Source organism: Ceratotherium simum, chromosome 22 (assembly GCF_057802395.1).
Source record: "Ceratotherium simum simum isolate JZ-2026a chromosome 22, ASM5780239v1, whole genome shotgun sequence".
Taxonomy (NCBI): Eukaryota; Metazoa; Chordata; class Mammalia; order Perissodactyla; family Rhinocerotidae; genus Ceratotherium; species Ceratotherium simum.
This window is the reverse complement of record NC_141921.1, coordinates 32,454,373-32,596,215: the sequence shown is the minus strand read 5'-3', so window position 1 is coordinate 32,596,215 and position 141,843 is coordinate 32,454,373. Positions and strand designations below refer to the sequence as shown.

The 141,843-nt window shown below is 50.1% G+C and overlaps 3 protein-coding genes across 3 annotated transcripts; all 3 read right to left on the bottom strand.

Annotated features, from left to right (window-relative positions):
- Positions 1-26,520: 26,520 nt before the first annotated feature.
- On the bottom strand, positions 26,521-72,199 carry MYOM3 (myomesin 3). The gene is made up of 36 exons (XM_004426120.3): positions 72,030-72,199; positions 71,680-71,760; positions 70,784-70,943; positions 69,862-70,019; positions 65,611-65,706; positions 63,854-63,942; positions 61,832-61,876; positions 61,212-61,352; positions 59,502-59,663; positions 58,715-58,856; positions 57,393-57,592; positions 56,639-56,692; positions 56,108-56,235; positions 53,165-53,348; positions 49,892-50,066; positions 47,426-47,547; positions 46,845-47,032; positions 46,451-46,577; positions 45,117-45,295; positions 42,266-42,380; positions 40,835-40,991; positions 40,019-40,128; positions 38,512-38,556; positions 37,736-37,872; positions 35,994-36,138; positions 35,797-35,856; positions 35,358-35,425; positions 34,141-34,251; positions 32,309-32,396; positions 31,741-31,779; positions 31,385-31,493; positions 30,055-30,218; positions 29,843-29,879; positions 29,629-29,651; positions 27,868-27,923; positions 26,521-26,873 (listed from the first exon to the last, which is right to left on the bottom strand). Exons 1-36 carry the CDS (start codon positions 72,188-72,190, stop codon positions 26,613-26,615), a joined length of 4,317 nt encoding a protein of 1,438 aa, XP_004426177.2. The 5' UTR covers positions 72,191-72,199; the 3' UTR covers positions 26,521-26,612.
- Positions 72,200-81,221: 9,022 nt separating this feature from the next.
- IL22RA1 (interleukin 22 receptor subunit alpha 1) lies at positions 81,222-99,108 on the bottom strand. Its single transcript, XM_087445806.1, has 7 exons — positions 99,066-99,108; positions 95,530-95,662; positions 94,410-94,588; positions 92,558-92,733; positions 87,453-87,591; positions 83,588-83,709; positions 81,222-82,551 (listed from the first exon to the last, which is right to left on the bottom strand). Exons 1-7 carry the CDS (start codon positions 99,106-99,108, stop codon positions 81,625-81,627), a joined length of 1,719 nt encoding a protein of 572 aa, XP_087301932.1. The 3' UTR covers positions 81,222-81,624.
- Positions 99,109-106,305: 7,197 nt separating this feature from the next.
- Positions 106,306-127,222, bottom strand: IFNLR1 (interferon lambda receptor 1). Its single transcript, XM_004425732.3, has 7 exons — positions 127,156-127,222; positions 123,603-123,726; positions 117,200-117,384; positions 112,748-112,890; positions 111,487-111,646; positions 111,047-111,180; positions 106,306-109,890 (listed from the first exon to the last, which is right to left on the bottom strand). Exons 1-7 carry the CDS (start codon positions 127,211-127,213, stop codon positions 109,132-109,134), a joined length of 1,563 nt encoding a protein of 520 aa, XP_004425789.1. The 5' UTR covers positions 127,214-127,222; the 3' UTR covers positions 106,306-109,131.
- Between the last annotated feature and the right edge of the window lie 14,621 nt (positions 127,223-141,843).

The following is a 141,843-nucleotide window of genomic DNA, read 5'->3' as shown; positions in this document are numbered from 1 at the left end:
TGCAACATTACATTCCTCATTTCCTCACCACTTTCAAAGTAAATATTATTTCTACATTTGTCTCTTTTGTAATTATTTGCCTTTTGTTAGTCCTTTCAAGATTCTCACTGGCTTTAAACTTACTGACTATTATGGGGTTGTTAACGTGTGAAAAATTACTTGGACACAAGGATAGCAACACAGAGCAGAGTAACGGATTGTGTTTTGTTCACAATGGCAAATCTAAAACCACCTTTCACTATAGCCGATGCCATCTGTTGGTGGAGGGAAGAGCTGACATTCCTTTTCTGATGTTTTTTTCTGTGAATCTGTAGGCATTGAAATTTACATCGAAAAGCTTCTCTATACGTATTATTCTGTGGCTTTAAAAATAATTAATTATATATAGTAGACACCTTTCCTGTTCAATGCAGATAGATCTACTTCATCCTTTCTATGGCTGCAAACTGGTATGGGTACACTATAACTTATTCAATCATTTCTCTATTCATGGACATTTAGAGTCTTCTAAACTCTTCTTTTTTTATGAGATTCTTCTTTTTTTAGTACAGATAATCCCATAAAATAAATATCTTTAGATTTAAATGTACATTTCTTTGACTTTCAATAAAGCTGAGCATCTTTTTATATGTTTATTTGCCGTGTTAATAAGCAGACTTCTCCTTCGTGATTTTTAAGTGCTACACAATGTTACAAGATACGGCTATATTACAGCTTACCAAGGTAACCCCTAATGTTGGACATCGTGTTGTTTCTTTAGTGGCAAAATCAAACGCTTTTTATGTCTCCTGAATCTTCTTAAGGTGGGAAAACTTGTCTAGCTGACCAGTTGTCTGAAACTGTCTTACAGTTAATGAACTGGGTTTTGTCATCAACTTGGTTAGGTGGTTTCAGATATTTATATTTTACTCTCCGTGGACAGAGAGAAGCATAATTTTTGAAATGTTTGCCCAAATACTGAGTGCCAGCCAAACTTCCACACTCCACTCTATGATTCTAAAGAATAATTATCAAATTATGGTTGGGTAAGCATTATATCAGCACCATTTTGTTTCCTTTTTTTTTGATTTATGTGTGTACTTGGGTACCTTCCTTTTTTAATAGGACTTGTTTTATTTGTCCATAGGGAAAATTATTTAGGGCACCACTATTTGTCATAAAAGAAGAAACACAGGTGTAAAACTAACAGGGCAAACTTTTTAGTATTTTAAGGATTTTTCTTCTTAGTGTCCGTCAAGAGTGTTTGTCCAGTTTGTGGAATTGACTAGTGTAAACTTTAAAGCTTTTACAGCTGCTTGCATTTTGGTTATAATTGGTTCATTCTGATGTGTTTATCCTGATTTATGAAGCTGCATCATAGTTGATAGATGTAAGCACGTACTTCTCTTTGAGCAGTTGGCAGATGAATATAGACTATAGGATTTCTTACTATGCTTCCTCAGGAAGGATGCTTGGCTCCCTCCTTCCCTCTTTCCCTCTCTCCTTCCTCCCTCTCGTCTTCCTTTTTTCTACTGTGGGATAGCACACGTTACCAGGTTCATAGCCTTTACCAATCTTAAGTGCTTGATGGATTTTTTACATACGTGCTCATCCATGTGACCATCACCCAGATCAAGACAGAGAACATTTTCAGCAACCCTGCAAGCTTCCTCATGCCCCTTCCAGGTCTACACCACCCGCCTGCTGGAGGTAATCACAGTTCTGACTTCTGTTATCACCAGATTTGCCTGTTCTTGTACACACAGTATGTGCTCTTGTGTGTGGCTTCTTTTGCTAATCTTCTATGTTTTTGAGATTCAGCCATATTGTTGAGTGTACAAATAGCTGTTTTGCTGTTGTTGCTGTTGAGTAGCATACCGTTGTATGACTGTACCACAGTTTATTTATCCATTCATCTGCTGATGAATTTGAATTGTTTTCAGTCATTGGCTCTTACCAATCAAGTTGCTAGGAACATTCTTGTACATGTCTTTTTGTGCAGTGATTTCTCTTGAATGTTTACTTAGGACTGGAACTGTTGAATGACAAGGTGGTATATATTTTGCTTTAGAAAAATCTGATAAACAGGTTTCCAAAGAGGTTTTATTCCTCCCAGCAAGATCTGAGCATTCCAGATGCTCCAGCTCCTTATTAACACTTGTCATTGGCGGTCTTTTTAATTTAGCCATTCTGATGGTATGCTGTGATATTTCCTTGTGGTTTTAATTTGTATTTCAAGGCTATTTGATTCTGTGAGTCGCGGTCCCCAAGCTTTTACTTTTTATCTGAAAAGCCCTTATATTTTATGTAGTAGAATATGCCTATTGTTTAAAATATTTTCTGAGATGACTGGACAGCTTTTACCAATTTGCTATTCCCAGCCTTGGCTTCAGTATTCTCATAGCCTTAAAAATGCCTGGTTTGTGTGCGTGTGTTTGTGTGTGTGTATTTATACCTAGTAAGTCTTTGTTTCAGAGAAGAAGCTTTCTCTAGAATGTTCTTGGCATATGGAATCATGCCAGGTGACTCCACCTGTGCTAAATCCCTCAGATAAGGTATCTTTTCAGTTTTAAGAAATGACTTTGTAAGCCCACATCCCAGAGAGTCAGCAGAGAGTCTGTTTACATAGGATTGGGAAGGGAAAGGTGAGAAATTTGAGCAGTTCTGTTTCTTAAATATAAATCTGGGTAAGACAAACCTGAAGGAGTGAATGCAGTTGGCCCTCGACAGTTACTGGCAGTGCAGTAGCTGCCTCGGGGGCGCCTGGGATAGGGCCACTGTTAGATTAGTGGTAACTCTCATTACTCTAACTTACGGCTCAAGCATCACCGTCACGATGAGGCCCACCCTGACCACCCTATTTAAAATGCAACCCCCCTACACACTCCTGATTCTCTTAATCTTGCTTAATTTTTTTTCCCCATGGCCCTAATCATCTTCTAACATAATTTATCTATTTATTAGTGTACCAGTTACAGGTTATTGTCTTTTAGCTCCAACCCACCTTCTATATTCTTTGTGATGCTGGGGCTGGGACTCTGCAAACTGTATTTCTGTTTGTCAGCTGGTCTCTGTTAGACTTGGCAGATAGATGCTAGGGGGAGGCTGCAGGGATGGAGGAGGAAGAAGGGGCTTGCTCCTTCCAGTTTGCTTCCCGTTCCCATGAGCATCTCCCCAGCAACAGGTCTTCACCCCCACAGTGGCATGTCCTTCCTGTAGCAGCAGCTGAATCTACATTGCGGTGTTTCTAACATCTGCAGAAACAGCTTCACTGCGCTCCCCTCAGAGACACCAGCACCAGCCAAGCAGCACCTCCTCCTTAGAGGTCTAAGTTTCAGTTCTGCCGAGCCCTCCTCTAAGCTTCTCGATTTTAATAACCCCAACCTCCCCCATGTGTTCCCCCTGCCCAGAGGTAGCTGCTTCCTGTAGTTGCCACCTCTGTGACATCCTAGCATTCTCTTTTGACCCTTTTAGTTCCTGGTGAACAACTTTATACCTAGTTAACAACTTTTTATATTGAATTCTCTGTTCAAATCTCTGGTGTGTTTCCTGTCTCTTGAATAATTCTGTATGTTGTTTATTGTCTGTCCTCCCCTTTCGCTCCTCGTCCTGTAACGGCAGCTTCTTAAGGGCTAGGATTTGGTCTGTTCACTGAGCTATTCCCAGCAACTAACACACTGCTTGGCACTTTGTAAGTACTCAATAAGTATTTATGGGCTGGGTGAATGAGCGAGTGGATGGGTAGATGGTGGTTGGTTTATGATTTCATTTGAATTATTTGTTTGACTGAGTTTCCTGTTTAGGTTTTTGCTAGATCTGAGCCAAGATTAACTGTAAAATGAGGTTTAAGTGAATTAGAGTGGTATGTTCTTTTTTGAGATAAGACAGTCCCAGAACTAGGGTGTGTTTTGTGTGTGTATGTGAGGAAGATCAGCCCTGAGCTAACATCCGATGCCAATCCTCCTCTCTTTTTGCTGAGGAAGATTGGCCCTGGGCTAACATCTGTGCCCATCTTCCTTGGCTTTATATGGGATGCCATCACAGCATGGCTTGACAAGTGGTGTGTCAGTCTGTGCTTGGGATCTGAACCTGTGAACCCCAGGCCACCCAAGCAGAGCACGAGAACTTAACCGCTAGGCCACTGGGCTGGCCCCAAGGGGTGTTTTGACTTAAGGTTCATCAAGTGAAGTTTTGGGGAGTTCTCTGGACTGGCAGACAGAAAACCTGGGTAAGGCTGCTGATGACAGAGACAGCAGAATGTTACTCTGGTCAGCGGTCAGCTCAGGAAACCAACACATTTAACAAAAAATGTTTGAGGCAAACTCAGTCTGGGCCAACCAATAGCCTCACACTCTTTTTTGGAAACTAGTGTTTTGAAGTCAGGGCAAGACCACTGGTGGAAGCTTCTGAGTTATGGATACAGGAATAGAGAACAATCACCCCAGCAAGAGACAACAAGACCACGTGAGGTCACGGTGACAGTTAGTCCAAACAACAGAATTAATGCAATGATTTTCCATCTGATCAGAGAACAAGTGAGTAATTAGGATCCAAAGTTGTCTCAGAAAGGCACTCAGAAAGTCACTGTTTATTAAAATAACTTTTTCACTAGCCTTTTAGTTTATCAAACAACATTTAGATAGAGTCTAATTTTTGGTGTGGACCTCCAAGAATTCTTTTTAAGATTTTATTGTCTATTTTTACAGAATTGTAAAAACTGTCGCAGGCCTCAGAGACAGTTTAGTCTGAAAATATATTACTTACTTATCAGCTACACAAGTTATAGAGTTATTTCTTAAGTTTTGGCCTCCCAGGAAGAAATGGGATTACTGAGTAAATTTTGGTCACTTTCTTTTTTTGGTGAAGTTTTAACTTACAGTGATGTTGCACAGAGAGTGTTTGTTGCACTCTCTTTTATTCTTAGTGTTATTATGTCTACTAAATGCTTTAAGAAAAGAGTCTGGTCCACTGGGTCTTTGCATAGGGTGGGTGTCTTTTTATAGAGTGACTTATGTACTCATGTCATAATGCCCTGGTATTTCATGGCAGTTTATAGGCTCAGGAGAACAAGGTAAGGTCTTTTCCAGACTGAATCTAAAGAAGTTTTCCTTTGGTAGTCTTGAAAGTGAATCTACCAACTGGGTGTAAATTGATGGCAGAAGCAGGGAGGGGTATGAGGAACTGGTTTGTGGTGCTGTGAAAAATAAGATTTCACAAAACCCACAAGAGCTTGGCAGAAACTTACAACTTTATGAGTGCTTTTGAAGGTCTTTTTTGGGTTTGTTTTCTTTTTTAATAATAGAGGTGAATCAGGATTATTTTTTACGTGTCTTCTTCTGACAAGACGGTACGAGCTCAGACTAGTTGATCTCTCAGAGTTTCTACAATGTTTATTAGCTAAAGGGGCGTGATTTAGGCCACTTAGTATTTGTGGTGGCATACATTTTAGCTAAACTTGCCTAAAGTTTTTAAATTGCATCTGAACTCTGGGGATCACAGGGATAATATAAACTATGTTGAATCAGAAAGAATTTTGAGATTTTTAAAAACAATCTTTCAAGTGAAATGAGCACCTCTGTCTCTTGAAATGGAGAGGGTTGGTCCCCAGTGGGATTAATATTGTAAAAGAGTTTCTTAGCAACAGAAGCAGAGACAATATTTGTGCATAGGAGGGCTTTAATTCTTCCAGGAAACCGCCCCCCCACCTCATTTAATTATGAAAGAGGATTGATAGGAATCAGTCTTAGGAAATTGAATGAATGTCATTTGGAGGTGCAGGAAGGGACCAAGAGGCACGTGCCTCATCATCTACCATCTTTATGGGCTTACCCTCGTTGCGGGTTTGGCAGAGAGGGTAATAAAAAAATAAAGTCCAGTGCAGTCTGATATAAAAACTGCAATCTCTCATCAAGTTTAAACTTTCTCTTTCCCCAGGCTGGGAAGCCTGCAGAGTGGGAAGGATGTCATGGCGGGCATCTTCTCTTTATCTCCTTTCACTTCCTCCTGTCTCACCAGCTGCTGTTTTGTGTCCCTCCAGGGTTGGAGCAGGGGACGTAAGGGTCTTCCTTGGTGTCTTCAGTAGTAATCTGGCACTGGTACCTCTGCCTGTGGGGCAAGCCCAAGGAGGACTGTCTTGTCAGGTGATTTTGTGGATTTTTTTGAGGTTCTCTCGCTGCCCACCTCCACCTGCGGGTCCACAGAGTGGAGGATGCCTCCTCTGGCTGGCCACTCCATTTGGCTCTGTGTTTGATGGTCCGATATCTGGCCTCTTTCTGCCAGTGTCACCCGGCTTCTCACAGGAAAACTCTCCTGTGCGGATTTCTTTTTGGGCATCCCATACCTGGCAGTCCCTATGGGGTCTGGCTGTGGAAAGCATGCACCTTTACCCTGCTGTAGGTTAAACTTCTCTCCCCGGAGGTAAATATTTTACCAGTTTCTTTTCTATCCTTCCAAGGATAGTTCGTGTTATTGTTTGTGGTGCTAGTTAACCATTTATTGTGTCTCAGCACGAAAGTCAGTCTTTATTGCTCTGTGATATTGAAGCTGGACCTTGTATCTGCTATGGCTTCATTCTTGTGAGTTCTCTTTACCCCTTAGGAGTTAATCCCCTGTTATTAGTTAATGATTCTTTACATTAAGCTTTCCCTGTTTCAAATTACTGTGTTGTTTCTGTTTCTGCACTGGACACTGACTAATACATTTGTCTTTTTCTTATTGATTTTTAGTAATTCTTTGTATATTCTGAGTCTTAATACTATGTTATGTATTTGTTACATATCTTTCCTCAGATTCTCACTTATATAAAAAGTACACATATGTATAATTTAATTAATAATTATAAAGAGAACACTTATGTATCTTCCTACCCCAAGGTCAAGAAGGAGAACATTGTAAGCACCCTGAAATCCCCCAGCATGCCCTCTCTCCAATCACAATTCTATTTTCATCTCCCCTCCTCCCACTCCAGATAACTACTATCCTAGCTTTTATAGTAATAATATCTTTGCTTTTCTTTATAGTTTTAGTACATATGTATACAATCTCAATGTAATTATGTTTTTTTAAGTTCTGTATAAATACAGTCTTATTGGATGTGTTCTTTTATAACTTACATTTGTGAGATTCATCCATGTCATTGTGCATAGTTCTAACTCATTTGTTACATTGCTGTATAGTATTTCATTGTGTGAATATACAATATATGGTGTATACATTTTATTAGTGATGGACAACAGGGTTGTACACAGTTTTTAGCTATTATGAAACCATGAAACTATGAATATTTTTGAACAGGTCTCCAGGTGTAACTGGGAAAGTTTTTCTACAGTACATACTTAGAAGTGGAAGTGCTCGATCAAAGGATATAGATATCTTCAACTTCACAAGATAATTCCTAACGGTTTTCTAAAGTGGTTGCACCAATTTACGTTCCCACCAAAAAAGTGGATGACACTCCTCTTGCTCTACAATCACACCAACACTTGTTGTTATCGGATTAAAACATATTGGTCTTGCTGGCCAATATGGAGGATGTGTAAAAGTATCTCATTGTGATTTTAATTGGCATTTATCTGATTGCTAATGAGATTGAGATCCTTTTAATACGTTTATTGGCCATTTGCATTGCTTTTTTTGTGATATTATACTAAAATCTCTTGCCTATTTTTCTATTGGTGCTGTCTGTCATTTTCATATTGATTTGTAGGAGTTCCTCATGTATTCTGTATCCTAGTCTTTGGTGGCTTTATCTATTCCAATTACTTTTTTCACTCTGTGGCTTTCCTTTCACTCTCTGTATTATATCATTTGACTAACAGGGGTTTATATTTTAATGGTAACAGATTTGTCAATCTTTTTCTTTATGGTTTTGCTTTTTGTATCTTGTTTAAGAAATCCTTCCCCATCCAAGTACCTGAAGATATTCTTTCTAAAAACTTTATAGTTTTTATTTTTTGCATTTAGGTTTTTTATGAATAGTGTATGGATATCCAATTATCTAGTACCATTTGTTGAAAGACCCTCCTTCTCTCACTGATGTGTAATGTCACTCTGTCGTATATCAAGGGTCTATAGAAGTTTAAGTCTGATTCCAGGCTCTCTAATCTGTTCCATTGATCTATTTGTCTATTCCTGTGCTAATACCATACTATGCTAATTACTAAAGCTTTAAAAATATCTTGAAATTTGGTAGAGCAGGTTTTCCCACATGTTCTTCTTATTCAAGATTTCCTTGGCTATTCTTGGTCCTTTGTACTTCCACATACATTCTAGAATTAGATTGTCAATTTCCACAGAAAGTCTTGATTGGCATTGCACTGAGTATATCAATTTAGGGGAGAATTGACATCTTACAATGGTGAGTTTCCAACCCATGAACATGGTATATCTCTATATTTATTTAGATCTTCTTTAAGGTCTCTCAGTAAGCTTTTGTAATTCCTCCACAGAGGTCTTGACATCTTATGTTAGATTTTTTTTCCTTAGATACTTCATATTTTTAATGATATGTAAGTGGCATCTTTATGTAAATTTTCATTTTCTCTTTGTAAATGTGCAAAGGAATAAAATGGATTTTTACATACGTATTTTATATCCAGAAGCCTTGCTAAATTTTCTTATTAACTTTAGTAGTTTATTGGAGTTTGTTTTGGATTTTCTATATACACAATAATGTGTAGACAAATAGATCAATGGAACAGATTAGAGAGCCTGGAAACAGACCTAACCTTCTAAGGATGCTTGATATATAACAGTATTGACAATTTCCAATTTTATTTCTCTGTTTTGCCTTATTAGCATACTGCATTGGCTAGGACCATCAGTACAATGTTGAGAAGAGATGGTAACACTGGGCATCTTGGTCTTATTTCTGATCTCAAACATTTACCATTGTGTATGATGGATGCTGTAGGTTTTTGTTTTAAAATAAATATCCATGACCAGATATTCCCTTCTATCATAATCTGCTAAGAATCTTTATTGTGAAAGGATGTTGACTTTTACCAAATGCATTTTCTGCATCTGTTGAGGTGATCATATGATTCCCTCCAAACTTGTTCCTTTTTGTATTTTTTAGTGCCTAGTAGAGGGTCTGGTACAGAGTGGATGCTCAGAAAAATGATTTTTGAATGAATTAATGAAATAATAGATGAATAAATTAAGTGACTTGCTCATGGTCATGCAACAAGTGACACAGCCTTAAGATCTAGGACTCCTGACTTTTAGTCCCAATATACTTTCTGCTAACCCCTCCCTCACCACCCATGATTTGTCCTAAGGACCCTCATATCAACCTCCTAGCTGGGGGAATTTTTCCAGGAAACTGCAAAGGCCAGGTGACTTTTCTAACTTGGTCTTAATACTCTGCTCAAAAACCAGTCTAGCATCAGGAACTATGATATTAAGCTTACCATGAACTTGTAGATAATTGTCCAAGTTTTCTTGCTCACATACTTGCTGTATTGCATTGAATGCCCTTCTGGAACTAGAAGGTAGAGGGCAGTTGGTAAGATTGGGAAGAAACTTTATGTCTTCATGGAGAATCTGAGGTTATTCATATTGAATGTGGGATCTCCTAAGGCACATGGAAAATTATTAATTAAGGGACAATTGGTAAACAAAGTTTTGGAAAGGGTTAATTACTAGTAGTTTATTGTGTTTCATGAGAAGATAATCTGAGTTACTTTTCCATTTTTGTCTTAACCACTGCAGTTCCTGATTAGGTTAGCCTTCAGATGTAAAGTTGCTGGTTAGGTTAAATTACAACACATTCCCAGCATATTTCCTTTACCACTAGATATACCATTACTCAAGACACTTTTGTGCTCATGGTACTAAGGCCAATCAGATGTCCTAGAGCTCTGTCTCAGATGCTGTGAGTGCCAGCTTATATTCCCTAGGACCACCTTGGAGATGACCTGCAGACCTTTCCTGTTCATTGCCGGAGAACGGCTTCCTGTTTCTCCCTGCCTGTTTCTCCCTGCCTGAAGGTGCTCTCAGGCTGCAGGAACTTGCTTAGCTTGTGCACAGGAATACTAGAAATGTTGGAGAGTTAATACCCCAGATGAAGGATGCCCTGGTCAATGTGGGATGGAGTTGGGGATAAACACCCCAGCTTCCTTGCCCTTTGGATGGACAACTTTGTCCTATACAGACCCTCAGAGGGTCCCCAGTGGGATGGGTCCTGGTTGCCCACAGCAGTAACCTGCTCGTTAACACACTCTTTCTTGGTTCCTCTCCTTTCCTGTCTCACTTGCCCACTCCACTACTGGTGTTTCCTGGGATCACCTCTCAAATAAACCACTTACACTCAAACCCTTGTCTCAGGGTCTGCCTTTGGGGGAACTCAAACTAAGACAAACGCTGTCTTGGTCTTGTCACTCTGTCACTCAAGAAGCTACATTGGCTTCTTGCCATCTACTGAGTAGCGTCCAAACTCTGCTCCCTGGTGTTGGTTGCCATTTGTAATTGGACACCTAACCTTGTTCTCGACATACCCCACCCCATTCTCAACCTCAACCGTCCCTGTTTCCTTACCAACACCTACCTGTGCTATGCGTTTGCCCATCTCTGTGCCTTGGATCTTTCTCTTATCCCCCGCAGATGTCTTCCAATCACTGCCCATTCTCCCCCCCTCTGTCCTGCACTCACAGCAGACAGAGACCAGCACATAGCAGGTACTGAAGAAATATTTGTAGAGCAAATCCATTAATCATTGAGATGTCATTTTTATCCCATTAGACTACTGAACTATTACAAAGTTTGATAATAACAAGGGTTGGTTTTTGGTGGGGGCATATAGGTACTTCATGCACTGCAGTGGGGGTATAAGTTAGTATAGTCTTTCTTGGAGGGCAATGTGGCAATATCTACCAAAAATCTAAATATGCCTACTGTTCAACACAGCAGTTCCACTTCTGGTTATTTATCGAACAGAAATGCTTTATCCTACACAAATACTCTATTCCTCTGAAATAGTCCACATGAGCCTAGCAGTATGTGAATAAAAGTCACATACAATGTCTGTCACTGTAATGACGAAAAATAGGAAACTGCCTAAATGTCCATCGATAGAAGAAAGATTAAATACTATTTAGTACATGGTATAAATTAATATACATCAGGCAAAAAGGAGGAGGAATGGTCATTAAAAATCTTCAACACTTATTATGTTCAAAAAGCAAGTAGAAGAATAGTACGCATAGCATGGTTCTATTTACATAAAAAATAAATGTTCACATGGGTATATAATGTGTGTGTGTGTATATATACGTACAAAAACGGACTGGAAGGACACACTCCAAACTGTTCACAATTGTTGCCTCTGGGAAGGAGAGTCAGTGAGTGTGTGTGACACCGAGGAGGGGCAGGGAAAGAGAGACTTCTGTTTTTTATTTTAGGTATTTTTGTGCTGTTAGAATTTTTACAGTAAGAACCTAGTCGCTTCCATAGAAGGAAAGGTTTGGCAGCAGGCCTGTAACCTATTCCTTCTTTTCACCAAGGATCCTTCAGGGGAAAAAAGTTCCCCTACTCAGATCCCCTTGCAAACACTCTAGTAACCAGAGCTTCTGGTAAGCAAACTAATGGTGTTTACTAGTAGAAAGATACTGGTGAGTCTTCATCTGTAAAATACACTTAGCAGTACGTATTTGGTCTGCCTAGATGGCTTATTGTAAATAAACTTGGAATTTATGGGTTCATGGGCCACAGCTTTCTGGAAAATGTTACACAAGCTGCATAATTAATGGAGTATAAAAAGAAGATGTTCCATGACCAATATGCCTCCCTCGTGTAAGTGATGGTGTGTATAATTGCTTAAACCTCGAATGTTAAATCCAAACCAGAATGTGTTCTATGTGGGAGAAAAAGGATTTATGGGGAGCTGTGTGGATGGTCTCAGACTTCTCCAAGGGAGGAGTGTTTTGCCTATGTCTTTTAATTGCTTGTATCCTTTGAATTAGTGGAGTTTGGTCCTAGGTGAGGTCTATGATTCACGTGAATCTGATTTACAAATTGGGAGACGTAAGTTGGATGACATCAGCACATGAATACACCTTGGAACTTGGGAGTTATAATCTGGGGAAGGGGCATGGATAGAAAGGAGAAGAGCTTGGACCCTTGCAGTAGCCTCCTAGCTGGTCATCCGGCCTCAGAGCTCTTGACCTCTCCATTACTCACTCTCCACACAGCATGACATCACTGTTTGAAACTTTGCAGTGGCTTGCCATCACACTTAGAATAAAATAAAAAATCCTCATCACAGCCCTCAAGGCCCTACCCTGGTGTCTTCTTGGGCTCAACTCCTAGTACCCGTCCCCTTGTTTGCTGATGCCCCTGCTACACTGGGCTCCTTCCCCTGCCAGAGAGCCTCTCTCTGGCCGCTGTCTCTGCCTGCAGTATCCTTCCCCTGGGACATTCTCTACATGGCTGGCCCACTCTCACTTTTCAAGCCTCAGTTCATATGTCACCTTCTCAAAGAGACTTGCCTTGATAATGCAACCTAAAATAGCTCTAGCCTCACCCTTAGTCTCTATCGCCTCACCCCCTTCGCATGCTACTATCGGAAATTGTTGTGATTTTTTATTAATTTTTTTATTGTGGTAAAAATCTACATAACATAAACTTTTCAATTTTAACCATTTTTAAGTGTACGATTTAGTGACGTTGTACATTCACAATGTTGTGTAACCATCACCACTATCTATTTCCAGAACTTTTTCATCATCCCAAACAGAAACTCTACACCCAACAAACAATAGCTTCCCTTTCCCTCCTCCTTCTAGCCCCTGGTAACCTCTATCCTATTTTTTGTCTCTATGAATTTGCTTATTCTACGTTCCTCATATAAATAGAATCATACAGTATGTGTCCTTTTGTATCTGGCTTACAAGATTCATCCATGTTATAGCATGTGTTGGAATTTTATTCCTCTTAACGTCTGAATAATATTCCATTGTATGTTTTGCTTATCCGTCCATCTGTTAATGGACATTTGGGTCCATGAGCTTTTGGCTACTATGAGGTGTACAGGTATCTTTTTGAGACCTTGTTTTCTATTGTTTTGGGTTTATACCTGGGAGTGGAATTGATGATATTATTGTTCATTTATTTACTTGTTTATTATCTCCCTTCCACTAGAATACAGACCCCCAATGCCTAAAACAGTGCCTGGCTCACAGTAGGAGCTCAGTATGTATTTTTGAAATGAATGAATTTCTCGGGTAAGCGGAACAGGGCATTACAATAGTAACTTGCCTCACAGAGCTGTTAGGAGGATTAAATGCAGTCACTCATGTGCCAGCACAGGGCCCTAGCACCTAGTCACAGCTCAGTTTATGTTAGCTCCAAATGAACACTTCCCCCAGCCCGAGTTCCTGCCGTTGATAACGCTTTCTTTGGCTTCTCTTTCATTCTGTTGCCAGCAAAGACTTTTTGACATTCTCCAGTTTGCCCAGTGCCCTGAGGGCACCAAATATCAAGATGATCAAGGCCCTGCTCCTGCACTCAGGCAGTTCGTTCTCTAATTAAATTCAGAACGTAGTCTTAAAGGCAGACACTAGAGGAACTGTTTGTGGAGTGGACTCACTTGGGTTTTAATTTTACTCAAATTAGTTTCATAACTGACAGTGTGACTTGGAAGGCCTATTCAAAATGGTTGAAAACAGACCCAGAACAAAAATCTGTCCACTTATTTATATCCTTCTGCTACTTCTGATGATCCAGTAGGATCCGAAGTCCTGGGCTAGACGACACCCACCCTTCAGCTTTTCGCTTCACTTGTTGCATATCAGGTGCCCAAGAAGTTGTTTAAACTTTGGCCAAAATACACCCTAATTTCACGCTCCTTGGAATTATAACTTGTGAATCTTTGGGGAAAATCCTGGGGGGAAAATGGAGAGATGACGGAAAAGGAAGCAGGGGCTGTTAATAATAGACTTTAAACGAGTATCAAACCACCTGCAAGTTGTTACATGCCAACTGTGTGCTTGCTACAGTGCAGTGAGACTGGCGTTGGGGTCAGACGGGAGATAATTGACTGTTGTTTTGTCCTCAAGGAGTTATGATCAGGAAGGGGCAGATAGAACTCCTGGCTGAGAAACTTCCACAAGAGAAAGATATAAGGAAGTGCTGAGAGCTGAATGAGTTGCTGGTACAAACCTAGACCGTCAGAGTGGAAGGGCTCATTGAAATAGTGTGATCCAGTCCCTCATTTTAGAGGGGAGAAACTGAGGCTCAGAGAGGGTAAGTGGTTTGCTTGAGGCCACACAGCTAGATAGTGTCAAAGCTAGGACTTGGACTCGGGTCCCCCAACTTCTCCACCAGTGTTTTTTCTATTGAACCACAGATGTCTCTATTAATTGAACAGTCTAGCGTGGCTCTGTCCAATAGAAATATAACATGAGCCATATATAGAATTTTAAAATTTCTAGAAGCCACATTAAAAAAGTAAAAAGAAACAGGCAAAATTAATTTTAATAACATTTTATTTAACCTAATATGTCTGGAATATTATCATTTCATCATGTAATCAATATAAAAATTATTGATGAGCTATTTTATAATTCTTCTCATTGTACTAAGTCTTAGAAATTGGTGTCTACTCTTTACTGCAGCACATCTCAGTTTAGACCTGCCACATTTCAAGGGTTTAATAGCCACATGTGGCTAGTGGCTGCTGTATTGTCCAGGGCCAGCTAGCTATTTGTATTTACTGATTAATGTGTCAAATTTTCAGGGGAAATATTGAAGAATGTGAAAGGTGTTATATAGGCATCATGGTATAGAGTCAAAGGAGTCTTAGAGTTGGCAGCCTGGGATTTGGATCTTGGCTCAACTGTTTACTAGCTGTGTAGACTCTGGCAAATCACTTAATTTCCTTGATCTTCTTCTCTCTAATTGGTTTACATCCACCAAAGGGCAATTGTAAAGATCAGTTGTGCAGCATATATATAATATATATGTATATATATGTATAAAAATTATTTGCTGGAATAGCATCTGGTACTCCAAGTGTTGTTTTTCTTTTCCTAGAATACAAAGGATTTGGGAATATTGTCACGTGGTGAGCACCAGATGGACAGTGAGACAACTTTATTAAGCATCTTTAGCATTCTGTGAAATCAGTACAAAAGCAATTGGGAAGCAACCAAAGATGTCACAGGATGTTGAGCTGGGAAAACCAGCTCATCTGGTCAAAGTCGGGGTGGGGGCTGGGGGGAATCTCGCTGAGCTGCCAGGACCTCTGCCCACTGGGCTTGACTCCAGCTGACAGCCGGTGTGAGTGACTACTGCCTTTGGCAGGGAGATCTGGGCTCTTTGGCCAGCAAGCAGCATGGTTTTGTAATCTGCCATGTTAACATGTTCACTTCAATTTCTGATTCAGAATTAAACAGAGAAAGGCTCTGCTGGAAGCTGAATTACCTCAAAAACCAGCTTCAACCAATCCTTTGATGATGGAGAGGCTCACACACGCCTAGGTAGTTAGTCACGTTCGTTATCACCACTTGGCAGATGAAAATACTGAGTTCTGGAGAGGTTAAATGGTGAGGCCAAGATAAATGAGCTGAGATTTGAACCCACGTAGCCTGACCCTGAAGCTGCTTTAGGAACCAGATACTTTGTTATTAGAGAAATACTAAATAAACTAAATGCTATTAGTTGTCTTCTTATCCTCAAAAAGCAATCTAGGGGCCAGCCTGGTGCTATAGTGGTTAAGTCTGCATGCTCTGCTTCGGCGGCCTGGGGTTCACGGGTTTGGATCCCAGGACCTACACACTGCTCATCAAGCCATGCTGTGGTGGCATCCCACATGCAAAATAGAGGAAGATGGGCACAGATGTTAGCTCAGGGCTAATCTTCCTCACCAAAAAAAAAAAAAAAAAAAAGCAATCTGGAGTCTACTACTTTAAGTGGTTCTGGTTTTAGTTCTTGTAGTGGTTGCTACACCCCTGAAGATAGGTTTGTGTGGTTATTTCTCAATGTATTGATTTTAGACATTTCTATTGACTTGTTGTGGGTTATACAACCTCCCTTTCCTCTCTTCCTGTTCTAATTTTGATATCTTATATGCATTTTAGCTTCATATACTTTTTCCTTTCCCATCAACTTTCCACAGTTATCTTTTGACTTTCAACAAACAGAGTTTACAGATTATCATTACATAGGTAGAGGCAGTAATGTACTGGGATGGCATTTCCTTCCCTCCTAATTCAATGTCACTTAGAGAATGTTCCGGAGTCGATTTCAAACGGACTCTTCTTTCGTACACACCACCAACGGTTTAAAATCATGACATTCTTTATTTTTGAATGATGTCTATCCCATACCCTTTCTCCCCCTGGCATTTCTGACCTTCTATTTTCTTGTTGGGAGTAGCTAACTTTTTAGATTGCTAAACATTTTTTGAGTAATCAGCACATGCTGAGCACATGACTAAGTGCTTGACACATAACATTAATTTAATCCTCACAGCTACCCGAAGAGGAAGGTACAATAGTAGCCTCATTTTGTGGATGAGGAGACTGAAGCACAAAGAGGCTGGGTTGTGGAGCTGGATTTGATTCGGGTGGCCTGGCTCCGGTATCCTCATGTTTAACCGCCACGCTCTTCTCAGGAAGAGACGTGTGCCGTCTTCACCACACGCCTAGTCCACTCCAGCTTCCTGCTCTGTGTGTTGTTTCCCAGGTCTAATTCAGATCCCTTTCTTTACATTTGGACCATGTCTTTCTTGACCAACTATTAAAATTTATTTTAAATGGACATCTTTGGTGTTCCATTATTCTGCCTTCCACAGCTGGGAAAGAGGTCCCTGTAGGTCCTGGAATTGAGTGTGAGGTCATTTGGTCAGGGGATTCTCGGTTCTGGGCACTGGCTGCATAATTTAGAAAGGGAAGGTGTCACAAGCTCCATGTGGCCATGTTCCCTTGGCTCCAAGGACTCCTTGGCGCATGGAAAGGGGTGCAGCAGCAGAGGGTCAGAGTGCCCACTAAAGCATGAGACCCAGGGAGGAAGTCTCTCTTACCCGGGTCTAAGGCCAATACTGTTTTCTCCAAGTGGGTTTAAACAGCTTTTGAAAATAAACTCATCCTCCTATCTCAATGATTTGCTACTACTGAGATAATTCAAAAGAATATACGTTGAGTTCTGTCTGTTTGGTTGTGGGTGGTCGCTTAAGAGTCAAACCTGCTAGGCAGTCTCTGGAGTGCTAAGGCAAAGGGTGCCCAACCCTATCCAAAATCTGTGTCGCAGGTCAGAAGGCAGATGCTGGAAATCCCCAGGGCATTTCCCAGAAGGAGGGGCTGCTCTGAGTGGCATGCTGAAGATTGAAGCCAGGAGAGTAAGTCACAACGAGGAGCTGCATTTGTGGTATGCCCAGTAAGCTCCAACTACACTGATCCTGCAGATTGCAGCTGTTAACCTCTGCACACACATGAAAAATTTACCCAAAGCACTGGAGAATAAACAAAAGCAGGCAGATTCTGGAGAGGAGTCAACACTTGGAAGAAGAGAATGGCACCAGATGAGTTTCTCATGTTTCTGTGGCTTTCAGTACACTGCAGTCAGCACCATTTGAGAGTGTCCAACACTCCAATAGAAAACCTGCAGTATTTGTGGCCTGAAAACCCAGAGGACAGAGTCGAGGGCAACCACAGCCACTGGAAAGTGAGGGGGAAATCCTGGAGAGGTGAGAGTCAGAGAGAAGAGGGGCCACAAGTTCTTTATAAACTTTGTCCAAATCTCTGGCTGACTTCTAAATCACACATATATAGGATAGACTACAAGCAGATCACCTAAGGACAAAAGAAGAGTATTGATATTTGAGCTGCTTGCCCAAAGACAAAGTTTGTTTTGAGTCCAACCAAGTTAATTATCTGACAAAACAACAACCACAAAAATCAGCACTCTTTAGAGGAATATAATAGAATCCCCAAAACGTAACATTTACAATGCGATCTCAAATTATTTAGCATACAAAGAAACGGAAAATGTGATCCATTTTTAAGAGAAAAGATAATTAACAGAGACTGATCCTGAGATGACCAGGTAACGATTTTAAAGCAGCCATTATAGCTATGCTTTTTGCTTGTGTTGGGGGAAGAGGGAGAATCTCCCTCTGCCCTTTCCCTTAAGGCTCTTATGGCTGGCCAAATAATTAACAAGACAGGTTAGCAGGAGAAAATAATACCAAGTTTAATAACATGTATACATGGGAGAAAGCAGGGACACTGCGTTTTCTCAACACAATAGCAGAAATTCTCATCTTAAATACCATGTTCAGCCAATGACAAAGGAGGATTTTGGAGGTGGGGGGAGTCAGTTACAGGAGATTACCACTAAAGCACAGTAAACAAGAGTAAGGTTATTATGCAGATTTAAGGCCTCACCTTCCACATTGATAAGCCTCTAGAAATGAGGCCATCCCCCCCTCTTCCCAAAACAGAGAGGGAGATACCTTTACAAATGGAGATTTCCCTTATAAATGTAAATGATTGTCTGGCAACTCCTCACAGGGCCATCCAGAGAATGTGGCCAGAGAGACAGAACTTCCGATAAGATGGGCTTGTTGGTGCCTTTTCTATTGTAACATTTATCCTACATTATCTTTACAGCCATCATGATAGATCTGTTCCAGGAAGGAGCCACCATGTCAAATTCTTTAGGCAGTTAGTGGGGGAGGTCAAATGTCCTCAGGGAAAACAACCAAGGTAAAGAGATAGATTTCAGGGTGGCCAAATCTTGATCTCCCACACTTGTAAAGGAAAATATGTTCGTAATGAAGGAAAAGATAGAAAATTTTGATAGAGAATTAGAAACTATAAAAAAAGAACCAAATGGAAATTCCAAAACTATAAAATATAATACCTGAAATTTAAAAAGTCACTAAATAGGCTTAAGTCTCAAAGGATGATGGAGTGAGGGTGCCAGGTACCCTTGATGAGTGAGGTACAAAAGCAAAATAAACAGAGTCCTGGAACCAGGAACACAGAGAATAAAGATAGGCTAGTTTGGCAGAGATGGGCCAGATATCTGTGGTAGCTTTTAAAACATTCAAAAGTCTTTTTTTTTTTTTTCTGAGGAAGACCGGCTCTGAGCTAACATCTATTGCCAATCTTCCTCCTTTTTTTCCCCCCTAAAGCCCCAGTAGATAGTTTTACGTCATAGTTGCACATCCTTCTAGTTGCTGTATGTGGGACACGGCCTCAGCATGGCCAGAGAAGTGGTGCCTCCGTGCGCGCCTGGGATCCGAACCCGGGCCGCCAGTAGCAGAGCGCGCGCACTTAACCACTAAGCCACTGGGCCGGCCCACAAAAGTCTTGTTTCTCTTTTCTGTTTAAAATGTAATGCAAGTTTATTATAGAGATTTGGAAAATACTGGTAAGAAAATAAGCATCAATTGTAATCCCACCACCCAGAGAATTCACTGTTAACGTTTTGATATTTATTCTTCTAGTCTGCTAAAATATATACAATTTTTATTTTAATCAAGTAAGATCACACTCTACATACCATTTGAAATCTGCCTTTTGATTTTTTTTTGCTGAGGAAGATTGGCCCTGAGCTAACATCTGTGGTCATCTTCCTCTATTTTGTATATCGGATGCTGCCACAGCATGGCTTAAAGAGTGGTGCGTAGGTCCGTGCCCGGGATCTGAACCAGTGAACTCCGGGCCGATAAGGCGGAGAGTGCAAACCTAACCGCTATGCCACCAGGCTGGCCCCTGCCTTTTGATTTTTAAAACCTATCCTGAACATCTTTCCGTGCCTCTAAATACTTTTTTGCAACATCATTTTTGATGATGGCATACCACTCATGATACGACTGGGTCAGTAAGTGTATATTAAGTATATTAACCTCATATTTTCCGTACAGGTCACAAGAATTTTTCTCAGTTGGTTTTTGCTTTTTAACTTTATGGTGAGCGTGTCCTTTCATCAGTTGGCTGTGGTCCAATAAAAACCAGCCACCGTCTCTCTGGGTAGCCATCCGATAAATGGCATTTCCCATGTGGGCAGCGCCATGTCTGTTTTGGTCATCACTGTATCGCCAATGCCTAGCATAGTCCCTGCAGTGAAACAGCTACTCAATAAATATGTGTTGGCTGACCAACTAATTTCTGACCTGTGCCCCTGAGGGGGAGGCCCAGAGAACCATCACTGGTTGCTGGCTTCTGCTTTTGCTGTGTAGCTAGTCTGCTTTCGACCTAGTAATTCATGCCCTTTGACCTGGTAATTCCTCTTCTAGAATCTATCCTAGAGAATTTTTCAGGGATGCAGGTAAAGATTTATACACAAGGATGTCCATCCCAGTTTTATTTACCATAGTGAAAAACTGGAAACTATTTCCAGCAATATGGAAATGATACATAATTACATGATAGACAAACACTAATATGGGGTTTTGGAAGGCTTTTTGGTGATGTGAGAAAATTCTTATGATTTTATGGCATATGAAAAACCCAGAATGTAAAATTACATGTAAGATTTCCCAACTCTGATGAGGCTAGCAGGAAATACACCCCAAAAAATGTTAACAAGTGGTTTGTGAATTGAGAATGCTTTCAGCTCCAAGAAACTGAAACCCTGACTTATAATGCCTTCAACACACAGGAATTTATTTTTGTCTCGTAAGTTGTCTGGGAGTCTTAGGGCCTGGCATCAGCAGCTTAGTGATGTCAGGGCTGGCATCTCTGTGATTCTCTTTTCTTTATGGTCACAAGATGGCTGCCCCGGCTCCAGACATCATGTCCACATCTAAGACAGGAAGGAGGAAGTGGAGTAGCATGGTGCCTGCAGTGTCCGCCCCTTTTATCAGAAACATCAAGAGCCTACCAAGGTGCCCCAGCAGATTTCTGCTTAGGTCTCTGACCAGAACTGTATCCTGTGGCTGTCCCCAGCGACAAGAAAGCCTGGGAAAGTGGATATTTAGCTTCCCAGTCTCTAGAGTGGAGGCAGCAATGGGAAAGGGGTGGGAATATCTGTTAGGTTAGTTAATAAACAGTGTCTTCAACTGTGCTTATTTCACGTTGGGGGGGCTCATGGATATTTTTACTTTTCCTCTTGGTTCTTTTCTGTCTCACCCAATTTTTCTACATTAAGCATCTATTTCTATCATTGAAAAAATACAACCAGTGCTACTTAGAAATCCCTTGTGAGATTGTGGGCTCCCATCTCTGGAAGAGGCCGTACTGTCATAATCAAAAATGTGCAGAACTGTTGAATTCCGTGGGAGCTGGATTAACCCGGCTGTCTTCCCCAGGAGACTGTGACTGTCCCCTCACCCCGGGAAAGAATGAGTGGGGAAATTTGTCATTTGTTTCTCTCCTATCAGACACTGTGCTAATTACGTGGCAAACATCCCCTCAGCTGGATAACTTGATTAAATTACACATTGAGTACAGCAAAGCTGGATCTCGGATTGTGGCACCAGCCTTTAATCTTGTATGTTCCGGCCACACAGCAAAGCTCAGATTGTGTTGAATCAATGCAGAGTCGATGAATCAGTTGGATGTGTAATTTTTTTTAACTACAGCCATTACTTGATAATTATTTCTTGTAGCACATCTATGTTACCATTAATTTTAATTAGTGTGATTGAAAAATAACAGGCTGTATAAATTGCCTGTAAGAGAAGAACTCTGTGCTCACTTGCCTGCATCTAATGTCCTTGACTAATTGCTGGATAAATAACTAATATGACTCCAGATGAAAAGACAGCTGAGGATTTGTTTCCCATGGGGTCTTTAAAATTTCTTATTATGAAAATTTCCAAATATATACAAAAGTAGAAAGAATGATGGTAACCCCCATTACCCATCACCCAGTTTCAAGGATTATCAATATTTTCCTAACTTTTTCATTTATCTCCCTTCCTCTCACTTTTTTTTTCAACTGGAGTATTTCAAAGCAAACCCAAAGACTCGTTTCACCATGAACATTTCTATAATTGGAATGAAAAGGCTTTTGTGTGTTTCTCTTGCTCTAGATCTGCTAGCACAGGAAGCGATGATATAAAAACCAGCCCAGGGGCCCATGGATTTCTGGGAGGCCTGCAAGAGGAGGGGCACATTCCTCGCAGGCTGTGCAATTTGTTTTTGCTGTCAACCCAGCGCGCTCCTTTGCTGCAACTCCTCCGGCCTCAGGATTTATACTTTTCTCAAATGCCGAAAATAAAATATCTGGCTTCCTCTAGCTCGAGACATCTGGGGAGTGTTGCTTCTGAAACTATTTTTGGCATGAAAATGTCACCCAAGTTGCTTGAAGCGATTCAAACATTTTAAGGTATTGAAAGCATCTGACTCAAGTGGTGGCTGAGGCTGAGTGGGCAGAGGTTAATTATTACACAGGCCAGTCATTCTCGTCAGGGTTCTTGCTCCCTATGCCGTTTCTGTTTACTGCTCTCAATGCTGTAGGTCAAGGATTGCACCCGGGGTTGGTATGTGAAAGGGGTGGGGGAGGGGTGGTCAGTGGTGTGATAAGGGGGGAACCCACTGGCCAGCTGTTCTTCCTTCCACTGGCACATCCTGCCTGCTGGGAGATCCACGGGGGGTTCCCAGGATCCTGTGTTTGCTGACGGGCTCCACCAGATAAGAGAGACAAAGTTCCTGACTTTCTGAGTCCCACTCAGGGTACCAGGGATCAGGCTAGACCAACTGAGATGTTTCCCAGGATGAGCCAGTGAAAGAATATTACAAGGAGCAAGTGGGAATTGTAGTTAAGGAAGAACCAGAGGGTCCAATAAGCATGATGGTGGGAGTAGCCCAGGCTGGGGTCAGGGGCGAAGGCCATTGGGAACAGGTTGGGAAGGGGAGGGGAGAGTAAGGTCAAGGCCGGTGGTTCAGACTGTAGGGCGTGAATGGGTGAGGCTGGGGGCCTGGCTTTGTTGGATGATGGCATGCCACCACCACCTACCGTGAGCTCAGGAAACATGGAATAGATGAAGATGGAAAAGACCCCGTGGGGAGGTGGCTGATTCATAACTCTGAGCTGTTTTGGCCCACGTCACTTCTGACACCAAATGTGTGGGTTTTTCCCACACCAATAACCCATTCTCCAAATCTCCAGACGCCAACTAGGTGTCCTACAATTCAATTCAATTGTGACACTAACGACCCAGAGTTAGTGTCAGATTCCACAGGCTTAAGGGCTCAGTCAAACAAGACTGCCCTTGCTTATGACACCAGTCAAAAGTCCCAGGTTACCACCTGGACCTCTGACCAACCGGCTATAAATCAAGGGTTCTCACACTCCCTCCTCAGATTCCATAATTTGCTAGAACAGCTCACAAAACTCAAGGAGACATTTTCCTTACATTTACTGGTTTATTATAAAGAATGTTCTAAAGCAGACAAATGAACAGCCAAATGAAGACATACATAAGGGCAAGGAATGGGGGCAGGTATGGAGCTTCCGTGTCTTCTGGGTGCACCACCCTCCCAGCGCCTCCATGTGTCCACAAACCTGGAAGCCTTCCAAGCCCGTTGTTCAGGGGTTTTTAATGGAGGTTTCAATTTAGACACGATTGATTAAATTATTGACCACTGGTGATTAACTCCATCTCCAGCCCCCTCCACTGCCCAGAGGTCAGGGGTGGGACTGAGAGTCCCAACTCTCTAATCAGGTTTTGTTCTTTCTGGTGACCAGCACCCATTCTAACCCATCTAAGGACCCCCAGTCACCATCATCTCATTAGCATAAAAAGACACTCATCACTCTGGAGATTCCAAGAGTTTTAGGAGCTGTGTGTCAGAAACCAGGGACAAAGACCAAATATTTATTTTTTATTATGTCACAACATCCTTTAGCGAGGTTCCCCCCGCTTTCTCGCACCTGTGTGGTACTTGAGGTTTCATTGGGATTAAGTGGGAAGAGAACAATGAAAGGTCTCAGGGACCTCCATCCCCGCTGCCCCACCCCTGGGACCTGCCCTGTCCACAGTCCTCCTAGGTAGGACCCTAATGGAGAAACCAGCCGAGCCTGGACTCTGGGATGTGGGAGCAAGGAAAAGAGAGCCGAGCAAACGAGGGCGTTGAGGATCCGGTCTTCAGGAAGGCTGCTTGAGGGTGCTGCCCTGGGGACTCTATCCAGGGAGACTGGCCAAACAGAAACTGTCCATATGCAGCACAGCAGGAACGACTTTCTGCTCCCCCGCTGGCTTGTCACCAAATCAAGCTGGCAGCATCTTCAGCCCCATGATACACTGCGTCTGAGTTGCTTCTTAGAGTGCACACCCACTCCCCACCAACAGGGGGCGCCCACACCATGCTCCATCAGGGCCAACAGGCGGGATAGATGCTTCTCAGGGAAGAATTTATGACAAATTGCTGTGTACCACTCCCCCTCCCACCCTTCCCGTGGAGAAAATTTTACTCTCTGGACAATGGGGCCGAGAAGCCACCTCCATTAACCCAACCCCTCACTGATTTGCTTACTCGTTACTTTGGCAATTCTCAAGTGTTTATTGAGAACTTAGGCATGGTTCGCCTCTGGGCTCTGGGCTCCACGTGCCCCTTGGCATCGCCCAGGGGCAGTGTGGCAGAGCTCTGAACCAGGACCCAGGGACTCTGGTTCCTGTCTTGACTCTGCCATTTACCCTCGGGTTCTCAACTGCCATATCTGTAAAAATGGGTTCAGTGGTACCATCCCACTTGGTCTGATGAGCACTGAGATATGAGAATGCTTCGTAACATTTTAAGTGTAGTGCCCATGTGATTTATTGTCATTTTTACGTCCTCTGCCTACCTCCCTGTGTTGGGGTGATGATCAAGCGAAGGAGAAGGGAAGCTGCTTCTCCCTTGGGTGAAGATTAAGGACATATACAAGCATGTTTAAGGCTCTTCTGGTTTTAAGTGCGTGGATACTGCGCTCTCTGATTTCTTTGAAATTTGTGACATTTTTCATTAACACATGAAAGAAGCCACGTCTCTCCTCTGAGATTCCAAGTATGAGAGTGGGAGGGTGGGCTACGATCCAGCCTTTTTCTTCACCACATCATCAAGAGAAAAGCAAAGCAAAGGAGAATCAAATTCTGAGAGGTAATAAAAATCCTAGTGGCAACTGCAGGGGCCCTCAAACATGATCTTTCAGCCTTCTTGTTTTACAGAAGGAAACCGAGGCCCAGAGTGAGGACAGAATCACTCAAGATCACACAGCAAGCGTGTGTCTTCAAGCCCAGGAGCGTCTGCCTCCAAGACCTGTACAATTCCCCACACTCATTCCCAGCCGGGGCACAGTGAGTTCCCTCCCCCCCAGCACCTGGCCTGACTGCACCACGTGGTCTGGAACATGAGCCCCTGGGGATGTACGTTACCCTCCACGCCTTGACGCATGTGTAGGGGGTGGATGTGGGAGTGACTCATTTTATCCATAAGTTCAGAAGTCATTTCAGAAATCAGAGGTGAGTGTCATCTCCTCGTGTTGGGAGTATTTATTTTCTCCTTTATAATTCTCAGGATTTTCCAAAATTTTACAACAAACACCTATAACTTTATAAACCCCACCCCCTCCAAATCTTATTTTAAAACAGAAGGAGATTGGAGGGCGATGAAATGCCCAGTCTGTACTGAGATCCATTAACAAGGTCAACCAGTGTCTGTCATGCCAGGCAGGGGCCCTGAGCTGGAAGAATTCCTGAAGGTCACCCAACTCTCCAGCCTGGCGTCCACAGCTGCCTAGGCAGCCTCGCCCCTTCCTCTCACCATGCCTTGCTCCTGAAATATCCTCCTCCCATTACTGTCGCCACATTGGACTCAGTTTTCAGAGTCCAATACCAATTCTGCTAGTTCCGTGAAGGTGTTTTAAAGCCCACCTTCCCGACCTGGGACGAACATCTGTCTCCCTCCTCTGACCACTACTGGCACTTTACGAGGACCTGTTTTACAATCCTATCCTCTGCCTTGTCCTGGAGTCATTTGCACCCAGGTCCACCTCTCTTACTGCGCTGAGGCCTCCTTGAGGGTGGGCCTGTATATTACTTATCTCTGTGCTCCCAATGCCATCCTCAGCCTGGCACATGCTAGACTTCAAATGAATGTTTGTTGAACTTAAGTGAACCGAAAATATAGTATCCTAAAAAGAGATATTGCGATAAATCACATCATGGCAGGGCTCATCCACCTTGGCACATTGACATTTGGGGTCAGATAATTCTGTGTGGTGGGGAGCTGTGGTGTTTAGCACCATGCCTGGCCTCTACCTACTAGATGCCAGTAGACAACCCCAGTTGTGACAGCCTAAAATTTGGACACTGCCAAATGTCCCCTGTGGGACAAAATTGCCTCCTGTTGAGATCCACTGGTATATGGTATGTGGTTTATAAGGGATTTTCATAAACAACTCCGAGGAGTAGAATTCCCATTTGAAAGATGAGAAAGGCAAGGCTCATGGAGGGTTTAGAGTTGAAACTGAGTCTTGCACGTAGGTCTCCTAATCCAAGTCCTGGAGGTCTCTCGGGACCCCAGCAAGGTCTTTGCTTCTCTACTTTGGAGTGTCCACTCCACCCCTACCCCTGTGTCCCGGGTTCCACCCTGTCCCCTTCCCCCCTGTTGTGCCCCCGTGGCCTGTGCCAGGCTGTCACCCACTGGTTGACCCTACTGGTCCGTGCAGACTAGACCTCAGGCTGCGCCCGAATGCGCTCATCACATCTGCAGCCCCTTCGGCTCCTCCCCGTGCTTGAACACGCTGATGGTGACCTGGCCCGTCTCGGAGCCATACTTGTTCTTGACGAAGACACCATAGCGCCCGCTGTCCTCACTGTTGACCTTCTCGATGGTGATGGTGACCTCCAACCCCTTCACCTCCATGTGGTAGCGGTCAAGGAAGGTGACAGGCTTGTCATTCTTCAGCCAAGAGATTTCAGGGGTGGGGTCTCCTGAGATGACGCAGGTCAGGCACAGAGTCTGAGAAGACAGGAAGGGAACACTCAGTCTCCCCTCCTTGTAACACACCTCGGCATTCACCTTCGCTGCCCCACACAGCTCCCCGTACAAGTTGCTCCTTGTGATAAATTCATTATGTGTGTTTTATCGTAACCCATAAAGGGATAACATTAAAGGGAGAGACATTTTATTTTAACCCCACATCCTCCATCCTCAACTTTTCTATGGGAATACTTATTAGTTAGAATTTCCGACCATTATTTCTCTAGCAGTTATCTGCCCCAGAATGGCCTGAATTTTGCTTTATTGATTTTTGTCATATATATAAGTCATTATGATTTTACCATGAAAATAAAGCTATATTGCTTTAATATAAAGATTTATGAATTGAGTTAGAAAATTCTTGAACAAGCTCTAATGCAGAGCACTATAGTGTAATGGTGAAACACTCAGAGTCTGGGTGTGAACCTCAGCTCTGCCCCTTCAAGCTGTGTGACCTTAGGTAAGTCCCTTAACCTCTCTGGGCCTCAGTTTCCTCAATTATAAAGTGTTACTAGTAATATTATGCCATTTCATGTGGTTACCTTGATGGTCAAACAAGCTAAAGTATGTACACATATGGAATAATGTCTGGCACAAAGTAAGCACCATAAAAACGTTGGCTATCTTTTTCTAGAAGACTAGACTTGCATAATTTCAGCCCTGGAAGGGCTTTTAGGAATCATCTAGTCCAACTATTGTGAAAACTAAGTTCACGGACAGAAGTCTATGATGCCCCCAGTGTCCTAGGGAGGAGGCGTAGAGCTGGGGCGGGCACCTCATGGGCCTGACACCAGGCTCCGTGTCTGTCCTTCATACTAGATGCGACCAGTGAGGTGTGGTCACTTGGTCACTTGGCAGATCCAGCCCCTTTGGCTCTGGAATCCATGGTGCTACATTGTTTTCACAATCTTTGACGGACACACTATAGACCACAGCACGGGACTGCCGGCCGTGGTCTGGGGATGGTCGGTACCTTATCTTCCATGATTGTGGCCACATCTGGCAGGCCCCTCACCACTTTGGCACGATCTGGAAGGGAAAAACGAGACCCCCAGTGATGAATGTTTTCCTGCAGGTTGCTTCCCAGAAGCAGGTTTCCACAGAGTTGAGGTTTATTTTTAAGCAATGCTTCTTTTTTCTATTTTCATCATTTTGGGTGGAAATCTTTAAATTTGTATTACATCTTTCCTTGACTTCATAAACAGAAGACAGGGGACATAATGTGCTTCTGTCATTGACTTGAGATCATTGTCATGATTGGTGGTACCTGGAGGTGACAGTGAGGGAACTGGAAAAGAAGGTAAATAAAACTGCTCTGAGCCTTAACTTGGCAAAATGCACACAGCAGGTGTGATGAACCAGCTAAGGCAGCGAGCTAGGAGGGGACAGGAAAAGTGGGATGGAGCTGTTGGGACATTGACTCTGGTCAAGGGGACCTGGTGGCCATTGTGGGTGGGCAGGAAGAGAATGTGGTTGTAAACCACTAAGAAATCAGAAAGCCAATACATTGCTTATGCTTCACTCAAGGCTGTGGGAACAGAAGGAGTGGGTAGCACGGACCCTGGACCGTGGATCAGGGAAGTGCAAAGACCTCAAAGTAGCTTGTCTGTCCAGTGGACATAAGGGGAGCAGGACCCTGAATGTGGGGGCGGGGGAGGGTAGCCCCAGAGATGGAGGCTGCTGTGGCCAGGAATGGTCACAAGCCCTTCACAGCTGGGTGAAATGATCCACTTCCCTTGACTCTTGATTCCACCAGCCCCAGCAACCAAATATGGTGAATTCGGCTTCCCTCTCTTAGGGTCCTGGAAGGGGAGTCCTGTCCAGGGACACAGCACCCCAAATGGGAGGGGGTGCTCTAGCTGGGGAAGTGACTAGACTGGTGGTGTGGTGGCTTGAGAGAGCCTCCCTGAGTCGGCGCTCCTCTGGCAGGGCACAGGCTGAGGCGGTTCTCTGGGCCGTGCTCTTCCCACCAAGGTGGCCACTCTGCAAAAGTTTCTCACGCACGGCCTTAGACCCCCGATTGCTCCTTCCAGATTACAGTTATGAACGCTGAGGCCTGCACTTCCTGCCAAGTGGGGACACTCGGGGACCAGACGCCATGTAGGGTGAATTCTCCCTCCCACAAATGGCCCCAAGCTGGTGGCATTTCGTTTCTCTCTCTGTTTCTCATAGGCGTTCAGTTTCCTTCCTTGTTGTCAGGGGTTGCTTTGCTCTGCTGCCAGAAGTCTCCCTCGTGGAAATTCCCACTTCTGCCCTGCCGGGTCAGTGAGACCGGAAAGCCAGATCCTGGAACTGGATGGTTTGGAACCGGCCGGGGGAGACCCGATGCAGCTCGAGCGCGTGGACTTGGGGTGGCGCTCGGTGCTCAGAGCCCGAGCCTCCTCCCTCTGGCCTTGGGGCTGTGTCCGGGATTAGATGAGGCCCTGGTCCCCGACAGCCAGAACCAGCTCCAGCTTTCAAGTGGGACCCTCCCCACACGTCACCGGGAAAGGCCGGCCTCATCCCCGTCTGTCCCCTGCCGTCTGGTCCCACCCACGGTCTCAGTATCCACCGACTCCTTATCTCTCTATCCTCGCACTGCCACTGCCCAGGTCTCCCTGGCAGCCCCGTGACAGCCCAGAGCCACGCAGAGCCCCCGGGGAACTGGGACCCAGCAGCCTGCCGGGAGGTGTGAGCTCCTGAGAAGCCACCTCAAACTCGGAAACGAGAACAAGAGAAATATTGGTGGACTTACTCTTCTCGATGATGGCCAAGGCTCTGAAAAACAGAAAGGAGAATACGGCTCAGGGTTCCACTTGTTAAAGGGCGGTCCTGCCCTGGTAGGGGTGGGCAGGTGACAAGGGACAGGTGGAGCTGGCCAGGGCTCCCAGGAAGGGGTCCTGTGCACAGCTCACGCCACGCCCCGGAGGGGCCTGTGATTCCCACCAAGAAACGCAGAGGGGACTTACTTCAGTCTCTGGTGCTCGGCCATGGCGTCTTCAAAAGCTGCGAGAAGGAAAGGGGAGGAGAGGGGCTTAGCGGACTGTCCCTCCGCTCTCTCCTCCCGTTCCAGTCTTCTCTTGGGGCAATGCCAGGATTGGGTGGGGAGAGGGGAGTCCCCCCAAAAGACCACGGGGTTTTCTAAACAGGTTCACCGTGGACGGGCGGGTGGACGGCTCACCTTGCCCTGAGAGATCGGTTGAGAGCTGCCGGGCTTCCTTCCCGGCAGCTATCTCCAGGGTGTATTTGCCCTTGTCTGAGTCCTTGGGGTCCAGGATGTGGAGCCAGATCTCATCCAGAGTGGTGCCAGCCCTCAGCCGGTCACCACTCTCCAGGCGTTTCTCTCTGAGCGCAAAGAAATGATTAACACGGCTCAGCTGATCAGTGCTGCCAGGGACAGGCTTGCTGGCTGCCGGTTTACACGCACCCCCAGCCCCAAACTCCTCTCTTGGGGTTTTGTTTCCAGATTTGTGGGGTGAAGGTAGTGACCATCCATGAGACATTCGGTAAGTATCTACTCACTCGTCCACTCATCATCATTCAACCATCCATTCGTCCAGTCTCGTGGCACACTGACTGTGTCCAGTGCCGCGCCTGTATTTGCGACGTGTCCTGCAGGCTGAGACTCTGAGGCACTCGAGGGGCAGCAGCCACCACCTCCTCCACCCTCGGGAGTCACTTCCTCACCTCTTCATTCTCCTTATCTTAAACCCTCCCAGGGTTTCTTCCCACAATCACTCTCCTCTAGCCCTTAGAAACCATATAAGCTCCTTCCCTTCTTTACTTAAATTTCATTCCTGGAGACACCCAGCCCCTGTCCCCAGTATTGTGCTGCAGAAGTGACACCTCTGGGCTTAGTCACAGGGCTCAGAAACTCTGGCTAGAGAAGGAGCCCACTGTCCTGGAATTCAGCTTGGCTCTCAATCACGTGACAAACTTGACCACGTCAGCTAGCCTTCTCCACAGAATGGGTGCAGCAATGTCTGTTCCACAAGGCTGAGGCATGCAGATGAGAAGAAGCACTGGGAAAATTCTGCTCTCAAACTATCTGGGGTCACTTAGTTCCCAGCTAAGTCTCTGATACCTTATCTATTCTGCCTTCAAGCCCTGGCCCTCAGTTAGCTGTCAGCCCCACAGGTTCCTCTGCCTGCACCTCTCCCCTCAGCCTGGCAGCCTGAGTTTGCTAAGGCTGCAAAGACCCACAGGCGCACCATGACCCACCTGACCATCTGGTTCTCCCTTGTTCCTGCATCCTTCCCTCCCCCAGTTTCTAGATGCTACTCTAAGACAGTGATCCTTCTGTGGCCATGGACATTCTGGAAAAATGGTCCTACCACAGGGTTCCCACCTTCCCTGGGGAAACGCTACCAGCTGTTCCCTATCCCTGACTCCCTCTGTGGACAGCAGGACTGGGGGAGACCCTGTCTCTGCCGACTCCTTGGGACTGGGCTCTGGGGCAGGGGCCGAGCCCCCTTCAGCCTGGCGAGGGCTCCAGGGTAAGGCCAACCTACTTGTGGAACCAGGTGGTTTTCATGTACTCCACGTTGTAGTACTTGACCTTGCTGAAGATCCGGATCCCCTCCTCAGTCCCCTGGATCTCCAGTGGGGTCGCAGAGAGGGCTGGGGAGGCAAAGGATTAGAGTGGGTCTGCCCCAGGGCCCTTTGTGCAGCTTATTTTGGGGCCAGCCAGCTCGCCCTTGCTCTGGGGGTGCGGTGGGGAAAAGGCAGTGTTGTGAGGAGGCAGGAGCTTCTCCCCAGTGTTTGAGGTTGGAAACTAAACCCACCCTGGGAGCCAAGGCTGGTTGGAGGTCCCCTGGAGGCTATTTGGCGTCAGGGCAGGGTTGGGCAAAGAGAGGGGCTTGCTTACCACCGATCCTGCCCAACTCAGTGAAGATGGCGTCCAGGGCTGGAGGGAGACAGAGAGACTGGTCAGCTGATGTAGGGCTCCCCTATGGATGCGCCAGGATGGGACGTCCTTGGAAAAAGCTGGTGGAGCCCATGAGCAGCTCTCGGGGCACAGGGAGCTCTGCAGGATGACTCCCATGGCCTGGGGGTGCAGGGGATCTGGGGTACTCAGTGATTGATGGGGCAGGGGGGTACCATGGAGGACAAATGGGCTGACTTGACAATTTTCTTGCAGGCTGAGCCAACCAGCCCACTGTGTGGCAAGGAGTGAACTCAGGCTTTAGGTCTCGAAGCCTGGGCTCGCTGTGGTATACTGCAGTGAATACGGGCATCAGCGCCACACAGACCAGGCCCTGCCACTGACTAGCTGTGCAGCCTTGGGCAGGACACGTAACCTGTCTGTGCCGCAGTTGCCCCAAGTGACATAGGGACCCCATAAATTTTACCCCACAGGTCGTATCACAGTCTCCTGGTTCAGTGTGATCTCCCCACGGCCCTCCCGGCCTGTCTCTAACACCGCCAGCTCCTACCTTCACCTGTGAGGTCCAGTATGGTGTCGTCCTCCCCTCGATTGTCAGAAACCATCGCTCTATAAATTCCCTTGTCCTCTTTGGCCAGCTGGAAAGAAAGATGAGGGAAGGCGGTGTCAGCATGGGTTCCAGAAGGAGCCATGGACAGAAGAGCAGCCTGGGCTCCAGGCCTGCCCCTCAACTCTCTGTGTGATCTCAGCTAAGACCCTTCTCCTGCCTGGGCCTCAGTTTACCCATCTGGAATGAGTGATCTCTAAGGCTCCTTCCAGCTCCAGGGCCCTTTGATTCCAAGCTCAGCTTGTCTGGGCCTAGAGATGGGGTGGGGTGGGGGGAGTTGAGGGCAGAAACAGATGCCCCACGTTTGGATTCACAGGCAGCTGCTCGGAGCAGAGCATAGTAAGCCCTCCTTGCAGAGCTTGTCAGAGCCTGGCACGCCCTCCACTGAGCTGCCCTGCTCCCTGGGGGACCCTGGATGGAGGGACCCCTCTGCACTTCTCCAGGAGGAAGTGTGGTTTTTTTCACCCAGGACAAGGGGGTCCTTTCTGGTACATGCTTGTCAACCCCAAATAAGGGTGAACCAACACTGAGCAAAGCCAGAACTTAGGTTGTGCTTTTAAAGCAAGGGCCAGAGGTCAGAAGTGACCTCTTACTCCACAGCACCTCCTGCAGGACCTGGGGGGGTACTCTCTGCCTCCCCGCCCCCGCCCGGTCCTCTACATGGTGTGCTTCGAGGCAGGATCCAAGGCAGAGGCATCTCTTAACCTGGGGATCAAAGGGCTGAACCCCAACAGTCCTCTCCTACATCCCCTCCCTAGTCCCTAAGTGAGGGCTCCAAGTCCCCGCCAAACCCCGGGGAGGGTGATGGGACTGCCTTCTGATCCCACCCTCCAGTCTGGTGTCTTGGTACTTAAACCCCTGAGCCTCAGTTTACTCATCTGTAAAATAGTGGCATAATCCTTCCCTGGCTACATGCTCTAGTTGCTGTGAGGATCAAGGGAGGTAACTCTTTGGAAGCCAGAAAATTCTGCACCAGCGGGACAGATGGTTATAACAAGACCCAGTGGCTACTTAGCAGCTACTTGATGCCAGGCCCTGTGCCAGGAGCTTGCACCGTGGTGACAAAGGCCAGCTTGACATCGTTCTGGCCAGGATCTGGAAGACCCTAAAATCATTATTTCCTTCCTAGTCAGCAAACTTGTGTTTGCTCCAGTCCTCCCTGGCACCCAGGGAGGCCACAGAAATCAGCAGCAGGGCAGAAATACATGGAATGTTTGAGAACAAGCCTTGCGTTTCTCTCTTGACCAGGACACATCCCTCCGAAGGCCACGGGGAGGAGGTGGGTGGGAGGACTGAGCCCCAGGCCTGCTTTGCTCTACCCAGACCTGCCTCACATGGAGCCAGCCTTCCCGTCCTGAATCCTAGAGTGTGGGGGGGACGGAATCTTGGAGAGCGCATCCCTTCCAACCCGTTCATGTTACAGATGAAGCCGAGGTCACAGAGGGGCAGTGACTAGCTCAGGGCTGCACAGTCCGTGGCAGGGCCGGGACTGGAGTCAAGCAAAAGGAAATATCAGTAATAGTGACCCTGTCTTTATGTAAAATTTGGTATTGTTTTCCTCTTGGTCTTTTTTTTGCATCAATTTTGATTTTTTTAAAATATTGCATGAAATCTTATTTATCTTGATTACGAGTTTTCATGAACCCCCTTAAATTTTGAGCCCGAGATGAGTGCCTCACTTGCCTCACCCTAGTCCCAGCCTGCTCCTGACTCCCAGCCCAGTGCTCCTGGCATGGCCGGGAGGGTGTGAGCCCTGGAGCCGGGGCTGCACTCACCTCTTCGATGCGGAGAAGCCCTTCCCCAGTTTCTGGGTCGTACTGACCGTTTGGCGTCTCTCTCTTCTGGAAGAACCACTGGAAGTGGGTTTCCTTCCTGGTGTTGGTCGCCTGAGGAAGGTGGGGAATGAGGAGACTCCATTAGGCTTTCTCTTTTTAAGTGAAAACTCAGCTCATCAGGACTTTTTTTACAAACATGACCCCCCCACCCCCCTCCAACACACACACATTCTTAGGCTAAGTCTCAGCCAACTCTTTCCTCACACCATATCTCCTCTGCTGCCTTCTGGACTCTGGACTTTTGCTAATGGTGTTCCCTCTGCCTCTTGGTCCCCTCTCTACTCTATTTTTCCTTGTAAACTCCTATGCATCTTAAAGACTCAAGTTAGACGTCACCTTAGACGTCACCTCCTCCAGGAAGCCTTCCTTGAAGCCCCCCCAGAGCACCCCTCATCGTGATTAATCAATTTCCTGCACATGTGTTGATCACAGCAGGAGGTATGCTATTTTCCAATGATCCTGCTTCAGACTGTGGGCTCCTAGAGGCCTAAGGAGACCACTTCTTCATCCTCATATGCCCAGTGCCTGGCAGAGTGTCTGGCGCATAGTAGGGGCTTTGAGTTTGCTGAATGGATATGCTTCCCCCACCCTGCCCTTCCCCAGTTATCTGAAGAGGCTGCAGGGAGCTGAGAAGGAGCACCAGCTTTGGAGTCAGACAGGCCCCAGGCTCTACCTCTTACCGCGTGGTCTTGAGCTATCTCCCCACGCGTTTCCTCATCCGTGAAGTGGGGGAATATTGCCCATCTCACAGATGATTGCGAGGCAGATGAAAGAAAGCAATGCTCTGAAGCACCGAGCACAGTGTCTGGCAAGGCTACTAATAGACACCAGGGAACCCCCCTCCACATACAGACCCATCACTTGCTCCCAAATCCCCCGGCCCCACAGAACCCCTTCCCGGAGCAGCTGGGAGATTCAACGCTGACCCAACTCACACTGATTCCGCTCCCTGGGGAAGGCGAGGGGAGGCTTTGTTTAACAGTTAAGCGCAGTTAAATGCAGTCTCCCTGGGGCTGCTTCCCAGGTATGGGGTCAGCCAAGCTCAGAGCATGGAATTTGGGGGAATGGGGCAAGGACAGCCACCGGGCTTGGGGACAAGCCACAGGTCTGGCCCTCTGGGCCTGGGGGCAGGGCTGGAGGCGGGGGCGGGGACTCGCCTTGCACGTCAGCAGCACTTGGCAGTCCTCCGTGACCTTCCACTGCAAGGGCTCCTCGAAATAGGGACCTGCGAGCGCGAAAGAAACACGCCCACCGGTCAGAGCGCCAGGCTCACCCAGGCGCCACCTGGTGGCGAGACAGGGGAAGCCAGCTGGGCAGGGGGCCCTGGCTTCTCCGATTCTGCCCCCACCAGGGCGGGCACAGAGGTGAGGCAGGGGACATGCCTTGGGCGCCACATCTAAGGAGGTGCTCACTCTCAGGTCGGGCAAGGGTTGTTTTGTTCTGGCGCCGGGACAGACCTGGACTGAATTGCAGTGGCTGTCCCTCGGGGGTCCAGCCAGGCTGAGGGCTCTATGAACCCACTAGTCCAGCAGCTGCCCAGCACCGACCACTGGCCTGGGGGCCCAGGCTTTTGAACTTCCCCCCCACAGCTCTTACCCTGTTTTCTCTTCCAGTCCCTTCTCTTAGCATCTGCCTTCCTCAGAAGTTTGTCAAAATCTGTGAACACACAAGGAAGAGCCGGCCTGAGCCAGGAGGAGTGCCGGTGCAGAGAGGGCCATCAGGACAGAAGACCCCAGGGCTGAGAGCTGGGGCCAGTGCCTGGGGCAGGGCGGGCAGGGCGGGGCTGGGCTGACCGTCGTCCACCAGTGCCAGCGTGATCTGGTTTTTGGCTTTTCCATCTTGGAGCTGAGCAGTATATGACCCTTTGTCATCCTCAGACAAGTTCTGGATGATCACTTCCACCAAGCCCTTCTCTCGGTCAAAATTGATTTTGCGATTCTGGAAAGAACAAACCCCAAGAGTGTTTTTTTTTATCCTTTTCCCCTCCCCAGGAATTTGTGTTGTGGGGCACACATCAGGGCATCGTCGGGCTTGGGGGATGATATGTCAGAGTTAGAAGCCTTCAGAGACTGCGGAGGGGGCCCTGGATAACCCTCTGCTGCTTATAGACTGCAGCTCTCCCACACCCAGCCCTGAGAACATCCCCGGGGCCTGGCAGGCACAGGAAAGTCTTGGGTGCTTGAATTAATTGCAATTAATAACATGCCCTCAACCCCTACTGTGTCACATTTTTTCTTATTTTCTACTTCTTTTGCAATTTAATAGAAAAAAATCCCCATAAAAGTATAAAGGATAATATAAAAAACACCTGTGTACCTGGTTCCCAGAATTACTGTTCATTTACGTTTTGTCATATTCTAACAGTTTTTAAAAGTTTTATTTTCCACATTTAGGACCTTATTCCCTCTGGCTTTATTTGCATGTATTATCTGAGGGAGCTGTCTAATTTTATTTTATTTTTCTACGAGGGCAACTGATAGTCTCAGTGCTGTGTACTAGAGTCTAGACTTGGTAACACTTCCTCTACCATGAGTCAAGGACGCTTAATCTTTATGCAGAACTTTCAAATCTATTTTCTCATTTGCTCCTCCTGATTCTGGGCAATCAGCCCCACTATACAGATGCAGAAACTGAGGCACAGAGAGGTGAAGAGACCCAACCAAGGGCACACAACCCACGGCGGATGGTTATGAGTCTTCTGACATCCAGCCCCAAGCTCTTTCTCCTCTGTCAGGACAGCATCCCTCTCTACAACACATATTTTCGATGGCCACTGTGCCATCTGGAGATGAGATTCACAAATAATGTGGTCTCATGACTGAATCTCTCATGAGATTGAAATTGCCGTGTTTGTAAGCAAAAACAGTTGAGTATGGACAACTCCTATGGTCCAATCTAAGACAACCTATCTACACATGATTTTTTAAAAAAGCAACATCATACCACAACTGTAACATGAAGAAGAAATAAAAGTAATATATATTTCAGTCGTAGATGCTCAGACACCGTCTCACTCATGCTGTTCTGATTTATAACGGATTGGTTTGAATTTGAGAGAAGAAAAGCAAAAAGATCAAAAGCTCTTCTGTACAAGAGGAACAGGAAAATGAATGAAAGCACAGAGGTAAACTGTCTACTAGAATAGAAACTCTCTATTCAGTGTATATTAAAACTGTGCAAAAATACTTTACATCTAAAACAGAGTTAGGGTCTAGGTTTGGATAATTATAGGCATGAATGTAGGTTTTTCATTTTAAGAACGTCTGGCAGGAAATTCAAAAGCTGTGGGGGGTGGCGTGGGAAATTCTTTGATTGTGGGAGTGTCCCTCGCACTGGTGAGCGTCTAGCGTGCCTGCCCCCCGCACCCCGCGCTAAAAGCCGGGTGTGCCCACCGCGACCCCATCACTGTGACAGCCAAAGCATGTGGCCGTTTCTGAGATGTCCGCTAGGGGGCGGTGCCGGCCTGTGAGAACCGCTGCCCCCAGAGGCCACGGCCCGGGCAGGAGAACCTCAGGAACTCTGAGCCCCCAGTTACCGGTGAGCTGAAGATCTCCTTGTTGTTGAAGATTAGATGCAGCTCAGCGGCCGGAGATAACTTTTCCACTTCCAGCCAAAGCCGCACCTCCCCTTGCTCGAGGATGTCCACGTTCCAGCCGGAGATCAGCTTGATGACTGGGCGGCAGAGGACGGCAGGGGGTGGGCGGGGCACCCCGGGGCACCCTCCTCCCCGCCCCACCGGGAGCACACCGCCGGCATTTGACGTGCAAAGTGCTTGAGAGTCTCAAGGAGACTCTGGAGCGGGGGTCCGAGGAGGGTTTTCCGCATTCGGTCCCTCTAGATTGAATTCACCTCAGGGAAGCTTTTCCTCTTCCCACGCTTTGAGGCCGTGTACCCCCAACCCCTCATCCCGGAGGACTTTCAAAAACACGAATGTCTGGGCTCCGGCCCCAGAGTTGATTTGTCTGGGGTGTGGCCTGGGCTCTCGGGATTTTGAAAAGCTTCCAGGGGGTTCCAATGTGCACCCAAGTTTGTGCCCCTGCTCCAGGGACTGTGCGCCACTAGCCCGTGGAGGGAAGCGGAGGCTTAGACGACCCAAAATCCAAGAAGAAACCGTCCGCTCTGCCCTGCCTTGCACGCCCTTTCCGTCCTGCTGGCTGTCCTTTTCCCTTTCACGGACTGCTGACTCCCTGAGTCTCTGACCCTGCGGCCCCATGAGGCCCCATCCTCTGGCCCGGGGCCGGTTTCTGGCTCTCCACCTGACTCAGCTCTGCTCAGGACACCCCGGGGGGAGCTGCGGCCTGGACAGCTTACCTGGGTTTCTGATCTCATGGCTCAACTTCTTCAGCTTGTTCAGCTCTGGACAGGGAGGAACAAGAAAGAAACCAAAGAGGATGAAATACTCCGGCCAGTGGAGTCCATGCTGGGGGAAAGTCCGAGACACTTCCCCCTCAGCTTGGGGTCACTTGGCTACCCAGGGGTTGATGATGAGCCCTGTGGGGCACCAAGGGGGCTGCGGGGCTGCTGCAGGCCATCCTGAGATCAAGTGCTACCTCCTCAGAGAAGCACCTACTATGTGCCAGGCTCTGCATTCTCACTCATCCTCACACAACACTATGGGGTGAGCATCACTGTCCACCTCCACTGTACTTCAGGCCCACTGGCTCCTGAGCCCCGTTAACCACTGTAACATGCTGTTCTAGTACCTGAGGGTCTGGCCCCTGCACTGAGCCCTTCAGTCCACAAATCTCCACGGCAGTTCTGCAGAGCGCTGCCTCATTTGCTAACTGCTTCTTTGTGTTAGGTTTGTCTCTCTTGCTAAGCTGAACCCTGGGCCTACATGAGAGTCTGGTACACAGTAGGCGTTCAATAAATATATGTTGCGTGGATGAACGGGCAGGGGCAGAGCTCATGCCTCATTTCCCTTGTAAGTCCCAGAGTCCTTAGTATGATAAGTCTGACTCAGGGCAAGCATCCAGTCAAAACAAACAAAAAAAACCCTCTTACTTTTGTGGGTGGCTTTAGTTTGCACAGAATCATCTGATTGTATCTGCATAACAACATGGTTTCAGTTGGGGCAGCCAGGGATTATAATCCCCCTTTACAGATGAGGAATCTGAGGCCCAGAGAGGTGACGTGACTTGCCCAAGGGCAAACAGCCAACGAATTGTGGAACTAATATTGGAACCCAGGCCTCTCTGGCTTCTGCTTCTTAACAAAATCAAAGGGCCTGGTGTGCAATCAGCAGGGAAGACAATGCACTGCCCCTTGGTTGCTATGGAGACAGCAGAGCGTGGGTCTTGTCAGTCATCAGCACTGGTTTCAGTTCGGCTTACATCATCAAACATGGATGACCCTTTAGACATGGCATCCACTCTCTGGTTTGCCACAGTCCCCACTGCTCCCTATTGTCATCTTCATTCCTCAGACCAATTGCCATTGCAATTTATCATTACACTTGCACTGTTGTTTTTCGTAGGCTACGGAGGGAAATGAAATAATTCTGGTACCTTTGCTTTTATCAAAGTAGAAAAAAGAGAGACAAGAAAGAATGTGAACTCCATCAGGCAGGGCTTTTTGCCTGTTGAGTTCCCAGATGTAACCCCCAGGGCCGAGGACAGTATCTGGCAAATGGTAGGTGCTCAATAGATCTTTATTCATTGACTGACTGATTGAAGGGGTGGGTGAGGGCAGACTTCTCTGGAAATTGCTGCTTTACTCAGTTTCGTTATTTCCTGCTCGCCTCTGGGGGCATTTGTGTTTGGGACTCTCGATCTGGGCCTGTGTCTCTGGGGAGGTGGCAGTGGAGCAGGGGCAGTACCTTCCTCGGTCAGCGTGTGGCTCGCTGAGATGTCTTCGTCAGCATCAGTGACCACCACCGAGTAGGTGCCTAAGTCCTCGAGGCCAGGGTCTTTCAGGATGACCTTGGACCTGGCAGAGAGGGGAGCAGAGGCTCTGAGAGGGGCCTTGTGCATGGAGGCCTGGGAGCTGAGAGTCTTGGTTGGCTCTGCAGGCCTTGCACCCCATCCAGACCCGGCCGAGCTGGGGAGCAGGGGGGGCTGCCTCCTTATACTCCCTCAGGGTCCCCTGCCCAGGGCAGCTCTGGCACCTTCAGTGGCCCCCGTTAGCTAGGCTCTGGCACAAGGTCTCCTTACTGGACGCACTGCCCTGTCTCTCCTCCCAGGGCTCAAGCCATTGCTTTCTCTCCTGCTGGACGAGCTGCTGGGGATGGAGGGCGAGACCTGAGGGCGTTTGACAGCAGCCCTTGTGGTCATCTGGTTCCAACCCCTTACAGACGAGGACGCTGAGCCCAGAGAACTTGCGAGAGCAAGTCACCGGCACCCAGGCTAGAAACCAAGTCCTGAGTGTCTCCTCGGAGGAGCCGACGCAGAGGACACGCAGTTCCCTCCAGAAAAACGACCTCCAAGTGAATGCGCCATTTTAGCTCCTTAAATGCGCTCTCCCTTCCCCCCTCCTAGGGTGGCAGTCAGCGTCCTTCCTGAGAGACAGGCAGCCCCTCTCAAGCCCATTGTCTGTGAGTCCTGCCAGCTGGTCTCCCCCACGCGTCTCTGCCAGTTCATCTGACGACATCCGGGACCTGTGGGCCAGTCCCGCTGCCCCCTCTGCCCTCACTTACTTGTTTACTCCCTCCTCGACCTTGACCCTCTGGGGGTCCGGCGGGCCCTTATAGTCCTTGGACCACTGGAACTCTGAGGAGTCGGGGGCCTCGGGGGCTTCGAAAGCCAAGTAGATGAAGCCCTCTTCATCCACACCGACCTCGATCTCCCGGGCATCTGAGGGCAGGATCCAACGGAGGGTACCAGGTGTTTATAAATAACAAACCAGGTCGTGCCCCTCCCCTGCTCAAACCTCCCAGTGGCTGCCCATTGCATCTGAATAAAACAACAAACCCCAGACTCCTTGCTGTGGTCTCCAAGGCCTTGCATAATCCAGCTCCTTCTCAGCTCACATGTCACCTCTTCAGAGAGGCCCTCCATGACCACCCTGGCTTGAGTAACCCCCACCCCTCCATATCACCCTGTTGCATTTCCTTTGTAGCACTTGTCATATCTTAAATCATTTTCTTCATGTAAGTGTTTACTTGTTCACTGTCATCCACTCGCCCCTCCCCGACACTAGCGCAAGGCCCTTGCCTTCTCATCCACTGCTGTATCCCCAGCGCAATGTGGGCATCACCAAATATTTGCTGAATGAATGAATGAATGATTAAAAGAATGGAAACAGAACGTGCTTTATAGTTAGGAGAGAGGAGTGATTCTGTCATGTACTAACTGTGTCACCTGGTCATTTCACCTCTCTGAGCTACAATAAAATCAGTTCTGAAGTGGGGACAAGGGGCCGGCCCCGTGGCGTAGCGATTAACTTCACTCGCTCCGCTGCTGGCGGCCCGGGGTTCGGATCCCGGGTGCGCAGTGACGCACCGCTTGTCAGGCCATGCTGTGGTGGCGTCCCACATAAAGTGGAGGCAGATGGGCACGGATGTGAGCCCAGGCCCAGTCTTCCTCAGCAAAAAGAGGAGGATTGGCATGGATGTTAGCTCAGGGCTGATCTTCCTCACCAAAAAAATAAATAAATAAATAAAGTGGGGACAATGATGGCCCCCTCAAGGCTTGTCGGGAAGGCCAGCCAGGGCAGTGTAAGGACCCAGCACAGCATCCAGCATGTGTGGTAGGAGGGGATCTCAGGAGTCGTGACTGCAAGACACGCAAAGCCATGTGTAGTATCTGAAATGGAGTTGGGTGTTGTTTTAAATATCTGTGAAGAGTTGTGGGAGTTTATGAATGTGGCTTGTGAAAGAATGGAAGATCCCATCAAATCATAAAGAAAAGACGTTCATATGTTGAGATCTCACAGAAATCAACGGGAGTGGGGGATGTGGAGAGAAACAGGCAGGCAGGCAGGAAGAGCTGGGGGGAGCGTGGCCGGGCGGTGGGAGGAGGGCCTGGCAGGTCCCATCTGCATGCTTCTCTGACCCCGCCCCGAGCTCCACCCGTCCTCAATGGTACAGCCCAGCAGCCGAGTGCTGGCACCCTCTGCCTGCCCCTACCTGGCTTGTCCTCCAGGAGTATGGGGTCCGTGGGCATGGACGGTTGCCCCAGACCAGCTGAATTCACAGCCTGTACCTGGAACACGTAAGTCTTCCCCGGCTGCAGGTCAGAAATCTGGGGGAGGAGGGATGGGGGTAAGAGTGAGCACTGAGGACAGCAAAGACTCACCCTTCTTGCAACCCTGGCCGTGGGGTGTGGGGAACCGCTTCTGTGGAACCCCAGAGGGCACAGGCTGCCCTGTGGGGGGACAGGCTAGGAGCACATCGCTCCCCCGAGCTCCAGGTTTTAGCGGGCCTCTCCATTGGGATTATCTCCCCTGCCTGTGGCCCCTGGAACTCCACCTGCTCGGAGCTTAACTCATCATCAGCCGCCCAACAAGAGACCCTCTCCCTTCCTGGGCCCTGTGTCTCCTCCGTCCGTCACCCCGGAGAGAAGCCTGGGGATCAGCTTCAGCATCTTTTCCTCGAGCCCTGCACCTCCAATCACCAAGTTCTACCCATTTATTTCCCCAACGTTTCTTGAATGTGGCTGCTCCCCTCCACGTCCTGGCCCACAGCCTTGGCTGAAGCTTTCTTTCTCTTCACCTGGATTAGTCCAGCAGTTTCCTAAATGGCGTCTCTGCCTCTAGACCCTTCTTCCCCAGTCTATCGTTCCCTCTGCCAGTCTTTCCAAGATGCCAATCTGATTGCGCTTAAACCTTTCAGTGGCCTTCAGGGTGAAGTTCAAATTCTGAGGTTTAGACCTAAAGACCTAAAGTCTTCCGAATCCGGCCTTAGCTTTCTGTGGTCTTACTGCTCTATATGCCCCCCACTCCGTGACTCCCTCGGGGTCCCCACTTCACGTCGTTTCACGCCTCCCTGCCTCTGCCCTTGCTGAGCCCTCTGCCTGGAACGCCCTCTCCTCCTTCTCATGCTTCACCACTCAGCTCGGGCAGATGCAAAGATTCCAGGAAGGGTCTCTGACCTTCCTCCTTGGAGCTCCCAGAGTCCCTTGGACCCCCCTCAATTGTATAATACACAGTATTGTAATTGCCTGTTACCCAAGGATTGTGACTTATTTAGCTTTTTACGTCCAGGATCTGGTTCCAGATCTGGCACTAAGTAGGTGTCAGGGAGTGTTGAATGAATGACTGAGTGAATGCCGGCCAACCATCCACACGCGGAAATGGTGCCAAGTCACAGAGGCCCCACCCCGCTCTGGCCTGGGCCAAACTACGTGGGGAACAGAGGGACCATCCATCCTGTGTGGCTCTCATGGGCCAGCTGTCCAGCACTGGCCGACTCTACTGCAGGGAGCCTGATCTCAGGGAAGCGGAAATTGCAGAATCTCAGAGTACTCCACTGGCCGGGCCTTCTTGTCCTCCCTGAGTCTGTCTTAGGTGGCCTTAGGGTTATTTTTTCAAAATGGAAGTATTTTTATTTTTTCTGATTATAAAAGAAATATACACTTGTTGGGGAAATATTAAAGCAACAGAGAAAAAATAAAACAAAAGATTATAACTCCCCTGGCAGTCCCACCTACAGATGCCCAGAATTAACAATTTTGTAAAATTCCATTTAGACTTTGAAATACATGTAAACCATGTAGAAACACGACATGTGCCATATTCTGTTTGTCAGTATCTTATTCTTTCCTGTTGTTTTGGTCTTCTTCAGCCTGCCGTCTTTTCTCTTGGTGCTAACTAATAGAATGCTAACACGTGGACTTGAAAACTGAACACGGTCCTGAGGTGAGAGACACCTGAGGAAAATGAGCTGGAGAAAATATTCCCTCTTTCCCTAGAGCTACAGAAAGCAAAATTTAATCCACATCACGGAACTGTTCTTACAAATATTCCTTAAACAAAGGAGGCCCGTGAGACATGCTGGCTTCAGAGACGATGCCACAGTTTGTGCAAGTGGCCCCAGTGAACTGGAAGTCTCTGATTCTGATTGATTGTCTGAGTTGGTAATTTGTGTTGGCTAAGAGTGCTTCAGTTGACACATTTGTTTTCTGACATGTACAAATATTTGTGAGTTGTCTGTGTTATGTCAGGAGAGGATTTTGTGTTCTCCTTTCTCCTATATGTGTGGAAGTTAAAACCACCACCACCAATGATTCTGCTCGTTTTCTTATTTGTCCACAGAGTTTAGAGTTTGTTTCTCATTTAAATTAAGAAACATATATCTGCATATATGTTTGTTGATATATAATAGGTATGCTGTGATATACATATATTATATGTTATCTTCGTATAAATACGCTACACTGTAGCCTGCTTTTTTTCCTTAGCCACATAGGATGGATATATTTCCATGCCAATGCATACATGTCGGTCTTCCTCCTTCTTTATGCTATTGCCCCTCCTGAAACCACCGTAGTCTTTACACCACCTGGCACAGTTTCCACTTCAAGGATACACTACGATTTATTTAAGCAAACTCCCTACTGATGGATATTGAACTTGTTGTTAACTTCTGTCTTTATAAACGCTGATAGTGTGAGCGCTATTGTCCTTAGGTCTTTGCATGCTTGCCTAATTATTTCTCTACAGTTCAATCCTAGAAGCAGAATTCCTGGCTCAAAGGATATGCATATCCAAATGCTGATATACCTCGCCAATTATAAGTGAGTTTTTAGGAAGAAGTCTGCCCAGCACGGAGCAAGTTAAGACTACTAGCCAGCCAGACCTACTACCAACTCACTGTGTGACCCTGGGTAAGTCACTCTGCCTCTCTGGTCCTTTGCTGCCATTAAGTGAGGGCAGTGATCTCTGAGGGTCGTTCCAGTCCTGAGGTTCTGTAGTCCTGCCATGTCCAGTGGCAGGGAAGGCTCTGGGAGGGTGAGAGGACAAAGGTGGCAGGGACTCACCCTCAGGTGGGTGCCAGAGACAGGGTCTGGGGTGACTGGCTTCCATTCCTCAGAGCCTTCCTCTTGGACACTGATGCGGTAGCCTGTGACAGGCCCAGCCCCTGTGTACAGTGGGGGCTCCCACTTCAGCATCAGGGAGGTGGCCCGCACCTCGAACGCCTGCACGTCATGCGGGGGGCCTGTGGGAGATGGGGTAGAGAAGGAGTTGGGCAGCTAGGCAACCAGCCCGACACACCAAATGGCCAGCCAGACAGCTGGGCAGCAAGCTGGGGGGTCAGTCAGCAAGCTTGTCCATCTTCCAGTCACAACCAGGCCTGGAAGCGCCTGCTCTGGATAGTGGACACCTGGCCGGCCTTGGCTTTGGGACAAAGCTTGGTCTGGGCCTGAGATAGGGTGAACTCTTTAGCATGTGCTCAGCATCACTTCCTCCCGAAGCATCCCTGATCCTCCCCTCCTCATCCCAGGCAGCATTAATCCTGCTAATGTTTTGCTGGTTCAGTGTGTAGTGTAGGGGCTGCGGGTGTGATCTCCAGAGCCAGATCACCAGGTTCATGTCCCAGCTCCACCCTTTCAGGCCATGGGCTCTCTGGGCAAGTTACTTAGCCTCCATGTTCCTGTCTCCTCATCTGTAAAATGGGGATAATAAAAGTTCTTATAATATAGTACTGTTGTGAGCATTAATGACATAATTTATAGAAAGTGTCTGTACATATTAAGTACCCAATAAATATTAGTTGTTTATAATTGTTGTTGTCCAAAGCATCACACATAGAAATTATCTGCCATTCAGGTAATGGTTTTGTGTAGAAAATGGAACTGAACTGAACAGAACAGTGGAAGGTTGTGATCCTTCCTTCCTAGAAGGGAGGTGAGGGGCTCATTTGTGAGAAAGCTGATGTGGTTTTGGGAGCAGCGTGCAGGGTGACTGACCCTCTTTGTCCAGGACTGGGACGTGGGACTTTCAGTAGTAAGACCAGGAAAGTCTCAGGCAAACTGAGATGAGTGGTCACCCTAGCAGTGTGCCTTTGGGGTTTGAGATTGGTCTGTGGCCAGAATCAGAGCTCAGATGGTGTGTCGAGCTAAGGGGTAGTTTGTGCTGAGGGTACAGGGCCAGTCGATGGCCAAGGTCAGGGTCCTCTAAGGCAGGGATAAGACTGTCTGTGTCAGAGATTACAGGGTCAGTTGGTGGAAGGGGCCAGGGGTCTGGTGTCCAGGACCAACAGAGCAAGCTTGCATGTACAGAGAGGCTGGCGGCCTTCATCTCATTAGTTAGATTTGGGGAGGGAGGGGAGGTGAGGGCAGGTGCTGGACTTCGGCACCTCCAGGCCACTCACCTGGCTGGGGCATTGTCCACTCTTTGCACTCAAACAGGCTGCTGGGTGCCGACATCTCGCCAACGCCTGCCCAGTTTACTGCCCGGGCACGGAACTCATAGAAGTGGCCTTCCTGAAGGTTACTGACCTTGAAGGGCAGAAACAAGATGGTGAAGGCAGAGGCTGGGGAGGGAGGGGAGAGAGGTGCAGCCGCAGGAGGAGAGGGTCAGAGCAGGAAGTCTATGGGGGCTTTCATCAACAAGATTGGTCAAGTAGGTCTGCACTTGAAAATTAGCTGGATTGTCAAGGCAAGGGAACCTGGGGCCTCTCTCAGCCTCAGAACCTCCAACAGTGACCTCCGGTCTCCACCTGCACAAATCAGGACACCGGGCTGGAGGCCACATTCCAGACTTACCTTGCAGACCCGGCTGGGGACAGGCTGCTGGTTGACCGGGTGCCAGTCCAGCTCCTCCGAGTCGTGCTGGTCCAGGAAGTAGCCCAGGATCTTGCCACCTCCACGACGCTTGGGGGGTTTCCATCCAATGACCATTTCATTTTTCCCACAGGTCAGGAGGATGAAATCATATGGGGCGGAGGGTACAGCTATGGGGAGGCAAGGAGGTGAGGGCGGATGCTCCCTAGGGGTGGCCAGATTGGGCAGTGGGGCCTGAGGGAGCCAATAAGCCTCCCCCACTGGGTGCCACTATGCTCGGAGGGTTCTGCGCCAGTGGCATCTGCTGGTAACCCTGACTGTGCCCCGGGGAGGGAACTGGGCCTCAGACCTGGTCAGGCTTCACCACATGGCCTCAGACCATTGTTTATTCCTTCCCAAAGGAAAGGGCCATCAGGGTCAGCTCCAGTTCCCCTCAGAGGGCTTGAGCCCATTGGCTTCTGGGATTGGACCCTCTAAGATGTGGTCTATAAGCCCCTCAGCTCTCTGCCCAGCCCAGGGCTGCCCCCAGAGCTCTGCGGCTGGACCTGCCTCTTCAAACTTACCCAGAGCCTGCTTGACCCTGATGGGCTCAGTGGCGGCAGAGCTCTCACCCACTCCAGCCTCGCTGACGGACCTGATACAAAACTCGTACTCCTTCCCCGTCTTCAGCCCAGGAACTGTAAACCTGGGAGAGAAATGTGCAGCCTTCAGGCATGGCCAAACAGCTCACAGACATTCCTGAAGTTTCTAGAACAAGGTTGTGGGATAAGTGGCCACCAGCGTGGTAGGATCTAAGGATTCTGGGCCAGTTCTTACCTAAAGATATTGCCCCTGCCCCCAGAGTGATGTCTACACCACAGACAAAGTCCTTAAGGTTTTAAAGGATGTGGCTCTTCTAGAGCCCACCATTAAAATGCAAATACAGGGAAGGGTACCAGTTGAAGGCCCAGGGAGCTGACACCTGAACTGTGCCACGTGGTGCATCTTCAGGACCTCGTCCTTGAAACACAACAAGTGGCTCTTATTATCTGCACAAATGCTGTGATTAAAAAATACAGAGGCCTTTTAAAGAACCCCCCAAGAGAATTGTCACCCCGGGACACACAAGGACACTCTGGCTTAGAGAAAAACGTCCTTCTCATCCTGACCCTTCTAGATGAGACCCAAACTGTGGACCTCTTTCTCCCTTTTCACTGCTCAACACTTTCCTGTAGCAAATCTTGTTCTACAGGGAGCTTCTCCCAGCCAGTCGACCCTGAGGAATCCCGAGGACTTAAATCAAGTGTTGATGGCTGACATGGCATCAAGCTCCCCACTCGGGGACATCATATCTAATGGGGCACACATCTTTATGAGAGGGATGAATCACCGAGGGGATGATGCTTAGGCAGCACCTGAACAGGTGATGCTGAGGGAGACTCCCCAGATCGGCCCCTGTTGACAGCGGATGACGACAGGGACGATGGTGACGGTAGCAGCACACCCTTGTCTAGCACTCACTTTCCATATAATTTATGTAAGCTCAGGCATTCATCACAACACCCTCTGAGGAAGGTACTGTTACGTACCTCTGCTTTAGAGATGAGGATGAAGTTGAATGTTGGGATGTTGGAGAGGCCCTTACGGACCACACTGTCCAGTTTCTTCATTTTACAGGTAGGGAAGGGCTCCCCCAGAAAGAAAGAGGCCAAGGGCATACAAATAGGAATACAGCCTGGACCGGAGCCCAGGTCTCCTGAGTCCCAGGGCAGCACCTGCCCATTCATTATTCATCCATCCATCCATCCATCCATCCATCCATCCATCCATCCAGACATCTCCTGTGAGCCAGGTTCTAGGGGCCCCGCGATATGGTGCTGAACTTGATCACCACAGCCCGGCTGAGCCCCCTGACACCATCATCCCAGGCAGCCCTCCTGGACAGCAGTGTTCGTCCTCTTTCCAGTCATGACACATGTAACAGATGACATGCACACATGTGAGGAGTTCTCTGGACATAGCACAGGAGCTTGCCACCCCCCACGTGTGACACGTTCCCCAGGCATGCCATTCCTTTAACGTAACTCTCCCTGAACCCCTGCCCCCTCAGGGAAGCACACCGAATGCAAGTGGTGGGAGACATATTATTCCAGGGATAACCTGGACTCTGAGCTAATTTGTCAAAAACCCCGTTTTTCTCCAACTTGGGAATTTTAGAAGTAACAAATTGTGAGTGACCCCACTCAGCTGACTGTGAGGCATCAAAGACTAGTGGGGCACAAGTTCCTGTCTCTTCTTCTAGGTAAGATGATCTTGGGGGTCATGGCCCAGGGTGAGGGGAGCCCAGCCACGTGTGCTCAGGGCCCGGCTCATCAGCCAAGGGAAAGGGAGGGGAGGGAGTCACCATCTGAGCACCTTACCCCTCAGAGCCTCACAACTGAGAGAAGTCATGAGCCCAGAAGCCTTGAGGCTCACCGTGCCTGCAAGGACCAGGGCCACGGAGTGAGGAGGGAGCCTCAGAGCGGGTGGGAGTTGGAAAGGCAAGAAGACCAGAGTCTGAGCAGAAGCTCAGAGAGGGCGAGTCTGTGCAGGGGCACCAGGTGAGTGAGGGCTGGGTGCAGAGCAGAACCCAGGCCTCCCCGATCCCAAAGCCTGCTGACTGCTCTGTGCCCTCTGCCTCTCTCTGTCTCTAAGCTCCTGGAGGGACGAGACCTAGTCAGTCACCTCTGTCTGCAAACAACATGTCCTCAGCAAGTGTTTGCTAAAAAGAGGCCATCTGGGTCAAGTCTCAGTTCCTCTACTTACCAGCTAAGGGAGTTTTGGCAAGTTACTTAACTGTTCTGTGCCTCAGTTTCTTCAACTGTAAAATGATAATAAAAATAATAGTCCTAAGCTCATAGGATTGCAGTTAGAACCAAATGACCTAATATATGAAAAGACCTTAGAACAGTGCCCAGTGCCCAACCATATTGTGAAATTGTAGACTTCATTATTATTATGGCCCCTCCTTCGAGGATGCCCTGGTGCAGGAAGGGGTGGGGCAAACTCACTTGTTGCCTTGGATGGGTTTGTTGTTAACTGTTTGCCACTCGGATGATCCTGCCTCCTTGGAGTAGATGTAATAACCTAGAAGCTCTGGGCTGTCTTTCACAGGATCCCAGGTCAGGGAGACAGAGGTCTGTGTGTCTCGGAAAGCTTGAACTTGAGTTGGTGGAGGGAGAGTAGCTAAAAACCAGAAATGTGGGTTGAGTGAGGACGCTGAGTTACATGGCGCTAACAGGCTGGGGAGGGGGAGAGGTGTGGGGAGAGGCAGGGAGGAGCCCCCACAGCAATCAAGGGTGGAATATGGATTCCAGAAATGCCCCAGGGTTTTAGGCAGCTCTTTCCTAGTCCCAGAGGTGTGCTCCAGGCTCTTGTATTCTAAAAGTCCTCTCCCCTCTTACCTCTAAACATCTCCACTTCCTCACGAAAACTCACATTCGTTAATCCTTATAATCCCTTTCTCTCTCTTAGAAGTCACCAAATCTGACAATTTCCCTCAGTTCTTTATCTTCAATCTCTAGGAAACTTGATTTTCTTTCCTTGAAACTTTTCTATTGATTTTCATGGCTCCCTGAGACTATGCTCCTTGAGGTAGGGGCTGCCATGATTTGTTAAATGGACAGATGGATGTATGGATGGATGGAAGGATGGATGAATAGACGGATGGATGGATGGACAGAAGGATGAATGGACGAATGGAATAATGGACGAATGGGTGGATAAATGGATGGATAGATGGGTGCATGGATGAATGGATGGATGGACAGATGGATAGATGTATGGATGGATGAAGGGATGGATGGACAAATAGAAGGATGAATGGACAGATGGATGGATGGATGAATGGACAGGTAGACAGATGCATGTATGGACGGATAGATGAATGAATGGATAGATGGATGGATGGATGGATGGATGGACGAATGGATTAATGGAAGGATGAATGGATGGATGGATGGACAGATGGATGGATGAGTGAATGGATAGATGGATGAATGGATAGATGGAGATAGATGAATGGAAGGATGGACAAATGGACAAATCGATGGATGAACAGACAGATAAATGGATGGGTGGGTGGGTGGGTGGATGGATAGATGGATGGATGAATGGATGGATAAATGGATTACTGGAAGGATGAATGGATGGATGGATGGACAGATGGATGGATGGATGGATGGAAGGATGGACAAATGGAAAAATTGATGGATGAACAGGCAGATAAACAGATGGGTGGGTGGGTGGATGGATGGATGGACAGATGAATAGATGGACATATGAACATATGTACGTATGGATGGATGGATGAATGGACAGATGGAAAGATGGATGGATGAATGGATGGACGAATGGATGAATCAATGGATGGATGGATGGATGGAAGGACGGACGGGTGAAAAGACAGATGGATGGATGGCAGGTACAGGATCTTCCTAGTTCTCTTTTTACTTCTCAAACTCCTTATACATCCTTCAGTGGCTCCCCGTCTTCCTTTTGTCACCAAATGTGGAACTTCTTCAAACTTCTGTTCCTTGACTTGCTCCATTTTTCTCCTCTCCTCTCATATCAAGGGTCTGCTTATTCCCATGCCTTCAACCTTCATCTCTTTGCAGGTGACTCCCCAGGCTTTACCTCCAGCCCTACTCTCTCATGAATTCTAGAGCCTCATCTTCCATTTTCCCCTGGACACCTCTCCTTGAGTTCTGGTGTGGCCTCAGAGTCAACAGGCAAAGGCTGAACTGAGCATCCATCCAACACAATCCAGTATTTATTGAGTGCCTACTCTGAGCCAGGCTCTGCACTTGGCCCAGGGGATGTACTGAAAATAGACTTGAGGTCGTCGGCTCAGGAAGGTCCCATCAGCAACTTCAACCTCTCAGGTTGCAGACAGTGTGGCAGTGGATGAAGGCTGGGTGGAGGGGAGAGGCCAGAATGGGGCCACTCAGGGTCCCCACATGCCCAAGAGACCTGATTCTATCGAAGGGCAAGAACTTGAGAAGAGGGTATCCGTGGTGTGGAGCAGTCCTCGGATACTAAAATCATGATTTCAAGGAGGATTTTATGACCTGAGGAAATGTTTGTGATATAACGTTAATTTTTAAAAGTAGAATGCACAGCTCTACATATGGTTTGATCATACTTTCAAAAAGATACATTGATATGTGGTCAAAAGGCCATAAGCCCAGATACTCACAGTGGTTACCCCCGGGCAGTGGACTCATGGGAGTAGGGGCATTCTTTTCCCTCTCTCCCCTCCATCCTTCCTTCCTTTCTCTCCTTCCCTCCTCTCTTTCTTTCTCTCTTGCTTTTTTTGTATTTTCCAATTTTTGTTTAATAATTTTACTTTTATAATACAAGTAAATGCCTTTCTTTTTTCCTCCCCTCCCCTCCTCTGCTCTCTCTTCTTTTCTGAACTGTACCAGAACCTTGCCCCAAGGCTGCCTTGTGGTCCAGAGACTCCCACATCCAATCACAAACCGCTCACTGGCCAGGCCCCCAAATCAAGCCTAGATGTTAACCAGACCAGAACATCAGGCTTTTCCTGGATGGGTAGTGCTGCAGCTGGGTTCCTTGAAGGACTAGTTGGGGATGGCAGCTGCAAGGAACCTTCTGATCTTGTCTGATCTTATAAAAAAGGGAAGAACCCCAGAATCCAGAGGCCTCAGAGGAGGAAGGGAACCCCGGGAAGTGGGGACCAGGATGGAGCTGCAGCTAAGAGACTCAGGAAGAAGCCAGAGGTGGGAGACTTAACCAGGCCTTCAGAACAATAGGTTTGGCAGGTGAGAACTTAAAAGTTTGCATCTTGCAAATGACTTGCCCAGGCTCATGCTGTGCTGCAGATGAGAGGCATCCCACTTGGTGAGCCAGGGCTTGGCGTGGGACAGCTCAGCCCCCACCAGGGAGGGGGCAGGAGGCCTGCTCAGGAGGCTCACTCCTGGCTGCATGAGGCAGGATCGGGTGCTGGTTGGTCCTTTAGAACTGAGGGACCACTTGGTCACACTCAGCTCCTGTGCTGGACCAGCTGGATTCTGCAACCTGTGAATTGTTGATCTGGAAAAAAATGTCTGTACTTCCATGAGCCCAGAGAAATGTGACTCCTGATGCCCTAAAACTTTACAGTTGCTTCTCAGCTTCATGACAGGTAGAAGGGGTCAGGAACAGGGAAATGGGCACGGCTCTGTTCCTGCAGCCACAGGCTCCTGAGCCCTGGATGCTGACAGCCTGGCCTGGCCTGGCCTGGCCTGGCCTGCCCCCATCTCCTGCATCACACAGGTACCTACCTGGCTTCCCCTTCAAGGCGATGGGCTCGCTGGCCTCTGAGGGATCACTCATGCCATACTGGTTCATCGCTCGCACTCTAAAGACATATGACTTTCCTTTCTCCAGATCCAAAAGGGCGAATCTCGGGGATTTCACAGGAGTTTCTGAGCTGATGGCCTCCCAGGTGCCACTACCTATGACAGACTGTGACAAGGAGAGAAACTTACATTGGTTAAGCGCTTGCCTGGGCCTGGTTCTGTGCTGGGCGCTTCCCATACATGCTCTCCTTAACTTCTATCCCTGGCCCAGGCTGCCCCTGAACACCTGAGGTCTGGATTCACCTGCCTCCTCGACATTCCTACCTGGATGCCTACTGCTCAGCTCACACTCAGCATGTTCAGAACTGTGAATCTTGTCTCCACACCCGCCCACACTGGGTTAGTGGCCCCCACCCTTCCAGTTGCTCGGGCCAAAATCCTTGGAGCCATCCTTGACTCTTTCCCTCACATCCCAATAAGCTCCATCAACAAATCCAGTTGGCTCCACCTTCAAAATTTATCCATAATCCAACCATGACCTACCATCTTCATGTCCCCTGCCACAACCTTGATCCAAGCCACCAGCATCTCTCACCTGAGTTATTTTAATAGCCTCCTAACTGGTCTGCCTACTTCTACCTTTAAACTAATTCAGTCTTTCCTCCAAATGATGATCAGAGGGATCCTTTTGCAACACAAGTCAGATCACATCCCTGTCTGCCCAGAACCCTCCCCAGTCCCACATCTCCCTCAGAGCAAAAGTATCTCCATGGTCTGACCCCCTGCTACCTGTCTGGCCACATCCCATGTCCCCCTTTGTCCACCCACCATGCTCTGTGGCAGCTGCTGCTCCTGGATGGTGCCAGGCCCAACTCCTGCCTCTGGGCCTTTGCACTTGCTAATCCTTTAGCCTGGAATGTTCTTCCCACAAAAATCTCCTGGCTGGCTCATTTCCTTTAGGCCTTTATTCAAAACTCACCTTCTTGGGGAGGCCTCTCCAGCCCCCCATCTAAAATGTCAGCAGCCCTTCCTCCCAACACTCTGAATCCCATCCCTGCTTTTTGTCTTTCTTCTTAGTGTCACCACTAGCTAATGTGCTAAATATTTTACTGATTTATCTTCTTTATCATGGGTCTCCCCACCCCCCTACTCAAATCTCAGCTCCACAAAGCAGGGGTTTGTCTGTTTTATCCACTGCTGAGTCCCCAGGGCTGAGAATAGGACTGTCACGTGGGGGGTGCGCAATCTATGTTTGTGGGACGAATAAATGAGTAAATGGGTGAATTCTCACAATAACTCTGCAAGGTACGTGTTAATTTCCCCACCGACGAGGAAACTCAGGTTCAGGGAGTTTTGTTAACTTGGCTGAAAGTCATGCATCTAATAACGGGTGGAATTGGTACTTAAGTGCAGGTGTGGGTGCCCCAAACCTGCTCACTCTCCACAGCCTCAGGGGCCCCAAAGGCAGCCATAAATCCCGTGTCTCTGGGAAGATAGAGGGTGATGCAGGGGCCACTTCTGCTGAATCTAGGCGTGAGAGCTAAGACCTAGAAACACGGGCACACACACACCCACGCACACCACTGACCCCCACCCTCCCTGTGTCTTCCCCTCCCAGGGCCCACCCGGCTCGCAGTGGCCTAGAACACAGCTAGGCCAAGAAATCGCTATAAACACCAGTGAACCTTGCTGAGCACCTACTGTGTGCCGGGTTCTGTTCTCAGTCTTGATGTGCCTTAGTTAATTTGATCCTCACGTTAACCCTATAAGGTGTGTAAATTATTATGTCTATTTTACAGAGGAAGAAACTGAGGCACAGAGAGGCTAAATATCTTCCCCAAGGTCACACAGCTAGTAAGCAGCAGAGACAAGATTTGAACCCAGGCAGTCTGGCTCCAAGGTCTTCACCATTATACTCTACAGCCTCATGAAACAAATCCTCAATTTCTGTAGCCTTCCTATGTTGGAGAAATAGGGTCAACTGTGAGCGCAGGGAGAGGCCCATCTGGACAGCCAGAGTCAGAGACGCCTCCCTGGAACTTTCTTGTTCATTGATTCACTAAACCTGTACTGTCCACCTACTATGTGCCAGGCGCTGCTCTGGGCACAGCGAGTAATGAGAAGGTAAAACCTGGTCTCTTCCTTGAGGGAGATCAGAGTCAAGAACATCCCCTTGGGAAGCGTTCACAGGCCCAGGGCTGCTGGCCCCGGCTGTGTGCTGCGTCTTATCCCGTCCTCACGGGGTGGGTCTCCATTCTATGCTGGAGCAAACCGAGGCTCGGAGAACTCAGGAAACAGGCTCACACAGCAGAAGTCAGGATTGGAATTGATCTTAACACATGCTGTTTTTCACTCGGCCATGCTGCCTCCCCTCCACTGTGAGATCCACTCCGCACAAGCTGCCCTCCTCCCCAGACACCTGTGCCCACTCTGACCCCAGCGAGAACCGCCTCCTAGCACAGCCCCCCACCCACGCCCTGGGGGTGCCGGAGGTCGATGACCTTGGCTGGTGGGTACCAGCTTAGCTTCCCTCCCAACATGATCCTGGCCAAGAAGAGGTGCTTGACCTGATGTGTGACCCGATGCCAGCCAGACTTAGGGTGGGAGGTACCTAGGAAACAGTGGATCTTACTGTTTGTTACTGTTGGCTGTGTCTCAATTTTGTGTATTTCCATCAATAGCCTCAGGAAATGCCATCAGCTACTGGCCTCTCAGGGCTGGAGCTAACTTCAAAAGGTCATTAACCCATCCTCCGGCCTCTCTGTAGGGCCATGCTCAGGCCCTTCCAGGTGGGGAATTCTCGTCTGTTCTCTGAAGGCCTCCCCAAGGGATCTCTCAGGGTCTCTCAGCATGTCCCCTGCCCTGGTCCCACAGCATGTCTATTTCTCAGGCTAGCCTGGGGCTGGGGCCTTGGGGTCTCTGTACCTTCTCCAGGGAGTATGTGAGCGGGGCTTTGCCCCGGGGCTTCGGCTCCTCCCAGGCCAGAACCACGTAGGCCTCGCGGATCTCACTGGCGTGGACATTGGTTGGGGGTGAGGGGATGGTCACAAAGTCTAGAATCAGAGTCATCTGAGTCAGAGTCAGAGATGGGTGGGCCCTCAGAGACCCCTAATCTCAGCCTCTCATCTCATAGAGAAGGGAACTGGGGCCCAGAGAGGGGCAGGAACTTGCTCCTGGTCACCCAGCAAGGCCAGGCAGAGCTGGAGCCAGAACCCAGGTCTCCCAATGTCCTGCCCAGGACTGTCCCCAACGTGCTTCCTCCTCCTGGAGGGTCACAGCAAGACGGGCCACAGCCACCTGAGAACCCTGGCCTCCTCCGACTAGACCCCACCCACCCTCACCTCCCCACACCTGCACATGGACAGCTTCTGCCTCTTTGCCAGTTTGAGACCCAGAGTTTCCAGAACAATAAAGGGGGCTGGAGTCTTGACGCCAAGTGCTGGGGTTCACACGTACCATCAAAATCATCTGTGCTGACCGTGATCTTCTTTCCCAGACCAAAGGGGATCTCTAGGATGGAGAATGGAGCATGTTGGGGGATAAGCAGGGGTGCTGGGTGTGTGAGGGGCTGGTCAGGGGCATCAGGGCAGGGCCTGCCCCGCTCTGGGTGCTGACTCCTCCCCCGTTCCCAGTCCCGGCCTCTCGGCCCCTCGCTGTGTGTCCTCAGGTCCTCTCTGGGCCCCAGTATTCTCAGGGGTCCAAAGTGGAGCACCGCTGCTCTCAGACCCTGAGCGAGGCTCTGTCCTCTTGGTATAAATGGGGACAGAGAGAAGCGATGTGCCTGGGGTCAGACACCTAGGGCACAATGGAGCTGGGAGGCAAACCCAAGTCAGATTGACTCCTAAGGGCTGAGAGGGCTGTGTCCCCTCACTTCCGCCCAGGCTAGGGGCTCCTGAGCAGGGCTGTTTTCCTCCTTCCGATTAAGAGCATCTGAAGAAGGTGCTGTGGTCCTCCCTCAGATTGGCATCTCCTGTGGACAGGTTTGTGTTTCTTCCATCAGACTAGCTGTACCTTCCCCCTCAGGCTAGGGGTTCCTAAGAACAGCGCTGTGTCTCCTGCATCAGACTAGGGGTTCCCGAGTGCTGGGCTGTGTCTCCGCCCTTGACATAGGGCTTGGAACGGGGACAGTGCCACCTCTCTCCTGTGTGAGGCGGTCCTGAGTGCGCCCTGACTGATGCTCTAGAATGTCCCCCAAGGCCTCTGTACCCACCTGTCTTCCTTCGGGCTTCATCGTGGTCGCCCATGACAACTGGCTCTGAGGCCTTGGAGGGGGGGCTGCTGCCTGCTTTGTTGACAGCTCTCACCCGGAATCGATAGCTCTGGCCTTCGACGAGGCCTTGGATTGGGCACCGACAGGTCCCGCCTGGGGCCTCGTGGCAGGGCACCCATTGCCCAGACTCGCCCTGGCACCTGTGGGACAGAGGCCCTGGCTTCAGCCCCTGCCCATGACTCACACCTTCCCAGTTTGAGCCTCTACCAGGGCCATTCCACCACCCTGGGCTGCCGCCCCAGCTCATCTCAGCCAATTAAAGTCCTGCCCTTGGCCTCCAGGAGGTTGGGGGTCATCCTCCACAGACCATGATGCCAATCAAAATAGCTAGTGCCTTTCATGGAGCTTTCCTGTGCGCCTGGAGCTGTGCTGTGCTCTTCCCATCCATCATCTCTTTTAATCCTGACAGTCTTCAGAGTTAGATGTGATTACCTTCACTCTACAATCAGGGATCTACGGAACAGAGAGCGAAATGACTTGCCCAAGGTCACACGGCTCATGAGTGGTTGAGTTGGGAATTCACCTGAGGGCTGTCCACTCCCGAGGTCGGCGTGCATTCAGATTGACCCTCAGAGTCTAGACTCTCTGCGCCCTCTGGGTATCATTGTCTTCAGATCGTACCTCAGCACAGGTTACTGGCTGGATGGGGCAGTGGTCACAGGTGGATCCAAATCCCGACTCCATCACTAATAAGCAGTGTCACTTTGGGCAAAGTCATGGCCCCATGAACCTCAGTTTCCTCATTTGTAGAACGGGGCACTAAGGAGTCCCCCTCTCCCTCAGGTGGGGGTTGTTGTAGGGATTCAGTGAGATAAGGCATGCAGCTCCGGTACATAGTCTGTGAGCCCCATCAGTGGCAGGATTAGGTGCTGCCTCAAACTAGGGCCTCTGAGCTGGTAGCACATGAAGGAGGCGGGATGTCCTGGGCCCTCCCCTTCCTGGTAGGGCCCTCCCTCTGGGGTCAGTGCTACTCCATCTCTGTCACTGAGGGAGGAAAGTCGCCAGCAAATGCACATGTGCTCAGGCTTCAAGCACTTACTGTTTGCCCCTTCCAGGGTCAGCTCTTGCTGTAAAGAGTCAGAAGGTGAAATTCCAGGTATCAGTGGACGCCCTTCTATTGCCCCTAAATTATACCACACGGTCTACCTCCTGCCCTGTTTTGAGGAGAGGCATGGGGCCCCCTCTTTCCTGTGGCCCCCACTCTGTGGTCTTCACAGAGCCATCTACCCGCAGGGGCTCTGCCACTCCAGAGGCGGACTCACAGCTCGACCAAGTAGCCTGTGATGGGGCTGCCCCGGGTGTTGCTGGGCGGGGTCCATGTCAGGATGAGGCAGTCTCTGTTCACATCCAGGCATTGGACATTCAGGGGGGAACCTGGGGCCCCTGGCTTCTCAGCTGCAGCATCTAAAACCCAGGGGTGGGGGGTGGGGAGAGACAGGGGGATGGGGGAGGCTCTCAGTCAGCGTCCACTTGGCAACAAGCCCCTCCCACTCCTCCCCACCATCCTCTTCTCATTAACCCTCCAGGGGCTCAGTTCTGATCTGGAGGACCAGGACCTGAATAATAGCCTCCTCCTCTTAAACACAGCATCTGGGGGCTGGTGGGAGTACCATTTATTAGGGGCTCATTCTACACCACGCTCCTGAACAATTGGCATAATTAATCTCTGAGCCCCAGAGCAAATCTCCATCTTGTAGATGGGAAAATTGAGTCTCATACAAGAAAAGTGACTTGCCCAAGGTCACCCAGATAGAGTGGCAAAACTAGGAGGCAGAAATCAACCAGGGTCTAGAATCATCTCTGCCCATGTTCAGCCTTCCCTCCCCAGCTCCCACCAAGTCTGAGACTCTCAGGCTGTGTCCTTTTGGAGGGTCATAGGACGCCACAGGGATTCTTAGGGAGACTCTAACCCAACACCCCCATTCATAGCAGGGAAACTGAGGCCCCAAGGAGGAGGGCAGTTGCCCAAGGTCCCACAGCAAATCAGTCAAGGGCAGAGCCCTGGTCTCTGCCTCCAGCTGCCCTCTGTCCCCCACTCCACTCTCTCACCTCTCACAAACACATAGGTGCTCTGCTCCCGGGGACCAAAGGGCGAAGGCACCTGGACCGTGTAGAGTCCCTCGTCCTCCTTGTAGGCGCAGGACACCTTCAGGGACGCCTGGCGGTCTGCATAGAGGGTCTGCCGCCGAGCAGAGGACCTCAGTAGCCTCCCTGCGTAGCAGACGGGTCCGGTGTGAGCTTGTGGGGGATCCTGGCCTCACCTGGGAACCCATAGACGCCCTGGGGGTCTAGGCAGAGGCGTGGCTGGCGTGGCTATGGCCTGAGGCTCAGCTGGGGTGTTGGGGTGGGGGCGGTGACCTCCAAGGCTTTGCCAATGTGGCCGCTGAACTCTCCTCTGCAGAAGGCTTGGGCAGTGGGGCAGGGTCCAGGGAAGGGGCTGGGGGCTCAGCAGGGGAATTAGGGTTTACGGAAACCGTCAGCAGCTCAGTGAGGAGTTGGAGGTTCTGTGAGGAAGTGGGAACAAGAGAAATGGGGACCTGTGTGAGGGGCTCTGTGGGGGCCTGGGGGCTCTAGGAAGGTGGTGAGGGGTCAGTGGGTGGGGATTGTAAGCTTAATGAAAGCAGGGGGGGTTTGTTGAGGGTGTGGGGGCTCAGGAAAGGGGTTAGGGGCTCATTGAGAGAGCTGGGGTGTCAGCGAGGAGGGTAGAGGGCTCGTTGAGGGGGGTGGGGGTCAGTGAGGAGAGTGGGGACTCAGTAGGGGGGACCTTAGTGAGAGGGATGGGGACTCAGTGAAGGGGCTCTGGGGTCAGGGTGTGGGCCCTGCCCTGAGGCCACACTGTTGGGCCATCCTGCTCTTTGTCCCACTTGAGGGCCCCTCCCTCCTGTCAGCACCTCTATTCTGGAAAGTCTGCAGGTTTGGGAAAACATCTCAGCCTTGTTGGTGCAGCTGTTTCTCGGGCTCCTTATGGCCTCCCCACTCCTCCGCCCTCTGCGCTGAGCAGGTGCAGCCTCCCTCGGCTCAAAGCGGCGGGGCGCTGGGGAGGGGGCTGTACTCCTCGTCCTTTGGCTGCAGGCCTGGTCACGGATGGGGCAGGAGGTCCAGCTGTCCTCCTCCCTGGCTGGGCCACCTCTTCCTGCCTTAGCTGACCAGCCTTCTCCAGCCTTGCCCATGACATGCCCAGAGGGCTTCCAGCTCATGAGCAGCAGTTATTCACCTGCACCCACCCCGACTCTGAAAAGCCGCTGCGACAGTCACAGCCTGTGCTGACACTCGCGCAGTCTTGCCTCCTGGGCTTGGCCTCTGTTCCCGTTGCTTCTCTTGCCATCACTCCCCGCTGGGGTGGTGCTGAGGAGCCCACAGACATAAAGGGCCGAGCCAGTGCCTGACCACCGCAGGCTCGCAACAGCGAGCAGAGGCTACAATTGTGCTCTGGTTTCCTCCCTCCTCCCAGATGGAGAGCCCCGTGAGCTCAGGCACATCTGCGCCTACCCTGCCCCGGCACCCAGCACAGGGCCTGACACCTAGGTGCTTGGTGACCCTTTGTAGGGCACCTTGATCTGAACCCACCTGGCTGTGCCTTGCTTTCCCTGCCTCTTCAGCAGCCGTAACTCAGCTCGTGCTGGTGGGGGGAGGGGCCCAGCTGAGTTTCTGTCTCCCTGTGGGGGTGTCCCAGGGATGGAGGGATGGAGCCGGGGCTCTAGACCCCTCTGGTTTCCATCTCTGCCTCTGAAGGCTGGGGGCTAGGACCGGGGTCCTCACCGTCTCGGAACCACTGGATGTTCTGCTCGGCGTCTAACACATCTTCCGAAAAGATGCAGGACAGGGAGAAGGATTCCTTCTCACGGGCAAAGACTGGCTTCAGCACTGATGTGAATTCCACATTGGCACCAAACATTAGTCCTAGGGTGGGAACAGAAATTTAGGGCAGACGTCTTCTGAGGTCGCCAGCCTAGCCTGGGGCTTAGATGGGAGGGTCCCCACTCCTCTGGGTCAGGGTCACATTTCCTGAAGTGGTCTTAACAAGGAGAAGAGGGCCCTGGTCCTGGGGGGCAGTGGTGGGTGGAAAAGATTCATCTAGGTGGGGACCAGGTGAGCTGAAATAGCAAATATCCAAAGGCCGTGTCCATTTGTCTGTCTGGCTTTGCCTCACCCACTCAGTTTTGGCCACTGGACAGCTCAGCAGCTAGGGGCGGCTCTGGGTGCTCTGGGACCCCCAGAAGCCAGTCTACAAGTGTTAACAACTCAAAGGCAAATCCCACACGGACATCCCTTTGTGGGCAGTGGGTGGCTATATTCTGAAGGGGGCTATGGGGAAGCCTGACGAGGAGCCCCAGATACCCTCCCCCCCCGAAGGCCTGTCCCTCCCCCAGCCTCCTTACTTTTAAAGATCTCCGAATCAAAACCAGCGTCCTTCCCCAGGTAAGCTGAAAACCCAGAGCAAATGGAGTTTGAGAAGGTTCAGACCCCACATTCCTACTAGATTTTGGAGGCATGGGCTTGGGTGTGGGTTCGAGTCCTGGTCTATTAGTGGCTCCCCCTTTGGCTGGTGAAAGTTCCTTTACCCATTTGTTGGTAACATGGGGACAGCGATTCCTACCTGACGGTGGTGGGGTTCTGAACAAGTGAATTCACACGAATGAAGCCTTCAGCCAGAGCCTGACGTGTGTCAGGGCTTAATAAACGGTGGCTTCCTTCCTCTGCCCAAACTCACTGCCAGGATCACACACTGTCTTCATAGAGGTTAAGCCTGGTCAGACTGGGATGTCTGGTGGGGTCAGGGAGAGCAGGCAGGGGAAGGGGCAGTGCTAAGAGAGCCACCTGGAGTTAAGGGTGAAATCCAAGATGAGGACACCGACCACCAGAGAAGAGTAAGAACAGCCTTCGTTCACATGGTGCATACTGTGCTCTGCTTATTAACTTGATTAATCCTCACGACAGCCCTGCCTGTTGGTGCCGTTATAATCCTCTCATACAGATGAGGAAACTGAGGCATAATCACCCAGCTAGCCTGAAGCCATGATGTGGACACTGGTCCCTGGAAAGGCCCTTCCTGAGATAGGCCCAGAGAGGGCCAGGAGGCTGCCCAAGGTCACACAGAGAGTCAGTGGAAGACTCAGGATTAGAACCCAGAGCTCCTGCCTCCCAGCCCAGGGCCTTCCACTAGGACCACCGCAGTTGCTATGGAGATGAGAGCAGGGGAGGGGTGGTAGTGGTGGTGAATAGATGCTCTCAGTGGGAGCCTAGCTGGAGCCTGGGGGCCAAGAAGAAGCCTGGTGGATCCTGGAGTTGCTGGTCTTGATGGAAGGAGGGGCGGGGATCTGGACGAAGTGATGGGAATGTGGATGGACAGAGGGAGGCAGGGCCCTGATGCCTGACCTTGGGCTTGACTCTGGGCACAGCCTATAGGGATGGCTCAAATTCCGCAGAGAGTGTGGCCTGGCAGTGGGGACAGCTGCCTCCCAAGAGCTATTTGAGGAACAGGGCAGAGGCATGGAGAGGACCGTGAAGGACAGTTTAATAAGGTCTGCTGAGAGGAGGGGAGGAGGGGTTGGCTGCTGCCCAGGGAGAGTGAGCGTGTGTGAGTGTGTGTGTGCATGCACACACACAGCTTCTCTCTCAGGGGCCCCGAGAGCAAGGCACAGCGTTCTCCCGGGCTCAGAGGTGTGGCCTCCTGGGCTGCGCTCTGCCCTGGTCATGGGGTGGGAGAGGGAGAGCTACCCCTTCCCAAGATCCCACTACAGCCAAGCTTTACCTGGACCATCTCATTTAATCAACAGGAGCATCTGAGGGAGGTAGTAGGAGTCCCTTTACAGACAAGGAGGCTCAGAGAGATGAAGTGGCTTGCCCAGGCTCACACAGCCAGTCAGCGGCACAGCCAACACGTGAACTCAGGTCCAGCTGACTCCTGGGCGTCTCCCCTGCTTTATGCTGTGATGTCAGATGCCCTTGGGGTCACCTCCAGGGAGGGGCCCAAGCCCCACTGGGAAATATGCACCAGAAGCCAGATGGGGCAGTGGGGGTCAGGAGGGGAGTTGGTAGGGCTCTGTCTTTGCCGCTGAGGACCCCTCAGCAGGGCTGGCAGGGCCAGGCCACCCCCCCAGAGGCCCTGAGCTGGCTCTGGACCTGAGCCCCCCGGAGGGGATGAGCATGCTCTTTGGAGACTGGCAGGTGGGGTCCCCTGAACAGCGATGCAGGTCGTGCAGCCTGAGGAGGCAACTCTCACTTGCTCCGAAGGCCCCAGGGGAGCGAGAGTCTCCGTGGCTGCCCCGGTCACCTGATCCCAGGCTAAATGCCCCTGTGCCGTGGCCCTTCCTCGAGTCTGACCGCAGACCCACGTCCTCATCTGCTAATCCTGGGTTTGCTGAGGGCTGGCCTGGCCTGTTGGGGACGGGAGGACTTACTGCGGACAAGGACTTTGGCGAAGGAGGAGGCCTGGCCGTAGGCGTTCTTCACCTTCACCGTGTAGGTGGCGGCGTCCTCAATGGTGCATCTGAAAAGGAGAGAGGGAGAAGCGCCCCCCAAGACTGCTGGGCTCCATGGGAAACTCAAGTCCCTACCTGCGGGCGGGGAAGGTGGGGATTAACAGGAAGGCCTCAGAGGGGAGACTTCAGGCTTAGCTCAGGCCCCACCTCTGAAAAGCTGTGTGCCTGTGGGCTGGCCACTGTGCCTCTCTATGCCTCAGTGTCCACCTCTGAAAAACTAGGGACATAACATCAGCCTAACCCACTTCAGGTGAAAGCGCTTTGAAAATATGATTGTTATTACTGACTCTGCAGGATCAGAGAGGTTAAGTGACTTGCCCAGGGTCACACAGCAACTAGAATTCAACTCAGTTTCAAGGTGACAAGCCCTCTCCCAGGCATGGTCTCCTGCCCTGTCAACACCTCCAGATCAGAATCCTGGAGCAGGAGCAGGGCATGGACTTGTCCAAGACATACTGCCAGTCTGGGCCAGCACTGGGCCAGATGCCCAGGTGTTCTCAGTCTCAGGCCTGGGTCTCACCACCAGCCAGGCCAACCCTGTCATGTTCCCAGTGGAGGCTTGGGCCACCTCCATCCCAGGGGCACCTTAGTGACAAAGAGAGTAGTTGGTAGGATGTGGCACATCTGGCCCCATCAGCAAGCAGAGCGCCCCCTTGGTGCCCCCCCTATTTCCCTGGCTGCTTGGAGCAGGAGTCCTTCTTGTTTCAAGGGCCAGTCCCACCTGCCCCTATAGGCTCCCCTAGCCCTGCACGCCTTCCCTGACTGCGCAGCCCACGGGGCACCCCCCTTTGTAGTATCGTACAGTCAGGTATTTATGTCCACGTATCCCCACTTTGCTCTGGGGGGCAGGATCAATGTCCTGTTCAGATCTGTGTCTCTCATGCCCACGTTGGTTGAGGTGGAGGGTTTGGTGTAGGAAAGAACCCGGATGAAGAGAACTGGCTCACACCCAGGCCTTGCCCTGGACAAGCCGTGTGAGACCCTTACCCTTTTGGAGCCTCTGTTTCCTCACCTGTAACGTGGCCCTAACAATCCCTCCCTGCAGGAACAGTGGTGGGCACTGTTGGTCAAATGCATGAAGCCCTCAGCACAGGGCTTGGCACCGGAGGAATTCAACACGTGGCAGCTCGTGTGAGTAACGCACACTGGGGGAGGACTGGGCTTTCATATTCCCATATGGCCTCCTCCATGCACGTGGCCTCTTCCGTCAAAACCATGCTGGAGACTCACTGCCTCCTGAAAGGCCTAACTCTCTCCCCTCCAACTGCTTCCCCTTGCGCTTGTGTGTGTGTGCATGCACGCGTGTGTGTGTGTAAGGATTTGTGTTTTCTCTCCCCCAGCAAGGAGCTCTCCCACTGTGCCTAGCTCAGCATTCAGTCTTTGCTGTTGGCTTCTGAGTTCGAATTTCTCAGCATGTATTTCAAGACAATGGAATCCCTTGGGGGTGTGTGTTAGACACCAATTCCTGGGTCCCGCTCCAAACCTGCTTAATCTGAATCTCTGGGGGTGAGAGGAGGGTCCATCCCATGAATCGATATTTTAACGAGCACCCCAGATACTTCTGAAGATGAGGCCAACTTGGGAAAGAGCTCCGAGGAAGGGTTGGGAATGCTGCTCTGGCCTCCGTGGTATTGGGACCTGGGGGTCGTGGGTCTCTCCGAGGCTCACAGTCTCACCTCCGAATCTCCAGGGTCAGCAGCCCGTAGTTGTTGGTGATTCGGTACTTTCCGGGAGGAAAGAGGCGGGGATCGATTCGCATGTCGTCTTTGTACCTGTGGAGACACAGTGGTCTGTGGCAGGCAGTGTGGTTTCGAGTGGGAAGGATCCCGAGCCTCTCAGATCTGGATTGCAACCTCAGCTTTGTGCGGCTTACTGGCTTATGTGACCCAGGGCAGGATTTTCACTGCTCTGAACCTCAGTTGTCCTCATCTGTGAAATGGGAGTAATAATAGCACTGACCTCGTAGGGTTGCTGCGACGATTTAATGGGATAAGATGTGTAAAGCTTTTGTCCGGTGCCCTGGACATTACAGATGCTCAAGAGTTCATTCCCCTTCTGGGGGGCAGAGAAGAGGGAGCCTATAAATAGGGGTGCTGCTCCTCTCCCTGCCAGGGGAAGGCCCCAGGGGGGTACCTCTAGGGACCAGGCCCCAGCTTTTTCCTCCTCTGTGAGAGGGGTTGCCAAGGAAAGGACCCCCATCCCTACCTCCCTGTTGACCCCTCAGAAGAGCAGTTCCTTATCTTGGCTCTCGTTAGAATCACCAGAGGAAGCTTTAAAAATCTTCACGCCCAGATTTTGAGAGAAGTCTTTGGGAATTTGTATCAGAAGCTGGTAATTATTTTCCAATAGCCATTCTCCTCTTATTCTAAGGGAATAAAATATATCACTGAGGCACTAAATGTATAACCTATTTCCTAGCCTCCCTGTCTGCGGGTGTAGGCAGGTGACTAAGTATTGTCAACAGAAGATAAGCACTAGTGCCACGAGGCTGATTCCGCCCCTTTTTGTGTCATCTTTCCCTCCATCCTGCAGCGACAATATGGCCATGAGGACTGCCGTCTTTTGTAGGGAAGACCAGGGCTGCGCCCTCCAGCAGTGAGCGGAACGGGCCTGAGTCCCGGAGGAATCTGAGAGCGGAGTTGCCACAGCAGCTCCACCCTGTCTACATCAGGCGCTTACATGAAAGACAAATAAATGTCTATCTTATTTAAGCCGTTAAAAAAATCTCCGTGCCCAGGCTGCGTCCCAGATCAATGAAATCAGAATTTCTCGGGTTGGGACCTGGGCATTATTTTTTTAACTCGCCAGGTGACTCCTGAGGGTGGCCCAGTGGATCGCCCTCTGCACCTGGTTACCCCTGTGTGTTTTCTGTGAACTCTGGGGTCTTATTCTGTCTGCCCTGGGCACTGGACAGTGAAGTGGCCTTGTCTTTGTCCACAGCCCATTATGGGGTCTGCAGACCTGAGGAGTCAGGGCTGGCGAGTGAGGATCTGAAACTTAGGAGGCCTGGGTTCTTGACGCAGCTTGCTGTGTGACCTTGGGCAAGTCAGTCTCCCTCTCTGGGCCTCTGTGTCCATGAAGCCGTTGCATGAACAGTCTGCCCCAGTGGTGGTTGAGGTTGAAGAGGAGGCCTCAGTGGAGAGAGGGTGTCTCAGATTCCCTGCATCGCCTTCCTTTGACCTGGCTCCCTTCGCACCCTGTTTGTCTCCATGGCAGCCAAACAGCCCACGAGCATGCCCCACCACGCAGCCCCCAGGCTGCACTGTCTTCTGAAACGAGCCCATCTAAGTATCCTGTGGGGAGAGCGGTGCCTGATCTGGGCACCCAATCTCTCCGCCTCTCCCAGGTCTGGGGACCAAAGTCAGGTCCCCCACCCCACACCTGTCAGGAACATTCCAGACACCTCAGCCTGGCCAGCTGCCTGGCCAGAAAAAGCAACAGCTGCAGCTCTGGGCACGGCCAGGGCAGCCGGGGAGCTCAGCGCTCATCTTGCCCTCTCTCTGGGCTTCTGTCAGGCCCGTGGAGGCAGGGGCTGCATGGATGAGCCTGAGTGGCAGCCAATACTAAAACAGCATTAAAGAGACAACAGAGGTGAGGTGCCGAGCCCAGAGCCTGGCTCAGAGAGGTCCTCATAAAAGAGTGAGATTTTTATTATTTATCTGGATTTTTTTGCCCATATTTTGACGTCAGATTTTACTTTTTAAGGCTGCTTGGCCTTGGAGATTGACTCTGACACCAGGTAGAATCAGGGCCCACTTCTGCAGTGTAAACATGGCCGGAGTGGGCCTTGCCTACCTTCCCCTGCTGTTGCCCCTGCATTTGGGAAGTGCTCAATAATTGCTGAATGAATGGACTTGCCTCACAAGCCCTCTGAGTCAGGCTCTTCCTCCTAACCCAGGGGCTGGGTCTCTCCCAGGGCCTGGACAGAGCTCTGGAGGCCAGTCCCAGGACGATGTGCGGCCCTGCCTGAGTGATTGATGAGGGAAAACCAGGTCCCCAAAGCCAGGAGCCCCAGGGGCCATCTGACTCCCTCTGGCTGGAGGTGGGCCAGGCCTTGGCTTCCGACACTGACAGGGAACGCTCAGTGTCCTGTTGTGGCAACCGGCTGGCAGGGGTGGAAATGAGTCCTCCTCCCAAGATGGTCCTGTGGAATGCCCTAGATGTGGGCCTCAGGGCCGGGGCAGGGCAGGGCTTGGCTGCCCGGCCAGGACAGCTGCTGTGCTGACCCTCCCCAGCCCAGGCCGGCTGGTGGGAGCAGTCCTCCTACTGGACCAGCGACTTGCAGTTAGGGTCTGCCTCAGTCCCCGCGAATTCCAGCACCTAGCATGGTGTCTGGCACACTTGTTTGAGTGAATGCCATCTGGCAATGACCAGCCCCGGTGCCACCTCCCTCAAGATGCCTTTCTTGATTGCTCCTGGCCTCTGTGCTTTCTGTTTCCTGCCCTCTGAAGACTATGTGTGCTTTAAGGAAAAAACAACTGTAATGATGACTTTCCTACCCTCTAGGCCGGTAGAAAGAGCTATGCGCTGGGAGGTGAGAGGCCTGAGTTTGAATCCTGGCTCACACCGGCTCTGTGACCTTAGATGAGTCACACTACCTCTCTGAGTCTTGATATCCTCACCTGTGACATGGGGATAACAGTCCCTCCCTCATGGGTAGCCCAAGGCTCAAATGAGAGAAAAGAGCTGGGTCAACGCCAAGCGGGTTCAAGTGTAAGATGTTGTGTTTCCTTTGTGATCTTGGTTATTTCTGTGCTTATCTTCTCTCTCCAACTAGACTGTGGTCTGTTCACCCTCAAGATCTGGCTTACATGTCACCTCCTCTGAGAAGCCTTCCTGGATCTTCCAGGAGGAGGGAGCCACCTCCTCCTCCTCTCCTCCACTCTTTCACCTCAGATATCACCCACAAATGTACTTCTCCTCTGGGCTGAGTGTTCCTTGAGGCGACATTGTGTCTGGGTCATTTCTACCCCTCAGTGCCTGAGTCAGGGCCTGGGACACATGACGCTCCTGGTGAATGTTTGTTGAAATCTCTTCCTTGTCCCCCAGTGTGCCTGACAATGGGCCTTAGACCCGGGGGGAGCTCAGTAAACAGTGGGCTCAGCTGCGTGAATGACACGCTTCCCTCCGTGGTAGAACTGAGACCCCACACATGGCCACGCCCACCCCATCTCCACCAGGCCAGTTCAGGAGACACCTGCCACCTCCCCCCGCCTCTACCAGCTAGGCCTGGACTCCGTGGTTCTGTTATGGTTGCAGTCCCAGGAATGGCATCTCCTGCTTTCCCAGCACCTTTCAAGTTCTGAGGGCTTCCACGTTGTTGTGGCACTAAATCCTCACCACATACAAGCTGGACAGGAGGTCTTCAACCCATTTTACAGAACAGGAAAGTGAGGCAGGACCAGAATGGTTACGAGTCATAGTTGAGAGCACATGCTGGGTTAGTAGAGAGAGCACGAGCAAGGCCTGGAGTGCAGGGATCCCCCCCAGGCCTGAACTCCTTTCACTGGGGAGACCCCCCTGCCCTCCCCGCCTCCTCTCCTGCTGCCTGCCCTCTGCCCTGCCTCCCGCCATCATCCTCCAACTCCAGAGATGCCCAGCTCGGAGCAGCTGCCTTCTCGTGCCACCACAATCATATTTTTACAAGTCTGGCTCCCTGGTGGTCCAGCCTTCCAGCCCCAGGCTGGCTGCGAGGCGGCTAAGAATAACCTCTCCTGAGCCTCCAGCAGCTGCTGCTCTGCTTGGGGGGTGGGCAGAGCTCAGGGTCTGTGGGTCTGCAGCTTTTCTAAGGCAGCAAGAACTTCTGGGGAAGGGACTGGGCCCCTGGAAGGGAGGTGTCGGCCGTGAGGAACTCACACTCACGTACCCCCGGAGGCTCAGAGCGTGGAGGAGGGTGAGGACCCTTCTCTGCCGCCCCAGTGGCTTACCAGGTGACCTGGGGCGGCGGCGAGGCCTGGACAGTACAGGTCAGCAGGACCGTGGTGTGCTCCCAGACGGCATGGGAGCGCAGTGGGATCCAGAACCAGGGCCCCCGGCCGGAACACAGCTCCTTCAGCTCCCTGGCCTCCTGGACCTTCTCCTCTGTCTGGAGGCGGGAGAGGTCTGTGACTCCTATGAGCCAGGGCACTATCTCCCCCCTCATCTTCACTGTCACCCTCCCCCTGACACCCAGGCTCTGGAGTCAGACCCACGTGGGCTGGAGCCCCCTTCACAGCAGCTGACAGGCAGTGTGGCCCAGGGGGCAGGGCACAGGCTTTGGAACCAGCTGGCCCGGGATCAAGGCCAAACTCTGCGACTTACTAGCTGTGAGATCATAGGGAAGTCCTCAGTTTCCTTATCTGTAAAATGGGGATGATAATAATAGTACCCCCCTCGTGATGGGCTGTAGTGAGGATTACATGAGTTAACATGTGAAAAACATGAGAGCTGAGAAAGCCTGTGTATTAGCTATTGCTCTCCTGCCTGGCGGAGGGGGGCACAAAGGGTGGCTTCAGAGGCCTGACACTTGTCAAGAAGAGTGTTTCCTGAGGGTCTTCTGTGTTCTAGGCACCGGGAAAGTCACTTTACAAGCCCAATCTCTTTAAATTCCCGTCCTGACACTGAGAGTTGGTACAACCACATACGTCTATTTTACAGATGAGAAAACCGAGGCTCAGGAAGACTCATTGTCCGCCCAAGGTCACAGAGTTAGAGGGTGGGGACACCGGGATTCAAGCCTGGGTTGAGTCCAGGGCCTGGCTCTTTCCCGGAGGTCCAGCTGCCTCTTGGGAAGGGGGTAGGGTGAGGTGGGTGGCATGTGTGATGGGTCACAGGTCCCAGGGTCCCGGGGCTCCCCAGCCTCCCCCTCACCAGCCGTCTCAGTGCCTTCCGGTCGCGTCTCTGGCGCAGCAGCCACTGGGTCCGCAGGAAGGCGATCTCCGTCTGCTCCCACTCGTTGCCGAAGCGCACCCGCTTCTGCCCTCGCTCCTCCAGCTCCACGGTGGAGGTCTGGCGCCTCAGCTGGGCCTCCCTGCGGCCACAGAGGCCTTCAGGGGCCGATGGCCCCGGGGGTGGGGGGCATCCCAGCCCGTTCCATCCCCACGTCCAGCTTTGCCAGCTGTACTTTAAGCTTCTTGAGGACAAGAGCTCCTTTTAAATCCTGTCTTGCCTCCAAAATACCCCGAATGGGTCCCGCTTACAGTAGGTGCATAATAAAACTATTGATACAGTTCTCAAGGCTCTTTTCACAAGCCGTTGTTCCTCTCGTTTTCACTACGACCAGATGGACAGGCATTAGTCTCCCCATTTTACAGGGCAGGGACTTGAGGCTCGGTGACTTGCTTCAGGTCAGCCAGGACCAGGACGTGGCCTCCTGATACTCTCAAGCTGAGGGGCCTTCCAGTCTCGGGACTCGTGTTTGAAACTTGGAGTTGCTTTAATTCCTCCTCCTCTCCCCCTCCCCTACCCTGTGAAGCCTGACGATAAAGTAGAGACCCCACTTTATCCCCACATTTAGGGGTGTCACTCACTGGTGCCTGTGGACCCCACTCTCTCCCTTGGGGGTGTCACTCACTGGTGCCTGTGGACGCATCCAGAGGGTGGCGTGGTGGCTCTGTGGTCAGACAGCCCTGGGCTTAAACCTCTGTCTAGCCCCTTATTCTGGATGTGGTTTTTTAAGCTCAGCGGGAGGCCAGTAGGGAGGCAGGGGACTGGACCGGATGGCCCCTTCTCAGCCCGGGGCTCTCTGGAAAGATCACCTGACTTACCAGGAGGTCTCTGAGGAGGCCGTCAGAGCCAGGGCGGCTGCGAGGGTGTAGTCTGCGGCGCTGAACTGATACTCCTCCTCGCTGCCCAGGAAAAGAGAGTCAGTGGCTCCTGCAGGTTCGGCCGGGGTTCTGGCTGGGGGCTCCCTGAGATTAGGGCTGCATCTTCCACCTCAGCCTCAGGGTATTCGCAGGCCTGGCTGTGCCTCCCTCCTCAAACTGGGGTCTCAGAAGGCAGAGCCGTGCCTCCCCCCTCAGACTGGGGTCTCCACACAGCGGGGCTGGGCCTCCCCCCTCAGACTGGGGGTCCTCGGGGTAGCACAGTGGCAGGGGTGGGTCCCTGATGCTCCCACCTGCTGCGGAAGGTCTTCCTCCGCATCGAGGAGCCCATCTGCAGGCTATGCTGCCGCTCCTCCTTCTGCTCCTCCTCCCGGCGGTGTTCCCGCCTATGGACCTCCATGGTCTGGGGGGGCCGGGGCTCCCCCGCACTTCCAGGGCTGTGAGGCAGAGTCATGGCTGCGAGAGCGACAACCTGCCAAGCCAAGTGAACGGTCACCCCACGGGCGTCTGCCCCTCCCTCCCCCGTGTGGTCCTCCCAGCAGCTCCGGGAGGTTTGTGGGCAGACGGGGGTGCCGAGGCCTGAGAGCGAGGGGAACCTGGCCAAGGTGACAGGGGCAGACTTCGTGCTCTGAGCCTGGCTTATCCCCACCCCCACGCGCTCCCCAGCAGAGTGAGCAGAGCCCCACATCGGGGGACAGCCCCCGGCTTCCAGCTACGGCCCTGCCCTTGCCTCACCGTGTGACCTTGGGGCGAGGCCTTCCCTTCCCCGGCCCTCAGCTTCCCAGATGATGAGTGACTGAACACAGCGATGTCCGAGGGCTGTTCTACGACTCCAGATGGGCAGGTGTCCTCACTCTGTGTGCATGTGCCACACTCAGTCCCACCTCCAAGCCTTTGCCTGCGCTGGTCTCCTCACCCGGAGAACCCTTCCCCTCCTCCTGGTCTGCTTAACTCTCCTCATGGCTCAAAGCCCAACCTGAGAAAGCTTAGGTTAGCCTGATGGCTGAGTGTGGAGACTCTGGGTCCAAGCCCCTGGGTGTGAGCCAAACCTCTCATTCCTGTTTACAAGTATGTGACCTTGGGCAAGACTCCATGACTCGATTCCTTATCTGTAAAATGGGCCTACGGACCTCCCAGGGTGGTTGCGAAGGTGAGATGAGTGCCTGGCGCACAGTGAGTACTGTGTAAACCTTAGACATAATTTCTCTAAGAAGGCCTGATGAAAAACTACGGCCACCTGGAATTTTCTCTCCTCTAATCCCTTTTGTATTTTTTTCTGCACTCCACAATTTAGCTCTGATCCAGAATATGCCCCTCTTACTATTTAATTATTTCATATCTGAGCATCTTGACTCTTCAACAGATTGTAAGTGAATTAAAAGCCACAACAGTCAGTGCTTACTGTGTGCCAGGCCCCCACGTTAGAAGTTTTCAAATGCACTGTCCCTGGTCCCTACAGCAACCCAAATGACACGGCACTGTTATGACCCCATTCTACTCATGAGGAAGGGAAGTGCTTGCCCAGGTCACGGAGCTGGTTGGTGGGGCGATGACTGGCACCCAGGTCTGCCCACTCCGAGCTCTCTTGACCCCTATGTCACACGTCTACTCAAGGCCAGGCCTTGGCTGAGGCTGGGGACACAGTGGGCCACACGGCCTTTCTTCTAGTAAGGGGATCACAAAGAGGGGTCCTCTTTTGTATTCTCAAGGCTCAGGTCTGGGCACCCAGGTGGTGCCCAGCAGGGTTGGATCCAATTGGTCTGAGGAGGCTCAGGGATCGGGGAGTGAACCCATGATCTGGAGAGGCAGATGAGGAGAGCTGGAGGCCTGTGAGCTTTGGGTTCTTGCACTGAGGTCTCTCCAGATCTGGGCCTCAGTGCCACCACCAGGGCTCTGAGGGCCCCTCGATGCTGAAGCTCCAGGCCGCTTGGTGGAATCTCTGGAATGGCTTTCACACCTCCTCCAGGTGCAATTCTGGCCGGCAGGCCTCTGACCTGGGGGGTCCCTGTGGGGCTTGGACTTGAAGAGACCCTGGGCATGAAGAAGGAAGCAGATGAGGAGACTACCACCTCAGCCCTCTCTTGTTTGCTTCTACACGGTCCAGGTCTGCCCTGGCCCCACCTCCCCCGGGGAGCCTGCTGGCCGTGGTGGGGTGTGTGTGTATGTGTACTGTGTTCTGAGCTGGGTGTGAGCACAGCACCTGGGTGACCATGGGAGGTGGGCCCGCTGGCCTCATCAGAGATCCTTGGACTGCAAGGGCCTGTGGTGGAGTGTGAGGGGGCTCAGGCTGCCGAGGGTCATTCTTAGTGGGCATTTACTCCTTCCAGTTCCTAAAAGTTTGCTCCCTTTGGGACAGTCACCCCTTGGGCTTCCCATCTGGCCCCTCCAGAGGAAGAGGGCCTGCCTGCACCCAGACTATGACTGCCCTGCTCATTCTGCCCCTTCCTCCTCACAGCTCAAGAGGAGAGCTGCTGGGTACCACCCTAGGTGGGGGAGGCCCCCCCCAGCTTTCCTGGGACACAGTGGCCCTGGCCCAGCAGCCGAGGGTTAACGTTCCCTGGCGTCAGCAGCCGCTGGCTCCCTTCCCCAGATGCTCTGTTCCTGATTGGCACAGTGGGTGGGCCTGGCGCTCATCCCTGACCTCCTGGGCCTCCAGCAACCAGACCCCTGGCTTTAGCGGATGAGACATCGATTCTTTTTAAAGCACTGACTGAGGCTCAGGATTAAGCAGTGACGAGAGTGCAGCCTCCTCTACCCTCCTTCCAGAATGCTGTGTGTGCCTGCTGGGAAGGGGTCAGTGGGGTGTGGCCCAGGAGGGAAAACTGCCCCCTTGCCCTCTCCTGGCAGTGCAAAGCCTTAGGTCAGAGGTCTTGCCCTGTGGCCTTCCCGACCTGCCTCCACTTCCCTCCCAAGCCTCAATCTGCTTTCCCACCTGGCCCTCTGACAGGTATCCCCGAGTGAGAAGGGGCAAGAAGCCTCTCCCCTTCCTCAGGAGGGAAAGAGAGATGCACAGAGCTGGGAGACTCGCAGAGCCCTAAGGGCAGAGAGGTGGGTCGTGGGGGGGGGCGCAGAGACAGGCTGTCCGCGCAGGCTGGGACCCGATCTGGGCGCTCCCCCAGCTCCTGAGAGGCTGGAATTCTGACCCTGTCACTGAAGGGTTGAGGCAACTCCTTCCCGGCCCAGGCCTTGGTTTCCTGCCAGTGAACCCAGGCTGGATGAGCGCCCCCCCCCCCCCCCCCCCCCCCCGCCCTGCGATTTGGGCCCTGAGGGCTTGTTCTCTCTCCCTGCCTGCTGGTGCGATTTGGGCCCTGAGGGCTTGTTCTCTCTCCCTGCCTGCTGGGGCCGCCAAGCCGAGCTGGCCAGCACTGCTCTAGGGTTTCTGGACCTGCCAGCTCGCCCCAGTCCCTGCTAATTCCTGCTCCACTGCAGGAAAGCCTCCACTTCCCAGGCCATCCCCAAATGCCTTTTGGGGCAACTTTCACATCACAGAGGACTCAGCTCAGAAGACCCAGGGCCACATGGAACAGGGATTTTCTAGGATCCCCTCCCATTCTCACTTGGGGTGCTGCCTAAGCACACGTCTACTTTATCATTCCAAACCTCCCAGGCTCCTTTCCGAACACACACACACACACACACACACACACACACACACCCCACTTCCCAATGGAGAGCTGAGGGTCTCACTTTCTAGAGGGGTCCCTCCCCACCCTTGGTCCCTGGAGGGGACTCACAGAGCAGCGGTGTTTACTTAGGTGTCTCTGAGGAGAAGATTCCAGAAGATGAGAGGGTCCTTGGCGTCTTCTCGCCCCGGGCTCAGCGAGGACTGGGAGAAGAATGTGATCCTGGAGCCCGCACGGGCCTTAAATATAGCAGCGCTGAGACAGTGTGGTGACAATGGATGAGAACTATGGGGGGGGTGGGGGGGAGGGGCTGTTGGTCAGTACAGCATTGCTCAGGCAGCAGCGACAGGTGGAGCTGTCCCCACCCCCACTCCAGCCTCCCACAGACTGCTCCCCCCCACCCCCACTCCAGCCTCCCGCAGACTGCTCCCCCCCACCCCCACCCCTGCCTCCGCAGACTGCTCGTCCCCCCCCACCCCCAGCTTGATTCCTTCTGTCAACTTCGGCCCCCCATTACAATGGAAAGAAGGCAATAGCTCAGGCCTGGTTGTCTGGAAAACAGATAAGGGGTGGGTTTTCCAGCTGCCAGGAGTTCTGACTGTTGCCTTGGGGAAGATACCCACCCATCTTCTCTGATCTCATTCCCTTTCTGAAAAATGGAGACAGTGAGACCCGGTACCCAGACTTCATGAAGACAGTGGAAGGAATGTGACCTAAAGATCACTGGCTGAAATGGAAGTAGGTTGCTTCTCGTCTCTCTACCACCCCCAGCACTGCCGACCCAGCCCCACCCAGCAGTGGTCATGCGTGTATGGGGATATGGCACAGGCAGGAGAGGAGTGGGGAAGCCATCTCTTCCTTTGCTGTCCCTATTTCTCAGGCTTCCAGAGTGGCCACTGCAGGTCCTTCTTCCCAACCTGTGCCACACCCCTCTGCCCTATCTCAGTCCCTCCCACCTTTGCCAGGCCTGGTGGGCGCTGAGGATGCAGAAGGGAATAAGATAAGACCCCTGACATGGAAGAAGTCCTAGTCTAGACGGGGAGTGATCAGGAAGGTACACCTGCGCCAGGTCTCAGGGGAGAGCAGGTTGGGGGAAGGCTGGGCCAGCTCCAGTGCAGAGAGCTCGGCTTCCCTCCCTGGCCTCCCTCTGGGGCCTCAGGGGTCCAGCAGCCCTGCGCCTGTCCCTCTTCCTGGTGCCGGGGACTGCTCACTGGAGAGAGAGAGAGAGACAGGACACACAAGTGAGCTCTGCGGCCAAAATCGTGATCTGTTCTGCCCTGTTTGAAACCTCCTTTCCAAGCTCTCCTGCTTCTCCCCCTTCCTCCCTGGCTGCAGGGTTAAGAGCATCTCTTGGGGGAGAACACTTGGTGGATCTCTCCCATCTTGTGCTGACCCACCCCAAGAAGGGCTTTCCAAGACCCATATTTATACATTAGCTGTGAGGAGTGAGTGAGTGTGAATCTGTAAATACAGACAAGGGGGTGTGGCTTCTAATCCAGCAGGAGATAGGCATTTAAATTGGTCTTGTTGCCCTCTTTACCCCAAGGCAGCCTGGTGGAGGTGTCACCACTTACCGGCTGTATGACCTTGGGCAAGTCACTGAACTATTTTGGTTTTTTTTGTCTGTACAGTGGGGTCGATGATATCTGCCATGCAGTCTGATTGAAAAGATTCCATTAGGAAATGTGAAGCCTGGCACCCAATAGACGTTTGCTAAGTGAGAACTCCTCTGATAACTGCACAACTCTAGGATTGCCGAGAGCTTCCTCTCACCTTCCTCTGGGGGTGGGATCCCCATGGACCTCCTTGCTTACCAAACCCTGATGGTGCCCTCACTCCCCACTGGGACTCTCCTCAGGGAGGTCTTGCTGTGCCTTAATGTGAACACAGCTAACCCTCAGGCCGTGAGGCGAGCAGAGGGTAGACGACTTGGAGCTGTACAAACCCCGGTTTAAACCCAACCTCTGGCCCCCGTGCTCACTAGTGGGGGACCTTGGCCTCCTTTCTGGGCCTCAGTTTCTTTAGCTGTATGTTGGAGATAAGCTCTAAGACAACACAGAACTTGCCTGCCTGTCTTATTCACTGGATCCCTTGCCCCAAGGACAGTTCCTGGCATACACCTGGGCCTTGATGTGTGTTTGTTTAAAAACGAATGAATGAATGAATGAATACATACCTATCTTGCAGAATTGTTGTGAGGTTCAAATGAGGTTAAAAATGCATAAAATGCCTGGTATAGTACTTGGCTCATGGTCAGCACTCCTCAAAATATTTCCTTCTTTCTCCCCTTCCCTTCTCTTGTTTTTCCTTTCATTGCTTTCCCTGGATTTATGAACTTTAAGGATGGTCCTTTGAACCTATTTCTCTTACCGACCACCCTGAACTGCCACACCGTTTTCTCCAGACTGCAACCAAACTGTCCTTGGCTGATGGCTCCACCTGGTGGCCAAGTGGAGAACTGTCCGGCCCAATGCTTTCTCCCGCCTACCTCCTTTCTCCCTGCTTCAGTCTCCCTTCTCTCCCTCTGCTGCTCTCCCACTTCAGTTAAATCCAGTTACTGTTCTTCTCACACTTACAAGTCGAAATGTATCTTCCTTATGCCCCTTCCTCCTTAGAGTGGGAAGAAAAAATGGACTCAAGCAGCCCAAGGGCTGAGAAGGGGTCTGGGGGCTCAGAGCTATGTCCCACCGGTACCAGGACCAGTAGGTGGGGCAGAGGCTGTCTGTATCTCTCTGGCCGTTGCTGCCCCAGCTCGTTGTTTCTGTCTGTCCCACTTTCTGGAAGGTAGGTGGGGATAGCAACAGGAGACAATCTTTGGTGGTGACATCTAGCCACAGCCTCCTTGTCTAGGCTGACACTCAGACCAGGCAGGGGCACAGAGGGGTCTGGCCCTCTGGGATGCTGGAGGAGCCCCAGTCCCATCACCCCTGTTCTCTGGGTGGAAACTCAGGCAACTCCTGTACATTCCTGGGGCGGGGGGCTTGGGAGGCCAGGGGTCTGCAGGCATCATGGATTGAAATACCACCCAAGGAGACTTGCAGCTCCCCGACTCCCAGCCTGGGTATAATGGGGGTGACTCCAGGAGGTGATTTGAGGCCATGGTAGGGAAACTGTGGGTATGTGTTCCCTCCAATTGCCTGAGAGGAATCACTAAAGGAATTTACTAAAAATCCAGATTCCCCCGGAACTGTGGATTCAGCAGGTCTGGATGGGGCTGGGGAAGCTGTATTTTTAGTAGCTCCCCAGGGGATTCTCATGCTGAGGCAAATTTAGGAAACCAACTTGGGCAAATCACCTCCTTGAGCCACATTTTCCTTCTTTGCAAAATATCAATAATGCAACCTATCATGGAAAGTTAATGGGAGGATGAGAGTTCAAGAACGTAAACTGCAGGCGACATGGCTGAGCTCCTCCCCCTCTTCCCTCCTGCTGCTAGTTTGCTCCTGGGCTTGGCTCTGCCGTGCCTCGGAGGCAGGGGACAACCTTGGAGACTCCCCTTTCTCTGGGCTGGGTGGGCCGGGCTCTGGAGACTCCTGGTCATGGGGTCAGGGGCCAAGACCCTCAGGGATGCCAAGGTCCCAGTCCATTTCCCCGGGGCCTCGGACACTCTGCCCTCTAGTGGTTGCAGCTGTATCTGCAGGCCTGGCTGACCAGAGACCCGAGGGGTGACGCAGCCTGGTGCCTGTCCCTCAGTGGGGACAGGGCCAGCCTGAGAAGGGTCAGAGGTCTCAGAGCCATCACCTCACTCCTCAGGCACTCAGACTCCACCCTCAGTGAGTCATGGGGTTGTTGGAATGTCTGTCACCCCGAGGAGCTCAAAGAGCTTCGTGGCCCTGTGAGCTGAAGAGATGTTTATGGCTTTCAATAAATACCTCTGTGACTCCCTGTCTCACTTACCTGGTGAGAATGGTCAAGCTGTTAAGTTGTTTTTCATTACTAAACAAGGTGAAGACAGTCAACCTTTGGCCAAGTTTGCCCCAAGTGACAGGAAGCCGACTTGTTTGCCGTGTGAGGGAGGGGAAGCAAGTGTTATGGCCAGGGAGGAGAATGGGCCGGGGGTGATCAGGCGGGCGGCCTGCCCCTCTGCTGTGGAGATACTGGGTCTAAACCAGTGACCCTGAGGAGACGTTAAATATTAATTACAAATGGATAGGAACACGCCACCTGGTGCTGTGTCGCAGGGAGGGGAGGGGTGAGGAGGAGGAGGAGGACGTATGTGGGTACAGAGAAAGGAGGCCATTGTACACTCCAGAAAGGGTCACACTGAGGCAACCGTACTTTGATCCTGTCTCTCAGAAATGTTCAGACAGGGCTTTGGGACAGGAGGGTGATGTGGGCACTTGCCCCTCAGGGACCCATTGGCCCCTCCTCTCCTTATGCCCTATTGGTCTCATCCTCCAAGAATCCAGACTGCTGTGGAAAGTTCCTTCTCTTGATGAAAACAAAAAGCGCTAGATTTGAGCTCCAACTGTGTCATGGCCTCAAGAGGGCGCCCTTGGGTGAGTCTCTTCTCCTCTGTGGGCCTCAGTTTCCCTATCATAGGGGTCATCTCACGTGCAAATGAAACAAAGGATGTGACAGCACTCTGAAAGCACAGAGCAAGGGGCCCTTTCCTTTCGTAGGAGTGGACACAGGGGCGGGAGGGCAAGGTGGCACTGCACCCTCTGCCGGGGCGTCAGGGAGGCAGGCCTGGGGGCTCTGTGCAAAGGAGGTCCTCTGAGAATATGCTGCCAGACCCAAAACAGCTTTTGCCTATGACCTCAGAGAGGAGGTTCTATTTGACTCTGGGCCCCGTTTCCAGAGGGCCCTGCAATCCCTTCCTCTGCTCCCCCCACCCCCAGGCAGTCCAGCCCCTCTGGCTTGGCTGGAGCTATCCTGAAATCAGGATGGAAATCAGGAAGAAATCAGGATAATCTGAGCCCATGAGAAAATGCCCAGTCCAAAGCCAACCTGAACTAGGGATGGGTCCCTCCCTGTGCTGTCCGATTTTAAAAAACCATGACAGGGGGCCGGCCCCGTGGCTTAGCGGTTAAGTGCACGCGCTCCGCTGCCGGCGGCCCGGGTTCGGATCCCGGGCGTGCACCGACGCACCGCTTCTCCGGCCATGCTGAGGCCGCGTCCCACATACAGCAACTAGAAGGACGTGCAGCTATGACAGACAACTATCTACTGGGGCTTTGGGGGAAAAATAAATAAATAAAAATTAAAAAAATAAACAAACCACGACAGGAAATAGCTACCATCTATTGGCACCACCCGTGTGCCAGGCACTATTAAGCTCTTTACAGACGCTATTTAATTTCATCCTCACCACAACCACACGGAGTAGGTGTTATTATCCCCACTTTATGGAGGAGGAAACTGAGGTTTTTGAGGAGTGATTCATATGCTTAAAGTCTCACAGCTGGTAAGTAATAAGGCTGGAATTTGAACTCAGATGGGCTGGGCCCAAGGCTGAGTTTCCAAAGTTGTGAAGTAAGTACAGTTTGTTGTTGCGTCTGCTTCAGAGGCTACGTGGCCCCATGTTCCTTTCAGACCCCGCTGTCAGGACGGGGTCTGAAACGGCTGCCGACAGAAAAGATTTGTGTGTTTTCTCTCCTTGGTGGACCTGCATTTCACTTGGGGTAAAGCCTCCAGCAGAGGAACAAAACTGAAATGGTGAAATTTCAGGCGGTAGTCTGGTTGGGAATGAGCCCCAGGCCGCACCCCTCCCTGGAGTCTTGCCATCATGCTGCCTCCGGCCTTGGCAGAAGTGCAGGTTGTTCTGGTTCTGCCTAGCCTGCTATGAGCCGTCCTTTTCTAGGCTCCTTTTCCCACCTTTGGGGAATCACAGAGGAGGCAGAGACCTCACTGTCTGTCAAACTAGATTACAAAACTGACCCCAAAAATGGGGTGGAGAGAGGTGGGTTCCTGGAGAACTTCATGTCCAGTGTATTGGGAGCTGGGGCCCTGGATCTCCAGGAAGTCTCCCGGCATTGACTCGCCACCCTCTGACTGTCCTGTTCCGCCCTGCAGAGCTCAGTGCACACATTTGCACACGATACACCCCTGGAACTCCTCTGGCTGGAGTCCTCATCAGGTCTTTTTGCTCCAGCGGGAGCTCACCCCTGGCAGGGCCCAGCATCCCTCTTCCTCTTGTTCTCTTGAGGGCGCCCACCTGAGGCTGCTGCAGAGTGTGCAGCCTGGTTGGGCATGGGAGTGACGGCTGCGGATGTGAGGTTGGGGCGGGGATGTGAGGAAGCCCCAGGCCCGCCCCATTCTCCGCTCAGGGTTCCCACTGCACGGTCAGGGCCAGGCCTCTGAAAAGAGAGTCCAGCTCCACAGGCTGCTCCACGTCTGAGGCCCGAGGGGCTAGGCTCTTGGCCTCAGTGTCGGACACTGGATCCTCATCCTTGGGACACACGAGGGACTCCAGCAGGCCCCATGGACTTGGACCCTGGTCCGTGGGGGAACATGGGAGGGAAGGAGTGTGCAAAGGGAGGGGCATGGGGTGGCCCTCGATCTGGACAGAGGATAGGAGGGGCAGCTGGCCCCTTAGGTACCCTGCTGTCCCTGGTTCCCCTCTGTGTAGCACATCAGGGTCAGGTGTGCTGTCCATGTGGAAGGATTTTGCTTCTTGGGGGTCCTCCATAGCCAAGGAGGTCACCTCTTCCAGAGAAAGGCCACCTGGGATACAGCTTCCAGCTGGTGCCTCTTTCTGGAGCTGACCTATAGACCTGAGGTGTTTGGGACTAGCGAGTGTCACTGGTGGAGAGTCTTTGCCAGAGCCTTCCATGCATATCCCATAGGAAGGAGGCCAGCTGTCCCGAGCGGCCTGAGGGTTGTAGGAGGGAGGCTGGACCTCAGAGGTGGCCTGTGAAGTGTAGAATGGGGGTTTAGCTTCGGGGCTCACTTGAGGTGCATAGGCTGGGACCTCAGGGGCAGTCTGTGGGGCATAGGACAGTGTGGGGAGTGTCTGGTGAGGTGGCACTCCGGAGGGCTGGAGGATGATGTCCTGCTGCCCGAGGTAGGTGACCTCGGACAGTCTGTGCCGTCGTGGGTCTCCTGGGGGCTCCCTGGGCCCAGAGACCTTGACTTGGGAGTACTGGACAGGCTGGGCCGGACCGCCGGGGCCGCTGAGGTCAAAGGCGGGGATCAGGATGTGCTCCTCGATGAAGCGCAGAGGCTGGAATGTCAGGACGCGCTGGACGTTCTGCACGGGGACAACAACAGTCCACCCGTTAGGGCACGTCCTAAGCTCCCTGGGGGGCCGCGGGCGGGTGAGGTCCTCCATGGGGAGGCAGGGGGAAGGGCAGACCACCTGGGGGCTTTTTCAAGATGCATGTGTCGCACATGCCTTTCACTTCCTGGAGGCTCCTCTACGTGCTGGGCCCTCAGTTGAGAGCCACTCCTGAAGTCCGGGTTATCTCGGGGAGAGAGATCTAGGCTGTGGGTCTCTAGGAGGTAGATAGGCCAGGAAGTAGCTGGCTCAGGCTTGGGGAGGGTCGAGGTGGTGGCCCACACTGCTCCTTGCTCATGGGTACCTAAGGGCCTGATGTAGGGGGCGAGGTGGGAAAGGGGTGGGGGGGTCAGGGGAGGCCGGAGAGTTTTACAGGAAATGGCTTATGTGGGCTTTGACATTGAGTGAGACGCCCCGGGAGGGGTGAGAGCCTGCCCCTGGAGCCCCAGACAGCTCAGCTTGGGCCCCTGCAGCGGGTCCTACTGCTTTAGCAGAGACACAGCGCTGGCGGCCTGACTGGGGCTGCCCGTGTGACTTGTGTGGTTGGCAGAGGGCTCCGCATTTAAAAAATCAGCGGTCAGTGTTTGCAAATTGGGAGATTTCACATTACAATCTGAAATTCTGACTTCTCTTGAAAAAATGTGAAGATCTGGCAACCTGGGCCTGCCTTCCTAGGTGGCAGTACTTGGCGGCCCATTTGGACAGGGTGTGAGCTCCGGGGCGCCCCTCGGTGCCCACCACTCTTGGTCCCACGTGACCTGCCCGGCCCTGGCTGCTTTCAAGCGCGTGGGTTTTCTATTCTGTGTCCACTCTTTCTGATCACCCACCCCCTTCAGTCCACCCCAAGACCTGCTGGGCCACGTCTTTGTCGACTTTAGGTTGGAGGGGAGACACGAGGCCTAGTTTTCTGCTTTGTGTGCTGATCCCTGCCCTTCAGGGAGAGCCAGGGGTCCTTGGGCCCATGCCCTCCCCTGGACCCCTCCCTCCTGCCCCAGGTGCGACTGCTCACCAGGGAGTTGGGAGGTAAAGGCGGCTTGGTGACGTATCTGTAGCTCAGGTAGCAGAGCCCGGCGACGAGGAAGCCCGTGGAGAACAGGAAGGCCCCTGAGAAGGCGTAGGTCCACATCCGATCTGGTGAGTGAAGAGGACAGAGCAGGTAGGCTGAGGCTGGATCTGACCTGGACCCCAGCCCAGCGTGGATGCTGCAGACTTGGGGCTTTTCCTCTCCTGCCCTCTTGGGCCAGGCTCGAGAAGGCTTCTCTTACCCCTAATATTTGCAGGGCAGGCCAGAGTACAGATGGAGGGCCACGTACCATACATCTAAACATTCAGAATTTGTAAATCATGTTTTTACACTATTATAGAAAATATGCTCCCACCTTGATGAATATAGTTTTCATAACACCCTGGAAGGCCAGGTTTGAATTTTGAATTCTTGGGCTCCTCAGTGTTCTGTGCTGAGATGTGGAGGTGCAGGGAGAGCCTGCCACAGGCTCCTAGCCCACCCCGGCTCCATCCCACACTACCAGGGGCCAGGGGCACAGGGATATGGACTCCCAGCCCACACAGCCAAGCTCGTCCAGGCCCCCCCGCAAATAGCTGCCTGTTGGCCACTGTTTGGGCCCAGGGCCTGCACATTGAAAGGGTGTCTGCCCTCTGGAAGAAGGACCCAAGGATATGTCTGCCTAAACCAGACACAGGCTCGGGCCATTCGAACAGGGAATTTCGGGGTCTCAGGTATTCAGAGTGTGGTCTGGAAGGGAGACCACAGGCTCCAAGGGGACCTGCCTACCTGCACTTAAGGACTCATCATCTTGTGGGGAGGGCCATGGCCAGAGCAGGGCCAGAGCTAGGCCTTCTAAAGTGGGCCCCTCTTTCCTGGGTCTGAGGATGGTCCTGCCTCCCTGCAGCGGGTGTAGGGCAGAGGTGGAAGGAGGGGAGAAGTGACAATGGGAGGTGCCCATCCTTTCTACCTCCCTACCCAAGTAATGGGCTGGGTGTCAGGGAAGACCCTGCTCAGGAGGGAGCCTGGGGAGGCACCGCCCTTTCTAAAATGGGAGAAGAGGGACAACCAAGGGCTTTAGTGCTGAGCCTGCTCCCCATGGTCCTGCATCTTTGGGATGGATGCAGCCCGATCTCGGCATGACACACGTGGAATTTGGAGTTAGTTGGAGTTTTTGTTAAAACTGGCAACTTGTATTATGCAGGGGCCTTGACTCTCCAAGTCACCCGCCGTCCGTTCCTGGCCCCGTGTGGCTTCAGTTTGGGAAGTTGATCACCAGCTACCAATGACCTTGGCAATTGCTGTGAACCCTGGGAATCACCGGAGCCTCTGCCTGTAGCCCACTCCTCGCTCCTCCCCCAGCCCTTGTGGCTCAGGCCTCTCTGGGTCAGCTTCCCGCTTCAGTGGTTCCCTGTTCCCTGGCCTGGCACTGCTCCAGGGAGAAGATACGACCTGAATGTGCCTACATGACATGCCTAATGTTACTGGAAAACTGCTGCTCCTTGTACCAGGACAGAATAGGGACTTGGAACATTCCTATATGCCATTTCACCCTTGGGGAGGCGGGATGGAATAATAAAAATAATACTGGCCTGGGAGTAAGGAGTGTGGGGTTTTAGAGGTCTGGCTCAGCCACTGATATGCTGAGCAACCTTCTCTCTGCTGCACCACCCTCTCTGGTCTACTATTTATTAATGACAGTAGCCAGCAATTATTGAACTCTTTCTTATTACATGCCATGCACTGTGCAGGGTGCTCTATCTATGTTATCTCACCAAACACAGAGGGCCAGGGATGTTTCCTTCTTACAGATAATGAAGCTGAGTCTCAGAGAGGTTAAGTGACTTGACCAAGGTCACACAGCTACTCAGTGGAGAAGGCAGGATTGACATGTGTCACTCCAAAGCTCATCCTCACAGCCACTACACAATGATGCCTCAGTTTCCTCATCTGTAAAATTAGGATATGGGGTGAGATGACTCTTAGAGCCCAGGAATATGGGATGATGCTCTGTGGTGCTCCAAGACGTCCTGAGAGGTAGATAAAGTGGGGATTCTGGGCTCTGGGGATAAGACAGACCTCAGGATACGGGGTCTAGGGCAGGACATATCACTCTGAAATGGAAGTAAGAGGAGGAAGTGTGCAGTAGAGGGAACTAGCTGTAAACAAAATTGCAAAGTGGTGGTTAGAGCCCAGGTTTCAGGATCAGATGAACCTAACTAGGTTCACTGACCAGCTGTGTAATCACGGGCAAGTTGCTTAATCTCTCTGAGCCAGAGTTCCTCCTCTGTGGGAGGAGAAAGTGAGGATGATGGTATCCAACTTGCAGGATTGTTATAAAGATTACATGGGATAATATATGTATAGCATTTAACATAGTGCTTGGCAATAGAGTAGGTACTTAATAAATGGTAGGAATTGTTATTAAAATACTTTCTTTTTAAGGATAAAGTGCCTTCTATATGTTGGCAAGAAATAGCCACCAAGAAGTGTGATTTGTATAAGAGCAGATAAAGTTCTAGAAAAAGATAGTATCATAGTGTGAGCTAGGTCTTGTAAGGAGAAGCCAACCGAAAGATAAGGATGGAGTTGTCTGCATGTTGTCCAAAAGCAGATGGGGCAGGGGTGGGGCAGGGGCCGGCCAGGAATGGGCGAGATTTGTCTGGTACAGACCCGGGGAGAGGATCACAAGTCATATATAGGCTCCCAGCTTAGTGCCTGTAAAGTTGATTTCCTTCCTCTGCTTCTCCTCTTGCCAAGGTCTATTCTGGTCTCCCCAGCGGCCCGTTCCCCAGGAAGGGCATGCCCTGTGCAAGTGGCCAGTGCCGCCTGTTCCACCAGGCCCATCTTCCCCTGAAAATTAACGCTCTGGGACTCGGGGGGAGGAATCAGTGTCCTGTGAGCTCTTGGGGAAGCGGATGAGTTGAGCTTCTGAACAAAGGTGAGGACCAGAAGCTACGATGGTGATTCTACCCAGCTGCTGTTACACCCCAGGGCCCAGCCTCGAGCAGCCGCCTCACCTCTGTTCATGAGAATTGAAATCTCCTACTGACATCGTTCATCTGAACTTGATCACTAAGGTGGAGACTGTCGTTCCAGATCCATCCAATCCACTGCTATCGCTTTCGTCGTCTAAACTTGCAGCTCTGAGCATTACAACATTTCTATCTCTAAGAAAATAACACTAATAAAAATATCACGATGCCCATGACGAGTCGAGTTTCAATGTGCTAGAGGAAGGGAGCATGGGGCACCATCTCACTGAGCGATGACTCAAAACTATTGCTGCGGTAGCGCAGTGGTGAGAACGTGGTCTCCAGAATTAGGCCTGTTTCTCTCCCTTGCCACCTGTGTGATCTTGGGCAAGTTACTCAACCACTCTGAACCTCAGTTTCCCCAGTAAAACGAAAGTGGTTAATAATACCTGCCTCACAGATTGCTCATGAGGATTGAGCTTAGAAGTCCCGGTCCGTGGTTGTACTGCAAAAATGCTAGTTATCATCACTGTTATTGTTACTTGACTTTGGAAGATATCGAGGGATCTTTTTATCTTCTCTGCTCCCCCTTCTGCAGATTGTTTTCCAGTATATCTCACTTGGGTTAATATTAAGGTAAATTTGCCTTGCCAGGATACACACAAAGCTTGCCAGGGAGAGGAAATCCACATATAGGGTGGAAGGTGGAGATTAAACACGCGCCGTGATAACCCATCAGCTACCTCATTCATGGATAAACAAAGACTGGCTTACACTGATAACCCTTCCACAGGTTTTTAGAGCTGCCAAGCCTCACCTTGGTTACAGAGGGGCAAGTGCGGAGTCAAGACTCGAATTCAGGAGTCCCACCTGCCTTTGGCTTCAGCTGGACTTACCTGGCAGCGTCTTCACTCGGCACACGTAGGGGGCGCTCTCTTTGGACCAGGTTGGAACAAAAATCACGATGGTCCCAAGGAACTCCGTGTCAGGGGTCAGGCCGATGAACTCGTATTCTTTCTGCTTCCCTCCAAGGTGCTGAATTTGACAGAGAAGCCAGAGTGACTCCTCTTACACGCCAAGCTCCATATGGAGCCCAAGCAAGCCGGCTCACACCTCTGCCTGGGTTACTGCAGTCAGTAAAATGGTACCACCAGCTCGCCAAACCAGAAACTGGTGGGTCAGTTTGCAATGCTCCGTTCCCATTCCCCTACCTTCTGTTTATCCCCAAATCCAGTCAGTCGCCAAGCTCCATGTACTTTCTTGGCACATAGTAAGCACTGTATAAATACTAGCTGCTGTTGTTATCACCACCATCTGCACCCCCCCACACTGCCACCCCCACCACCATTGCCACCCCACCACTGCTACCACCACCATCATCACCACCACCACCACCACAACCACAACCACCACCACCACCACCACCACCACCACCACCACCACCATCAACATCACCACCACCACCACCACCACCACCACCACCATCACCACCACCACCACCACCACCATCACCACCACCACCATCACCACCATCAACGCCACCACCACCACCACCACCACCACCACCACCACCACCATCACCACCACCACCACCACCACCATCACCACCACCATCACCACCACGACCACCACCACCACCACCACCACCACCACCATCATCACCACCACCACCACCACCACCACCACCACCATCACCACCACCAGCATCACCACCACCACCACCACCACCACCATCACCATTACAACCCTCACCATCACCACCACCACCACCACCACCACCACCACCATCACCATCACCATCACCACCACCACCACCACCACCACCACCATCACCACCACCAGCACCATCACCACCCCACCACCGCTACCACCACCATCACCACCACCACCACCATCATCACCACCATCGCTATCACCATCACCACCGTCACCGCCACCACCACCACCACCACCACCACCACCATCATCACCACCATCACCACCACCACCACCACCTCACCGTCCCTCCTTCTTCTATTTCTCCTCCTTCTCTTCCTCATTCTCCTTTATTAAACATCAAAAACCCTTTGAATATCCATCCCTCTCTTGCCTTCTTCATTGCTTCTGCCTTAACTGGGCCTCAACATCTTCAGCCTGGACTTTTGCAGTAGCCTCCTAACTGGTCACCTGTCTCTGGTTTTGCCCCCGTCCACTTCCATATTCATCCTGGTGCCACAGTGATCTTTCTAAAGGATTAGTACACTTACAATGCTCCTCTATTCAAAATCCTTTGAGGGCCCGGCCCATATTATAGGATAAAACCCTGGTCCCTGCCTCCCTGTCCGCTCATCTCTCTCTACAGTGTCCTGGCCCTTCGGGCTCTGGCGATGCTGAATGCCTGTCGCTCCTGCAAACACCTTGCTTGTGGAAACAAGCCCTTGCTCCTTTGCATCTGCAGATCCTTCTGCTGGAGCTGCTTTGCAGTTCTCGCCCTCCTGTATGTCTCTAACGTCTTTCACCTTGAACTCGCCCCTGGGCTGTCTCATTCCATCATTCCGGTTCTCCTCCTACCTCTCTGATGGCTCTTTCACTGGTTTCAGCCCCTCAGTGTTGTTCTGCAAGATTCGCTCTTCATCCACGTGTTCTGCTCTGTCCACATACTCTCTCACTTAGTGATCTTATCTGGACCCATGGCTCCCGTGATCACCAATGTGTGGATAACTCCTAAACTTGTCTCAGTAAGAGTTACAGAGTTCCTAAGGTGCACTGCCAGCTCCCTCCTGGATAGCACTCTGTGGGCATCTCTAACTCAACATGTCCAAACATGCTGATCTCCTCTGTCTGGGTCCTGCCCCATCCCAACCCCAACCCTGCACCTGGATTTGATTCCCTAATTCTGTTAATAGCGTCCTTCTTGTTCAAAAATCCAAGGCCCAAACTTTAAAGCCATTTTTGACAAATCCCCTCTCATATTCTTCGTATCTAATTGCCCTGAAATGACCCATAAACCTTCCTTTAAAGGGCAGGAGCTGTGCTGTGGGGAGTTCAAAAGCTAAGAATTTTCGTCTTTGGTTCTTTGCATTTCAGCTCTGTCTTTCTTTTTCCAGGCACATGGAGGCCAAGGTTTACGATTATTTGTTGGTTTTTTTTTTTGAGAGGGATGAAGGTGGGTGAAGAAGTACACAAATGGATTTTACAACGTATTGATTTGTGGAACTCATATGGTTGAAATTGCACGCATTAAATACCACATGATACCACTCCAGTAGAGCTCCCAATGCCCTAAGATTCTCCCTTCCCGCATTTTTTTACTGCCTCCATCCTGGTTCAGGCTCTTATTATTTCCAGCCTATACCATTGCAATAGCCCCCTGACTTCCCACCCTGATCTCTCTTTCATTTCCACGTTCAATCTCTCTTCATTCTGCTCACAGTAATTTATAATTTCTATTGGACCAACCCTGCCTAAAATAACAACTACAAACTCTGGCCAGAATAAAAACTTCCTATAGGCACTGGAGAGTAAGGAAAATTAGGCAGATATTGGAGAAAGGAGGAAAGGAATGACACTGGATGAATGTCCCATTTTTTTTTTAAGTCTTTTAGCCTGAAGGCAGGCCCCTCATCTATACCATATAAGGTGGCTAAAATCTAGATAGAAACTCTGTAATCATACTGGCTTGAATAAGCAGAAGACAGTTCAGGGTGATCACAGCAGCTGGAAAGTGAGGGGAGAAACCACAGATTGGAGAGGTCCATAAATGGATGTAAAAAGATAAACGATGCAAACTAGGAGTATAAGAAGGCGGGAGTTGCTATATTCATAGCAGATAAAACAGACTTCACTACAAAGAGCATTACTAGAGATAAAAAGGGACATTTCATAATTATAAAAGGGTCAATTTATCAGGAGGCCGTAACGATCATAAATGTGTATGTGTCTGAGAATAGAGTTTCAATTATGCAGAAAATTAAAGGGGCACATAGACAAATCCACTATCTTAGCTGGAGTTTTTAATACCCTGAGCAATTAAAAGAACAACACACCTCCCCCAAAGCAGGAAAGAAATAGAAGATCTGAACAACACCATTAGTCCCCCTTATCTAATTGATATTTATAGAGCTCTCCACCGAACACCTGCAAGATACACGTTCTTGTCAAGTGCACATGGAACATTCACCAAGACAGGCCATATGCTGGGCCATAAACCAAGTCTCCGTAAATTTAAAAGGACTGAAATCACACAGAGTGTGTTCTCTGACCATGAACTGAATGAAATCAGAAATCAATAACAATAAATTATTCAGTGAAACCCCAAATATTTACCAAAAAATAGTTGTGATAAGGACTTTCCCAATTTAATAATTTCTAATTGCCCCCCTGGCTACTGAAATAAATAAAAATTCCTCCATCCGTCACCCCAGACCTTGACAGCATGGCCCCAGGCCGTTTTCTCGCGTTTATCTCCCATGGTTCCTCTCCATCAGTGGTTCTCAAACTTCAGGGCAGGTAAGAAGCACTAAAATTCAGATCCCAGGGGTGCAACTGTAGAATCTGATTAAGTGGACTGGAAGGGGCCCAAGAACCTGCATTTTAGACAAAGGCTGCAGGAGATCCCGATGGTGTTGGTTTGGAACCATGTTTTGAGAAATGGTTCTACGTGGCCCTATGCTCCAGCCAAACTGACAGTTTTGTGCTTTCCAACAATGTCCTAAGTTTTCCTGCTTTTCTCTTTGATCATGGTGGGGCAGTGCAAACCAGTGGGGGAAAAAGGTGGGATTTGAACAGACCTGGATTTGAATCCTCATTATGCTGTTTGCTGAGCAATCTCGAGCAAGTGACTTAACCTCTCTGATCCCCTGTTTTTTCATCTGGAAAATGGAGTACCTACCTCATGGTGAAAATTAAATGACATAATATGCATATCTTATCTAGCATAACTCAGAAATTGGTACTGGCACCAGACAGTTTTCTGGAAGTTTTTCCAGATCTCTCTGAGTTGACATCTCCTTTCTGTCCTCCCCCTGCTCGGCCCCACACCATACCCTTATTTTCCTCTACCTACGGCTGTTTGAATTCTTGTTTTAATTCCCTCCCCACCCACTAGGTTATAAACTCCTTGAGTGCAGGAGTAGTCGTTAGATGGAATTATACATTCGTGGCACATGCCAGGGGGTAAATACCACATATTTTGTGAATACAAAAAGAAATAACTTGTATATCATTTGACAGTTTATGCCCTTGCCTTCCATCTTTCATTATTACGATCTTAAGACACTGCCTGGGGCCGGCCCCATGGCTTAGCAGTTAAGTGCACGTGCTCCGCTACTGGCGGCCCGGTTTGGATCCCGGGCGCGCAGCGATGCACTGCTTCTCTGGCCATGCTGAGGCCGCTTCCCACGTACAGCAACTAGAAGGATGTGCAACTATGACATACAACTGTCTACTGGGGCTTTGGGGAAAAAAAGGAGGAGGATTTGCAATAAATGTTAGCTCAGAGCTGGTCTTCCTCAGCAAAAAGAGGAGGATTAGCATGGATGTTAGCTCAGGGCTGATCTTCCTCACCAAAAAAAAAAAAAAAAGACACTGCCTGTATCCAGTTCCCAATGATAGTGGAGAACCAGCGAAAAGAACTGCAGTGGTAGAAACAGATTGCAGCATTTCCCGAAGAACACCCTTTAGGGTGTTAATAGAAGTTGTTCCCCAGGATATTAGAAGGCATTAGGCAAAAAATAAAGTAAAAAAAATAAATACTATGCAAAATAAAAGGAATTTTTCTGGTCAAATAAATTTCAGAGAAGTTGTATCAAACAAATTGAAACCAGAGTCTTGGTTTTGCAGGACTTCTCAGAGACTTTAGCATGCCGTGTGGATGTGAATTGACAAGAGGGAGGTTGTGGACATGTTTGGGAAATGCTGATTTATATAACACATCTCCTTTCTACTTAAAGCAATGCCGATCCAATTGAGAGGGAAATGGTTTTCCCAGGCAGGGAAGGAGCAGGGCGGCACGTGTATTTACCATTTGGTAGGTGTGGTTGACATGGAGCTCCAAGCGGTAGAACAGATCTTGGAAGATGTCCTCCAGGGTCAGCCGGTGGCCATCCCCTGCGTGGATGGGCGTGGAGGTAGGATGGATAATCATCTGGATGGATCTTACCTTGGGGATACAGGTCACATCAGGTGGTTTGATGGTAGCTGGGAAAAGGGAGAGAGAAAAGAGAAGAGAAAATGTCAGAATCAGCCGGTGATGTCTGAGGCTGCCCTGGACGATGAGAACTGACTGCCTCCCCTCTCCTCTCCCCGGACCCCAGCTCTGCTTCTGAAAGCATCAGCTACACAAACAGGTGGGAAGGGGAAAGTTCTGCAAGCAACTGGTGTTTGGGTTTAAGGCTGGCAAAGAGATGACCAAGGGTAGGTGGGCAGAGCCAGGGAAAGGGGCACTGGCCCCCACATTGAACATGCTCTTGCCCCAGCCCCCCACATCCCCACCTTGAGTCTGCCCGGAGCACCCTTCCCCTAGTCTATTGGCAATGACGGCTTTGGGGACTGATGGTTCAACTACATATCCTAAACAGTGTTTGGGGCACCTATTATTATTGATTCAGCCTCAAAGGCCAGTCCTAGGACTTCAATCTCTCTCAAGATGGAATTTTGCAAATAACTAAATGACCCTTACAGGTTAACAGGCCCCTTTGGGAATTTGATGAATGCTATGGATCTGCCCTCCCCCAAAATGTGCATGTATAAAAATCTTGCACCCAATTTCGGGGATTCATGAACCCCATTTCCCCTGAAGTTAATTTATAAAAATCCCTCAAGGGTCCACTGACCTCCAAGATGAAAAACATCTGAGCTAGAAGAATGTTCACTTTAGTGTTTTTTATAAAATTGAAAAACTGAGTTAAATGCTCTCAAAAAGGGAATTAGGGAGGTAAATTAGAATGCCTCCATAGAAGGGATGATTTTGCAGCCATGAAATATCATGTTGTGGAAAAATATTTAATGACGTGGGCAAACATTCATGGTACCATTATATGTAAAACAAACAACCAACCAGATTACAAAAGAGTAGATACAGTTGCTAGTAACTGCAGTTATGTTTAAATGTTCAGGTTATCTTTGGCTACTTTTATTTTTCTGTGTGTATTTCTGTATTTTCCAAATTTTCTACAATAAACACATATAACGAATAAGCTAAGAAGAAAGTAATTTAATTTCGTTTTTCGTTTTCTCAAAAAAACCATGTGGCTGTGAAGTCAATCGGTGAAGATCACCACCTGCTTAACTTGGGTGGGGAGTTTGTCAACCCATATTCATCCATTCATCAATTACGTATTGAGCATCTCCTATGCGCCAGGCGCTGTGCTAAGGGCTGCAAACACAGTGGGTTCTGCGCCCACACACGCCCTCACGGAGCTCACTTTTCAGAGTGGGAGGCAGACGATACTCATGTATGCAAACACAATAACCGCAGATTGTGATAAGAGCTGTGAAGACAATGACGTGTTCATTGTGACAGAGAATAACAGGTGGTGACCTAGTGAAATCAGTTTGTCAGGGCAGGGAGAGGGGACGCTCACTTAGCAGGCGATGCTGAAGATGAGACCAAGACTAGGGATGGGAAGAGTCAAGGCGGCGCTGGGGGTACTGATTTAGGAGGCCTTGGTTGTATTTGAGAGGCAAGATGAAGGTGATCTGAACTAGGGAGGTTGGGAAGGAGATGGAGAAAGATGAACAACCTCACTGGGGGCGCTCTGTAGTCAGGATGCCTTCCCTAAAAGCCATGTCCCTAACTGCCCCTCTAGTCCCCCCAGAGTCGCTTCTGGGCCATCCTCCTCCCCTCCCCTGCAATAAGAGGGGCTTCTACTCACTGTGTTGCAGCGAGCTGAACCGGTCGGTCATCTTGGTGGCTGACCGGCCCCCTGCGCTGATGGCAGTTACCCTGGCATAATAGAGCTCTGTGAGGTTGCCAGTCTCCAGGGTCAGGTTGCAGGATTTCCGGGCGATCTGCTGGCAGCCCTCCTTCGCCAGCCACTCTGTCTCTCCGTACCTGTCAGTAAGGAAGGGGCCGGAGCACCCCTTTAATGAGCAAGTCTGGCACTGGGCCTGTGGTTTATTAACAACGATAATGAGAGCTAATATTGACTTAGCACGTTCTGTGTCCCAGGCCCTTTGTGTGGGTGATCTGTTAGTCCTCATCATGGTCCCGTGAGCTTCAGACATTATCCTCCCTCCTTTTCAAATAAGGAAGCTGAGGCTTAGATGTAAAATTGGCCCAGGGGTTTGAAGCATGTCTGCGGGGAACCAGGATTTGACCCCAGCCAGTCTGAGTCCACATTCTGGGCTCATCTCACCATAACCCTTTGAGGTGAGCACTGTTATCCCCATTTTACAGATGAGGGAACTGAGGCTCAGAGAGGGAAAGTGACTAGACACAGGACGAAGTGGCAGGACCAGGAATGGAACGCATGTTTGCAGACTCCTGAGCCCTTGCCAACCCTCCTTTCCTGCAAGGGAAGGGAGACGAGCAGGAATGGGGGCATGGGCTGGAGGGGGTGGGCACAACTTTTTGTTGACCTAGTCTCACCAATAATGATAAGGCAGTTATTGGTAGCTTATTATTTGCCAGGCGCACGTGCTAACGACTATCTTATTTAATCTATTTAACAACCCTATGATGAAGGTACTATTGCTATTTTTACATTACGGATGGGGAAACTGAGGCCTGGTGAGGTTACCCAACTGCCCAAAGTTATATAGGCGAGAGCTGGCATTCAAGCCTGGGCAGCCTGACTCCAGAGCCTGCCCTTTTAACCATGATTTTCTCCTCCCTTTGCAAAAGAAACATAAAGGAGCAAAGCCATAGTTGGCAGTGGGGGGCTGTGTAACAGCAGTGGGATGGGGAGCGTGGGGACACATGGGGGCGGATTTTCTTGGAAGGGTTGGTTTCAGAGCAGAGTTGAAAGATGTCATGTTGGGAGGGAAGCCTACGTCTTATACTCGACACTGTAGACTGTGTCTGGGGCGCTCTCCAGCCCGCTGTCCCACGTCAGGATGTTTTCAAAGTTGCTGGACTGGAATTTGACGTGCTGAAGAAGATCCGAGGTGTCCTCAGCAACGTGAGCTGCAGGAAGGGGAGCACCGTGAGCAGGTGGGCTCGAGGACCCCATCCCTCAGCTTCCTAACGAACTGTCCCGTGAGAGGCAGTGAGAACTAGCACCCACTCACCAGAGACTGTGCTAACTCACCATCACTGATCCTCGCTTCTTATTTTTCTTTTCATTGAGCTATAATTCATATTCCATACATTCACTGTTTTAAAGCATACAATTCAGTGGTTTCTTAGTATATTCACAAAATTGTGCTACCACTACCACTATCTAATTCCAGAACGTTTTCATCACCCCAAAAAGAAACCCTGTGTCCATGGCAGTCACTTTCTATTCCTCCTCTCCCCAGCCCTAGGCAACCACCTCTCTGCTTTCTGTCTCCATGGATTTGCCTATTTGGGGTTTTCATATAAAAACAGTTATACAATATGTGGACTTTTGTGTCTGGCTTCTTTCACTTAGCGTAATGTTTTCAAGGTTCATCCATATTGTAGCATGAATCAGTACTTATTTCCTTTCTAAGGCTGAATAATATTCCATTGTGTGGGTACACCACATTTTGTTTAGCCGTTCATCAGTTGATGGACGTTTGGGTTGTTTCCACTTTTTGGCTATGGTGAATAATGCTGCTGTCAACATTTGTATACAAGTTTTTAAGCGGACGTATGTTTTCAGCTCTCTCGGGTGTATAGCTAGGAGTGGACTATCTGGGTCATATGCAAATTTTATGTTGAACTTTTTGAAGAATTGCCAAACTGTTTTCAAAAGTGGCTGCACCATCTTACATTCCCACCAGCAATGTTTGAGCAGTTCAATGAGCCCACCTCCTTGCCAACACTTGTTATTGTCTCTCATCCACTTCTTAACACCATCTGAAGTTGGTGTTTTAGAGGTAGTCTCACGGTATTTTAGAGATCGTCAACTCAGTGACTTGCCCAGAGTCAACAACTTCAAACGAGGGTGGAGAAGATGTTTGTGAATTCCTGCCTTTCTGCTGGGGGAACCAGTCCCTGCCCACCCACCACATGCCTTCTTAGGAAGGCAAAGGAACCTTCTGCAGCCACACGGACATCGTAGTGGGGCCAGATGCTGACTGAGGCCATGTATGGGTAGGGTGACCTTGCTGTTTAAGCAGTTAGAACTTCAATTTCTTCATCTCCAAAATGGGAATAATTTTACCTATGTAAATACAAACAATAATGACACCACCAGCAGCTGACACTTATGAAACGCACTTCAAGTGCACAGGGGCACAGGGTTCTTACTTCATTAAATCCTCACGATGACCTGATGAGGCAGCTACTGTCATTATTCCCATTTTGTGGATGAGAAAAACCAAGGCTCAGAGAGGGTTATTTGCCCAGGGTCACAGTTACCGTGTGACAGAGCCTGCAATATCTGTCACAGTGCTGGACTGGTTGTGGGGTGGATACAATGGGCAACGTCTATGAGAGTGTTTAGCATGTAGTAGGTCCTTATATATATGTGTTGAGTCTGAGGGGAGGGGACCTGGGAAAGCAAGAGATTCACTGCATAGGGAGGGGTCTGTCCTGTTTACCCTTTCTTGTGTGGAGGGAGCATCAGTGGCCTGAGCCCCTGGTAATAGGGTGACTTGGGGAGAGTGGGAGGAGAGGGGAGGTGAGAAGCTGGCCTTGAAAGAATCACGGCCATCTTTTCCAGCTTAGGCCTTTGCCCAGTCTACTGCTGATTATGTCAAGGAAAGAGCAGCAAAGGCCAGAGCTTCAAGAAGGTCAAGGGCAGGAGAGAGAGAGGGTGGGGTTTGCGAGAAGGCCAGGGCCTGTCTGGGGGTGGCTTAGCCTCTCCTCATGGTAGGTTAGGGTCTGCAGTGGGAAGGTTGCTGGTTGGGTCAGTATCCTGGGTGGGCCATGTGGGTTGGGGCGAGGCTGAGGCTAGGATATGCTCGGGAGGGAAAGGTTGGGTAGAGGTTGGCATCACTTTTCAGGAGGGAACTGAAACTGGCTTCCTGAAGCGGGGTGGGTGGACCTTGACTGGCCCTCCTCTTTTTGGAGGCGTTGGGGGCTAACAATGTCTCTCCTCTCCTCCCACCCTACTCGATCCTTCTCCTCCTCAAAACCATCCTTCCTTAGCCTGCGTCATTTCTGCACTCCCCAGGTAGAAGTCTACGTTGTGAAATCCTGGAGAGACCTGTGTTGTCTAGAGACTGACAGACTGGTAGACTTTATAAAAGGAAGTTTTCCTATTTGCCTGAAAAAACAACTCTATGTCAACCAGTTGAGAAGCTAAGGAAAAACAAACAAAAACAATTCAACATGCTCTGGAATCAGCCTAAGAATGTTGGGAGGGGGAAGCTGGGTCCCCTGAGTGACCTTACTGACTCTTAACAATCTCTCAAGGGCTGTTTCCCATGGGTTCCCCATCTTACAGGGCCAGGAGCTTCCAAGACTCCCACCCAGAATGAGTGGGGTCTAAAGGAACATGTCTTGGGGTCTCTCGGGGATGCATCAAGTCTCCTTAGCTTCTCACGGGCCCAGTGTGTAGGGATTTGTGTCACGCCAGAGGGGCCCGGGCAGCAGCTGGAAACACTGGATCCAGTCAGCACAGGCTGGGGCCAGGGGACTGGGACGCTCCGGCCCTTCGTGGTCCTCATCCTGCTCTTGAGCTAGAAGGGGCCTTGTAGAGGCCATCCCTCCCCCTCTTCAGTTAGGACTATGCTTTCACTTCTCGAGAAAATTCCCTGAATTTTATTAAATTTCTCAGTGAGCAGAGACACAATCTAGGATCTCACTCATCTGTCTGAAATTTCTCCGTAATGATGAATCCAAAAAATCCACTTTATTGGATTTGAAAACTACGCCCTTTCGTCTTGCTTTCAAAAGGGCCCTGGGGTTTTAGGACCTATTAATGCAGCAGACCTGGCCGCTGTGTGAGAAAATGCTCTTTCAGATCTAGCAAGAGGGGCTGGAAGAGGCCCCCACGGGAGTGTGGAGGGAGTCAATGACCAGACTGAAGCTTTGTCCATCCAGTCCCTCCCCCGCCTCCCCTTGTCAGGTCAGTGCCAGCCAGAAGCAGAGAAATGGATGGCACAACTTCTACTAGAACGATTTGAGGATCAAAGGATGCCCGTCTCTCTGAAGCCAATTCTTTATCTACTGGGGTGGGGGATCCGGAGCCCCCAGTTCAGACAGTCGGCTGCCTCCTTGAGTCTTGAGGTCAGTTGAGTCTCTGGAAGAACCCAGGGTCTGAGGGTCCCTCTCATCCTCCCCAGTAACCTGAGCCGGCTTCCACTTCTCCAAGGAAACTCGGCACCCAGTTCAGCCCTAGCAGAGAAGAAACTGAAACTGCCTGTCCTGAGGCTGGGTGGGGTGCGGGGAGACAAGCCTGATCGTTGGCCCCTGGGGTGGGAAAGAGTCTGACCACAGGGTGATGGGCACTCACCGACCAGGGATCCCACAGCCAGGATAGTCAGTAGCATCCTCATTGGGGCTGGGCACAGAGCCCTCTCTTGGCCTCCACTCTGGGCTGAGCACAGAGGGAGGGCTGGGAAGCTTTGCCGCCTTGGCAGCTGGCTCCACCCGGGCATGGGCACGTGGGCGGGGAAAGGAGGGGAGGGTGGGACCTCAGCAGTGGAGAGCGGGGTACAAAGGTGCCTGGCCCGTGTGCTTTGAAATTCCAGGTCCTGGGCGGGATCCGAGGGAGTTCCCTACCTATTTGCAGAAAACAGCCACCGTGACATGTTGGCTTGTTTATCTGGTCTGATGGCTGATTCATCCCAAGACTCTTTAGTGGTTTATCAGGGAGCTGAGAGGCAGAAAAGGCAAAAATAATCCATAATATACAGCCTTATCAGAGAGCAATTTGGCACTGCGTATCAAAAGCCTGCAACACATGCCTATCTTTTGCCTCAGTAATTCCATTCTCACGGATTTACCCTGAGGAAAATAACTGGACAGGGGAGCAGAAAATATGTTCCAGAATGTTCCTTGTGGGAAAGGAAAAGCTATGACTCTCTGGCTTTCTTCTGGCAGGAAGAGATATAGGATGCTGCTGCCTCTCCTTGTGCCCCATATCAAAGCGGGTCCCCCAGCCTGGATGATGGGCTTTGGGACAGCTTTCCTCCTAGTGAGGCTGCTGAGGCTGAGAAGCCCAGGAACTCTCACCTTGAGCCTTTGGGGTCTAGGACCTGCAAAAGCTTAGGAAAAAAACAGATCCCAAGCTTTAGTGACTCTACTGTGCTGTGGGTGGGGGCGGGGGGTGGGCTACAAAATTCATGAATGGGCCTTTGGTTTGGGACAATGAAGATTCAAACTGCTCACCCAAGCTGTCATTCTGCCCTATAGAGCTGCATCCTTAGGGATTAATGTGAAATCCACTGGGATGGGTGTTTAGGAGATTATTTCTCCTTCTCACTGGGCCTCAGAGAAGGTTGAAGGACCTGAACTCTGGCTAGGGTGGACACAAGCAAAGATCTCTGCCCTGGGGAGACTTTCACTGGCCCCAGTCACACAACAGCAGGCTGAGGCCGATAGCAGGATTGCTGCCTAAGGGAGCCTATAGGATTTGGCTTTCAGATGTAGTAGGCCATGATATCCAGGGAACTGTATTTAAGTTTTTCTTTTCTGTGTTGTAATTGTTTTCCATCAGCCCTGAGTCTTTGGTAAAGTTTGTTTGACAAAACAGCCAGATTTGAGCTGTGCTTTGAGGGATTCAGGTATGGCTTATGCCAGTCATTTCCTGTATTTGCAGGAAACTACATTTCCCATACTCCTTTGTCAACTGCTTCCTGATAGGTTCAGCCAATGGGAGGCACTGGAGGAAGACTGGAGAGCTGGAGGAGAGAAGTCAGGGTATTTCTTCCCCTCTTTCTCTGCTTTGAGTGGCATCCCCAGCAATGGCTGTGTCACCTCTGGGGCTCCAGTTCCTGCCAGCCCAGCAGCTACCACTGTCTTTCCATCAGGTGGCCAGCTCCTGGGCTCTGGTAACAACATCCCCCCACTCCGCCATTTTTCCCTTTAGCTCAAAGGATGAAGCAGCTTCCTGCTGTGGTGAATCTCTGGGCTCCTTCCCAGCCCTGGGTTGGATTCTCAGCTCTTCCATCATCTGGGTAACCAACTCGCTCGTATTCAAGTCCCTTGGTTTGAAAGACTCAAGGGGTCTCTGTGCCCCTGAATGGACCATGATGGATAGAGGGCCTTTGATGATTTAGGGATAAGGTTGTGTGGGGAGATCACGGTCAGAGAAACAGGTTACAAAATGCCGAGAAGCGAGCTGCAGGGAGAGGAGCAATCTGGAGCAATCTCAGCTGGCTGGCCGAGAGGACAAGCTGCAACCCTCTTAGATCTGTGGAACGTGAGCTTTCTTTGGCCACTCTGAGAACACCCGGAGGAGAGGACTTGATGGAAGAACTAGACTCCCGATAGTCATGAGGGACTATGGTTATGGAGCAATTAATGGGAAGGAAGACACCTGGATTATTGTTAAAGAACTTGGGAACATCCAGACTTCATTTCTTTTTTTTTAATATAATTTTATTTATTTATTTTTCCCCCAAAGCCCCAGTAGATAGTTTTACGTCATAGTTGCACATCCTTCTAGTTGCTGTATGTGGGACACGGCCTCAGCATGGCCGGAGAAGCGGTGCGTCGGTGCGCGCCCGGGATCCGAACCCAGGCCGCCAGCAGCGGAGCGCGCGCACTTAACCGCTAAGCCACGGGCCGGCCCCAGACTTCATTTCTAATAGTTAAAAAAAAAAAAAAAAAAGGAGTAAAAATTTCATGTCCAACAACAGGAATTTGGTTAAATGAATAAGGATCTGTCCACCCAATGCAAGATGAATGTAGCCTTCAGAATAACGCTGGAGAAAAGTGTTTTGTGGCCTGGTAAAGATTCAATATATTTCGTCAAATGAAAAGAAGTGTGGCATAAACTGTGTATAGTACAAGCCTGGTTAAAACACATTCATACACACGCAGAGGAAAAAGTCTCGAAGGATGTAACTATAACGTGAAAATGTTAATGGAGTTATGTCTGGGTGGCAGTAGAATTACAGGTGGTTTTTATTTTCCTTGCATTGCTCGTCTGCATTTTCTATAGTTTTTATAGGAAACATATTATTTTGTATTAAGGAAAAGCAAGGTTACTGAACAAAACAAATAGGCATTAAAGAAGTGTCTTTGTCTGGGCTGTACCCCCCTCCTAGAATGCTGTTTGCTCTCCTTGAGCCAAACTCCATCTTCTTCAAAGCCGGCTGGGATGATTTCTCCTCCTGCAAGATGCTCCGGACAACTCCAGCCCATCAGTCTCACTTTAAAAATCCTTCTAGAGCTCCTGTCTGCTGCGCACTGGGCCTTGTCCAATGTTATTCTTCAGCTGTGCTCCTGTTTAAGACTGGAAAGGAGCGACTCAGGTCAGGACGAGGTGAGACGCTAGCACTATCTTCATATATCAGAATTTGCTGTTGCGTGCGGAAGGGTCTAGTCCCTTTTTGTGTAACTACCTCTAAAAAGGAAAGACTTTTGATTTAAGGAAATAGTTCTCGCTACAATGGTGTGGCTGACTTTAGGATGGGCTGCTCCTGGTTACTAGGGGGATTTGGTGAGTGGCTGTGACCACTGGTAGATGTTCCCTAGATAATCTCACTCTCTGATCTCTAAAATTCAGTGGTTCTTATCTCCCGAGTGAGGGAGAAAACGTTCAGTGCAAAGAGCAGCCTTTGTATTTCTCTGTATCCTCCATGTGGCTGAATATAGAGCAATTATCCAACACTGACTTACAGAATTGACCGTCAGAGCAGCAGATTCACCCTGCTGATTCTCTCTGGCTCAGACTGCCAGGAAAACGCACTTATTTTCTCTCTGATAAATTTCTCCGACGCACCTTGCCTCTGAGCCTTTGTCCAAGCTGCGCCACAAGCCCAGAACATGCTTTCCACTCTCTTTTCCTGTCTAATCCCTGTTTATTCTTCAGACCTCTTCTCAAATTCATTTCCTCCAGGAAGGCTTCTCTATGTGAGCCACCCATGGGGTTGGGTTAGGAGCCCCAGCTCTGTGCTCCTGTGGTCCCCTGAAGCTCCCGCATCCTAGTGCGTATCGCACCGTGTGATTTGTTTCCCCCATGCTGATTAAGGGGACAAAGGGCGTAATTCGGTTTCCTTGATATCTCAGTGTCCAGCATGAGCTGGCATAGAGCAAGTACTTGGTAATGTTTGCTGACTGAATAAGTGTGCTGGGGGGCGCTGGCCAGGGCTTCCACACTGGCTGTGGAACATCCGTAAGCACATCCTAAAATGACAAATACTCAGGAATGTGAGCTGCTCCTGTCTCTTCTCTCAACACCTAGGGGTGCCAGAACCTGTTCTGCAGCAGCGTGAGCGTCAAAAGGCAGTGGGGTGCACTTTGTGGGGGAAAGGCTGCGCTGTCTCCGCGTTTGGTGACGAAGCAGTGAGAGAGCCTGACGGGGGCCCCTGATCATTCATGGGTGGGAGGAACAAGGAACAAAGCTTTGGCAACCCACCCCACGGCCTCTTCTTAGAGAAAAGCGTGAGAATAAGACTCACTTTGGAGTCCATCTGGCTCCAAGCCTGGGCTGTGTCAATCGGGGACATTGACTCAGATGTCCCATGTAGGGAGCCTGGTACTGGTCCCAGCCCTGCGCCTGACTCCAGTGACCTTGAATAGTCTTGTCCCCTCTCTGGGCCTCAGTTTCTCTCTCTGTAAAGGAGGCTTGGTCTAGAAGCCCTCTAAAGGCCCTGGGAGCTTGAATGGCCTTTGCTTCTATGTCACTTTGGGGTTGGAAAGCTCCTCTGACAGCCCATAATTCCCTTCATGGCTATTGTCGGCGACACAAGCACAAATTCAGCTGGGCATTTATTGACTCTGCTTACGATTTCAGCTCTCTCTCAGGGCAAGAACCATGCTTCTTCTTAAAAATATTAAGATGATTCTGCGTGTCATGCCAGGATTGAGGGAACAGTTTCTTATGGCCCCTGGGAGCCAAGAAGTGAACAATATATGGGCTTTGGGCAGACAGACCCGGGTTCGAATCCTAGCCCTGCCACTTGCCAGCAGTGTGCAGGATGCTTCCTCTCTCACCCTCAGCTTCCTCATCTACAAGAGGGAAATATTAGTCTCTACTCCTCAGTGTTGCCGGGTGGATTAAACTAGGTGATGTCTCTGGCAGTTTCTGAGGAGGGCACCTCCTGCACTGGGTCTCCTCTGTTACAAAATGAGGAACCAAGGACCAAATGAGGTTCCTTAAAAATCTTTGCAAAAACCCAGACTCCTGGGTGTGTAGGCGTGGGGATGCAGGAGGGGGCAATGAGGACAGTGGTAAGTGTCCCCTTAGAAGTTTGAATTGGTGATAGTTTCTGAGGCCAAATTCCAGGGATGGGGGAAGTAAGGGCATTGCATCCTACAGTTTAGGTGTAGAGGCCAGATTAGAGTTACTTAGAGGAGGGGCATTCCGTGAAAGGGCCTGGAGCTCAGGGATGGGAGTTGGGGGTGGGGGGATCCTGAGCCCCCCTTGGAATCTGGCTTCCGTGATTGTCCATTTAGTCCCCAGAGAAGCCGAGGCATAGAGTGGGGTGGGGTGTGCCATGTAAGAACTCACCCTGGAGGCATCAACACCTGGAGAGGGGCCTCTCACCTCCTGCTGATGGTTTTTCCCACCAGGACGGTGTCCTCTGAGGCTATCTCGGGATAGCCTCCTCTGAGGTTCCTATCTCCGGATCCCCACCTTCTCCTCCCAACTCACTTAGAGAGGCAGTAAGGGGAAAAAAGACTCTTGATAATTTATATAAGCCGTCACACCTCTGTATCATCTTGTATCATCACATGCCGAGGGGTGGGGCTCCCTGGGCTGGAATGGGTCCTGGTGCCAACCAGTATCTCTTGAGTAATTGACTCAGGGAACTGACTCAATTATTTAGACAGAGATATACCATCTGGTCTGGTTTTTTTTTTGACCCCCCAAACTCTCATCACTTTAGTCCTATTTTGTGCAAACAGGAATGAGCTCAAGGAAACTGTAAGCAAGCACCACTGACCAAAAGCTAAATCATAAGGAAAATAATAATAAGTTACAATTAGGGGATTAAAGCACTGTTTTGTCTCACATTTCTGCCGCTTCCCTTGTCATTTCACTCACTAAGCAGCACTGATCTCCCCTCGGAGCAGATGCTGGGTTGAGGGAGGACGGTCATCCATATGTGACAGGAATTTGGGATCTGGGATGGTATCTACTGCAAGATCTCCAGCCACCCTATATGTGTCAGCCACAGCCAGTCCCTCACTGACTCTGATTCATACATCAATTCACTCATCCATCCATTCATTCATTTATTCAATACCAAGCTTCTACCCTTTGCCAGGTGCTGGTGCCAGGAGGAAAACAGTCCCTTCCCTGAAGGAGTTCTCAGGATATAGCGTGCATTACCCCAACTCTCCCTCTCCCAGCCCAGCTGCCCTGAGCACTGTTCTTGTAAGAACCTGTGCAATCCAGCAGCCCTGCTATCCCACCACTGTCCAGAAGGTGGCAGCAAACAGGCCAAGAGAAGCTCAAAAGGTGACCAGGCATGGAGGGCAGACTGGGAGGTGGTTGGTGATTACCTGAAGAGGAAGTTCTGCCGTTTTTTGGAAAGGACCTACTGCACATCCATTCAAGGGGATAGATGCCCCAACCTGACCACAAGCTGTGATGTGCACTCAATGTGAATTGACAAGGATATTTGGTTCCAAGTAATAGAAGGCCCTGGGAGATGGCTTAAAACCAGCATGCAGGAAAGCCGAGGACAGGGCTGCAGCTGCGCCTCCGGAATGGACCAGAAACAGGGTTTATCGTTTCTCATCTTGGCAGCTTGTGTGGCGGCCCCATTCTTGTCTGTCCGCACACTGGGCTTTCCCATTCCTCAAAGTGGCTAACAGGGCCGTAGCAGGTTGGAACTTACCTGTTCCAGGCCTAGCCAGCCTGGAAGGAAGGAAGACTTCAGAATTCCAGGGAAAGGGACTTGCTGGATCAGCTCAGCTGGGGTCTAGTACCTTCCCTGGCACCAGTAAATGATGACAATCTGCAACCACAGTGCTGGGCGGTTACTGTGGGAGAATTACTAGGAACTGGGAGACCCTCCCCAGTAGAAATCTACTGGAATGAGTCTGGGTTTGCCAGGCCAGCCACAGAGAATGTTCTGTATCCTTCCATGGACCATTGTTGAATAGGGTGAGCCGCCAGGGTGGTGGGCACTGCTCCAGCCTCACTGGAGCAGGCGATGTGGGTGTCCCAGCCCCAGCCCCATGGCACTCACCTTTCTCATGCACTCAGCTTGAGGGCTGCAACCCTGTGGGAGGGAGTGGCCCTCTGCCCAGGACTTACTGATGGGAGGGGGTGGATCAATCCCCCAGCTCCTGCTCCCGGCAGGGGAACAAATCTGGAGGGTCCAACACTGAACTCCCAAAGCCCCCCGGGGGGACAGGGCCCCAGGTGCCCAGAGCAGTGACCTGTTTGATTATGCACCTGGACCGGCTGCCTTCCCTCCCTGTCTTCCTGGAATCACTGTACTGCTTTATACCTCCAAATCCCGGATCTGGATCTGCTGCGGGGGACCCAACCCAAGCCCCCTGTAGTCTTAACACCCAGATGAGCAGGGAGGAGCCTTTAAGAAATGAGCACACACTTTTCCATTCAATTCTGTCTTTTTCTCTAAAAATAGAGCTCTTTATTTAAAACACTTTAGGGTAGACGCCAACAAGAATTAGGGAATTATTTAAATATGATATAAACAAAATTCAAAATAAATACAAATATCTAAGAACAATATATAATCTTCTCAGTACTCCGAAGAATTATACTGTTGCTTTTACCTAAGGCAGCACCCATGTTTTACCCAATGGCCTTCAAGGGTGGTCCTGGGGCTTCTGCTCTGCAGTTCCCAGCCCCCGTGTAGGCGCAAGGGCTTTGTAAACAAACAGTGAAGTGCTGAGCACACTCGACAAATTATTACATTGATGACCATGCTCTTCGTTAATGCTTCCCACCATTTTTCATTAATGACTTAATGACTTTAAAGGAGCTGAAATTTAGAATTACTAGAGAGCTCAGCTTATCTCAGAAATTAAACTTTGGAAAAAATGCTTAAAAAAAATAGCAAAGTTTAAGAATAAAGTGGTTCCTTCACACAAGCCTAAGACCATAGCTTTTCGTTTTTCGAAATTACCTCCATGAAGCAGCTCGGCTGGGTTCCAGAAAGAACATCAGCCTTGGTCTGCGTCTTTTCCTGGGAACTGGCCCTGAGCCACAGCCCTCTCCAGTTCCAGGGTTTGTTCTTCCTCGCCTGTGCTCAGTGAACAAGCCTCAACCCCTGTGGAAATGTACACACATGTGTGTGCGTGTGTGTATGTGTGTGAGGCCCAGCAGTGGTGAAGGCCTCCTGCCAGCTTAGTGCCCTTTGGAAATCCTGGCTGAGACCTCGGCACTGAGTTGACATGGCCCAGGGCACAGGGGTTGGCCCAGCTGGATAGAGACCAAAGATCTCACCCTTAGGGACATACATAGTAAGTTACCATTTCAGCTTCTTTGTCTGCAACAAAAGACAGGTGTTCAATTTAAAAACTGGCTTGCTAACTTTTTCTTTAGCAGTGGAACTGCCAAAGCACAACCTCACGTGGGCTGCCTCTGTGGTTGAAGTCAGGGAGTCCTACAGCCCATGGCCCCCCTGCAACTGACAGTCCTCCCCACAAGACCCAAGGCATTTTGGGAACATGGTTTGAGAACCCCCCCGACCAGATGCCCTCGGGAAGCTTTTCCAGATCTTTCATTTAATTCTATACCCTCATGTTGGCTTCAAACAACACAGCTCTGTGAGTAAAATGGCTACTAAGATGCTTTCTTCACAAATGGAGAAATATAAATCCTGGCAGGTGAAATAGCAGGCCCCAGATCAGAGCCAAGATTGTTCAGATCCCCGGCCACAAAAATGACAAAAATCTGGGTCCCTATTGGCGAAAACTCAGCGAGGCTCGTCCATGTACCAGTGGGTGTAGGTTAACAAAGCAGTTGTTTGAGAACACTCATCGTACCCCCAGGTAAGGACTATCACCTGTTTCCAGAAGACACTGGTTTCTCATAACTGGAAGGGAAAATGGGATTTCTTTACAACCACAGTCATCAACCAAAGGGTCTAAAGTTCTGTCTGAAATAGGGGTCACAGGTCCAGGAGTCCAATGCTCTGCCGGGTCGCTACCCCACCCCCTGGAAGGTGGACTGTTTGGTTCTTCCTTTGCTGGGAAGAGAGGGACCAGGGTCCCCCTTGGCTGGGCTCTGGCTTCTGAGAGCTGAGTTTTCTGATGGGGGGAGGGGTTGGCAGTGAGGGTGGAAGAAAGGAGGTAGACTAGAGGCGAGATGAGCTGAGAGGTGACTGCTTCCAGTTGCTCTGAGGGTAAGGGTCACAGGGGGGAGATGCCCAGCGGTCTCCTCAGAGCCTGGGTGGATGGAGAATACTACTAGCCACCAAGTGGAGGGAGCCAGTGACGTGGCAGGCACCATGCTACACACATCTCCCTCTTGGAACCTCACCACACCCCAGGTGGCAGTTACAGATGAGGAAACCAAGGTACAGAGAAGGAAGGCAGCTTACCCAACGTCACACAATTTGTAAATGGCAGAGCTGGGATTTGAACCCAGGTCTGTCTGATATTAAAAACTGTGCAATTCTGGGTCTTGCCCTGTGGTCCAGTGGTTAAGTTTGGCGTGCTCCACTTCAGCGGCCCGGGTTCGGTTCCCAGGCGTGGGCCTACACCACTCGTTGGCAGCCATGCTGTGGCAGTGACCCACATACAAAATAGAGGAAGATGAGCACAGATATTAGCTCAGGGCCAATCTTCCTCAGCAAAAAACAAAACAAAACAAAAAAACTGCAATTCCATGACTCAGAGACTGGGATTTGAATGACAACGACCCTTACCTCTCCCTTCCAACACCCTCAGCTAACTGGATTTTTCCTCACTAGGACCCATCCTAGGGGACTCATGAATCAGGAGGCCGAGACTTGGGGGAGGAGGGAACTCAGTGGGTGCTGGAGAAAGGCACGACTCTGATACAGATGTGCCTCCAAATTCCCTCCCCCAACAAATCCAGATGGCCCCTTGTGGTGTCAGCTCTTGATTTCCACCATGACCTGACCTCACCTGTTTCACGTTGCCCAGGGATGACTTTTCCATATGGCCTGTCAGCCCAGGGACAATGCGGTGATCTGACACCCGACCAGCCTCTGACCTCAGCCCATCCTTGTCTCCATCCATCCCAGAGCTCAGTCCAAAAGCCGGTTGGTCATAGGATGGGGTGTCTTTTTAGAGCTCAACCCCACTGGCAGACAGCCTCTAGCTGGGGCTTCCCGAAGAGCTGCCAGAACCCTCTGCACCTCAATGATGATGCTCGCAGGCTCTCAAGTCTCGGTGGCATCTTGGGTCCTTGGGAAGCTCAGCAGCACCAGACTTAGTGGGAAGCCAGGGGACAGTCACCTGGCTATGTAATGCCCCAGTGTACTGCCCCTGACCTCGGTGCTCTGGCAGCTGTCAGCCCCCCCGCTGCCGGCACTGCTGTCCTCAATTTCTGATTCCATCCCACCCTCTTCTTCTTCCTCCTCCTCCTCGGGGCTGCTGTCCCAGCAGAAGGTCAGTGTCTGAAGGGAAATTGGGGGCTCCCCGGGGATGAGCTTAAGCCCTGGTGACGAGGAGCCCCAGCTGGCCCAGGAGGAGAGATCATCTCTTGGGGGCTCTTCCAGAGAACCCAAGTCCTCGGATAATTCGGATTGTGGGAGGGGCTCCTGACACCTGTCCACACCCGGCCCTTGGCCTGGCCCCTTCTTGGCCAAATAGCCAGAAGAACCAGCCTCTTCCCAGGGCGACGAGCCCCCACTGCTGGCACAGCTTGTGTCTGAAGAATCCCAACCAGGGGAGCCTTCGGCCTGGACCAGAGCTGTCCCTGCCTCAGAGCGTCCCGGGATCTGGTGCTCCTGCCCCAGGAAGGAAGGTGGCTCAAGGTAGGGCTGGACGCTGATGCTGTCGTCTGTGTCCTCCTCATCCTCCTCCTCATCTTTCTTTTCCTCAGCACCGCCCTTCTCTGATCCTGCCTGGACGGTGGCTGGGGCCCTGACTCCAGGGATCAGCCTGACCCTTCTGGTCAGTTCCTTTTGGGGACAGAGGATCAAGTCATCTGGAGACTCTGGGCCACTGGGCTGAAAGGTTGCCACGGGGTGTCTGTGTCCAGAAAAGTCCTGATGGGGGGAGGGGAGAAAAGAACTGAAAATTCAGGCTTTCCCGAAGCGTGACTGTTGTGATTTGGGTTCCCCTGGAAACAGACCCTGAGACAAAAATTCACATGTAAATAGTTTCTTTGGGAAGTGATCCCAGGACACGCTAGGGAGGGAGTGGAAAAATTAGACGGGAGTGGGGGGAGCAGCCAATAGGGGGCTGTTATCAGGCCAGTTACCCCTAGGGCAGCTGGAGCTTATTCCTGCTGGGGACTCGGGGAGCCACTGCAGCGCACACACCTCAGAGCACCATCGGGGAGGGATGGAGGGGGCAGCGACGGTGCTAATTCCCTGTCTCTTGCAGCCTGCCACGTGCACGGGCAGAGTGGACACCAGAGGCCAGAGACAGCCCCCAGGATGCAGGTGCTGGCCGCTGGAAGTCGAGCTGGCGACTTTCCACGTAATGGGAAGGTAGAGGGATGGGGCGGGGTGCAGATGCGTCTAACACAGAGACTGTCGTTCAGTTAGTGGGCCTTCCCTGCAGGGCCTGAAGCCAGGAGCTTTGAAAATACTCCCGTGTGCAGGGACACTCCGAATCCACCCTCAAGGCCCCCACCCAACCCTAGTGCCCGCTGAGGTTCACCTGTGGCCCAGCCTCCCTCGCCAGGTCCTCATCTGAACAAGTCTGGCCCATCTGACCTCTCCAGGCTTCCCCCTGCCCCAGCTGGCCCCCAGCTCCTAAGGGAGTAAGCCAGCAGAGAAGTGAGGAAATTTCAGGGTTGGCTTGGGCAAGACTCACTCTCAGTCAAATTGTGAACTAAGTGTTGGGATCCTTCTGGACTTCGCCTTTTGGCCCAACCCTCTCCCCCTGCCCTTCTGGGCATCTCTTCTGAATCCCAAGGCTGGAGCTCTGCTCTTGGCCCCTGACAAATCCTTAGCAGAGATGAAGTTATTTAACCAAAGGGACTTATGGCACTTCTCCCTCCCAGGTATATTTGCTATTTGAATTTGGTGCCAAAGGAATGAATTACTAATGGTGGAAATTTAGACATGAAGACAGGAGTTGTTTTGCAGGCTGAACCACCTTGATAGCCTATCTGAACTACCTCTAAGTCCAACCCTACTTCCTTACTCTTCAACACCCCTCCCCCTCTGTTGCACACCCCCAGATTTCCCATACCAGGGCCTGTGGCATCTTTGCCTGCTGAAACCAGGGGTTCCCCAGGAAGCTCTTCCAGATCACACGCCCCGTGGCAATGACCAACAGCAGTGGCAGCAGAAGCAGAAGTAACACCAGGAATGTCCAGTTGGCTCCTAAGGAAGGGAAAATCATAACAACTACAGAAGCAACAACGGCTCCTGTCTATCAGCTATCTACGTGCTGAGGGCTTCACATGCATGATCCTATTTAATCTTCATAAGAATAAACCCATCCTACAGACTGTGAAAACCAAGGTTCAGAGAGGTCATGTAAACTGCCCAAAGACACACAGTGAGTGTGGTGCAGCTGGGATTTTAATGGAGGTGAGTCTGTCTCCAGACTCATGTTCTTCACCGTCATCTTACGAAGATCCTGCAGCCCCAGGGGAAAAGTCCCTGCTTCTGTCACTTTGCACCCACCTGGCACCTCCAGGAAGAAGCAGATGGGCTCAGAGAACTTGCTGTATATGGAGTCACCGAAGGTGTAGATGGTTCTGGCGCTGAGGCAGTGCTGTCCGCTGGTGGCTGGCTGGAGGGGGATCTGGACGGGCTGGCCATGGGGAGTGACTGGAAGTCGGGTCTGTTTGGAGAGAGAAGCAGGAGTGAGCAGATATGCTGTGGGGACCGGCTCCGTACAGCCGGGACGGGGTGGGGTCGGCAGGCAAGATACAGCTGTGTCTCGCATCTTCTTTTCCTGCATTAAAGTTTAAGCGTTAAGGGAGCTCTTCCCAACACTAGCTGGTTTCTTTCCCACTGAGTCTCAAGGTCGGGACAATGGTCTGGGTTCGAAAGTAGCCCCGACACTCAGGGTCCCTCCCGTGTGCACCCCACCAGGGCCTGCTGGTCCTCACTTGGACCAGCAGATTCCACAGGTTTCCTACCCTCAGGGCCTCCCAATCTACTGGTGGGGGGACATTATTCAGCCATTACAGACACCGACAACTCTAGAGCTGCCCTCTTCAAGGCAGTAGCCGCTGGCCACACGTGGCTATTGAGCGCTTGATGTGTGGCTGGTCCAAACTGAGATGTGCTCTAAGTATGAAACACACACTGGCTTTCAAAGACTAAGTGAAAAAAAAAAAAAGTAAAACATCTCAATAATTTTTATACTAATTACATGTTTAAATGATAACATTCTTTTGGATGCAATAAAATCTATTAGGAAAATTAAATTTGCTTGTTTCTTTTCACTTAATGTAGAACATTTGAAATTACACATGTGGCTCACATCATATTTCTAGGGGACAGTGCTGGTCTAGACTATTCGTGAGGTTCTGGAAGGCAGGGACCACAGTGGATGATCTATAGCCCCAGGACCCAGAGCACTGCCTGGGCAAGCAGGCCTCCTGTAGCCCATCATACTCCAATCAGATTTTATTGGGGGAAAAAAAGGGTTTCGTAAATTTAAAAAATAAGTGGAAAATGGCTGTGCTGCTACCACCTGTAACAAGCAAGGAGAGGACGCCCTGTACTTGGCCTCTTAGGTGGAGAATGGTGGGGTGGGCCGCAGGCCAACCGCACTGTACAGAGTCAGGGGGTGACTGCCAGGAGTGAGGGGTATGCAGGGAAGGCTTCTTGGAGGAGGCTGCAGGGAGTAGGCTGGGAGGGTGAGGAGCACTGGGGTTTGGTGGGTCAGTGGGGGAGGGAGGCCCAGCCTGGGGGCAGGAAAGGGACTTCTCACCTTGTTCCTCATCCCCTCCTTCCAGAAATCCACCTCATACTTCAGATCTGGCCGGGGCATGCAGAAGGGCAGCTGGTATGTGGCATTGACGCTCAGGATCTCCTCTGTCCGGCTGACTACGAGGACAGGCGGGGCCGGCTCCACTAGTAGAAACAGAACAGGACCAGTCAGTACACTCTGGGGGCCACAGTGCGTCGGTTCCCCTGGCTCCAGGCAGGCCTGCTCCTCACCCAGTCCAGGGAGCTCTCGTGAACAGGGGGAAGCAGCATCAGTGTTTGTCACGGCCGTTTTATTGAAGCCTTGCAGTGGCCCTGGAAGGGAGATATCACTATTCCCATTTTATAGAAGAGCAAACTGAGGCTTCGAGAGGTGAAATGACCAGCCCAAGCTCACGGTGACCCTGCCTGTACTCATGTCGTCTCCTCCACCTGGGTGCCCTTCACATCTCACTGGTCTGTCAGAATCCTGTCCATTTCTATCAGTTTTCTATGGCTGCCACAACACATTACCACAAACTTAGTGGCTTAAAACAACACAAATTTACTATCTCATAGTTTTGTAGGTCAGAGTCCAGGTGAACTCAGCGAGGTCCTCTGTGCTGGGTCTCATGAGGCTGAAATCAAGGTGTTGGCTGGCCCGGACTCTTCTCTGGAATCTCTGGGGGAGAATTCACTTCTGTGCCCATTCAGGTGCTGGCAGAATTCAGTTCCCTGTGGCTGTAGGGCTGAGGTCTGCTTCCTTGCTGGTTGTTGGCTGGGAGCCTCTCTCAGCTCTGAAGGCATCTGCATTTCTCAGCATGTTGCCCCTCCATCTTCAAACCAGGAATGCCACATTGAGTCCTTCTTACACTTCCGATCTCTCTGACTTGCCCTTCTTTTACATCTCTTCTGCCACCAGCTGCAGAAAGTTCTCTGTTTTTAAGGGCTCCTAGGATTAGATTGGGCCCATTTGGATAATCCAAGATAATCTCACTATTTTAAGGTCCATAAACTTAATTAAAATCCTTTTGGCCACGTAATATTAACATCTAATATATTCACAGGTTCCAGGCATTAGGGCATGAACATCTTTGGGGGGGGTCATTCTGCCTGCCATGGTCCTCTTTCTGACCACCAAAATTCATATCCCTCTCAAGTGCACAGTACATTCACCCCATCTCAGGGTCCCCCAAAGTCTCATCCCATTAACAGCATCAATTCAAATTCCAAAATCTCATCATCTAAAGTATCCAAATCAAGTTCAGGTGAGAATCTGCGTACCATCCACTCAGTACGACTCCCAGGGCACAATTCCTATCCATCGGTGAAACTAAAGAACGAGTTATCTGCTCCCAATAAAAAATGGTGGGACGGGCACAGGATAATAGTTATAGCCATTCTGGTTCAAACAGGGAGAAATAGAAGGTAAAAAGAAGTTCCTGGTCCAAAGCAGTTTTGAAATCCAGCCAGGTGAGCTCCACTGGGTTTCAAGGCCTGGGAATACTTTTCCTTGGCTCTTGGCACTGCTCTCTGGGATCTTGGTTCTGCCCTCTGAGTCATCCTTCCTTTTCATGAAAGGTAACAAGTATTTGCACTTAAGTAGTTTTATCAGTCGCTTCTTGCCCGTAGAAATTGGGGGTCCAACAGCCTTCTTTCATTTCATACTCTGTCTGTCCCTTTTAGTCCAAGCTGGCAGTGTCTCTGCTGATATAAGATTCTCAAGAACTTTACGGGTCTGCTGTGGATGTCATGGAGATCCACTCCAATAGACAGAAGCCAGGTCCACAAATCTTTTTGAGAGAGCCCTTCTCTCTTTTTGGCTTTAGCTGAGATGGCTGAGGGGTATCACTCTTTAGCATCGTAGAGGCCCCTTGATTTGATCGAGGGGAACTGTGATTCATACTCTTAAATCTTTTCAAAGAGCCTTTTTCTTGACTGAACACTTTGATCTTTTGATCCTCCTGAGATTTTAGTGAAAGATCGTACAACCACACACTTGGCTACTTCTTTATGGCACACTTTTGGGACCTTAATTTCTTAATTTTAGTATCTTTAGCCATCTGGATAGGTTGAGAATCTCCCAAATCATCAAGTCCTGGTTCCTTTTTGTTTGGGTTCTTCCCTCAATTTCTCTCTCTTTCTCTCTCTGCATTTTGCTGTAAGTAGCAAGAAGAAACCAGGCCATGTCTTCAACACTTTGCTTGGAAATCTCCTCGATATATATCCAAATTCATCATTTACAACCCTACTTTCCACATACCTGCAGGACACACTTCTAAGCTTTCTGCCAGTATATAACAGACATCCCCCTTCTTCAAGTTTTCAGTAACATATACCTCACTTCATTCTGTGAGACAGTGCCTTTCATATCCATACTTCTACTAACAATCTCTTCATGATCATTTAAGTATTCTCGGAGGAGATTTAGGTTATCTCTATAATGCTCCTCACTTCCTTCTGAGCCCTCACTGGCAGAGGCTTTAATGTCCACGTTTCTACTGACAGTCTGTTCAAGATCATCTGGGCTTGCCCAGCGGCTTGAAGATGGAGGGGGCAAGTGACAAGGAATAAAGCAGTAAGAGAAAATTAATACACCATTGTTCAAGGTCCAGCTGAAATGCCGCTTTTCCGTGCAGCCTTCCCTGACTCCCAGCCAGCAGGGAGCTCTGACCACACTGGTCATCCCTGTCCTGTGTCTGTGCTCAGGGCAAATATGTAGCTTCCCTGAGATGCCACTACTTATGTGTTCAGGAAATATCCACTGGATGCTGATATGTATTAAGCCCTGCAGGGAGCTGTAGGGAACGGAGAGATGAGGCCTCACGAATCCTGACCTCCAGGAATTGGAGGAAATTGGGGGAAATGAAATACACAAACTACAAAACTCAAGACAGAAAGTGACCTGGGCCGCAGCTGAGGGCAGAAAAAGCCAGGAAGGGTCATTCAGGCTTGGGGTGTGCTATAGGAGAATCAGGAGAGCTTCAGGGAGGGGGAGGCAAAAAAAATTAATTAAAAAAAAAAGTAACCTCTCTGCATCTTTCCCTCTATTGTTCTAATCTCTTATTCGTATCCATCCAACTATTGCAGTGATTCATCCATCATTCTTCTAACCAGACTGCCTTCCTGGCTGCCTTCCCTTCCTTCCTTTCCTTTCCATCTATCCAACCTTCCCAACCATCCTTCCTTCCTTTCTTTCCAACCAACATGCCTTCCTTCCTAGCCATCCTTTCTTTCTATTCATTTACACTTTCCTCCTTCCTTTTATCTAGCCACGTAGCCTACTCTTCTACTCATCCATCCTTCCCATCCATCCATTCTTCTTTTCTTGCCACATCTCTTTTCTTCCTTTCTTCCTCTTTTGCCTCTCCTTCCCTTCTGCTCTTCTGTCCTTTCCCAGGCAGCCAGCCTTCCTTCTATACTCCCTACCACTGATTCATACATCTGCCTTCCTTCCTATCCTCCATCTCTCCATCCATACTTGCTTCCTTCCTAGGAAGCATGTGTCTTTCCATCTAGCCTCCTTCATTCCCACTCCTCCATCACTGCCGCCTCTCCATGTTTTCTCTCTCCTTACCCACCCATCTTTCTCTTCCTTTTATCCATCCACCCAGCCAGCTTCTTCCCATCCAAATACTCTCTCTTCCTTCTCTGCCATCCTTCATTCAATCTCTTCCTCCCCTCCCTTCAAGCTCTGTTTTGCCCTCAAACATTTTGAGAAGCCTGGACAACAAGTTACAGGTCTAAGCTCCAGGAGGCTATTGTCTAAGTATTTATTCTCTCCTTCTTACCACCCCACCTCACTCTTGATCTGGCTCAGTGCCTCATCCACGATCAGAAAGATCCAGATTCACATCCCATCTCCACCACTTACTAGCTGTGCATCCTGGCAAGTTACTTAACTTCTGTGAGTCTTGCTTTATTTATTTTTAAAAATGGGGTTGATGAAAATGAACTCCACGGGTTTGTTGTGAGAATTAGAAATAAAATGTATTGGGAGAAAAAGTGCTCTCCTCACTAACTGTTATGGGTGGAAACACTGGTGATTCCTGAATGTGGTAAGTTGGGGAATGTTTTCCTCTCTATTTTTATCTTCTTTCTCCCCCAAATTTCTACAGTGTATAGAAATTACTTTTGCACCCTGAATTTTAAAAAACTGTTTCTTAAAGAGAGAGGTTGAACATAAGAAAAATAGGAACAAGTATATAAAGAGCCTGTGTAGTTCATGACCAAGGTTGTGCTCAACAGAAGATAATGAACATTATTAGAGGAGGTGCAAACTGAATGGCTGGCACTGGTGGAACTCCCCTAACTGCCTGCCATGACGTCAGGCTACTCAGACACGGGCCGGAGCCCACGGTGGGCTGCCACAGAGAGCTGCCCTCTGCTATGGGGAAAGAGGAGACAGATGGCTAGGACGACAGTGCCACTGAGCCACGTTCTTGGAGAGAGAGCCTCCCACAGGTCCCTTACCTACCTTCAAAAAGGTAATCCAGGTACTTGGACTCCACCCAGGGGGACGTGGCGCTGGGAGAGACCACCCGCACACGCCCCTTGAACTTGTTGTACAGGTCTTGTTTCTTCAGGCACATCAGAGAACATGCCAGCTCTCGGATTCCTGCACACTTTTCCACTTTTCGCCACCGTCTGGGGGTTGCAGAGCTGAGGGAGGAGACAGGAGAGCTTGGGCCATGGATTCAGCCTCTCGGGGCCAGGGAACTTAGAGAACATGTGATCACTGGTCCCTCCATTCTGCCTGATTGTCCATCTGTCTAACCATCAGCTGAGCTAGGATGAGAATGGTCCAGTTAGGAGCTCAGGCTCTGGAGTGAGAGGCATGGCGGGAAATGTTGGCTCTGCCCCTCACTAGCCCTGGGACCTTATGCAGGTCACTGCCCCTAAGCCTCAGCCTCCTCATCTGTCATGCATCCCTCACAGGGCCGTGGTGGTGGCTGCTATTCCTGGTGCTAGTAACCATTTTCCACGTTTATTCATTCAGGCATTTGTGGACCACCTGCTGTGTGCCTGGCACCATGCTGGGTGCTGTGTGGGTGTCAGAGCGGAACATGCACATCCATGACTCCAACCTCCTGAGAACACTGAGATCCAAAGAAGGGACCTGCATGACTCCAACCTCCTGAGAACACTGAGATCCAAAGAAGGGACCTGAGCGTTGGGTATTATTCTTGGGGAATCCGCAATGCATGACAGATGAGGTCCTGCCCTGGGGAACTTAGACTCTGGTGGGAGGGGATGAGAGACAATCATCACATCAACAAGACAAATTCCAGAGCTGGTAAGTGCAGCGACCTTAGGGTAATGTGGGAGTGACTCCTTCCAAAGGCAGCTTGAGAAAGGCCAGGAAGAGAGTATTGAAGCCAAGGCTGTGACGATGAGAAGGGAGCCAGGTGAAGGCTTAGGGGAATGGACGGCAAGAACAAAAGCGCTATGACGGGAAGGAGCTTGACCTGGCCAGAAAAAGCAAGGAGGCCAATGTGGCCGAAGCCCAGTGGACTGGGAAGGAGAGGTGTGGACAGATGAGATGGGAGTGGAGAGGGGGGTGGGCAGGGTGGGCAGAGTGGGCAGGGCCTCGCCATCTTGGTAAGGAGTTTGGATTTTATTCCAAGTGTGATAGGAAGCCACTGGAAGGTTCTGAAGAGGGGAACTGAGGTGATCTGATTTATATATATATATATATACACATATATATACATATATATATGTATATATGTATACATATACATACATATATATATATATACGTATACGTATATATATATATGTATATGTATATACATATTTTTTTTTTTTTGGAGGAAGATCAGCCCTGAGCTAACATCCATGCTAATCCTCCTCTTTTTGCTGAGGAAGACCGGCTCTGAGCTAACATCTATTGCCAATGCTCCTCCTTGTTCCACCCCCCGCCCAAAGCCCCAGTAGATAGTTGTATGTCATAGCTACACATGCTTCTAGTTACTGTATGTGGGACGCAGCCTCAGCATGGCCGGAGGAGCGGTGTGTCGGTGCGCGCCCGGGATCCAAACCCGGGCTACCAGTAGCGGAGTGCGCGCACTTAACCGCTAAGCCACGGGGCTGGCCCTGATTTATATTTTTAAAAGATCACTCTGATAAACCAGCTAGGAGGCTGCAGCTGTGGTCCAAGAGAGAACAGTGGTAGAGACAGTGAGAAGGGGTTAGATTCAGGATATATTTTGGAGGTAGAGCCAATAGGACTTGCTCATGGATTGGATGTAGAATGTGAGAAAAAGGAGAATCAAGGACTACTCCTGGGTTTGGGGACTGAGCCATGGATGAATGGAGAAAGCGGAGATGGGGGCAGGCAAAGAGAATAGATTTTTGAGAAGAATCCCTCTGTTTCGTTTCCTGGTGGAGTAATACTATGTAAACATTAACAAAAAAAGGAACTGGGGTAGCTATATTAACATGAGACAAAATATAGATTTCAAAGTCCAGAACAAAACTACTGAAAGATTGAAAAAAATCACTACCTAATGATAAACGATTCCATTTACCAGAAAGATATAAAAATTCTAACTTATTTGTGCCTACTAAATAGCTTCACACTCCACACAGAAAAAACAGACAAAACTACAGGAGAAACAGAAAATCCACAATTACACTGAGAAAATTTTAACACACCTCACTCAGTAATTGATCATTGAACAAAGAAAAATAATCAGTAAATATGTAAAAAAAATGAACAACATAGTCATTGAAGTTAGTCTAATGAACACATATAGAACAAAGTGAAGAAACTGGTTGAGCCGCACATGAATATTAACAAAATATTAACAAAAATATTAACAAATATTAACAAAAATATTAACTACTAAAAATACAGCAACTACCAAGAAATTTCAAAGAATAGGTATCTTACCAACTATTTCCTCTGATTGCAAATAAACCAGTTAAAAATCACTAATGAAAAGAGAACTAAAGAAAGTTTGAAAATTTTTAAATGTTTTACAATAACTCATGGCGGGGGCCGGCCTGGTGGCGCAAGTGGTTTAAGTGCACGCGATCCGCTGCCAGGGCCTGGGCTTCGCAGGTTCGGATCCGATGCACCGCTTGTTAAGCCATGCTGTGGCGGCCTCCCATATAAAGCAGAGGAAGATGGGCACGAATGTTAGCTGGGGGCCAATCTTCCTCAGCAAAAAGAGGAGGATTGGCATCGGATGTTAGCTCAGGGCTGATCTTCCTCACGCACAAAAAATAAAATAAAATAACTCATGGATCAAAGAAAGAATTATGGTGGAAATCTGTAAATATCTAAAACTGACCACAAAAATAGTACAAATAAAAATTTATGAGATACAGTTAAGTAATCCTCAGAGGGAAACATATAGCTTTAAATACTTATAACAGAAAATAAGAAAGGACAGAAATGAATAAGGTAAGCAATCAACTGAAGTCAGAAACACACGCCAAAAAACACATCTACGAACAGATCAAAACTGTAACCACTACTCAAAAATGGGTTATAAGACACAAAAACGATACCAGACATGAAAGAACAATATGAAACAGAATTAGAGAAACTCAGCAAGGAGGTAGCAGAACAGAAAGGAGGTGACAGGAGAGTATCAAATATTAAAAAAAAAAAAAACCCTCATTTCAGAAATGTAGAATAAATTAGAAGCCATACAAGAGCAAATGAATAACAGATAATGCCTTAAAAGAAACAGAAACTGAAAAGAAGGAAATTTTGAAAAGTCACAAAGAAACAGAAACTTTAAACGTTAAAATTATAAAACTTCTAGAAAAAAGCATAGAAGAATATCTTCATGATGGTGAGTCAGGCAAATATTTCTCAGGACACCAAAAGCTTTTGATACTGAAGAAAAGAAACCTCATGTATCAGTCTGCTAGGGCCGCTGTGACAAACCACCAGGCTGGGGGGCTTAAACAATGGAAATTTATTTCTCACAGTTCTGGAGGCTGGAAGTCCAAGGTCAAGATGTCAGCAAGTTTGCTTTCTCCTGAGGCCTCTCTCCTTGGCTTGCAGTTGGTCACCTTCCCGCTGTGTCCTCACATAGCCTTTTCTCTGTGTGTGAGCATCCCTGGGGTCCTTCCTCTTCTTATAAAGACACCAGTCCTACTGGATTAGGGCCCCACCCTTATGACCTCATTTAATCTTAATTACCTCTTTAAAGGCCCTACCTCCAAATACAGCCGTATGGCTGGGTGCAGGGAGGAGGTGTTAGGGCTTCAACATATGAATTTAGGGGGAGCACGATTTTCACACACAGAGAAAAGGCTATGTGAGGACACAGCAAGAAGTTGGTCAACTGCAAGCGAAGCAGAGAGGACTCAGGAAAAAGCAAACCTGCCGACCTCTTGACCCTAGATTTCCAGCCTCCAGAACTGTGAGAAATAAATTTCCTTTGATTAAGAGCCCCAGTCTGTGATATTTGTTTACGGCAGCCCTAGCAAACGAATACAGATTTTGGTACCATAAGTGGGTGCTAATGTAACAGATATCTAAAAATGTGGAAGCGGGTTTGCAACTAGGTAAATGGTAGAGGTTGGAAGAGTTCTGAGGTGTATGTTAGAAAAAGTCTATCTTGAAAAGACTTGGTAGGAATATGGATGGTAAAGGTGATCCGGGAGAGATCTCAGATAGAAAGGAGGAACGTCTTATTGGAAACTGGAGGAAAGGTGATCCTTGTCATAAGTGACAAAGAACTTGGCTGAATTATGTTCTAGTGTTTCGTGGAAAGTAGAAATTAAAAGTAATGAACTTGGATATTTAGCTGAGATTTCGAAGCAAAGTGTTGAAGATGTGACCAGGATTCTCCTCGCTGCTTGTAGTAAACTGACAGAGGAGAGAGATAAACAGAAGGAATTGTTAAGCAAAAAGGAACCAGAACTTGAAGATGGGAAAATTCTCAGCCTATGCATACTGTAAAGAATAAGAAAGCATGTTCTGCAGAGAACAGGGTGTGGCTGGAAAATCATTGGATAAAGAGATCTTGGGTGTGACTCATGGGCTTAATCAGCCATCTCAGTAGAAGCCAGGAATAGAGATGGGATTACTATATATATACATATATATATATAATGATATATATATATCACCATATGTATCACCATAACTCTGTTCACTGAAAAGATCTAAAAACAATAGCTAAGTAGTGATTAACAGAGCTAGCACACAGATTGTGCTCTTTAAAACTATTTCCTACTAAATGGAGAAATCGCTGATTTCAGGTTTTAGGTCAGGAATTGTGCAAAAGAGCCCGGAACATCTTATCATAACAGGCAACAATAAAGATATCAAAGAACTAGGGCCAAGTTAAAAGGACTCAGGAGCCAATTTGAAGAGACTTTCACTGGCCAAAGGTGGGACAATTCAAGCTTCAAAGAGTAGAATAAGTTGCAATGGATTAAAACCATCAGATATGTTTAAGTACTTGAGTTCATAATGATTAAAACAAATGAATTGATCACCCATGGGAGATGATAGGGAACTAATTCATGATCTTGAAAACTGGTAAATAAAAGGAAAAACAATCAAGCACTTATTTTGTCTTGCCTATTTGAATCGTACCACTGAATATCAAATACCACATGAGGGGAGACATGTCTTTATAAAATAATTCCAGTGAACAAATGAAAAAATAATACAATTAGAATATCACCATTTTGCAATCCTCGCAGGTGTTTAAAAAGTGTAAAAGAGAAGGAAAATATCACAAAGGTCCAGAGGATGGGGGTTCAACTCTTTAATAAATTGATCCCAGCTCTACTATTCCCAGCTGTGTGACTTTGAGCAAAATACACTCTTGGTCCTTCAATTTCCTCCACTGTAGAGTGGAGCTACTGAAGCCTTCCTCACAGGGCTGTGTGAGATGGAATAAATACATCTAATGCATTGACAGCGCTGACACGCAGCAAACACACAGCACACCTTCGGCGTTTTCTGCCTCCCAACAGAGTTCTACACAGCTCTTTCTTTCGAAAGCTCTCTTGCAGTCTGTCCTCCAAGCCAAGCCTCCATCACTCACATCTCCATGCAACGGGTGGAGCGACCGTGAGGGAACAGGACGAGCACAAGCCTTGGGGTCAGACAGACTGGGGTTTTTCTTCTGGCTCCACCACTATCTTCCTTGGGCGAGTCATGGCACCTCTCTGAGCTGAGTTTCTTCATCTCTAACTTGGGGGAATGCAGCGCCTGCCCGGCGAAACTGGGAGGAAGCAGTGAAATATTCGTGCAAGGCCCTTAGCACTCAGCCTGGCACAGGATGGGTCCTGAGTACAAGGCAGTTCCCTCTCCTTATTATTTCTTCCTTGTCACCGATTCTAGATGAATCCGCCTGAGTACCTGCTTTTATCATTGTACTCTCCTACTTGAGAACTTCAAATGATTCCCCACTATGGGCACGGATGGTGAATCTGCTTCCTTTTTCAGATTCATCTGGGTTAATAGTGGCTGCCTGGGCTGCCAAGTTGAGAAAGACCCCGAGGTTCTGTGCAGGCTCCGTGGGGAAAAGTGCGATCATCTAGCGATGCCTGACACGGCTCTGCAGGAGATACATTTGCCCTCTCTTATCTGCTGGAACAAGTCCAGGCACCACATCCAGGCCCTCATAGCTCCACCCAAGCCCTGCTCAGACTTTTCTCAGAGATCCAACCCACCCGTGGCAGGCCTGTCACCTGTGCACTATTCTCCGTTCAACATCATTCTTACTTCTTTTATCAAATGCCCTCTCCAGATACCTGCCACATGCCGTCTCCCACAGACCCCAGAGAACCAGCAAATGCTGCCCACACTGAACGCAGCTATCCCAGAGAAGGCCCTCCAAGCCCTGCCCACCTCCTCACCACCCCCCACCCCAAGCCTGGAGGCTCCCCTTTACCTCTGATAAGCCACAAAATAGGTCACGTCCTGGGGGCTGCCAGGTCCTGGGAGCCACGTCAGGTACACGCCGAAGTTCCGGGAGAGCAGTGTCACATTCTGGGGAGGTGCCAAACGGGGCCTCGCTGTAGGGGAGAAAGAGGTCATGAAGCGTGGAGCTCCTGGCTGGTCTTGACATGGGTCATCTGGAGCTGAAGAGGGCACAGTGGGCAGTCAGCTGCTCGCTGAGTTTGAGAACCAGGAGTCTTGTGGGGTGGCTGAAGCACAGGGGACCTGTGGCAGGCTGGGAACCCGGGGGTCAGGACTCCAGTCACAGCCATGCCTCTGGCTGGCTGTATTGCTGCCCCGTCCCCTCCCTCGGCCTCAGCGCCCATCTGTGCCATGAAAGGAAGCTCCTCTGGGACCTGAGGGTTCCAGGAGAACACCACAGAACAGGATCCCGGAGGGTTCCAGGAGGGAACAGGCCTGAGGGTCTCAAGCAGCAGGGGCTCTGTCTCGTTCTCAGCCACGTCCCCAGAGCCTGCCTGCAAGGGGCCCTGACACATAGCAGATGCACAATAAACACGTGTTGAGCGAACGAATGAATACTGGGATAACCTGGATTATTCCAAAGGCCTCCTAACTGGTCTCCCTGCCTCCAACCTTGTCCCCTCAATCCGTTCTCTCCATAGCAGCAAGGGCTAAAATGAAAGTCAGATCATGTCGCTCTTTGGCTTTAAAGCCTTTAATGGCCTCCATTTCACTCAAGGTAAAACCTAAAGTCTTTACAATCACCCACAAGCCCCTACCCAAGCTGACCAGCCCTTGTGCCCTCTTCTCCAGTCCCCTGGCCTTTTTGCTGTTCCTAGAGCCTGCGAGGCATGCTCCCACCTCTAGGCCTTTTTCTGAGCTGTTCCCTCCCCCTAGACTGTCCCCTCCAACCCCCCACCGGAAATCCATCTGACTCTCTCCTCTGCTTCCTTCTCATCTCTGCTCAGACGTCACTGTCTCAGAGACACTTGCCCTAACCACATTTAACGGCTTCCAGTTGCCCTCCTTGGACCTCCCCCTTCTGACTGCTCCCCCTCATCTTCTGAAACATGCATCTGATTACACCACTCCTAGTTTCATGCCTTTCCCTTGCCCTCAGGATAAAGTCCACGATCCTTATGAGGCCCGTTGAGGCCCTGCCAGCTTGGCCTGGCCAGGCCATCTCATCGACCTCTTCTGACAGCTCCCCCCACACTCACCAGGCTGCAGCCGATGTTCCTCCTCGCCCTTCTCAAACCACTGCGTTCCTCTGGGTGTCTTTGAACCCAGGTATCTTTGGCTGCCTGGTGTTCACCATCTAATCTTTTAAAGACTTGATTCAAACATCAGTTCCTCCAGGGAGTCTTCCCTGACATCTCTAAGAAGTGGTGGTGATGCTGCTGCTGCTAATATTGAGCAGTTAATGTGTACTGTGTCCTAACTATGTGTCAGGCACTAGGCACCTGCATTTTCTCCTTCAATCCTCCTCACATCCCTAAGAGGTAGGTACTAATTACGATCATAACAGATGAGGAAACTGAGGCTCTCTCAGCTAATGAGGTATACAATCAGAATTCACATCCAGGCCCAGCCCACTCCAGAGTCTGAGCTCTTGACCACACTTCCTCCTCTAGGTTCTTTATGGGGCATGTTCAGCTTTATTCTTCTAACATCTATGGACCACTATTGGTCAATGACATCTATTGACCACTGTGTGCCAGAGGTTTCCAAGAGGAATAGAATTCCATTCCTGCCTTTTAGGAGCTCATGGTCCCGGGGAGAATTCTGTGCCCTGAAGTGTTACGTGGGCCATGATGGAAATCATACAGGTTACAGAAGAGCATCAGGGAGGGAGGGGCCAGTTCTACTGATGGCTCTTAGCTGGGCTCCCCGCCCCTGGCCTTTTAGACCCAAATATGGGTGCCTGCTCCCACCCCATCCTGTGTCCTCTAGCTGGAACTGGATCACCAGGATGCTGATGCTGTCATTGCTCCCAGCTTCTGGACTTTCTAGCAGGTGGCCGGCAGGAAGCCCAAAACTGTCCGCAAGCAGCTTATAAGGTACCCCATGGGCAGGACAGGACAGGTCCAAAGTCTGAGCTTGGCCAGAGTGGAGAAGCGGCAGCTAGAAGAGTTACCCTCTATGGAGCCTTCAAAGGGTGCCAGGCAACGGTTTGGCACTTTATACACAAAACCTCATTCAATCCTCAGGACAAACCACCCTATGGGGTGGGTGTCATTCCCCTTCCATGGAGGGGCACTAGGTTCAGAGACAGATGGTAAATAATTTGCCTGAGGTTACACTGCCAGTCTGTGTGGGAGCCAGGATTTGAATCTAGATCTGGCTGTGTGACACCCAAAACCATCACACACAGTTTGTGTTGCGTACATTAAATATTCCTCGGTGAAAGTACCGCTAGGTCCAGACGGGAAAACTACTGAGTTTGACAGCAAAACAGGGGGACAGAGGACCCCCTCCCGCCCACCCCTACAGGTACACTGTCCCTTGTCAGCTGCAGTGACACTCACTGCTGCGGAGGCCCCAGGGGCTGGGGCACCGCTGAGCTGACCTAGGAGGATGGACGGCCCTGCTCCAGCTGCTCACCCCACAGCCAAAGCTGGCCATGCTGGCTTCAGCCTCAGTCTTCTCCGTTCTGTGTGCCTCACCTCCGCTCTCCTTCTCGGGCAATTCCCTTAATTGCTCTGAGCCTCAGTTTCCCCAACTGAAAAGGGACAAAATAATACCTACCTCATAGGACTGTGGGGTTGTGATGCTTAAATAGGATAATGTGGTGCCCAGCGCAAAGAAGTTGCTCAATAAATGTTGGCTTTTAATATTATTATTAGTTTATGTTGGAGGGCCCTTCTAGCTCTCAAATTGTGAGTCTAAGACTAGTAGAATATCCTGGGGGCAATTTTGGGACCTTCTCCCTGTATTGGGTGGGCCTTGGTGGTTGGGTCCTATTTCAAGGTATTTTGTACCCTGCCACCTTATTCACCAGTGAGGGACTCAGAAAGAAGGTGACTCGATAGAACAGCCGGGCACAGGCTAAGCCAGAGCTCCCTCCCCTCAGGCCTGGTGGAGCAGCGGGCACCCCCAGCGGGAGGACGGGAGCAGACTTCGGGGGAGGGCAGGGCACTTCCGTCTGACTTCCCGTAAGAGCCAGATTCAAGCGTGGTTTAACGCAGGGGACAGCGCTTCCAAGAAACCTTAAAAAAAGCACTTTTTACATAAATGCGCCTGCTTTTTAAAGTGCCACTGTCTCTTTTCCCCGGTTCACCCGAAGCTGGACTGGCCTTAGGAAACTGTATCAGTTTCCACCCAGAAGAAAGGAATTTCAAAGACTCGGGTCTGTTTAGTCCTCGGGAGAAGAAAGCTGGTGGTGGGTGGGCAGGGCCGATTTCGCAGCCGGCTCCAGTGGCTGCGGGCGGGCTTCGGACCACGTCCCTCCCTCCTTGGAGCCCCGGGTCCGGGTCCGAGGGAGGGCACGGCCCTGCTGGGGCGCCCCGCGCCTCCCCGCGCCTCCCCGCGCCCCGCGCCCTTACCTGCAGCGGACTGCAGCAGGCACAGGAGCAGGGGGGCCCACTGCCGGGCCCCGGCCATGTCGGCCCTTCCGCGGCCCGGCCGGCGGGGCCAGGTCCCGCCTCCCGCCTCCCGGCCCACGGCGACGCAGCCGGCGGGGAGGCCGAGCCGCGGGCCCGCCCCTCGCGGGCCGGACTCTCCGGGCTTCCCCTGGGACAGCCCCGCCGAGCGGGAGGCGCAGCTCCCGGCTCCCGGGGCCGCCCCCGCTGGACAACGGCCCGTAGCTTCCCGGTGCCTCCATCCCGGGGCGGCGGGCGAGGAAAACTGTTCATTATCAAGAACCACAGTTAGGTTTGCAAGACGCGACTTTCGAACAGGACTAAGAGAAGCATTCAGGGCCAGTGAGACCACACAGTCTCAGATACCACCGGCTGCGGTATCTGAGCGTGTTCTTTGTGCCAGGTACAAGCCATGGTACTTTTCACACATTATCTACTTTAATCCCCTCGGGAATCCGGTGGGACGGTCCTGTTATTCTCTATGTTCTTCACAGGGCCGGTGGCAGCCTCCAGAACTCAATGGCTTGTTCTGGGGAAAGCTGGTCCCTCCGACACCAAAGCCTGTGGGGTGTTACCAGTCACCCGAACAGTAATCGCTTCCAAATAAAGGAACCAGCCTCACCGCGGAATAGTCTACAGTCATTAAAAAGGACGTTGCCGAGGCATATGTAGTGACTCGGGATGTTTACCATATGCTCAAAGGCAGAAAAGCAAGTACCAAAATATGGGCCCATTAAAAAGATGTGTGTCTATAGGCATAGATGGATTTGCAAGGATATAACATCAATATGTTAGTGCTTGTTATCTCTGGGTGGTGAGGATTTTTTTTTTTAAGTTTCTCCTTTCTGTTCACGTTTAGTTTCTACATTTTTCAATAATTTGTATGTATTGCTTTTCCAACAAGAAAAGTCATTTTTATTCTAAAAATAATCGTAGTTCTGCTTTATTAAATATGTTCTTTTCTGTCCTTCCACAACACTTGAAGGAAGTATTGCTTCCTCTTTACAGATGGGGAAACTGTCACTCTGAGAAACCACAGAATTGGTGCAGGTGCTAGCTTCTGGACTCAGTCCCAGGGCTGTCTGATTCCATGGCCATACCGCCTCTGGGTAACTGCTTTGTTCACTCTCTGGGTCTCGGTGACAGCCGGGTGACCGTTGGTCAGTTGTGACCAAGCCCATGAACTAGGACCAGACGCGTAGCAGAGAGAATCCTGGAGCTTGTCCCTGTCACAGATGCCGGCTCTCAGCTTGGATGCCAGCAGTTCGTGGGACAGAGAATGCATTTTCACAGAGCTGGGTGGATCCAAAAGTTGCCCTGAGTTTGGCCGTGGGTGCAAACCTTCAGAAGTTTCAGGATGGTTCTGAGATTTGTGTCATGCCGTCACCTCAGTCAGCACTTCTGAACAGGGGCTCACAGAGGCCACGGTCGGGCCTCAAAGGCAAGGAAGACGGAAGAGACCTCAAGTGCGAGGCACACTTGAGTATCTTGGAATCTCTTCTGAAATTGTGACTTCATCCGACAAACTTCAACTCTTTCAGATCCAGCATCCCACTGAACTGGGCACAGTTTGGCAGTGGGGACAGAGGCGTCTTCATTTGCCACCTGCTCCACCCACTCTGCTTGTGTGATGTTAGTCTGAATCTAGCACCTGCTCTTTTTGACAAAATTTGCCACATGCTTGTTCTCCTCTGCTCACTTTCCCTCTATCTCATACTTTCAAGTTAGGAAATTGTGTGTCTGGATGCCTTTGAGCATCAATATAAAAGGACATTTGTGACCACAAACTCAGGCAAGTTGCATCCCTCAAAACCTTAAAAAAAAAGTCATCTTGGATGCAAGTGAGAAAATCTCAGCCGGTTACCACCGCCTAGCCTCTACCTAGGTCCTCAGCGTGCTGCTTCAGTTTTGCTCAGGTATCTCAAATAGCAATAATAAAGCCATTCTGGAATTAAATGGGTATATCTCTATGGACATCTCTTTATCTAAAACAGCATTCAAAAACAATATTTATTGAGTCCTTGTGATTTAGCAGGCACTACAGTTTACATATATTACAGTATTTAATCCTCACAACAATGCTGTGAGGGAGGTATTAATACCTCCTTTTGACAGGTGACACTCTGAGAGGTTACACTGCTTGCCTAAGGTCACACAGCTCATTAGTGACAGAGCTGGGATTCAGACCCCAGTCTGGCTGTCCTAAAACCTGTGGGTTTAAAACTTCTGCTTTTCAGCTTCCAGATGGTTAACAGTAGACAAAAATAAAATTCCCCTGTCTCTATCACTTTCTGATTTGCAAAGATCACAGCACTAAACTCTCATAAGCAGCAACATGGGCACTGGAGTGCCAGCCTTCTCTTTGGACTGGATTATTAGGTGGAAGCAGTGATGCTGGTAAATATTTAACAGCTGGGTCTTGGGCGGCAGGGGAAGACCTGCTTGGTAGCATTTGCCCATATCTGTGATGTAAACACCTCCACCATGGTCAATTTCAACATGAGGTCACTGAACACAGAGTTGGGAAGGAATACACACAATCGGCTCTTCCCGAGCCTGTCAGCCAGCTCCAGCACACTATGGGGTGAAAGAACCACGACTGAGCTGTCCCATGTTTAGAACAAACCACAGCCCCAGCCCTAAGCGGGCTATGGGCTCATGTTGAAAATCTCTGGTCTGCAGCATGAGGCTCAAGATCTCTTACTCAGCAAAGGCTTTTATAACATGGCCTCCACCTACCTTTTGAAGCTCCCTCCAGTTCTCCATGCTCCAGCCACATAGAGTCCTGCTCATTCCCTTCCCTCTCTCCTCCTGGCCTTTTCAAGCACTGTCCCAGGATTCCCTTGCCAGGCTCATCCTCCCTCCAGTCTTCTAGCCAGCTCCTAGTCTTGCTTCCAGCCTCAGCTCGTGTGTCACTTTCTCGGGGAGCCATCGTTAACTCCCGATTTTGATTTGTTCCCAATCTGCATAGATGTCTCCGTGGTAACACTTCATCATCAATTCATAGAAATCATTCTAGTGCCTTTAATGTCTCTCTTCCTGGATACACCCTCAGAGCCTGGCACCTAGTGGGTAATCAGGGAAGATTGAGTAACAGACCTTCAGTGTCTGGGGCTCAGTCAAACACAATTCCAGACGCCTCAAACAACTCAGCCCCACTCCTAGCTGGCACCCAGTAGCCACACATTAAATGTTTACTGAGCTGAACTTGGCATGTGACTCATACTTAAAAGACCTCAGTATCTCTTCTGAAAGTATGACTTCACAGACATGCCTCCCTCCACGGATGAAATTTTACAATCACGCCTCTCCCATTGACCCCGAGGTAACATGTATAAAACCACGTTACTGTATGAGAATTCACAGCCTTCTCTCTCCTGCCTGGACTGGAACTGGGGCTTGGAGAAGAAAGGAGCAAGTTTAGGTGCCAGCTGCTGTGAATACGAGATGTATGAAGAGAAAGGTGGAGAAAATGGATTTTAAAACTTTTAACAAAAGTCCTGACTTTTGTTAGGACTAGAATCTCTTTAGGCATCTTTTTCAAGGCTAAAGTAAAGATTTTAAATGGTTGAAACTATTGTTGTTTTGACTGTTGTTTTTCTTGCTGTTGTTATTTTAATGCACTGCGGGGGAGAGGCAGGCCCCAATACAAGAATGAGAAGGCCCATTTTTTTTTTTTTTGGTGAGGAAGGTTAGCACTGTGCCAGCATCTGTTGCCAATCCTCCTCTTTTTGCTGAGGAAGATTGGCCCTGGGCTAACATGCGTGTCCATCTTCCTCTATTTTATATGTGGGATGCCTGCCACAGGATGGCTTGATAAGCATAGGTCCACGCCCGCAACCCGAGCCTACAAACCGCTGGCCGCGGAAGTGGAGGCGGGGAACCCAACCACTATGCCACGGGACTAGCCCCAAGAAGGCCCATTTTTATATGGTAGTATCATTCAAGACTTAATCTGGGCAAGGACACAAACTCCAAACTAGCTGAAGCAAAAAACGAATTCTACAGGCTCACCACATTGGGAAATTCAAGGGTAGGTGTGGCTATGGGACAGCTCGAGCAGAAAAAGATTCTGATTGGCCTGGCTTGGGTCACATGCCAGTCCTGAACCAATCGTTGTGGTCAGGGACGATAGAATACTCTAACTGGCCAGAGTGGATAGCATGACCTCCCCTGAGGTAGGAGGAGTGAATGGAGCACCCTGATTGACAGCCCCTCCAACCAGGCGGAGTGGAGGAAGGGTGGCTCCCCAAAGAATGGATGCTGCAGAGACAAACAATATATACCCACTACAGAGGGTTACATATGACGAGACCTCAGAGATCATCTACACCAACATCCTACCTGAAAGTCTCCTTTCTCTGATATCCTGGAAAGATGGGCATCCATATGCTGTTTGGAATCTTCCAGTGATGGGCTCTCACTACCCTTTGTGGCTGCCAATTCTGTTTCTGAACAATTCCAGTTAGGAACATCTCCCTTAAATTGATCTACCTCTTTTTTTTTTTTTTTTTTGGTGAGGAAGATCAGCCCTGAGCTAACATCCATGCCAATCCTCTTTTTGCTGACGAAGACTGGCCCTGAGCTAACATCCATGCCCATCCTCCTCCACTTTATATGGGACGCCGCCACAGCATGTCCTGACAAGCAGTGCATCAGTGCGCGCTGGGGATCTGACCCCGGGCTGCCATTAGTGGAGCGCGCGCACTTAACTGCTACGCCACGGGGCCGGACCCCGTTGACCTACCTCCTTGTAGCTTCCTGCAATCATCTAGCTCTCCTTTTGGGGCCTCACAGAATAAAACAAAGCTCTCCTCTCAGTGTCAACCTTTCAAATGCTAAGGTCTCCGGATCCTTCTTATCAGATGCTGTAGGAATGACGACCATTTTCCCGGGGGGTAAGAGCTCCAGCCTGGAAATCAGGAGACCTGGACCCCACCCTCATTCTGCCTTAAACGCAGAGGAGTGGCCACCCTGAGAGCAGTGTACACTGTTCCCATTCTTACACATGCAGATACCGTGCCCCCAAAATTCATATGTTGAAATCCTAACTCCCAAAGTGATAGTATTTTGAGGCAGGGCCTTTGAGAGGTGCTAGGGTCATGAGGGTGGAGCCCTCACGAATGGGATTAGTGCCCTCATAAGAAGAGACACCAGAGAGATCATTTTTCTCTCAGCCACGTGGGGATACAAGGAGAAGACGTCTGCCACTTGCAAGCCAGGAAGAGTGCTCTCAGCAGGAACAGAATCTGCTGACACCTTGATCTTGGACTTCTCAGCCTCCAAAACCCAAGAAATAAATGTTGTTTACGCCACGCAGTCTGGGATATTCTGTTATAGCAGCCTGAACTGACTGAGACAGATACTGGAGTAAAGGGGGGTTAAGGAACATGTCCAAGCTCACACAACTGGAAATGGGGAAGCTGGAATTTGCATCCAGGACCACATAATTCCAAAGCCTCCCCTCTTTATCACTCTATGGCCTTCAGCAAGTTGCATCCTTTCTCTGGGCTCAGTTTTCTCCTCTGTAATTTGGGAACTTTAGTGTGCATTAGAATCACCTGGAGGGTTTGTTAAACCACAGATTGCTGGGACTCATCCCCAGAGTCCCTGATTCAGGGGTGGGGGTTGAGGATTTGCATTTTAATAAGTTCCCACGTGTTGCTGGTCTGGGTTCCACACTTTGAGAACCACTGTAGCAGTTGATCCCAGCTCTAACATACCACGTTGTGTGTGGGGGGAATTTTACCTTTCCATTTAGCTTGGGCTCAGGCCTTTATTAAATGGTGTGTGTGTGTGTGTGTGTGTGTGTGTGAGCAGGCAGCAGGAATTTTGCTCCACAGTTTATTCAAGGGAAATTCAAGAAGTCGGTAAACAAGTGGGGATAATGAGGAGTAGTTGCCCAGTCAGATTTGAAAGGAACCAAAAGGAAGAGGCTCAGAGTCTCATAGGTTTTCTAATTATAATAATTCCACTTATTGAGCACCAACTATGTGCTAATTGCTTTTGCTACTTTATCTCATATACTTCTTCCAGCCAGTCTATAAGGTGAGCATCAATACTGATGCTTGGCCAATGGGAAACTGAGATGCGGAGAGGTTAAGAAACGGAGCTAATGAGAATGTGATATGGTACAGCTGCTGTGGAAAACAGTTTGGCAGTTCCTCAAAAAGTTAAACGGAGTTATCATAGGACTCAGCAATTCTAATCCTAGGTATATACTCAAGAGAATTGAAAACATGTCCACTCAAAAACTGTACATGAATGTACATAATAGCATTATTCATAATAGCCAAAACGTGGAAGTAGCCCAACTTTCCATCAACTGATGGACGGATAAACAAATGTGGTGCATCCAGACAATGCAATACTGTTCAGCAATAAAAGGAATGAACCACTGATACATGTTACAACATGGATGAACTTTGAAAACCTTACGCTAAGTGAAACAAGCCAGACACAAAAGGCCGCATATGGTATGATTCCATTGATATGAAATGTTCAGAATAGGCAAATCTATAGAGACATTAAGTATATTAGTGGCTGCCAGGGCCTGGGGGAAGGGAGGAGAATGGGCAGTGACTGCTAACAGGTATGGGGTTTTTTTCCCAGGTAATGAAAATGTTCTGAAATTACATAGTGGTGATGGTTGGATGACTTTGTGGATATATTAAACATTGTACACTTTAAAAAGGTGAATTTTATGGTAGGTGAATTATATCTCAAGTAAAAAGGGGTGATTCCTGAAGGCACAGAGAGAGGTGGAGCTGGGACTTGAACCCAGGGACACGCTGGAAGGAGCCCATGATTATTGGTTTTGGCTCAGTCCTTAACCTTGGACAAGCCCACTCCTTCTTCCCTTCTGGCCTCAGCCTCCCCTTCCGCTCCCTCTGGGTCCTGAGGAGGGCTCCAGGTGTGGCACTGCCCCTCCACCAGATGGGGGTGGGGGTGGGGGTGAGGGTGGGGCGGGGGCCCAGAGGGAGTGGGAGAGGAGGAGTGGGGCCGCTCTCATCCGAGAACCCCTCTCCCTTTCCTGTAAGAGCAGCCGGGCTCTTTCCAAACCTGCCTTCATCTGCTACTTCCAGGCCTGAGAAGGCCCCCAGGCGCTTGACAGCTGTTCCAGGCATGCTGGCCGCTGGGCGTGCAGGGACCGACACCGCACTGAGCGGAGACCCAGCCCAGGGCCGCCCGCTCCTTCTGGGAAAGCGGCGGCGGCCGTGCGCGGACCTGCGGGCCCGGGAAGGGGCGGGGTGTGCGGGGGCGCGCGCTCCCCTCCGCGCTTGAGCCTCCGCTCCCACCCAGATTCTTCCATCTCACGGAGACCTCCGTTCGTGTTTGCCTGTCCTTGCAGGTCTACTGTGTGCTGCATCCTTCTGGGAGTCGCCTGTGTCCCTCTCTTTCTCTTACCTCTTTCTTTTTAATAATGAATTTTTAATTACACAAGCAATAGATAAATACATTTTCCTTTTAACGCGTTAAAATAGCACAGATTCACCATTCCTCATTCTTTCCCTCCCCACCCAAAGTAACTGCGATGATCAATTTGGGGGTAATTTTTCCAAATCTTTTTCTGTGGACTCCTAGAAAATATATGACATTGTGCGTCTCTGTGTGTGGTTTTTGTATAGATTGTGTCATGCTCATTCACTCTGCAACCTGCTCTGGCACTATTAACTCAACAGAACTTCGTGGAGAACTTTCCACGTCAGCACATTCAGCACCACGTGTTTTTCACTGCTCAAGGTATTCCACGGCTCAGAGGTGCCACATTTCGTGTAAGCATTCTGCACTGGTGGATATTTAGAATGTTTTAAATTTTTCGTGATGACGAAATGCTGCAGTGATCACCTTTGTACACAGTGTACACTCGGACTGGTGTTTCTCTGGGGCAGATAATACGGAGATGTGGATCTGCTGGGTCATGGGGTGTGTGCATTTTAAAGTTTAACAGATATTGCCAGTTGCTCTCCACAGTGGTTGAACTAGTCTAATTCCTACCAGTATGTACGTGAGAATATCCTTTTCCCAACATCCTCATCAACCTTTGATCTTATCAAACTTAAAATTTTTGCCAATAGCGTTTTCTCACTGTTGTGCTAATGTGCATTTCTGTGGGAGTTTTCTGGAAGTTCCAGGTTGCTGGTGTGGGGAAAGAACTCAGGAATTGGGGCCAGGTGGTCTTAACATTAGACCCACTCTCACCATCTGCTGTGTGACCTTGGGCATATCCAGTTGCCTCTCTGGTCCGGAGCACGCTCATATACACAATCTGTCTGCATCCCCTATCTCTCTCTCTGCCTGAGAATCTTGGTCACAAGCTTTTTTTTGGGTTCCCTGTTTCCTTGTCTCTGAGATCTAAGGTTTCTCGGTCCCCAAGGACTCCCTTCTCCCCCCTCTGCCCACTGCCAGGACTCTGAAATGCTTGGGTAAGGCACAGTGTCCAGAACTCCCCACTAGAATGCACACGTGTTCCCACCAGTGAACAAATCTTCAGCTTGCCCACTGCTCACTGACTAGCGTTCCAGAGGGGACATTATGACGAGCTTGCAGCAGGCCACAGGGCAGGTCATCAAATGGAAAGGGCTTTACTGTTATTTTTTTCCTTTGTAAAACTTTACTTTAGAAAAGTAAAACATGCTCAGTGTAGAAAACTTGGAAAATATAGAAAGTTATAAAGAAAATGAAAAAATAATCCCACTCCCCAAAGAGACTCATTGCTGCCCTTTGTGTGTATGTCTTCAATAGATGTGTGCATAGACAGTATTATGTACATTTTTGTGTAATTTTTCACTTAGCATTATATAATGAGGATTTGCCCTGAGCTAACATCTGTTGCCAATCTTCTTCTTCTTTTTTTCTCCCCAAAGCCCCAGTACATAGTTGTATATTCTAGCTGTAAGTCCTTCTGGTCCTTCTATATGAGCCGCTGCCACAGCATGGCAACTGACAGATGAGTGGTGTGGTTCCACGACCGGAACCGAACCCAGGCCTCTGAAGCAATGAGAGTGCCAAACTTTAACCACTAGGCCATCAGGGCTGGCTCTTGACTTTTTTTGTGTGTGTGTAACTGTTTTCAGAAAAGTTGTACCAATTTGGGTTCCCATGAGAAGGTGTGGATGAGTAAGCTTTGAAAAGGGCAGCATGGACCTCACCCACCTGGACACACAGTCTGGTCTCTAAGGGAGGGAAGACCCTTGCTGGGAGGGAGCTCCTCTGAGAGGCTGGTCTGAGGGGCTCCCAGGCACACCCTCCACCCTTAAAGCCCACTGCTCTCTACCAAAAGCTTTCCTAGATCATCAGCTGCATTTTATAAGAGTGAGCACCAGGGGGCACCACACACCAAAGGAAAGTGACTGACTGTGTGAAGTCGCACTGGACCAAGACATTTCTTGGTGGCTCTCCAACGCAGAGAGAAAACCATCTCTCCTGGCTTCCTTGACATCCTCCTTACTTGACCTCCTGCAGCCTGTAGTGGTGGGAACCCTCAGATGTGCCCACGGGAAGCTTTGGGGTTTGGAGGGGCGTGTCTGGGAGGACCAAGGTGGTGGACAGCATCATGGCAAGAGCCCTGGACTGCAGCTTCCCTGTTGTGTGTCTTTAGGCCAATTACATCACCGTTCTGAGCCTCAATTTTTCTTATCAGTCGAATAGGAGTGACAGTTCTTTGCCCTTCTTTACCGTGTGTGTGCGTGTGTGTGTGTGTGTGTGTGGGTGTGTGTGTGTATAACTTATGCAAAAGTACTTTGAAAACCAGAAAGGCCTACGGACTCCGCCTGCAGTGTGGTGATCAGAGTGTAGAGGAGAGGGAGTGCATGGAGTAAGACTGGTTAGGTGGCTGCTACATCAGTCTAGGGGAGATGATGGTGGTGGCAGCTGTGGAGGTAATAAGCAGTAGTTGGATTCTGGGTATATTGTGAGGGTAGAACCAAGGAGATTTATTGAAAGATTGGATGTGGGGTGTGAGAGGAAGAGAGGGTCAAGGATGATACCAAGGATTTGGCTTGAGCAAATAAGAGACCAGTGATGTCTGTGCTTACAGGGGGAAGATGTCGGGAGGATGGCTCTGGAGGTGCAAATCAAGGGTTCGCATTTGGACATGATAAGTTTGAGATGCTTTTTAGGTCACTGAGTGAATGAGTGAAGACAGAGGTCAGGGGGTTGAGCCTTGATCCCTTTTTCGGGGTACCGTAAAGGTCACACTAGACAGTAGGTTGGACTAGATCAGAGATGAAAACATACCTGACATACACGCTGCCGCATCCCTTCAGTGCCCCTGGCAGACATCATTAATTCATCACGGCACACTCAGAACCTTCTCAACCCAGGGCTCCAGGCAGCCACTACCAACCGAGTGGAGATGATGCGAAGATGAAACTCTCTGTCATCCTTGGACTTGATGGGAGGCCTGAGAATGTAGTTAAAACCATGGGCTTTTGAGTCAGAGAGACTTGGGCTGGAAAGCCAGTCTTGCTACAAACTAACTTGAGACCTCAGAAAAAATAATTTATCTTCCCTGCCTGTTTCCCCATCTGAAAAATAGTATTAATAGTAGATCCTGTCTCACAGGGTTGTTATGAAGATTAAATGAGATAATCCAAGAAAAATACTTAGCACAGTACCCGAGACACAGTAAGCTCTTAATCAATAAAAGCAGTGGCAACAGTTGTTGAACTGTGTTATTCCAGCTGGAGCATTCTAGAACTTGCTGTTTCTGACCTCTAGGGCAGAGATATTGTAATGCTGGGGCTGTCCAGCAGGAGGCACTATTGATATTTACGTCTCTATTGTCCACAGAGATTCAGGAAATGGGGAGCAAGTTTCCCTGGAGTAGTGTCCTTCAATGACTGTCCTGGCAGCCACTAGACCCTTTTTTCCTGGTACAATAAACCAAGCTCTTGGCTCCTCCCAAACAACGGTGTCTCAGTTTTCTTTGCTGGGTCTGGTCCTATCTTCTCAGATACGGTTCCTGGCCTCCTCCTACTTGTAGACTCAAGCCAAGCCACCGAGCCCAGTATTCCAGGCTCCCAGCCCACCTCTCCTTAGCGTCCAGCCTCCCAGCTGCTGCCGATTTCCCCACAGTGACCAAGCACGTGCGGGTGGCCTTCTCTTTGCATGTTGTATCCATGTGGAATGTGTATCCTATACCCTCTCTTCCCCCTCAGCTCTGTGGAAGCCGTTTTCCCAAAAGAAAGGAAAGAGATGGAGGTGGGTTCTACTAACCCCCCTGTGCAGACAGAACTAAAGGAAGGCACGTGTTCTGTGATGCGCCCAGGCTTGGGTCACGGGCAGCTAAAGGGGAAACCAGAACCGGGTAGCCCAGCCTCCGGCCTGAGTGAGTCACTTGCGGCCCAGGCCTTGTTCATCTTCAGACCCAGGCGTTCATTCGGCCTTTGAGAGCACCTGCGATATGCCAGGCCCCAGGCCCAGCGCTGGGCTTGACCAAGATGGAGGGGGACCCTGTGCTGGGCCTCAAGGGGCGCAACCCTGGAGGGCGAGACAGCGCTCACGTGGGTGACCACAGTGCTGAGCAAACGCGCTCTGGTGGAAGGATGGTAACCAGGGTGCTGGTCGGGGGGTAATTTCTGGATGCCTGTGCTAACCTCAAAACCACAGCCTCACCGAAGCATGGGGCTTTTCCATCTTTCCCCACACCCTATGTCCAACAGGGACTCCTTCTCAGCCTCCAACCCCTTTCTTCCCTACCTCCCCAGGACCCCTTCCACATACACACTGCTGCTTAGATTAAGATGACCTCATGGGCCCTGGAAGAGGGCCAGTCAGCTGGGAAGCAGCCTCTGAACCGCCTCCTTTCTTTCCCCGCCCCTCCTGTCCCATTGCCAGAACCCCTTCCACGGACCCCGCCCTTCCTGCCCCCCCTTGGTTTGGCATCCAAAGCCTAGAGAATATCTGTGCCCAATCTTTATCCTCTCCACTCCCAAGCCGGGTTTTGCACACAGGAGATGCCAAGACTATCACTTGATAAACTACAGCGTGCTTCACCACCCTCCCTCCCGCCTGTACATGAAATCTGCAATCTTTGGCATGTATTTGTTACACAGAACACCACCGGTAGGTCATCAGCCGTCACTGTGAACAAAGAAACACAGGCTGTTTCTTGGGGCTCTGGTGCCCCAAACCACAGTGACACACCTGGTGGTTTTTGGTGGAAGGTGGCTTGGGGTCAGCCCACGCGCTGGCCCGGGAATGTCACATGAGTCAGCCGAGGTGGGTGGTACTTATTATTTAGGTCGATAAAAATCATCTCTTTTTTTTCTTCACAAAAAAGCAATACACATTAGCTGGATGAGAATTAAGAATGAGGAATTTTAGATATAACCAACAAAAAGCAAAGGCACACCTGTGGTGATGAGCTCATTCCGTATTTATGTTCTAGAACCTGCCTTTTTTTTGAACAGTATATTGCAAGTAAAAGTAGCTGCCACGTATTCAGACTTAACTCTGTCCCAGGTACGTGTTAAGCTCTTTGCAGGCAGGATCCCATCTGGTCAACCTCATGAGGTCCACTATTTACTGTCCCCATTTTACAGATGAGAAAGCCAAGATCAAGTGCTCTCTGGACCCTAAGAGGCAATGAGAGACAGGCAGAGCCCTGGCCTGGGAGGCAGGAGGCCAGGCTCTAGCTCCCCTTCTCCCTGCTCCAGGGCCTCCGTGGAATCGGGATGCTGGGCCAGAACGACCTTCTCCACTGAGAAGGGGGCTGCAGACCCTTCCCCACTTACAGAGCCCACTGCCTCAGAGGCCTCACTCCATCCTCATTCTGAGGCTGACAACAATGACTAACACTGGCTGAGCCGTGTGCCAGGCTGTTCTAGCGCTTCATTTAATCCTCCCAACAACGCTAATGAGGTAGGGGTTATTTCTGTCCCTCTTTACAGGTGAGGAAACTGAGGCACGGAGAGCTAAAGTAACTTGCCCAATATCGCTCCATCAGTGAGGGGCAGAGTCAAGATTCTAATCAAGATTCAAAACTCATCCAGTCCCGGAGCCTGCGTTCTTAACTGTTCCCAGTAGCTTTCCAATGTTTTCTTACCCACAGTCAGAAATACATTTTACATCCTGACTCAGTAAACACACGGATAGCGATATTTAACCGGAATAAAGATTTCATGAGCTAAAAACATACCTGTACTACTGAGATGCCGTCTAACATTGTTTCTTCTAGTTCATTTTTTAAAAATTCTGGCTGCAGCTACCACATGGCTTTCAAGGCTCATGGTGGGTCGTGACATTTAGTTTGAAAATCATTGCTCATGTCATTCCTTCTCTGACCCAGGGAAGCTCTTTTTAATGGGTTTGAAGTCTTTTATCATTTGATTCTAGGAAGTAGCCAGCACAGGTGCTGTGACCCCATTTCAGAGGGGAGGGAACTGAGGACCAGAATGGGTAGGGCAGCTCCTGCTGGGGTCACTCAGAGGGCACTGGGATTATGATCTAGAGACAGGTGGAGGGCAGACCCTGGCACAGCTGGCCTTCTGGAAGGGAGTTCCAGTCACCACGGCGCCTTCATTGAGCACCTTCGCTTTGCAGGGTGTCACGTAGCTTACAGCACAAGATTTAGGTCAGTTCATCTTTGCAGCAATCCAGGCAGTGGGGAGTTAGGAGCCCCTTGTTACAGATGAGGCAACTGAGGCTCAGAGAGGTTGAGTGACTTGGCCTAGGCCGCACAGCCCATCAGAAGCCAGGTCTGGTTTGAGTCCCCACTATGTTCCCAGGACCAAGCTCAGGGCCTGAAATGTTACAGGTGCCCAGGAAACGTGTCTGTCTGCTGACCCCAAAGCGCTCTCTGCCACTGCTCTGTGATTTCCTCATTAGCCCCCTTTCTGGGAAGCCTGGCCCTGGGGCAGGGCAGGCTGGAGGATGGCTCGGGCCTTGCTGGGGTGCTGCCTAGGCGAGGGTCCCTGGGGTGAGTCCTCTTTGCTGAGTTTCGGTTCCAGGTCCCTGCACGCTCGCGGGCCCTGCCCTGTCAGCTGAGAGGGAGGGAGGGGTCCAGACCGCTCCCCAGGGCTGGGGCGGAGGAGCCTGGCCGGCGCCTGTGCTCACAGGGCCTCTCCCACCCTGCACCGCTGCTTGGCTCCTCTCTCTCCCAGGCCCGCTCCTCTGGGGCCTCAACTCTGTCCTATCTCCAGCTTGAGTCGGGGTCCCCTTCCTGGGGCTCCCTCCCTCAGCTCCAGGCACCTGATTCCTGCACCTTTCCCTGGAGGAAGAGCTTGGGGGTGAGGCTGAGCCTCAGGTTTAACCGCAGGGCTGAGGTCAGGCTTCCCCTGGTGGAGAGGAACTGACACAGAGCCTTGTACTCTCTGTTCCTTCCTTTCAGGCTGTGCATTGAAACTGCCCCAGAGGAAGGGATGAGGGGACCCTGGAGTACTAAAGCTAGTGTCCCTTCCCTGAGCAGGAAGGGGTCTGACCCCCAACAGGAAGCCCAGAGCTGACTCAGGAGATGATTTTAAACCTGGGAGGGGAGGAGGGGCAGGAAGGAGGGCTGGAAGCCAGGGCAGAGAGCCAACAGCTGGCTTTGAGATGGCACTGCATGGTTCAGAAGGTGCCAAGTGTTCCAGGGGTGTGGCTTTTTCACCTCCACCCTCTTCCCTACCCATCTGGGCCCCACCCCTTCTAAAGAGCTGGCTCAACACT

Excerpts from the sequence above, each read along its gene's own strand:
- IL22RA1 (XM_087445806.1), bottom strand. The coding sequence starts at position 99,108 with ATGAGGATGCTACTGACTATCCTGGCTGTGGGATCCCTGGTCG. Across the intron at positions 92,734-94,409 it reads GTTCAGCTCGCTGCAACACA|CTACCATCAAACCACCTGAT; the intron begins GTGAGTAGAAGC and ends CCCTTTTCCCAG. Across the intron at positions 87,592-92,557 it reads TCAACCACACCTACCAAATG|CACCTTGGAGGGAAGCAGAA; the intron begins GTAAATACACGT and ends TGTCAAATTCAG.
- MYOM3 (XM_004426120.3), bottom strand. The coding sequence starts at position 72,190 with ATGACTCTGCCTCACAGCCCTGGAAGTGCGGGGGAGCCCCGGCCCCCC. Across the intron at positions 61,877-63,853 it reads CGCCAAAGTCCTTGTCCGCA|CTTACCTGGGGAAGGACGCT; the intron begins GTAAGTCCTCCC and ends CTGGGTTTTCAG. Across the intron at positions 61,353-61,831 it reads TGATTCGGAGATCTTTAAAA|GACTAATGTTTGGTGCCAAT; the intron begins GTAAGGAGGCTG and ends TTCCCACCCTAG.
- IFNLR1 (XM_004425732.3), bottom strand. The coding sequence starts at position 127,213 with ATGGCCGGGGCCCGGCAGTGGGCCCCCCTGCTCCTGTGCCTGCTGCAG. Across the intron at positions 111,647-112,747 it reads AGGAGGGGATGAGGAACAAG|ACCCGACTTCCAGTCACTCC; the intron begins GTGAGAAGTCCC and ends CTCTCCAAACAG. Across the intron at positions 109,891-111,046 it reads CAAAGATGCCACAGGCCCTG|GACTTTTCTGGACACAGACA; the intron begins GTATGGGAAATC and ends TCCCCCCATCAG.